Source organism: Gasterosteus aculeatus, chromosome 17 (genome assembly GCF_964276395.1).
Source record: "Gasterosteus aculeatus chromosome 17, fGasAcu3.hap1.1, whole genome shotgun sequence".
NCBI classification, from domain to species: Eukaryota; Metazoa; Chordata; class Actinopteri; order Perciformes; family Gasterosteidae; genus Gasterosteus; species Gasterosteus aculeatus.
This window is the reverse complement of record NC_135705.1, coordinates 20,550,064-20,668,023: the sequence shown is the minus strand read 5'-3', so window position 1 is coordinate 20,668,023 and position 117,960 is coordinate 20,550,064. Positions and strand designations below refer to the sequence as shown.

Sequence of the window (117,960 nt, the reverse complement as noted above, 5' to 3'; positions counted from 1 at the left end):
TGGGACGAGATGCAGGGAAGTAGAGGGACGCTTCAAAACCGGAATACTAAAGCTCGTTTCATGCAGTGAATAGAAAACATCAAAAGTCGTCCTTATAAACGGTGGGATGAGCTCACGTACAGGCTGCATTCCACAGCCCGAGCCTTCATGTCCTGTGATGGGGGGGTCGTTCTGAAACGCCTGTCCTGACGAGGATGGATCGGATTTAAATCATGCAACTACCTGAACAAAGTGATTTCTTCTTTGTTGTGAGGAGACTTTGGGTCACATGCTTCTGAAGCAGGGCCGGTAGCATGTAGACTCATCTGGGCTCTGGATGCTCCTCATAGGATACTTTCTATTAAATCAGTGTTGTGTCACAGAAGTTGCTTGTTGCCAGAGGAACTATCGCCTGTTTAGTTTATTTTAGGGCCGGGTTAATGTTTACATCCGTCATCAGCGTTATGCCGACTGAATACAGTGTTACAGCCTGGTCTCTGAAGAAAAACACGCACACAGAATCCAAGTTTTGGTGAGAGGTGTTTGTGTAAGAAAACTACTATCAAAGATGCTCGTTGCAAAACATCATTTGTAGTAAAGACGTGAACACTCGTATTGAGACACTGTTGCAATGGAACGGTGAGTTATTGGTCCCTGACAATTAAAAGGAGAAACGGGCCCACTGAGTCTGCATGTGTGCAATTCAAATGTGGATGTAAGAGGACCAGATTTTCACCGGTCTGGTTCACAACTCAACGTAATCAGACCAGAAACACGTGCTGAAATACATCTGATACCGAAAACCAATATCATTCATCTTTCCACTGAATAATTTATTGAGCCCATTCGTTTCAGGGGTCAATGGACAGAATGGACCAAGATCGCGTACCAATGAAGGTATTGTGCACCTCCCTCACAGGAGAAGAAGCAAACACGATTGAAAAGCCGGCCTTTGATTTACGACGTGTGCTGAAATTCAGGGGGACTGAAACATCACAGCCTCTTTCTTTGGCCTGATGTGCTGCAATGCAGCCGTTGTATCCAAGAAGCCCCAAAGAATAACGCAATCCAACATGTGGGGCTGATTCTCAACGAAGCGGCACGGCGTCATCTCACACACTGCAAAGACGCAGGTGGCAGCATTTCACATCCTATAAAATATGTCCTGGTAGCAGGGAGGAAGAAACAGAAATACAACTAGAATTTCAGGTTCAACTATCAAAATAAACAAATTTCAAGCCACAGATTGAGACAATCTCGAAGATATCTCTAGAACACGATACACCTGCGTTAATTCAGTAATTAAGTCACAGTCTGTTGATAAGTTCATTTTCTCAATGTTTGAAACCAAAAAAATCCAGCGCCTATTTCACACATTTAAATATGAACGAAAGTAGAGCCACCAGCTCTCATAGCTGCTCCATCCACAACAACCTCCTGGATGGCAGTTTGTACACAGTCACTTGTCAGCCTCGGTCTGTGTCGCTATTTGTTCCAAACTTTTCATCAGCTGTGCCAGAAATCCCCTTTCAAGTTGTCGGGACCCTCGAAAGAAACACAGTGTCGTCAAAACAAGAGGAAAGAAAACTGTGCAGCGTCTATGCAGCCTCACCGTTCACCAACTGTCACTCCTCACACTAAATGAATCTCCCCATCACTACATAGATAATTGCTGTTAGTTTTATCTGCTGCAATCCCTTTGATTGACTTAAATATTAAAATGATGGAGGCATGAATATTTCATGTTTCTGGGAAGCAGAGAACTCCAGGGGTTTCTCAGAGAGACGGCTGGAAAATACAGACAAGGTGAAATGACATTAATTAAGGTCATCTGGCATCTTATTGGTTGTGGAGAGGGGTGCTGGATGGCGTTTGGGGGAGCGGAGGGGTAGTGTTTGAAAAAAGAAAATGACAGTTCAAGGTCATCAGAGATGGGAAGCTGTCACACACACACACACCCACACCCACACCCACACACACACACACACACACACACACACACACACACACACACTGCTGATAATCCACCGTCACCCAGAGGTAACTAAGGCGGCACAATGAGTAATGAGACCATTTCACACGTACACGCATCCGTTTCACAGAGCACAAGTCCCACTAAAGACTCGCTGGAGGTCATGGAGCCGTCCAACAGACAGAAGAAGATTCTCTTTTACAATTAAATGTACGGCGGACACTGATCACCTTACATTTAAACTTTGGAAACCAACTTTGAGAATGAAGATGCATTTTTTGGTCAGAACCGTGACACATTTTACAGTTTGCCAACGTTTGGCCTCCACAACTATTTCAAGTTAGTTCACATTTTTGAGGAAGGCAGAAAAAAACATGGCTTGTTTTACTGAGTTTTGAGTTATGGCACGTTATAGTTATTCTCAGAATAAATGAGGCTAAATGCCACGGCGTTCTTATTACATGTTCTACGTAGCTTTCATTCAAATATAAAGTGGAATTAAACAATACAAAATTAATCTGTTTTATGATATAAATGTATTAACTTTGGCTTTGTATCAACAAGAAAATATTCATCATTTATGAATAGCATCACACATCAGGCCTGTGATACTATACAAGCAAAATGTAGAATTAAAACCACTAATTCACAGGTAAAGGGACTAAATCCAGACACAGGCTTGGTTCCATCTGTGTGGTTGGTCATTCTTAAACATCATCAAGCTGAGACGTCCACCTGGCCAACTAGAGAATGTATGAAATAATTTGCCATTTTTTTGGTGCAGACGAAACCACGATCTACAGAAACTTGCGAGGCGAGAAAGCACAAAAGATCTGGTCTCCTGATGACTGAACTGTTTTTTGTGTGTGGAGGAAGTATTTTGAGTATTTTAAAAGCAAAATTAAGTATCGTTACAAATTATGTTAGATTTTTACGGGCCTTATCAAATACAAGATGAATCAAAAGTAATTGAAATCTGTAATTCAAATACAACTTAAAGAAATAGTGAGAATCTCTGTGGTTGGCAAGCTTTAACTTTTCTGCACATCACTGACGTAAAAGAACATCTTGAACCATGAAACTGGTCTGCTGCGTGAACAAAGGGAGTAGATGGAATAATATTATTTTCATACAGTTTTGTTCTGAAAGGACACCTCATGAGATGAGAAGTTAGCAAACGGAAACGGAGTGGAAAGTGATCGGAAAGAAGAGATTCACCTGAAGGTGTGCACTGCTTCCCACTGAGATGTGCCGCTTTGACTGAGAATCTGGTGACTTTTTGGTGCTCCAGGCTCAGCAGCTTACACTGATTTCATTGTGTTTCTGTCAGGTTTTTTTTGAAGTTGGAGGTGTAACAGCATCCACTGGTGAGAAAAACACTTTATGTTTTATTGGTGCACTTTAGGTGTGTGCAGCAGAGAAAAGCTGAAAGATGTTGGTAACACCTCGATGGGAACTTGTCAAAAGGTGGAAAAAATAGAAACCAACGTTGTTGCATTCCCCTGGTGGATAAAGGATGCTACAGAAGAAAATATGAATCTATACAGTTCTTTCATAATGTAGAGGTAACTAATCACACTATATTGATTTTTGTAACTTGGACTCACGGGACATCCAGAGGTTTTACAAGAATGTTTCTGCAGACTAAATCAGGAATTAGTAAACTATTAAAGCCAAGAAGAAGTTTTAGTATACTCTCAAAACATGAGTTCCTATGGGAGTCCTTTCAGCCAAGTCCATTTTCTTCTAGAGGAACAATGTGTGAATGAGCACATTTTTACCTGAAAATATTTTTGAATAACATTTTTTTTTTCTTCCTGTCAAAAACACTCTAAATGTTAACTGTAGGAGGGGCATTTTCTCTCATTCAATGAAGTTTGATTATTAAAAAAGGTTTAATGGAATTTGAACGTTGAGTAATAATCAAAATGAATGAAAGATGTGGAACACTTTGCCTCTGCACGGAGGTGCAAAGCTCCATCAGCTCAGGCTGCAGCCAGACTTAATGCTGCTCGATCCGTCCGGGGGGGGGGGGGGGGGGGTCGCATTCGGGGGATCCCCATGCATTCCCAGCAGGCCTCCTGGTTAGATGGCCTAACCACCTCAGCTGACTCCTTTTTGACACAAAGGAGTAGCGCCTCAACTCCGAGTGCCCTGCTGATGTCCGAGCCCCTTACGCTGTCTCTGAGCCCTTGGCCGGCGCTCTTTGGTCCAGCAAAGGTCAGCTGACACCTGTGCCCATGGATGCTCTCGGACTGCCGTGTCATGCGGCGCTTCCGTCCTCGCTCATCTCTAGCCTACGGTGGAACCTTGCTGGTGTGAAATGGCCTGACTCCGTCCCGATATGGGTGACTGAGTACTCCACAGGGCCGTCAGGCTGCCAACGACAAGCTCACCGTTGCATTCTGCAAGTGTGACAATCTGTACAACGTGTCGTTGTCGGCGCTGTTGAAAGGGCGCTTTCTGAAAGGACCCGTCGGTACGATGGTTAGCTGTCATGCTGAAGAACCTTTAAAAGGTTGCAAACCTGTTGTGCAATGGAAATGAAGGTGCTTGCAACTGAAAAAGTAGGTGCAAAATGGGGAGTTTACTTTTAGACTTGCTGTTAAACCGTGTTTGCTAGATCCCCAGAAACTATTCTACATTTATTTGTTCTTAAAGTAGCACAGTGTTTTATCTGCGCAGTTGACGCAATGAAGTCGCCTTCCATACAAATTGTTTTATTATTGTTTTCATCTCCTTAATTGAGTACATGGAAAATGGTGCTCTGATGCAGCAGAGAATTATTTATGGTTGAGGCCTTATTAGATTTATCATTTCAAAAGCAACCAGTTATAGGACATCCACATTTAGCATTGCAAAACATTTTGCAAATGCACGTATTTGCTCTATTCCAGTCATCTTTCTCCCTGCGTGCCTCTTTTTGACACCTTAAACCTGCAAAGACTTAAATACCCGATTTAAAAGTAACTGATCTTTTCTTTGTTGCATGACTTAAAAATGCAGGCAGATGATCTACTGGCCATTTAAAATAGAAACAACTGGGATATCTGGGACACCACAGTCCCTGGAACTGATCACATGATCGTTGCCATTTCTTTTTTTCTACTCATTATGACCTCTGTTCAAGTTAAGACCATGTCAAAGAAACTGAAGCAAAAACAAAACAAAAAACAGCTCAATTATTCAACAGTGAGGTGACAAATGCCGACAATGGACACCAGTGCAAGTCCCAGTCAAAAATGTTCCATGAACAATACCACAAATTGTTAGCTTTAGGAATACTGAGCATCTACAGCTTGACTACAGTGTGACAATGCAACAGAAGCCTGTATGTTTATAGGCTGACGGCGTCATCGGCTTGTTTCTTCATAGGTTTTTGATGCCCTTAGGAAGGAAAGCAGTGTCATTATTTTGGTATTACTGTACATAATGCCTGAATGCAGCAACCACAAATGTAACTTAATCTTACTCTTCATGTAAGTAATGATTTACCACGCAGGGGAAAGACAGCATTCACATCAGAAGCAGTGATGGTTAACGTTCTTAAACTGCCGACAACCCTGAGAGACAAATTGTTTTAACAAAATGTGCTCGCTCTGCTATTTATTTCAGTCTAAAAGTAAACCTTCATACCAGGGTGACCATGAATACTATCCGACTATTAGATCTCAGGCGCCTCAATAGTTGTAATGACACAAAGCATCATGCCTCATTGGTAAATAACAACATTACTATGTCAAATGAAAGAATCGGCCAGCAGTTATTAGCCAGAGCGTAAGACCGTACTATTGGCAGCCGCTAGATATGTTTTTAACTATCCTCTACAATCATCTGGTGGGGATGGGAGACCATTGTTTGCAGTTAGTCTCTTTCCCACTGACCCCCTGCTGTGTTTCCTTTTAGATTATACATTGCTTTAATCTAGCAACTGGGGCAGAACGTTTTTTTTACAACCATGAAAAAAAGATGCAAAACTAGACAACAATTCTATTCTATCATCTCAGGGAGGAATAAGACATCATTGTGGAGAGAATTTAAAATGTGGAACATCTCCCTCAAAAGAACATTTGCCTCAAACTGCCGTCTCAGCCACTACAGCCCCACACCAGTGGATAATGACATCCCGATGAATGCTGGAGTGTGACTGGACAGCTGGCTAACTTGCTGCTGGGCCAGTTGAACAGCTTCTTGGCTCTTGGAAAAAAAGAAACGGATAAGAAAATGATTGAAGGGATTTAGTCTGCTGAAATGATCCATGTTGTACATCGTTTGCCAAAGCTTCACTCACCTTGGTGGCTACGCTTTTATGATAGTTAGAGATACTAACTTAGTAACCAATTTGTATCCCCGAAATCACACTCACCATAGTTGGTATTTCACTTACCTTTACTGGCAAAGACGATAAACTCAAGCTCCAGGCATAAAACACGTCCAACAATTCATAAATATTTCTGCTGTCACTGACCTGAACATGAACTTCAGCAACATTTTACGACCACTGAAGTGCTGCAGAGCCGTTCCCATCAAACACTGCCTCCCTATTAAGTGCAAAAAGTAGAAATTAAGGAGCCGAGGTTTTACACGGAGACGTTAGGGAGACAAAGAAGGAGATAAAGTGCGAATCAAATTAGACTGTCTGGAAAACATTAGACATTATACATCTCCAAGCAGCCCCTTGACAAATGAATTTACTGCAGGCAGAGACTGGAATACGAGATGGGAGATTGAATGCAAAGAGAAAGCAGTTTGTTAAAGAGCGTTTTACTTACAATTGGTAGATTTACAAGAGTTTATGTGGAGCTGACAGAAGGGGCAAACTAAAAGGTAAAGTGGCCCTTAAAAAAAAAAAATCACATGACGTCCATTTGTGTTTAACCAAAGAGAAACAGTAAAAGTAAACGTGCACAGATTTACTAGAATCAATAGCAGGCTGAAGACAGCTGTTTGCGTACTGATTGTACTGCCTGGATCTGCTTGCTTAGATTAGAACAACATCCAAGCACCCATAGATTTAATTATGAATCAAAAGATTCTTAGATCTAGTTAATCGGTCATAATTTATTGCTATGCAAAAAATATCCTTCAACTGCATTTTTGCCGATTACCTTTAAATCCATTCCTTTTGTGTTCTAATACAACTTTGCCCAGTTTCCTGAGCAAATAGAGCTTGAAAAAGCTCACGATGACGTCAGATGAAGTTATAGCCGTTTGTTACAAGCAGGACAGCAGAGCGGCACCTCAATGAATGACTAAATAATGAGTGTCCCATTAAGGAAGTTGCTCCTTTGTGTTTTAAGGTTCTTTCTTCTTATTTCTGCCTTGCGGTTGTCAGAAGTTGGCCCTTTTGGTTGCAGCGAAAATGAATAACATTAATTAAGGTCCCTTTACACTCAGTGTCGTTCCATTGAGCCAGCGTGAACAGGATCGGGGCCTTTGCCCACCTTAATGGAACAGGGACATAATTAAAGTTATAAACTAAATCTGTGTTTACCCTGCAGTGGCAGATCAGAACGTCTGCTGTGAAAAAGCCTTCTTTGAACGGCATATTTTCTTCACCCCCCCGCTGAAGAAGTTCAACACCAACGACATCGTGCTGAAGCGTGTGTGGCTTTGAAGCGTCTCCGACGTCAAAGACCTCATTTGGAGCACGCTTGTAAGTGCAATCGCAAAACCGCCTGAGACGTGAGAAGCATCTGCCGATCACGTGGAACAAGGTGCTTCTACTCGGCCCCGATCGATGTGTGCATCTTTAGAAATTAGTTTAGCTACGTGTCAAGTTCGATAAGACCACTGCAGGAAGGATATTGGGGTTCTGTATCTGGGTCAGTGTCGTCCTCTCGCAGTGGCCCCTTTCATCTCCTGCCTATCCCCTGGGTTATGCTCTTTCCACATGCTTGCATATATGAATATTCAAATAAGACATTTGGGGCTAATATGGCCATTTCTACACCCTTTTGCAGTAGAGAAACGGTGGTATACCAGTGTTGTCTTCAGTCAAGGCTGCTTTTTCTCTTGGAGTCACTAATAAGCAGATCTGGAGACATTTATATTTACTGGGGTGAGTGAGTTTTGGGGAAGCACGGCTGTGGCGAGGGAAGCTAATGCAATTCTCTGCTGCCTCGACAGCCCCTCGGTGCCAATTTAGGAGTTAACGAGGGTCTAAAAAGAATCTTGCAGACGGCTTCATTTTAACATGCAGAGATGTGGTTTCCTGTGTTTGTGGCGTTTCACATCAATATGTGATGAACAAGTATTTTTGTTTAAATGTTGGTGACTCACATTTGGTTCATGCTTTATATTATTTGTGCCGGCCTTTTTTTCTGCTAATGCGTGCTGTGAGTCTTGTCTGCAAACTTGGTCTTCCTCTGCAGGCAACTGCCTTTCTAAACTGAACCGGATTAAATAGAAGCATGAGCCACATGAAAACTTTTTGTACAGGCAGTGAGCGGGGAAAAGCACAACAGTATGAATTGGATGTTTATCTCAATGAGTGGTGAGGAAGAGCAGAGGGCTCTCAGGGAGGCTTCTAAATAGTGATCACACGTGGCCTTTTGCTGCGGATGTTGGTACGCTGATGATTGGAGACGCGATGTATTTGTGATTCCAAGAGAAGATACAACCAATGGGCCAGGAAGGAAGATGAGTTGCATTAATTGGTGTGATTCATGCCGGCGCCGCGCACAATTACCAGCTGTGTTTTTACATCGGAGCGAGAGCGAGCTCCTCGCCCGGTTCTGCACAGCTGTTTTCTTTGTTGGATTTTTTTTTTTACACCTGCGCATCTCTGAAAAGTTGAGCAGGGGCTACGAAGACGTTCCTTGTTGTTGACGTCACACAGCCGTGCCGAGCCGGGGGCCTTTGTTCGCTGGCAGCATGTCGGGCCCCACTCAGTGTGGATGCCAGGGAATAATCCGTCCCACTTGATAGCTCTCTGCCATGAATTGGAGAGGCTGTCACGGCAACTTAAGAACAGATCTGCTGTCAAATCCGAAATATTATGTATATCACTAACCATCTATTAAGGACACACACACACACACACACACCACGACCCCCCCCGGCTGAGCAAAGCGATCTATCCACAATCTCTGCTCGGCTCGGGTATGAGAATGGAAAGTCAAAGAGTAACTTCTCATACATCCCTCTGCATCTGTTGAAGGCAGCAGCCTTCAAACATGGCAGCAATTAAGTGATCTTGTTTCTAATCAGTCACCGGAAAAAAAAATAGTCCAATTAAAAGTGCAAAATGGTAGTAGAGGATAGAGAAAGAGGACTGATCGGTCATTACACCGACTCACACATCCGGCCCGAAGTCAGCCAAGACTGTATCGCAGCTGGACACGAAGGATCAGACCGACCCTTCCTTCTGCCACTGGATTATTTCGGAGGGGTAGGAATGCAGAGACCTTGGCCCGGATGGCGAAAGACGAATGGTCCGGGTCAACGATCGGGTGTTAGCAAGAGGACCCCGCACACTTAGCAGTAAATTACACTTTTGCACTCCGGTCCGCCGCGTCCACGCGGGGTAACAACAATCGCAGCGACATTAATCTCAATAACAGCAGGCTGCTGCAACGCGCTGGCAACAGCACAATTTTCAGTTAGGGAACCGCCGCCAGTGACCAAAAGGACGAGTTCTACCGCTAAACGGTTTGGGCTCGGCAGTAATTACTGAAATAAGAGTGGTCGCTCATGCAATTCATCAGATGATAACAACCAAATGTTTGACAGAGGAAAGTGTCAAAAATGCTTTGCAAAAAGTCCACCGTCGACACGAATACAGCGCCGTGTCATAAACCAAATACAACTATCTGGTGTGTGCAGACCTCTGTAGAGTCACGGTTGGGCGAGCGCCTCGCTTCCATGGTTTCACACTTCTAGGCCTTTGCAGCTCCACTGGTATTAATTAAAAACCAGAACGAGCTCCTCAAAGCAACTCTGGCAGGAGCTCAGTGCTCCTCAATTAGCTGCCAAACAACTTGTCTGCTCTGTTGGTTCCTGAGGTTTCGAAGTATTTCCCGCAGAACGAAGTCTCTCAGGAGGCGTTCGTAACAATGTGAACACGCTCGCATTGTTCGCTCTTCTCCTGAGGCAGCGTGTTTACGGTTTTACTTTATTACTCCTCGTTCATTATTAAAGCATCACCTTGTGCCACAACGAGTCAGTGCTGCACCATTTAGCGGTTCCGTGAGATCGGCTTTATTTGGGATGATGACAGACGAGGTAAGAAGCAACACAAGCATCCGATATCAAAGTGCAATCCAATAGTTAATAGCTGTGATCAAATTAAATCACCAAAAATAGTTCCTTTCCACACACTTACAAGTGTTTTCTGTAGCACGGCAAAGCAAAATGACACTCTCAACAAATCTACTTTTTACAGCAGAGAGAATGACTCGGTGTTGCTTAATGTTCTCGTGAAAAAAACACTGCTACTTGATCCAACCCACTCGGTTTTGTAGAGCCTCTTCAAAGTTTACTGAATAGAAATAGAATGGTGTCGGTTTACACTGAAAACCCTCTCCAGCAGAAAGCTCCTGGCAGCCGAATGTCTCATGTCATTCCTTCAAACTGGGGAAAAAAATGTCACGTTTCCTCACAGGTTCAACTCAGATATTTTTCGTCACATTGCATCATCCACATTTGCGTAAGAATACACGGCTTCCACAGCTTAAAAATGCACTTTTGTATCAGCACCATTTCTGTCACACAAATGTCCAAATGCAGTTGTGGACCAACGAATGAAAGGATTTATCACCAGTTTGCTTACAGCCGTAAGCGGATTGTCAACTTCACACTAAATGTGTGACAATACACAAAGTTTCACATCATATAAAAGCAACAGCCGGTGTGCGTTACCATTGAAATACCACACGCAATAACCAATCAGACCGAGTGCACCTGTGAAAACACCTGAGACGAATAAGATCTGTTAGAAATCAGCGCTTCTGCCCCAAAAAAGAACCTGCTCTGCTGTTTGGAGTCAAAAGCAACAGTGGCGGGAATGGGATATTGGAGAGAGAGTTAAAGCATTGAAAAAGCAATATACTGTATTTAATTTGCAGTAAAACACAGTAACTATATTCCACCCGTCTTTGGGTGAGATTATTGAGTTTATCAGTATTGAGAATGAACATTGCATTTGAGGCATGTTAAAGATGGAAATGCCAAAAATAGTTCTATGTTCAAATATGTCTAAATCAAGCGGGCTGTGGGGATTAAAAAAAAAAAAAGGCATATAACGAATCCCCTTTATCCCCATAATAAGCATTTAAAAGGGCGGCATCAATAAGGCAAATAATATCAAACATATCACTACGTGATGGTGACCACACACTTATTTCACATGTAGGCGGGCGAGTGAACGTAGCGTGAAAGCAGCCGAGCACAGAAGGAGGAACACGTCACCCACATGGCTGTACTCGCTTCAGATTCCTCCTAAGTCCATTGATGGTTTGTGCATAGCTGCTCAGGAAGGCAGAAGTTGTATCAGCGCCTAAATGTTGTATCTCTGCCCAGAGGCGCTGGAGGACCCAGAGGAGCTCATCGCCCTGATTTGACAAGACAAAGATGATTCGTTTGCCTCGTGGCCAAAGAAATACGAGCTTGAAAAATGAACAGCAGGTTCCATCCCACAGTTCTCCGCTGACGGGATTATGTTTGCTTCGCTGGTTCGCTGGCTGAGATGAACCAGACGTGAATGGACAAGGTAGACAGATGTATGAGCGAGTGGACCACCGGCGGTGGGATGCCTCCAGTTGCATCGTAGGTTTCCATTTAAAGCACCTGACTGTCAGCAGGTACGAAATAAACTGCGCCCGCACCTCTCCTGTTAAGCCTTTAGTGCCATTTTGTTTCTGGACATTCTAAGTTGATTAAAACAGACTTTACCTGCCCTTGCGTTTGGGTCCGCTCTCCTCCACCCACACAACAGTCGGCATGAGGGGAACGAAGCAACCTAATCCGTCTAATATAGCGTTTGGCTGATGAAGATTTAGGCCTGCTGTATTTTACAAATTCATAAATGAGGCCCCGGGGCAGCAAAACATCCACAACTGGTTCATCCGTTGATAACAAAACATTCATTTTGAAAAGTAAGCCACCACCACACACTCTGAACGTGAGCTAGCAGGTTGGGGGCCAGTCAGGCGTCTTTTTGTGCCAGCAGCGTCGCTTCAACAAACCATTCTGTAAACTTCTCGACCGCCAAATAAGAGCAGCTATCTGCCTACCGGAGACTCACATATCCTGCTTTGTCATGGAAACGACACGGTTATTGTTTGAGATTAGATCACGGTTGGTGTAAAAACAATATCTAAGATCCATAACAAGGCAACTAGCGTGAATAAACACCAATTGCCTTTGGCTGACTTTCCTCAAACCTGCGTTTAAATATTTACTTGCGTTGTAAAGCACTTTGCTGTATTCTTGTAGTTTTTTTTTCCTCTGCAAACACACAACGGATAATAAAGGGAACGTGTTGAGACAAAAGCTCAGCTCAAGATTCAAACTCGATTTGCAGCCCAAACACTGCGCACAGCTCTCTAGTAAGAAAGGGCCATTTCAAATGCCATGTGGCCAATACCTGCTTGCTTGGATGTCAACTCATCAATCGGGATGTGATCAGTGTAAAAAAAGACCAGGAGTTGATGAAGTGTTTCCTACTTTCACAAAGGTGTATTCGCATTAGAATTGACCAGTAATTGACTCTCCTTTTGTCACATTTGTGTTCTGTGTTCTTAATCTGCATTTAACACGCTCTGTTTGGAGTTTTCAGCTTTTATGTATCATGTAACTGGTTCAAGGAGAACATGATTGGTTAAGAGAAAACAAAATCAAACAATTCAAGCGACTCTCATCCATTGATATGGATATTTAAAAGCCACCAAGAGACCTATTACGTTATTAGTCTTGTGCAATTCATCTGACATGAAAAACATTCATTTTATTGAGCAGGATGCAGGGTAAACTATTTACACGTGCTATACCTTAGCTAGGTCCACATTTTAATAAAATAATTTATTGTTGAACGGATCTAAGGCTGCAGATTAGATCTCTGTATAAACATTTCTACGAGGTATGAACAAAAATCCAAACTAATCCTTTTATGAAGAAGCAAGATCCCATGGCCGGTGGCCAGGAATGTTAACTGCACTCACTTCCCTCAGGAGCCAATATATAAGCACTATAAACCCCTATCCCTCACCACATTTCATTTTAAAATGCATGAAAATAAATGGCGCTGTGGCCCCCGACTACTTCGAGATAGCGTAAAGCTCCGGTGAGTTATACGCCAAAGCTCTGCACTTGCTCTGTATTTCTTTTAAATCGTCTGATCATGCCAAGGAGAATATGACAGGAATATTGCAATCGGGCCTGAACAAATCGTGTCTTTGATCGAGCTTTTCAAGGGACGAAGATTCATGTCTGATGAAACGAGAGCACACGTGGCCGGAGTTATTAATCCCCTCCTCCAATACTTTTTGGCATTTCCTGGTAAATAACTTTATGGCGGCAGCACACCCTTTGCACCAAGCGCTTTAACGTCCGTCCTCTGGAAGCAGTGAAGACGCGAGCAGAGGGCCACTAACTGACGAACTGGCGAAGACTGGAAGATCCGACTGGGCTTAAATACTGGAGGCTAGTAGAGGCAATCAAGAAGATCAGCAGCAGGTGGCAGGAATTGCTTGAAGATCTCATCTAGCCCAGCTGACAACCAGGAGGGGGAGGGAAAAAAACTCAAGACAAACAGACCCAACAAAAAGGTGTGATGGATACAACGTATCACCAATGCACCTTTAACCTTTAACGAACTGGTTCCAAGATAAAGTTCCTCTGAAAACTAAATTCCCTCCCCGTCAACGAGAATCCTGCCACATCGATAATGGAGCTAAAGAGACGCGTGGAAACGAAAATGTACCTGAGGTCAAACTTGTTGTCTTCTCTGTATTCTCAGGAAAAATGAGACGCAGATTGTGTCACAGTGCTGGATCAAATGGTGATTGGCGGCACGCTCCTTGCTCATCAAATGCGGCACTCCGTCATGCTGTAACAGCCGTTTTCTTATGTTGATGAGGTATTTTCTTTGCACATAAAACACCCCCACATGCTGAAGACTTCAATGCTAATTAAGAGTGGCTTTCGGATGTGTCTGTCACAGCGGGTCAGCTCCATTGTGCCACTGTCAAAAGCAGAGCGGGGGCCCCGTTTGGTCTCCTCAGCACACGCTGACCGATCCTTCACGTTCACACATTCATGTCCGCTATGAAGGGAACTCTGGGACCTGACTTGAATGCATGTGTTTGGGAGTGTGATCAAGCACCCTGTGATTAAAACGTCCTTGTTGCTGTTGGACTTTTTAATGTGTTTTAAAGCGATCACAAAGTCCTGGTTGTGTCATTAGCGAGGCGGTAGCAAGCTGACAATTTAGCCTTGAAAATAATACGCAGCAAGCTGGCAATGACCAGCGCTGAATGCACAAACAGCATTTACCTTCAGGATTATGGATTCTCTTTGGTTATTAACAGGGGATTTTGGCGTTCCTTACTTTTATGGCTCCTGCCCACTACGGAAATGAGGGCACCAAGAACCTCCCTCAATGTCTCCAGATGCTTTTTGACTTTGCGTTGCTGAGGGTTGTAGTACAGATGGAGGTATCCAGAGGCATACACGTCTTGTTGATAGCCGAGCTACCAGGCTACGGTTACTCTAACAAGGCAATTTATGAAGAAGGACAAGTCGTGTCAGCCAGGCTGGCTCCATCCCGGACTTTTGTCTTGAACATCACCAGTGGTGCGTCAAGGGTCTCCGTCAAGATGTCTATCTGCAAAAGGCTGAACCACAGTGGCCCAAGAGGAGAAGAGCCATATGTTACTGCAACCGTGTAGCCAGAAATATATAATTAGATGGGTCTGTGGGATGTCATGTGAGGAGGAAAGAACTGAAGCGAGCGAGGGGAGACATTTGGGCAGTAAAAGTCCACATTTGGTGGCATCTGGCACATTGTTATTCCACTATGCCATCATTAGCACTGATCTGAATGACTGCATGTTTTGATGGCTAACATTATTTGAATAATAAAGGAGAAGTATCTGCAAGTATGACTGATAAGACCTTTTGTAATTAAGAAACATCATTAGACCTTCACCTGAGAATATTCCCTGTGCAACTAATAGAGTTCTGACTGTTTTGTCATCTGTTATGTTTCTAATACGTGTCAAACAAGGAAGATCACTCTCCATTCAACTGAGCAGCACACAAAAGGCAGCGAATACATTTGCCACCAACTCACCGTCAAGCCTCTCTGGAATTTGGACCTGCTAAACCAGACCATATGCCGAGGTGGTCTGGCTCGCACTGAGATCAGGTTCCTGAGAGTCCTCTGAGTCAAGGACAGCGAGTGGACACCTTCAGAGGAATGAACCTTACGTAAGTCTCCATCATCTTCCAGGAAAGGAGGCAAACTGGGGCTTCAGCTCAGCTGAGACCTGATTTCTTGAATTCGCTGTTTCAAAGTAAATCATTTTACATTTTACAAAATAAAGGTGGGACTTTTATTCTGAAGAATTCCGAAACATTGAAAGGTGTCTATCGGCTATAAACTATCCCGTTTGTTGAAATTGCATTTGCACGTCTGCGAGACTTTAGCAGGAACTCACTCCAGCTGGTGGTTGAATGTTGGCAGAGTGGAAAGGAGTCCTGTAGAGAGATGGCAGCTAGCAGCAGCGGTCGCTCTCACACCGACGACACCGAGTTGCTCTGCAGGTAGTGAGAAGGGAACAGTTCGTGCCTCGGGACATCATCTGACAGCACAGACGAACCCTCACACATGTAATATTGGTATAAAAAACTCCAGGCACCAATATTATTTTCGTAACATAAGCGTGTATAAAATTCAGTGTCTTCCTCAAAATAACCCGAGTCTCCTGTGCGTCATGCATTCACTGTGAGATAAAAAAAAAAGATTTTTTTTCCCCTTTTTTCCCCCTCCAGTTAATGAGATTTGAAAGTTTTCAAGGCTTTTTATTTCATGCAAAAGCAAATAGAAGTCAGAAAATGGTGTCGAGTGTTTTAAAGAAATACAATAATTGAATATTATATCTCTCATAATCCTCAAAGCGTGTTGTTTTTCTCTCCAGGAGAAAAGTTTCATCCGGCCGGCAAACGTTTCTGTCCTGTCTGTGTGCGACCTTCCCCCGCTGGGCTTCATACATCTGTTTTGGCACAAACTTTATCCAAAGGTGGTGAAGAGAATTCAGAGTGATGCAGCCGTCCCGCGTGTGCATCGCTCATATCGTTATTGGTGTCGTTTTTAAAGCGGTGGCTTGTGAGTATCAAGGTATACAACCACCACAACAAGCAGTCACTCCGCATCCCTGACTCAACAAATATTGTTCATCAGCAACCTGGTCGTGATGAGAACCTGCTGTATGTTTAAAAGAAGCAGCATAACAACATGCGACGTTCACAGCCATCGGTCTGCGCCTCCTATCGGCCGTCACCGCATCCCGACCTGAAAACACAGAACACACAAACCCATCGGAAAAAACATTGATCGCAGAGCCTGACGAACATTGGCCCCCTTCAGGGAACACGGTCACATGCAGCTTCTCTCTTATCATCGTCTCATTGTTGACATCAAGGCCTCCGACCACAAAGCCTCCTTCCTTTCTGTCAGTTTCGGACCGAAGAAATCATTAAAGTGGTAAATAAACAAAGTGATTCTAGTAAAAGTACCAATATGGGGAGAGATGTAATTGTGCGTGTATTTTCCTGCTGGGGGGGCAAGTATAGCTGTGTGTATGTTTGGCATACTGCAGCATCAGGTCGGACGCAGTGCTCTCTTCTGCCCCCCCGGTGGCTGATTCCATTCTCTGTGAATAGGAAGATAGGGAGGTGAGTCTCATATCTCCATGTTGACAGGCTCCACACCCGCCCCCCCCCCCCCCCCCCCCCCCCCCCCAGCCTTCCGCCTCCCGGGGCTCCACACCAATCATCCCTGCTAGCACACGACTCGATACTCCCTGCGCACGCGTAAACGCACACTCACACAATCACACACACACACACACATTACATCTCTCGCGTTTTTATTTGAATGCGATAAATATTTAATTTGCAAACGTGTTGGGAAAGATCACACGCGCACGCACAAAAGGACCCTCAGCTGAATATGAAACGCTGCAATAAATATTTCAGCACTCCATTTTCAACCAAAACCCCCAGTTGACTCGCTGGGAACCTGCAGCTGATCCTGGCAAGAATTAAACATGCATCCCCTTGCAATATTTATTCTTTAAATTTAAAAGGAGATTTGTTGATGCGATGCTGGTTACTGTGCCTGGATCTGGTGTTGGATCATTTAAAGATGCTCCCTTTAATGATAATATATCTTGCCAGCCTTCTCAAACATAAGTTAGTAGCCCTAAGACTAATAACACCAATAATCCTCCCACTAACATTCCAACCCCCCCCACTGGCTCCCATAAATAGCCCCACACACACAGAGCGCTCTCTCTCTCTTTCTCTCTCTCAAAAAGCACCTACATCACTTTTAAACAATCCAATGTTGATTTCCTAAAGGCTCTTTTTGTTTGAGGTTACAATGTCACATTAGTTTCTCCGCAGGGAAAGTAATGAAACTAGTTAGACATTGCAAAACAACACAAACCATGATTTCACCTCTCCATCTAACGACACAGAGCAAAAAATACGCATTAATTAAAGAACACAATTTCAGGGAGCGTCCTCTGCTACAGCACAAAAGAACACCAACCTCATTTGATTAGACTTTGTTTGTTTTTCAAAAGAAAAAGACCAGCAGCACTAATTTGAGTTCATGTTAAAGGGTCCCTTGCCAGCCTGGTGCAGGGCTCTTCCCCGTAAGAGAGAAATTCATCAATAAAGCAATTGTTTAAGCTCCCAGTAGGTTCAAGCACGGGCTGTAAAATGTATGAGCAGCAGTACAAACAGACAGTGGATGGATCGAAAAAGGGTCCCGGAGGCATCCGGAAGAGAGTCCTTAGCAATAACAACACAATCAATCACATCCAGTGCACGTCACATCCAACCTCGGGCTCCCCAGCGGTGCATTCAGAACATATTCCCACGTTCGCATGATTGCAGCTCTGTCATCAAGCGTTACTGCGAGAGCGGCTGGTTTTAATTGTACGTGTGCGGCTACACGCAGCCCTGCAATCCTTCCATGCTAATATCCACACTGTCTATCTGTCTGGGTTTGTTCAAGAGCCCTTATGTGATTACATTTTGTTCCACAGGGAAACCATTTCTTTTGGGTGGAGGTGCTCTGTAATTTTCTATCAATTTGGATGTTCAATAAAGGATTCATGAAAGTTAATCTACTTTTATACTTTTTCTCTGCGGTCCAGTGTGTCATCTGTGTAAACTGAAATGTGAATATTTTTAAATGTGTGTATTCATGTCATACGACTCAGAAAGCAGTCAGCCTTTCATCAGTCCTGGTTTCCTCATCTCAAAGTCAATAGGTTCAGAGTTAAATATATAAATAGTGATTGTACAATATAAAAGTGATTTTTAAGCTCTTCAGTATCTCAAAATAAGCGGTTCCTGAAGTGGCAATGTGACACTGGGTTTTTGGGGACATTGTTTTTGAAGGTGAATCCAGGGAAGACTGTACCTCTGCCTGTACTTCAGGCCAAAGGTGATGTGGCTTTTACCATAAACTAAACTAACTTATTTAATCATATTCGCTTGCATCCATGACCCCTCGACCTGCTTAATAAGAAACGTGTAGGGGTCTCCCTCTTCTCAGTTTTCATGCTTGGAGAGACTTGTGGAGGGCAGATTGGCCTCCGGCATGCTCTCAGCTCAGCCAAGAATCTACTCATTACTCTTCCGGCACAACGAGTAGTGTGGCCTGGGAAGGATTGGGAAGGGCCTGGACTCAAATCCAAGCTGGAGACAGGTAGCCATCTGAATCTGATCTATGCGCATGAATTCATAGAGATAGAGAAATAGCAGCTCTGCTATTTCAAATAGGCTTGTGTACTGCAGGGATGTCTTTCTTTTCGCGGCGAATGCAAAGATGGAGGGAAGAGACGATCGAGTGACTAAAAATGATTCAAATACAAAAGCACATGTTTTGTAATTTTTCTATTAAATGAAACTGAGGGACAAATCTGAGGGCTTCTCTGCAAGTCGACCTGTAAAAAGCGCTCATGCACGGATTAATAAGAGCAAAATTCAATTTTGTGCGCGAGGTGGGACACACTCGCCAGCGTAACAGTTGATTCAGAAGTCGAATTGTCAGACAGTATTGAAGGCAGTGACAAGAATTCTCGCACTTGTAATGATCAAAGCTACTGGCGCTCGCTTCATCTGAATCCTCTGAACAGTTTCTCAAACGGAGAGCAGCGCTTTGACCTCTTCAATTTGAACTGGAAGCTAACTTTCATCCAATTGGAACCTTCCATCCACCCTTGTTCCACTTTTGAAAGAAAACTTGGACGGTGGCGTTTCATGTTTCCCCCAGATGTAATAAAATATGGATATATATATTTGACATTTATTTAACCAGGATAATCCCATTGACAAAAGCGGTTCTGGCTAGGACGGCAGCGGCACATAAAAAAGACAGAAAAAGTTATAGAACACTTAAAACCAACCAGAAAACTGCAGCCATTGGGGTGTCAGCCTCTTCCTTCCTTCTTCCTTCAACCCGCGTGTGATCAGAGATGCTCAATCCGTTCAATCCTGTCAAATCCAACGCTCGGTGCCCGTCTTCGTCTGGTACCGAGGACACGGCAGGGGGTTGGTATGTGATGAAACATTATTTGACGGTCAGGGCAGCTGATGTCTGCGTAGGAGGGAGGAGGGACAAGTAAAGGACTTTCACTCATGAGATCACAGTCCATGTTCCAGGACGGCACAATTGGGATCGCACGCTCCACTCTGATTGCTCGTGCACACTCAAAAGTTTGACACGCAGTCTCGCGTTGTGAGTCTCTCAAATCTTTTGTTCCCTCTCTACTTCCATATTATTCATGTGCCTTTTTGAAAGATTAGCGTGGTACCATCGCTCTGCGTCTTTCATGATGCGCACAAGTGACTTTAATCAATGCACAATGTGCTCCTGCAGATAGGGATTGTATTATCAGGCACAGCCCCCTGCAATAGACTCTGACACGATGATTCCTGAAAAATTCAAAGACCTGGGCCCGAATCTCTTTCACTGGCCGTATTGTGTTCTTGACGGTTACACGCTGTGTTGTGTTGTCAAGGAAGATTCATCTTGGCGTGTGAATATGCCTCAGTAGGCACATTTGAATAAAAATGTCTGCATGGAATGATTCACAAGCAGGACAAAGTTATTTTTGCAGTGGGAGTTTCAAATATCACACCCACACACACACAACTCCAAATAAACATCGCGTAGCCTCCACACTTAACCAAATGTTTGTATCTCACAATGCAGATGGGGCTGCATGTTTGCTTGAAATAAATCACAGGTCGCCATGGGCCTGTTTCCATTTTTAAGTGATACATATCATAGCCTGTAAAAGTAGTGACGGTAGAAATCTGAGAATAAAGTTCCTGCAGAATGTTACAGTACAGTGGTTGTGCAAACTACAAAAGACATTTACAATTAACATTTACATAAAACATTTATATTTTTAGTAACAACTTTGTTACTGCCAAACATTATCCTTGGGAAAGTCATTGCATGAATTTACATGAATTTCTCGCTAACTGTTTTAAAAAGTGACTTGAATACTGTCGGGCTGTGTTTGAAGTGCCAACAATGACGTTTTCAAACCGCTGTCTTTTAGGGACACGGTGGTCCTCTGCAGACTGGGTGCCACGCAGGGTAACGTTAGGAAGTAGCCTAGCAGCTAGCTTAGCCTAGCAGTGCTTTAAGTGGTCCTTCTGTTTGACACGTGGAGGAATTCCTCTGCACAGTTCTCCTCTGTTTGTTTTACTTCCAATGCATAAATCTCTCCATCTTGATGTAACTGACTGCAGCTAGCGGCCGTTTCGTTTCTGCGGTCAGGTAAACAAACGTTTACTACGTTAAAGTGTTTTAACAATGTTTTGTTGTATTAATCTCAGCCACATTAATCGCATAGATTAACGCGTTTTATGTTGACAGCCCTAAAAACATGTCACATGTTTTGTAGTCTTTTATTCCTGTTTATTATATCTCGGGTCTTTAATTTAAAACATTCGGGCTTGATTTCTTTTATGTCAGTTTACAGGAAATCTAGAGGCCATTCCTTCTGCATTAGAACTCAACTTAACGTGAAAGAATCCAGTCCGTCTATCCTGCAGGCCCAGGCGCAGGTTTTTTAGGCCTGGATGGGACTCACCTCGCAGTGGCTCTGTTCTTATTTGACTGACACCTCCTGAGCTCGTCTCATGACTCAGCTGCTCATCATTGCTGTTCGACAAACCAACACCTGCAGGTGTTAGTTTTGGCGGATATCTGCAGAAAGGTGGTGGCTGAAAATGACTAACTGGCACCAACATCAAACTACATGGAAATTATGTTGAAAAGGCAATGTAACCGTGGCTTTAATACATTGACATAGATAGCGATTTTAAAGAATTTCCCCAAAAACATTTGTATGCCAGTGGCGTTTGTATGTAATTACTCCTCCAACATCTCTCACCATTTTAAGTATTTGTTCCACAAGTAGTCAGCACTTTTTCTGCTTTAAAATTGAATTTTAAAGGAGGAAAAACAAAGGCAATCTGCGGGAGAGCTTTTTGTCCCTCAATACTTTCAAAGGCATTAAGGGCTGCAACCAAAAGCTCTCATGAACGCTTGCCCATGGCGGATAACAACAGCACTTTAAACAGAGAAAAGGCTGAAAAGTAGCGACGTTAGCGCAGTTTATAAATAGACCTTTCACCAGATCAGAAGGACGATGGAAAATTACACCTGAATGCAAAGTCTAATGTTCCCTTTTCTTCCCAGTCACACAATAGAGCCGCTCGCGGAGTGATAACCCCGCTAAACAGAATGTATCAGGGAAAATCAATCCTTAATACATTTCAATCAATTCTTTACTCTGAGTAATGGTTTTGCTGAAACAAATAATGAGAGGTGGGAATTGAAACTCTCAGTTGCAATTAGTCATTTCAATTCTAAATATAATGTGGCTTAGTTGAAATACCAAGGCTTTGATTTCCCAGTGTTTGTCTGCAAAGGTCAAACCTAAGGTACTTGTCTATTTTCCTTCCTTTCTTTACTCATGTTCACAATTTCAGACAACACATACTCCTCGCGTAGACGTGTTGCTGGGGATCCATCATCTATCTGCCGTGGTATCACAGTCAATTCTTCATGCCAGCCCACAAGGGGCAACACTGTCTAGGTTGAATAGGACACGCATACAGAAATTCCCATTTGGCAGAAGAGTGGACATAACAGAGGCAGGAGGCTGACAGGTAATATAGTAGTGATGAATGCCAGGGGGACTGTCCGTGTAAGGTTGCACATGTGCATTTTGACAAAAAAATTAAAAAATCTGAGCAGAATTTTGGGCTCCTGAATATAAAAAACTAGGCATGTCATCCATTTCAAAGGCATCTTGCCTTTCTGAAGGTCACTGTGAATCAAATATTTGTGGTCCTAACCTGCCCCCCAAGCAACTCTGAAAAGACTTCCTTCTCAGGGAGAAGCTCACAAAGACACCCTCATAGTTCCTTGCAGCCTGGTGCTATTGTAGCGCCAATTAGAGCGGCTCTGGGGATTACATGGCCTTGCAGTCTCAAATTGTTGCTCAGAGAAACAATTATCTGATTGCAACCAGAGGCAAAGAGATAAAAGGGTGTTTAGGCTCCACAGAGACCTGTTGCAAGGCAAACGGAACCGTTGCAGAGACAATGCAAACCGGTCAAGTTGTTGCATTATAGAACCAGCAAATACCTGGAAAATAACCAGAAAATTTGCTCTAAAAAACACACGATAAAAAAGGTTATTCCCATATCTGGAAAATGTTTGCTGTCAGGATAAAGGTGATGTGAATGCAACAACATTTCATATCTCCAGAAGGCTTGGTGTTTGTTTTCCCTTTGACTTTAGGAAGGTTTGTCTGAGAGAAATGTTACGGATATCGGTGTAATCAGGGGGAAATGCACACGCTGTTTTGTGGTTTCTTTGTTAGCTTGCAGCTTTATCGATGGGTGTACAAATGCACTGTCGTGTGCACAATATTTGGACAAATTTGGATACGATAGTTTCTAACTCTTTTGGAGCAACAGCTGAATGCTCCAATGAGGTCCATAGGAAATTAGACGACGAAAGTAGACTAACACCGATTTTGTTCTCTTTGAGATGAGAAAATCTTTTTGCCTTTCAATGTCAGCACTGTTTGTTACATTGAAATTATTTTTCCATCAAAGAACATTTAAAGTGGCATTCCAATGAAGGTCAGCGGCTGGATACATTGGCTGTAAGGGTCTCTTCCAACTAAGAGTCCTCCTTTTTATACCAAATCATTTTGCCTTGAAGTTTTTCAAAAAGCTGCTGAGAGAAACTTTTAGTCAGGGACAAAGAGACAAAGTCCTCATCCAACACAAGAAGTGGAGTGGACCCTTTCACTATCATGACATCCGTTTTCTTGAATATATTCATCGCTGTAGCCACAGTAAGTAGTGGTGCAAAAGGTGACCAGCGAATGGATGTTTGCGTGGATAGAAGATAAGAATAAAAGGACTCACTTTATATTAGTTCATGAGGGAAAGTAAAATATGCCGAAATGGCTTCTATAAGAAGAGTTCTGGTTGTTTTTTTCCAAACATTTGTCGTTGTCAGGTGAAGGCAGAAGTAGGAAGCAATGGCAGAGCTCCTGAACAAAAAAGTCTTTATTCAAGCAGAATGAAAAAGGCCTCGGGGCAAAGCGTGAACAAGGACAAACCACAACACGCGACACACACGCTTTAAATACAACAGGAAGGTGCAGGTAATTGGACACAGAAGGAAACGATAAGGGACACACCAGGAAGTAGAGTTAAGCCCGGGACACAAGAGACACAAAACTCCAAAATAAAACCGACATGAACGCACACCGTGACAGTAGCCCTGGTAGTATTGACCTTTTATGTTTGAGCAGGCTTTGGTTCCACGAGGGGAAAATGTCTGTGCAAAGAGCAAAGTACAGTATTTTTCCATTTAACTTCATATTACTTTCCAGGGATAAACATCTACATGTGCCTGCAGATATACAATCTGGTTAAAAATGTCTCTCAGTTTTAACTCCATAATGGCATCTCAAGCTGCTAATCATGACTGGTTAAAGGGAGGGAGGTCTGTGCCTGGATATCCGCTCTTTGTTATCTGGAAATCTGCTGGCTTCACTGGAATCCAAGAAATACTTTCAGTTTTCCCCAGAGGCTGAACTGTAGTCAGACTGACAGCCGATGGTCCCAAGATTGGAAGGAGGACTACCTCGCCTGTGAAAGCTTTGATGAAGCTTTCTAAAGATTCATTCAGACCGTAGGCTTCCTCTGATTAGTCTTGGACATGAACATCATTATACAGATATAATGTGCTGCAAATTGTGGTCGTGGAGTTTTAAAGATGTGGTTGTTTACTAATTATGAAAAGGCAACAGAATGATGTATTATGGGAAAAATAGTTTTGGCACTTGACTCATAAAAGTCACTGAAAGTGACAACAGATCAATTTTGAGGATTTTTTTAACCCTCTCTTCCAGTTATCTCAACTACATAGAAGTTTAAAGACCCTGCGAGCAAATAATGTTAACCTCAAGAACAAGACACATGCTGCAAATAAAGAAAATAAAAATACAGTCCTATCTCACAATGAATGCTGATAAGAAAACACACAGAATAATGCAGGATTACGTGTGTAAATGTAAATCTGGGAAAACAGTGTGTAGGAGGGACTTTTGTCTTGAGTCATCTCTTCTTCTAGGACACAATTCGCCAGCTATCTGCTGCAGTCTTCAATTATTACATAATAATTTCAATTTAGTATCTCATTTAAAACACTTGGTTTTAAACAACTGATGAGTAAAAAATGATAATTTGCAACAATCCAAGGCCTCAAAAAAGTGTCCTGCTTGAAAACAGTTGGATAACCCGACACAAGGGAGGACAAATAGCAATTACCAAACCCACTGGTTTGTGACAGACTTTAACAAGATTTAGCGGAAAAAGAATAGATGCAGCACTATTGTGATTTGAGTCTTTGCTGATGCCAAGTAATACAAAATAGACTGACAGCTTCACCTGTCAATACGCAGTTACGTAGTGAAAAGTGTGTTTTTTTTGTGTGAATGTATTTTGCATAATCCTGAATGGACCTTTTATTAACCTACCGCTGTCAGTCTACGTCATGTTGATATGTGGAAGCAACAAAACACTACGGCCTTATCCTGTAATTAAATAATGACTCTAGTGTAATTAATTAACATCTAAATTTGAATTCATTGGACCCCCATCCCATTTTATAGTCACATTAATCATGGAAGCCAGTGTACCAATCAATCTCCTGGCAGTGTTAATTGTTGAACAGTAATGAAGCTACAGTGGTCTTATGAGAATAGCAGTGAGTTGTGATTGATTAGCTGTTAAAGGATCATTGATTTACCGGTCTCTGGGTGCTGAATAAGCACCGTCGGATCTGTCAGACGGAGCCAGGATGTCCCGAGTTCGGCTCTGAGCCCCTCACAACCACTTCACTGTTCTCGAGTCGCTAACTTCTCCTAGAAGATGCATTTTACTATCATGATCTCATCTCGCAGTGGAGCCAATGGCTGTTTTTCGCCAACGGTACATCATAACGTTATGGTTGTATTGGGTTTTCTGCTGTCAAAATCTCAATTTCGCTAACAAACGTATAATATTGTGTTGTCAATTGCACCATCTATTGTATACTGTTCCACCATATACTGTATCACAGTATGTTGAGCATTGTGGGAGATTCTGAAAAATCATCATCTAGGCAGAAATAATTAAAACATCAGTAGATTTTCTTCTTCTTTTGAGTCGGTGTCATTATGGTTGCAGTGCACTTATTGTAAGACGCTTTGGACGAAAGCGTCAGCTAAATGAAATGAAATGTAATGTGATTTAGATCCAAACACAAAAGTAGTCAAAACCAATACGGTGCAACAGAATGTCAAATGGCATTTAAGACCGTTCTTGAATATATGGGTATGACGTCAAAAGGATGATTAAAACCGAAATAAATTCCAATATATGCAAATAATGATCAAATCTGCCGTTGACCTCGGCGTCTTCTAATCTAGGGTTTGCTTTACTCTCACCGCTCATGTCAGAGTGGTACCAGGGATGAGATAGTAAAGTACCTTACCTGCTCAGTGCTAAACAGCAGGCCGAGTCAGCAACTAGCTGGATCAGACACTTGAGCATTTAGCATGAACCCACAGCCATATGTATCGGTCACCCAGGTTGCAGTAAGATGAATGTCTTGTTGACTTTGCACCTCAATCAATAGTGCCATCAAACAAATGCCAATCTAAAGGAGGAAGTGCAATTTTAAACCTAGAAGTGTCAGTATCCAACAAAGTAATCATTTAATTACTCGGAATAATCAGCAGGCGTGCAGAGTCAACTTTGAAACTAATAGCGCGTATCGCAGTCAGTTTGTGCAGCGTAGCAGCAGCAATGTAATCGTTTCAAAGGAAAGCCTCGACTGTCGCCTCCAACATGAGTTTAATTTAATTTTGGAACATTAAGTTAATAGTGTGCCAAAACAATCACGTTTCTGGGAGGATGTTGTGTTGGGAACAACTATATGTCAGGCCACTTTGCCTTTTAAGAATTAGAAGTAGACCACGGCGTGCCAAGACATGGATAAGGAAAAGCTAATTAACAAAATAAAAAAAAATGCCCAGAGGTGCCACAGTGCGGCTCAGTGGTCTGCACCGTTGCCTCCCAGTATGGAGGGTCTGCTCAAGCTGAACTCCCAGCCCGACGAACTGTGTGTGTGTTACTTGAATTCTCCTGATTTTCCTCCACGGCATGTTGTGAGAGACTCCAGCCTCGTATAACCCTGAAGAGGAATGTCATCTGGTGTACATACTGCATATTAGTGCCATACATAGTCAATAGCATAGCATCAGCATCTGATAAATAGATAAAACGGTACAATGCAATAGCTTGACTCTAAGCACGTGGATTGTCCTGCTGAGGATTCTGTACTGGCAGCATTAAATGACACATCAATAGCTGCCTTTGATGCATTTGAATAAGTAGTAACACAGAACAAGCAATCAGACATTTTACAGAATGAATGAACTCTGTTTTGCAAGAGAGTTCACAAATGGAAATGTGTTTGTTGACTGCAAATCTCTCCGGGTTTTCATTGTTTTGACAGAAGAAGAACTCTTATATTCAGCCCTATGGCGCACCATCAGGTGAACACACCACAGTATCAATCAATATCATATTTCACTTTGAGACATAAAGCGTTTTGTCGTACACTGCCATGCATCGCTTCTGGATAATACATCAACTTTCCCAGGCAGCGGAAACCGAGAGCAAAACCAACAGAATAAATACTTTACCTGTTGTGTGACAGTATGCAATGAATCAAATTCCCCCGTGTGCTCAAAGGATAATAATTCAGGACAGAATTGTCAGTGGAAGGTGCCTGGGACTGCTTCGTGAAGGTCTCTCTGATCCAGCATTGCAGTCTGTGCCCAAGTGAGCGGATGGGGAACTAGCCAAATCTCTGAGGGCAACAACTTGGGCTTGCCTGGAACATTAACCTCTCTGCATGTGCAAACCCTAATTAATGAGGATAGTGGACCTTCCATCTAGTGTCCCATTAATCAACAGCGAGCCAGCATGTGCGACATAAGGACCTTGGAACTGACCATTTGCTTGCTCTTCCCTGTCTTGGTTACTGTTGCTATGCTCCCGTTGTCAAACAGCAAATATGACATTTGCCAAGACAATTTGGGGGCGGACTCATCTTTGTAATTTTTTAAACAATGGGTCCTTGGTGTCAGTCGTTGGCAAACAAAAGCAGGCTCCTCATTTCTAGATGTGCATTTTCACATCGGTTGCATGCAAATTTTATTTGTATTGAATAAATCTATCTGTCATCATCGTCCAAGGTGAATGCTCCCACTGACCATGATATGTAAGACAAGGATAACCGTGGTGTGGTTTACAGACAGAATGAGATTAATAGGACTTTCTTAGACTGAGTATAAACATGTAACTGGGGTTAATTCAACGTTTTTACTTGGCATATTATTAAATACCATTTAGCTGAAGCTTTCACCCAAAGCGACTTACAATGAGCAGGTGCAGGTTAGGTGTCCTGCTCAGGGACACAGAGGACGCGTATCAGCTGGGGATCGACCGGTTACCAGAGGACCCTCTTTACTCACTGCGCCACAGGGGCCCCGACTAGTTCCACACTCTCACGCTTCAAGTAGCTTTTCAGCGCGTCCGATTTCACATCTGGATAATGTGTTGTGATTGAACTTTAACTTGATCTGTTTCTGGATAATACTGGAACTGGACACCGTCAGTGTACTGGATAGATTTTTTGGTTTCATTCTTGTCTTGTAAATGTTTTTTCTGCTATCTTCTATTTTGTGACAGATCACAATCCCCAGTCGTGGGTGGTCTTTAATTGAGGTGAGATCCGTGTGCTGTAATCTGTGTGTTATGACGACCTGCTGCTTAAATCCACATCATGCCCAGTATGAAGCTGCGTGATGAATCACCCAGACTCACCATCAATGCAGAGCAAAATATTTAACTGCTTGTGCAAAGGAATTTATATCCGTAAGAAATATATCTTGGCTCAAATCAAATTACTCACACATGCAATTACAGTACGAGTTTGAGGCCACAGAGAACATTGTTTGACGAGGAATAAAAAATGTTCCTCCGCACAAAAACACCTTCTCAATCACACTGCAGCCTTTCAAGTCAGGTTTGCAGACGCTGCAGTGAGTGTGGGACCAAACGCATTCACACCCGGGTACCCAGATGGTTTGCAGCAAATTTAATATTCCATTGGGGTCAGGGGTGGGTTAAAAAAAAGACCGCTTTAATCACATTTTAATTGTGTTCTCAGATGAATAATGTACTCAGTGTTACATATCAAGCATATTTCTCCATTATTAATATGTTATGTTTCTCAATGATCACGGACAGACTCTCAGGTGCTTATTAGATTGATATAAAATTATTGAGACACCCTCAGTGGCAAGATGAGAATAAGTATCAACCCTCTCATGTATTTTTAACAAATTCCCTTTTGGTGATCTTATCAGCGCCTTCTGTTTCCTCGCTTTCAAGCCCTCTCTGTACGAAGCCAAAAATGCAGAACAACGCGGACCGACTGATGAACTTGTGCAGTCTGCACTCGGTATCGCTGCTCGCGGCGTTCTCGCCAACCACTCGCCACAAACGCTCGTAGAGAGAATGACCAATTAATCGTACCCATGAGTGTGTTGTTAGTAAAAGAGCTGTAGCCAGCATGCCGTTCGCTGGTGTAAAAGTTAATGGGGGTCCCCTCTCAATAGACCACACTCACTTCTAATAAAGACGTCCAGTGGATCTCCTTAATACGCTCTCTGCAAAGGGGAATATGAGTGAAGACGTGTGTTAGTTCAGGGATAAGGCGGGTAATATCTTGATGAAAATAACATCATGGATCCCAATGAAAAGAGCAAGTCAACATTGTGTAGATACGCCTCTAAATAGTCTCAAGTTTAAAAGGCTCCGTCCTGAATCCGATGGCCACTGTCGCTTTCAACTACTGTTGTGCATTTGTTGGGAAATATTTTCTGTTGACTAATACATACGTCATGCTCCAGTGAGTACTTACAGAAGCGGGATAGTTTGTAGGAACTTACTCAACAATCAGGGGCTCTTGTATGGTAACAAAGGGACATGTGTACGTGCTAATGTTGTCAAACCTCCTGCCAGCAGCCGCTTGGCTTAGCACAAGGTCTAGAAACAGGGAGGGGAGGAGCCAATAACAACATCCGCCCACATTTATCAATTAATAAAGACCATGTTTCGTGTTTAATCCGTACAAAGACCAGAGCATTGAAGCATCAAGTTGTGATTTCACAACTGGTTACATGCCAGACTACTTCTTGTCCGGGAGCAGGAGCTTCTGGCACCAAGCAACAAAGACGATTTCTGTACACGCTCACACAAGGGACACGGGATACCTGCAGTCTGCACCCACGGGTCAGCCGACAGACGCTTCAGTGGGAGGAAAGAAAAACACGCATCTTTCAAAGATTCTTTCTCACAGGCTCACTTTCGTTTAGGATTTTCATTCATTTTCGCTTGTTTCATCAAGGCTTTAATTCTGCACGCGGTGAACATGTAGCCTTTGTGTTAATTGCTTCAACAACGACAAACGCCCCTTTCTTGGTTTCAAACAAGTGTGAGGTATCCGATATCATCCAGCTGTTTGACATCACCCTGGACACCGAGACCACCACCTAATTAATATGAAATCTGCCAACCACTCTGAATGAGGGCCAGGTGTTCCTCATTAAATGTGAGCCTGCTAAAGCCAAAACACACACACACACACACACACACACACACAGATACACAGCATGTCAGATACAGTGTGAAGTGCGTGCTGCCCTTGACGAGTACTGAAAGAGGACTCGGTGGAATTCATAACGTCAGGCCTGTCACTGCACTCGCACTATTAAAATGTGAAGCGCAGGATTCATTTATGGACATTAATTATTGCTGTTCGCTAACTGCACATTTTAAGGGGGGGGTTGTCTGAGCGCGGCGAGATATTTGAGGAAACGCTGTCAAATAAATCACGCTGAATGCACTGACACGTTACAGTAAAGTAATTACACCGCGGTAGTTGCCAAGAACGTTGAGGGAGAAAAAAAAAAAAGAAGTGCTACGGCGCTCACTGCCGCTGAGAGTCAGCGGTCTCCTCCCGCTGCTTCATTTGTGGCAGGCGTGGGTCTGCCATGCCGAGTGCACCGCAACATATTGTGCAGTGTCTGTCCGTCCATCTGGAAGAGCACGTTAGGATTTCACTGGTGGGACCGGCGGAGACAGAAGCCAGATGATTCGGGCTGATTCAAAGCCCAGCTGGTTGATTCCTCTGGAGCGGCTGACTGAGCCGCGGGAACGCAGCCCCCGCCTCTCGTACAGCCCTCCATCTGCCGACCGGAAGGAAACCACTTCACAGGAGCTGGCCGAGGCCCAGTGCGAGCCGCGGCGCCCAGGCCCGACCCGTCCCACCGGGGCCCCCCGGGGGGGCCACATCTGAAGTTTTCAGGACGACCCCAACGGGGCACGGAGCCAGCCGCGCTGCTGAAAATAGCTCGCCAATTCATCACGGCCTCTTGCCAGCGCCGATTGTGCTGCATCGACACTCCTCTAGAATTTAGGGGTCTGTTTCGGCGTGACCCAGAGAGACCGCTGACAACTTCAGTAAAGCCACTAAGTGTGCACCTCCATTAGGACACTAAAGAACCTTTGCATCAGTAGATACTGGTCGTCTGAACTTCATCGGTTTGGAGCCACAAGAGTGGAAGCTCCGGGTGACAACCAAACTTCGTTTCAAGGTCAGGACCTCTGGACTGTCCCTCCACAACCGCAACATCCAGGCTTTTCATGCATCAGTCTGTGGGCTGCAGCTGTTGCTCATCCTGCTCCACTTAGCCTGAGAGGCAGGATGCCAGGCCTCTCCAGCATCATCAGGAGCTTTGTACGCTGATTAAAGCCCGGCCCAGACTTCACATTCCCCCGCTTCCATTGCTCACGGTAATAAAGCAGCTCACACAGAGGGTACCAAGCAAAAATCAAATGGTGTGTCCTGATGATGCACCTGACTCCAGCACAAAGGGCTTGACTGTCATTACTGCATTTCATTGTTACATTTTTATCTTCGTATCCGTGGCGGGCGGCTGTTTTTAAAAAGACATTTGACAAAAGGCTACAAAACCTTAATTTATCAAGTGTCAAAATATTCATCGTCAATTATTGGACACAATAAAAGTAATAATTCCCTGGAGTATGATTATATTAAATGCGCCAGTCTGAAAATCTTCTGTATACATCACACTGTGTGATGCTTTTGCCGTCCCGCCCGCCAGAAGCCGGGTTCCTGCGCTGATACTTGTGGACGAGCTGTACTTTACACTGCGGTAACCTGTGTGTGCAAAGAAGATGAACCGGAAGTTGGATGTAGAACAGTTCCTCTGTTCCGTGATGCTTTCCTGCTTTGGTGTTGTGTTGTGTTGTGTTCCCCAAAGCCACAGCAGTACAGAAAGAAAGTCGCCAACACAAGTCTCATGTTTACACTTTACTTATTGTGTTCAATTTACTATAATATTACAAAAAATAGCTTTAAAAGAACAGTTCGTCCCTAAATCAGAATCTCGTATTTGTTTTCTTACTTAGTGGAATTCACATCAATCTGAAAATCACATCAAAGCAAATTAGTCTGAAAGTTTTTGTATTTGGGCAGATGTGTAGCAGTGAAAGCGCACACAATGTGTCAATCACGGGTTAAAAAGAAATGCAAGCAAAGCCACAGCGAGGTAGCGCGAGTCGCTCTGCAGCCCGACAAAGGCAACAGCATTCACACGCATTGAACAAAGAGTTGTGTGTCAGAGGGAAAATCAACATTCACATTTCTTAAGCCTGCAAAAAGATTGGGTGGGCAAATATTGGAAGATGTTACACCGTGTCTGCAATGGAAAAGATATCAAATTTAAAACAAAGGTTGCAAAGTAACAAAAGGAAAGAAGAAGCAGGAGAAATAGTTTCAGGAGATGAACGGAGCTGGAAGTGATCAGCTGGGTCCCTCCACTGAACGTGTGGACGTAGAAGAGTGAACATTAAGATGATTGATCCGTAACCAATGCTACAGTGATACTCTTATGTTATTGAATACTATTCATAATTATTGTTACATAATGGTGATGATTGTGTTAATAGTAATGCTCACGATGATAATACCTTTAAAAAAGACAAAATAGGTCATGATACTGTTGTGAAATTGTACTTTAAGAAACAAGAACGTAGAGAAATTCCACGAGAGAAATAATGCTGACCAACAATCTTCAGTTAGTTAGACGGATCAATACACAATCCTGCATTTAAAAAGACATACTTTATATTCTGTCGTACTTTTGTTACAGCTTTCAACATAGTTTTGAGTGCACATCATTTTTTTATCTTTCACGGGAAATAAAGTGATAATAATACCGAAGAAAGAGAATTAAATAAGGGAAGATTTCTTCAGTGAAAGTGATACATTAAACTCCAGATGCCATTTGGATCTTAAAAATACCTGAATAGATTGAAAAGATGTTAATGTATGATGAACAATTCTATATATATTAGTATCACTATGATCAGCTTTTTTAAGCTGTTGGGGCAAATATGGTGAATTGTTGACCTGTAGAAATTGAAGGCATTTTCTGGAGCAGGAGAACAGATCTAACTCTCTTTAACAGTAATGTTTTATTGACTTGTCAGAAACTTGTGTGTTTTAAACATACTATTTTTAAAAGACAGTGCTCATTATTTAACAAAGCTTTATGTTTTGGTTCCAATCATTTAATGTTCCTGTATTCCTGTTTCTTAACTGTTTGCCATTGTATATTATGGCAGAGTGGTATCTAATTATTTCTCACACTGACATTGAGCTGACATTTTCTCAGTAACGTACTACAATACCGGCAGTGCAGTCCAATAGGTGCTCATGAAAGGTACACAGTAATGATATTTAGTTTGCACATTAAAAACAGGCCTCTGTTGTAACGGGCCGATCCGTTTGCATTGATCCAAACCCGCGGCACACGGAGCCTCTCTACAACAAGACCGACCCAAGCATTGTTTGGTCTTCCGCTCAACGGTCATGTGTGTAAATGATAGATTCCAGACTGCGAGAAAGGTCATCTTGCCTTTATTAAGATGTCATCTAGACTTTATCAGGATGGAGTGCACTAAAGGCAGGCACATTGAAAAGATTGAGCTATATGGCAGTGGTGCCATCAGTGGGCGAGCCGGGTGAAAAATTGCACAATGGCCGCTTCTTTTGAAGGATGGCGGCGGTGATCAAGGCTGCGGTGGGGACGCCTCCCATTCGGCGATCGCGGTAAAAGGTGAACAGATAACGAAGGCTTGATTGTATCCACTGCGTGATACAAAAGAGCGTGTCGCCCATTAATTTTCCCACAACCGAAACCATCGCATCAAAGCGTCTCCCCAGTCGCACTCAGTCAACCTTCGCCGTCCCGAGCTGTGATTTCGCTCCTGAAAAGGATGACAGCTGTTATTATTCTCTGTACAGCTGCGATGGTACAAAGGAAACAGGTGTCGAAGAATTTCTCATCTCTGTAACACGAAGCCAAGATTCCAAACAAAAGCGATGTAGGGAGAAACGTCTGCTTTGAAATGCACACACCCCAACGCCTCGACATCCTATGGACGCTGGATGGTAATGAGGAGCTAAAGTAATGTAAATCAGAGCCGAGCGCCGAGCTTTTGGCTTCACCGTGGCCGCCGCTCGCTTGTTAGCGAACGCTGGCTCAAGCCCTCCAGCTGAACACGAATCTGTGAGACCTTCGCCCATAACGCCTTTAAAGACACGTTGAAAACCCACAAAGCACAATGTGCCTTTTGCCTTTTTTGCTCCAATATTTTCTTTTGAGTGGGTAGAGCGTGAGGAAGGAAAACGCGCTGCGATCACGCTCCCTTTTGATCGTTTGACATTCCCCCAAGCAGATATTGTCACAGAAGACTTAACCTCCACAACATAAAATACATCTTGTTATGTCAAGAAATATTCCCCCGCCCCTGTCATGACTAGATGCAGTACTTTCATGTTATAATGACATATTTTTCTCATTATCGAGACAAACCGTAGTATTTCCTCATACTAAAGTTTTCTCGCTTTAGCTTTGCTGTGACGACAAAAAGTTTTATGTGTGTTTTCACATTTTGCATTTAGAAGGCTTTGCAATTTCTTTAATAAAAGCTTTCATTTCAAGGTAAACGGTAAAGATTTACACCAGTATAATAATCAATAGGTGAACTCTTTAGTAGATTCTTTGTCAGCATGCCAGAAGTTGCTTGTCAGAACTTCAGTTTTTCAAACTTGTGCACTCGTTTCATTTCTCAGCATCACTAAAGATTTTATGGCATTATATTTTTTGAGAAAATGTGTTCTTACTTTTTAAAGTATGCGACGTTAGCCAGCACATTGCTTTTACTCAAAGGCACACGACTTCTGAACTTTCTGTGAGGAGTCTGCACGTTCTCCCCGGGTCCTCCGGCTCCGGCTGTGTCAGCCCTGCGATTGGCTGGTGACCCTTCCAGGGTGGACCGGGTCGCTGGGATTGACTCCACCCTCCTTGCGACCCTGTGTGAAGAATAAGCGGCTTTGAAGATGACTGACTGACTGACACAAAACGTCCGAATTACTCCAAATCACAAACTAAGGGCATGGCGCTGGTACGGTGTGGACGCATTGGCAGACAATGACGGGCGTAACCTTTACACGATTACACTGTCCGTTATCCATTAAAGCCTCTTAACCCTCGTACGCCACAAATGGCCGTGTTCTGAACGCCATTTAGGGACGAGGCATAAATGGGAATACTGCGTTGCAGTTTTTAAGCTGAGACAGGGAGGCAGCGAGCTTTTCGCTCCAGCTCTTTAAGGGATGTGATCCGACCGCATGGCTCTGAATTGATCTGCTTTAAAAGGATTTTTATAGCGAGCTCAAATTTGACGGAGTCAGGCCGCGGCACACTCGGTATCGTATTCTCGAATGACATTGGCGTACTCCTCCACGTTCATACATATTCCGCTGCCGTTCCTTTTCATTATTTCAACGGCGTATTGACTGGCTGGATATTTAGAGCTGTGCACATGCCAAGAGGGGACTCAGTCATGCATTTCAGAGAGATATCAGGTTTGTTCTCAATCTTTCTCCCTTCTAGTGGTCGATCCGTCTGCCTGGAGACGTCCCCTTGCTCTTCAGTGTTCATTGGATTCCAGATGGAGTTGAATTCCCTTGAGTTTATTGAAATGATCTTTTGAACCTACAAGTCTTTTATTATTAATTATTCACGCCGTGTTATGAAGCCAGAGATTGTACCACGAGGTGAGTGTGTGGGATGCTTTTTTTGCATCACACTGGAGTCTTGGGAGAAATATTTACAACCATGCCGGAGGGACTCCAGCCAGCTACAGTAAATCAAATGTGCTGGCCAGTAATTATAGCCTCTGCTCTCTCTCACCGGGATCGGGGGATTTCACTGGTGATCTTCCTCTCATCGGGCTCCGGAGCGCTGGCCCCTGTGTGTGTGTTTTGAGAGACAAGTGCGCAGAGAAGCCAACGTCACTTTAATTGGTGTGTTTTTGCGCCGCCCTCAGCCAGCTGCAGATTAGTTTCAGGGTACAAATGAAGGACAAAGGGCTCGACAGACTGATATGTGCGCGCAACATGACCGGTTTGTGCGCCTGGCTCGAGTGCTAATGCCAGAGGGAACTACTGTCTGGTGATACTTCTAATGAACCTTGAGGTGCGAGTTGTTGTTTCTTGCATTTCGGTGCGGCCTCTGCTGTACGGTGTGCACACTGGTTTACATTACGGAGCTTCTTCCGGGCCGGGGTTAGTAATAATAGATGGTAATTATCCTGGTAATGCTGTTTGCATCAATAGTAAATCCTGAGACTTACGCCAAGGGCGCCGTGGGTGCTGCTCCGGAGCTCATACATCAGTCCCTTTGTTCACTGCGCTGCAGTGCGATGAGGTAGGAGCACCTTTGACAGCCATAGCCGGAAAACCTGGCTCAAGCATCCATCTGTATAGCATCAAGTCTCCAGGAGCCCCCCCCAGCCCCCCGTTTCCCTCCTGTCTTTGTCTATTCTCTTTGTGTTTCCTGGACCGGCGAAACACAGCAGGGGGGGACGAGGTGAAACCAACACATCCGCTGGAAATGTGCACGAGGATTCAAGTCCAAGTGTCTTGCGGTGAATCACATACCACCCATCAGAATTTGCAGCACGGACGCCGGCGCCAACAGTCGAGTGGCACTCTTGGCCCCCCCCCTCCCGTCTCTGAAGGTGATTTCAAAATACTCTGATCTGTGATTATGTGATCATCAGAAACGTGTCCCCTCACTGGAACCGCGAGCGGGGAGGGGTTCAAGTGTTGATTGCCTTCAAGGAAATGTGAGACGTGTGCGAGGACGGAATATGTGACTGACATGGTGATGGTGGACGGGACGAAGCCTGTGGAGAGACATCCACGTCGTGCCAGTGTCGTCTTTTCATCTCCCACTGGATGGCATCGCTCTGATGGATCCAGCCTTTCTTGGCGTATTCTTGTGAAGGATTTGCTTTGTTCATACAGTGTTCAGCGTGTGCGTGTGTAGGATTAAAGGGATAGGTTGGATTCTCCAGAAGCGCCGTTGTATGAGGTGCTTGTGCATAACGAGTGAGTAGATGTCGGTTGGCATGCGTCCAGTTTAAGAGGCAGACCGTATCGGCGTGGAGGTGAAGCAGCTGTGCTGCTGTGGATGGGAGCATCTCGGGCATCTAGAAAAGGCTCGCCTTAAAAAATGAAATCAATATCCAATTAAATGTTCACTTTAATAAGAATATTTTCACGGCTTTACGTTCCCATCAAACAGCCCCTTCAACGGGCTTACTGAGGACATTACACCCATCTTACCTGATTCACATCAATTTCTCTTCTATGTATTTATACGCTACGTCCGATATATATCGTTGGGGGGGGATGAACACCGCATTAATAAAACCAGAAGGACCTTTCTATGAGCCTTGTGCAGGTTACCAAATGGTACGAGGTGCATGTTTCAAAAGTCACACCTTTCACTGGCCTCCTGCTGCTCTCTGCAGACACACTGGAACGGCCGCGCCGCCTCTGCGTGTCGCCCTGCTCTGGTAATTGCACCTTGCATTGCAATCACTTTGGTTCCAGATCCCATCGGCTGAGTGATGCGGCTTGTTTTTTCAGGCGACTTCTCGGGGCCGCGCAGAGCTGTAAATAGTGTAATTCGTCTCCCGCGGGGAGCGATGAAGCATTGTTGTATTCACTCTTGCGTTCTTGAGGCATCACAATGAACTCCCGGCTCTTATTTTTTTCTTTTTACAGTGTTATTCGCTGGTGATGCTTCTTCTCTCAGGTGACCACCATTTGTTGTGCTGCACTTAAACACTGTACATGGATACGAGGCAGGTGATGCTGCCTCCAACCCATTTTATTAATAATAATAAGTACCCAAGTGACGCGTTCACTGCCCGTCTGCTCCTCGGGATACGCCGGCTCCCATCGCAGCCGTTCAGGGAGGGTACAAATGTTATTGCGCCGTCAGTTTTGACTCAGATTATAAGATGCAGGAAGTCTAGCAGTTGAGTCTCGACCAAGTATTGGAAATAGGAGAACAACATTTTCCAGAGACAGAAAAAAATGCTAAAATATCATATTTGAAGATATTCACATTCAAAAGGTAGAAAGAAAAAAAAAAAGAGAACAGTTCAAAACCATCATCCGAAAGCAACAAAGCCACCGTGGAGCAAGTTCTCGAGCGCTGGCTGCAGGAGCTGCAGGCTGCGGGGAGATAATTAATGTCAAAACAGCGCAGTGGTAGAAAGAGACTTTAGACTTTAGGCCTGACGCGCCTCCGACGCACCAGCGGGCTTCACTGCGCTTCCAGCAGCCTGCGCGGCAACACGCCGCCTCTGACTGGTCCTCCTAATGAGGTCGGGGACTGTCAACAGCCTTCCCAGGAGCTGCTCGGGCCGGCCGGGGTGTCCCCCCACCCCCCAGCCCACACTTTACACACGCTGCACCCATTAATCAAATAAAGTCTTGCTTCTGCTTTTTTAAACGTTTGCAGGCCGGGAGAAGGGGTCTCGGTGGTTGTAATCATTTGGGTCTCTGCAGGGTTTGTCAGAGAGGCTAAAGTTGGGTGGCGAATGTATTCCGATGCTGTAATTGAATGTTTGCAGCAGCAGTGTTTGTGCACATGAAGATTACGGATATATGTTTTGTTATTGCACTCAAATCCTCACTGAACCACATTTGTTACAGACCACATCCTTCCCAGTGGATTGTCTGCTTAACACTCACTTACTGCCTGAGCATTTGTATTTAATTCCAATCTGGTTTCAAGATGGAGAGCGACACACTAGATCTTACAGCAGGCTGAATTACAGTAACTGTCATGTGATCATCCACCACGTAACAGCACAATGTCTCCTGATCTCAGCCCAGACTAGTATTTACTATTTTAAAGAGTGATGTACGAGTATTTTAGCTGCCAGTCATTACCGATTGTGCAGATTTTGCAAATCACCTTCAAGCCAAACAAGCAGTTTTGAATTAGTAACCCAAATGAACAGATGCTCTTTTGTCACCCAGCCAGACTACAGCTACTTCATGTCCCGGTTTCAGTTCAATTCTTAACAGAATTACAGCAAGCAGGATTCAACCCTGCTCAGGAAAAGTTTCTTTTACACCCGGTGTCGCTCCAGGGAAGAGTCCACTGGGAACGTAGCATAATATTTATTTTACTGTTCCCTGCAGCAGAAACTGTGCTCTATTTGCAATAAGCACATTGCACCAAAACATCAGGAGAGGAGAAACAGATGACCATGCTGATAATAGATTGCTATGTGCAATGTAACAAACAGCAGCGCTCTAAATAATAATGATACAGGTTGCACAATAGACGGGGTCTTGCAGTGTTTAAGTGCACACATTTGTTACTTATTGGTCAGAGGCCTATATGGAAGAAACACTGACTGTTGTTTAACTTGATGTGATTCATTGTGACATGATTGAAAATGAAATGCCAAGTGAACAGCTGTGTTGCATTTCAGTAGTCTCGCAGAACGCAGCACCTATCTGTCCGTAAGGAAGCCATCACATTTCACCAGGAGGGCCCGGTCCTCTACAGCTGACAATTGCTTTTCTTTGTATGAAATCTAAGAATGTGCACTTCTGAAGGCGATGGTCACGTCTAGATGGAGGGACACAGTCTGGATGGTTCTTGTGGTGGACCAGAGCCATAAGCGTCTCTGCATCACTCCTTCGCAGTCCAAATATGGTTGCTCGTGTTCACGCGTTGAACTTGCCGATGGCCTCAATCCAAGATGGTGGCCACCCAAGCGCTGTAACCCAGTCCGCAAACCAATGGCTGACCATGCGACGACTAGTCCACTTTGTACATCCTGATAGGCAGGCTTTGAGTTGACTTAGCTGACACAATAAACAGCATTTCACATTAAACTGTTTATCTGATTCAGGCCTCGAGATAATGGATTTTAGTTGAATTGTTACCACGTTGCCATTCAAACTCTGACGTAGATGTTAATAAACGTGTTCCCTTTATGGCACATAGGTAAAGAAAAAAAAGACTTTTTCATCTTTTTTTGACGTCAACCATATTTTATTAATTCTGGTAATTAGTCTAAACAATATAACAGTTGTTATACTCACTTGTACGCCAAATTACAGCAGAAGTACAGCGTCTAGACGTGTGGTTGATGGCTCACATGCACAGTGTGAGGGTGAGGACTGTTCTAAAGCACTTTGACACTTAGGGGTGTAAAGAGCAACACCGTCTTGAGGGCTGATGGTGGGAGGCCGTGAGATTCTTCATTGTTAAGAGACACAACTGCAAACCGAGCAAAAGAGCAATAGGCCCACGTCACAAACAAAGTGGTCTCTATCAGTTATCTGGTATCTCCAACAATGGTCACGGCATTTATGTAGTGACCATTCAACTCATAGACGCACCCTTCTGAGCTGCGGTTTGGTGCCTTTTATTGCTGATCAGAGCCGCCGACGTCTTTGCTGACCTGCACGCCACAATCGGCGGCAGTGAAATCGCTCGATTTTGTTTCGGAGGCGTAAAACTCGTTGCTTCTCTGTGCCTGAAGCAACGGGGGCGTCGGCGGTGGCAGATGGCGCTGGCTGCGAGAGGAGGCTGGCGCCGACGCGGGGCAGGGGGCCCTTTGCCGCTGTGATGCTGTGAAGTCGCTGTGGGTGAGAGGGGACTTAAAGGGATCTTCTCCGTGGGAAGTGGCAGCGGAGCGTTGCAGAGGAGTGGATTTACATGTGCGTACCAGCGGCTCGGCTTCACTCAGTGCTCCTACGCCACCTCGGGGAAAAACATTAAGTGTAACTGAAGAAATCTCTCTCTCTCTCTCTGTGTGCCAGACGTTTATATGTAACAGGATGAATTACTAAGTAATCACTGACCAGCCATATTTTGCATACGACTGCGCTGGGAGAAATAGACTGCTTTATGTTATTGCCGTCATAAAGCAGGACGATAGTGCTGCTGCAGTTCATTAATAACAACCGCGGCCCATAACTCCTCACAAAATACGAGGTGTTTTATACGTACAAGAGCACATTGGAACAACTGTATTTTTACTGGGGCAATTAAGGACGAGGAACCCTCGCTCAAGGGCGTGAATTGCAGTGGCTCTTTGGATTCAGCTCCCCGGTGTTAAATCGCCTGGCTACTGACCCTGTGCAGAACACACTGCTGACACAGTAGAAAAGAGCAGCTTTAATTATTTATTCAAGAGTAAATGGCAAAAGGCGAAATAGTGGGAAACCCCTTTGGCAAGAAAAGCTCAAAGTCAACGGGAGCTTAGAAAGAATATGGCATTTTTATGATGACGGCACCCACCCACCTTCTGTCTGTGCGAGTTCTGATGCTCAGAAATGTCACCAGATTGTCACTGTGGGATAAAAAAGATATTTTTCAACAGTGTAACGTTTCAACTGTGTGTGAACAAATACAACCAGAGGAGGGCGCTGCAACTTTAAAGGAGAATAAATTGGGGCTGGACTGAAAGATGTAATTCTTTATTGTACCAACAGAGAGAAGCAGAGCCCGACTTGTTCGCCCTGCATGTTTCAAATCTAGCGGTTGTTGATGAAGTGGCTCTAAGTCCGTGAATCAATTTGTAGCCGTCACAGAGGAGACGTCTGAGGTTATCTTTCCCCAACACGTCACCCCTAAATCCCCGTCCCCGCCCAAGGATCCAGACTGCCCAACATTAATCCCTCAGCACATCACTGATCCCGCCACTGATGCAAGGTCACACTGTGACACAAGTTATTAGCGCGGGGCGAATACAAATCTTCTTATCAAAGCCTGCGACTTGTCACGGCGTCCGATGAGACGTTCAACACGCCACTGAGATGTTACAGCAGGAAGGGAAAGGTTATTTTCTGTCCTGTTTTTAACTTAAAGCCGTTTAATCACCTTGGAAGCCTCACAGCTAACGTGACATGAATAGATTCTCTTCATTTTTATAAATCAATTAAAATAGTTTCATCAGTATAATTGGATTATACTGGTTTTTGAATGACATTTTTTCCCAGTGAAAATTCACGTTTATTCCTTTGATTTTATTTTGCATGATATTCATGTTGTCATCCTCACTTGTCAAATTGAGCGACCCTCCTCCTCTAACATGGACCACCCCCCCCCTTCATTGGCTTTAACCACGCTGGGAAGTGAAGGAGTAGTAGGTACTTTCGTTATACACAAACAGTGTTTATAGAGAGAAAACGTACCATTAAACGTCAAGTTCATCTTTTAGCACAGATATGAAGACTACCTGTTTGTGGGGGGGTGCTTAGAGTGTGAGGCCCCCCCCACTTCACCCCGGAGCAACTGCCCATCCACGCCGCTCACATGCGCGCTGGCTGTTACGCTGCCTGGTGGCCTCACACCTCTGCTTTGGACACATGTAGCTTCTCTAATCCCGTTATTAAATTAACTACACACGCCCTGAATTAATGATCCAAAAATGGCTTTTGTTGGAAAAACAACTCGAACCGCGCAGGAATACAAACGTTGCCTCTTACGTTTTGTCATAAATATTCATTATGTGTACTGAAGGGGGAAATAAGTAGACACGAACAGGCGGGAAGGGGAGCGGTATTCTACCCGGAGTAGAAGAGGGGGGGGGGGGGCACTTCATCAGATCTTCATCTCAACACAAAGGGGCGAGACAGAAACTCAATTACTGGGAAATGGAAGTCTCCTGTCGTGTGACAGTGACAGTGTATGCGTGTGCGTGTATGCGTGTGCGTGTATGGGGGGGGGGGGGCACGGCTCAGAGATGATACCATCAAAGCCCTCTTTTATATGTGCTCGAGGAGGACGAGATGCCTCATCCCCAGTGCTGCCCGAGGCCACGCTGATGTCATCCGCCCGCCAGGGCCGATGACGGGAAGCAGCTGCCTGCGACTCTGGCGTCACGGCGTCCCACAATGGGAACCGGTCACGGCGCCGATGACGGACGTTAACGTTTTCCCGCTCGCTCGTCATCCGATAAGCGGCGCGATGCGTCCTGTGCTGGAGATGGTGAGCTCTGGTGACTCCATGTTGCTCTTCGTCGGCGCTGTTTGGAAGTCTGTCTGGGGATCTGAGAGGGTGGGGGTCGGTGGAGGGGCTCGTGCTCCACCCTTGATCCTCGGAGACAGAGAAGCAAGCAACTTCTTGGGAGTGTTTTTTGGAGCCTGATGCAAATCTCGGCGGGTTAATGGTGCGTGTGTGTGTGTGTGTGTGTGTGTGTGTGTGTGTCTTTTGAGGACTTTGTTGCACCGACCAGCTTTATCAGCGAGGCCTTTTGTGACCGTTCAACAAAGCCAGCGGCAATAAACATGTGGTCCATCCAGATTGTGCCTCATTTGAGGTCCACAATGGAGACCACAGATGCACGAGATGTTAACTGGCGGCCCCTCGCCAGACCGAGACCACGGGGCAAGACGTCCGTGAATGCGTGTAGGAAGAAATAACCAAACTCTTACCTCTCGCCGCTGCCAGAGACCAGTTAATGAGATTCAGGCGGATCGCTAATTGACTTTAGTAAATTCCACGTAGCCTCCATCTCCATGGCAACTAAACCAGCCGCCTCTTCTCAAAGCCTACACGCAGGAGGCCAGGGAGGGGAAAGTTTTTTTTTGGTTGTTACACTCTTTCCTTCCCCTAATAATCCATCGATGATGTAATAATGTCGTTACAGGAACAAGGAGGGTTTTAATCGATGCAACACGTGATCACGGAGATTCTATCTCCCAGGAGCAGGGGTATTAATGACTCGGAGGGATTGGGGGAGCAACGGAGCTGAGGCCATTATTAGAGAGCGGGGGGAGGGGGGGCTTGTCGGAGTGTCTGGCTCCCCGCTGACAACAACATGGCCCTGTCTGTTCTCTGTCAAAGTGACACGAACTAGTCCTGAATCACAGCTGCTGGGCCTCCTGACGGTGCCTCTGTGGATCCCACTGACCCCCCCCCCCTCCCCATAGATCAGATCATGTCCACATCAGACGGGTAACATGATCCAGGATGTGCCGTCCTGTAGCAAGCAGGCTGTGCGGGAACATGGAGGGAAATGTGGAAAACACAGCGCAGACGTTTTGCTCATTTAAACAAAGTCAGGGTTTGTTTGGGGATTCGCTCCACTGGGCTTCCACGGGTTTACATCAGAGCAAACCCCTACTTTACAAAGAGCAGATTTCACGCAACTTTTTTTAACTCTGGCACGCAGGCCTTTAAAAAGATTCCAGCCAGCGCTGTAAAGTTGCATATTTATGGATATATGTTTAGGTTGGGAGCTGACTGGCAACCTTAAAAAGATGACTGAAAAAACATCTGAATTAAAGATATCTTGTTTTTTTTAGTTCTTATATGAGTTAAAAGCCAATCAGGATGCACTCAGAATCATGACTTGACAAGAAGAACATTTCCCCTTGAAGTGAATGGAAATTTGACATGAACTATTCAGAAACCAAAATCCGAATGAAAGTGTCAGAACGAACACTGTTTATTCTAAAGCTGAAGGAGCCTTGTGCTCCACAGCTGACTGTTAAATAGGTGGATCATAACACCACATTAACATACAGAATAAATATGCATCTTGATGCTGGCTTATTTTAAATAGCTAACGGAAAATGTCATATAACACCGACCGGGTTTTGGATTAGTCTGTGAGCTAAAGTCGGGGTCAAGGTCAAAAGAAAACTGATGTAATATCTTCTCATTGCCAAGTTTATATGTTTCAGCCACTATAGGAAAATGTCAGCTGATTAAACAGAATGCAATATCGTATGCAAATGTATGCACACACCACAAAGGCCGCTCCGTGTGATTGCAGGTTCTTTTTTTCTCAAGGGGGTGTGAATTTTCACTCCGCTTAAAGCTCCACATATGAAAGGAAAAGTGTGAAAACACTGGAGCAAACGGGAAGGATTATTCTCTATTGTTTTTAATTTGTTCCTTTGTACAATTAGCATCCGGACTTTAGTCCTGATTAGATGGATCTAGACTTATTGATCTATTGGGAGACTCCTTTGTAGCCACTTTGCTGGTTATTACCAAACCCCCCCCCTCCCACAGGACTCCCGCGGACATTTAATTGAAACGGACAAAATAACACCCCAGTTATCCCGAGGGCCCAATTCTATTACCTCCTTATGCAGCTCCCCTGGGAGCCGAGTGCAGCCGCAAACCAAACACGGCGTCACACCTTCAAACGCTCACACAGCCGGCGGCCGGACCAGACGTCTCCCCTCTGCAGCACGGCTGCCGTGTGACATCTTCCTCGCCACGAACGCCGCTGATGTTGTTTTGTCCTCAGCGTCAGTTCAAGCGAGATACAAAAACGTGCGCGTGAACGTGAGCTTGTGTTTCCCGTGGATGTGACACGACCACGCCGGGTCGACCTACCCGCCCGAGCACAGGCGGAAAGGCCATCATTTGCATGATCACACACTCATTGAGTTGCATCCAACCACAGGGAGATTTCATTATCTACGAGGGAATTCCTTAGCGAGAGGAGCGCGGTAACTCTGGCCCCTCTCGGCACTTCTCTCCTCCTGTCGCACAGCGTGAAGACAAACTACTACGCTGGTGGAATTCAGGCCCGGGAGCTCAGCTCTCGGCTCGGTGCTTGAATTGTGTCAGAAAAAGGTGCAGTCAGCGATTGTGATCCGATGCATTGGGTGTTTATATTTCCCAGGTGAACGTGTGATCCGAAAAGAAAAACGGAATCATTCGCAGCCTCGGATCTGTGAAGGGGGAAACGGGCAAAACGCAGCCAACCACTGAACCAACCCATCAGTGCTCGTGCGCCGGAGAGGGGGAAGGCCGGGGACGTATCAAGAGGAACAAGAGAGAGACGGGAGGTCTTACGGTGTGTGTATGTGTCACATATTATCCAGGATCGCTGACTCGGCCTCTTACTCGCGGCGGTGAGATGATTTTCCTCGGACTCTCAACAATAAACAGATAACAAGTATTACAACATATCTGCATCCCGTCTAATCAATTGTGTCACCTTGAGCTCACGCATGGTCCCATTTAACGAGAGCTCTCCATCTGTATCGAGTGTTCCAGCAGTTCTATTGCACCAGGAAGAGAGGGAAGCTCACTCCCCATTTCCTCCTTTGTTAAATGATTGACGGCCGCTTGGCACCGGTCTCCTTTTCTCAGCTCAAATTTCATCGCTGCAATATTTGGATTGCTATGGAAACAGCTTTCATACGGTGAGCGCCCCCCCCCCCATCCCGCCTTCATCCAGACACAGCGGCATCTCCCCGCCTTTATTGGGTGAGAGGATGCTCCTTGTCGCTCTCATAAAGAGTGAGCGTTTCCACGAAGGCAGATGATGAAGCTCTCGTCGCCCCTGGGGAGGGGCGGAGCGCCTACGCACAGAGCAATCTGCCACAGAGAAAAAAATAAAACGCCCTCTCCCAACTCGCTGCTGATATTAATTACCAATGGAAAGGCGCGGCTGCGCCTCCAGCGCCTCCTGTGTGGCGCTGAGGGGGGTGCACGGGGTCGGATGCAGATGTTGCTCGCGCGTTCTTACGGTGGAAAGGGGGCGAGGCTCCGGCTCTTGCTGCAGGTGAATTGGTTACAGCCGACGAAGCCTTCAAGCAATAAATCACAGCTGCCCCCTCGGCCGCGGATCACGTGCTCAGCCAAAGGTTCTTCCAAGTCGTCTCTCACTATGAAACACAGCACCGTGTAACGTTTCCTGTAAAGAGAATCGTTATATGTGCAAAAACACATGATAATAAATTATATTAGCTTATGCCAAACCGAAGCAATCTGTATTCAGAGACATCTGCTATGCAGGGACTCAGTGGTTTAATTGGATTTTAGGACGCAGGATCTTGTAATAATGACAATAATGTTTCGGACGACAAATGCAGAATTTCAATATTTTAGGAAATAAACAGACTCTTTCTTTCTGAATGGAATGAGAGGTTTGAAACCACAGTGAGTTGTTTCCTCTGCCCCGATGACAGCCGTGAAGCCTTTTAGTGACAGAGAGTTACTCTGTATCACGCTGCATCATTCTATCTTCCTAAATCAACGGTGTGTCAATCAAACTGCTGCTAAGAATAGCTTTTGGAAATGAACTTCTCTGCCTGTGTAACTTTTCAGAAAGGCCTTAAGAAGTCCTCTTTGGAGCTGGCAGCGGCCTCTGTGAGGCACAGCAACCACCGCTCCAGATGGAAAGACTGTGACCTTCAAAGTTCACCTAAGGGCAGCAGCTCTGTTATCCGACGCAGCTCCTCACCCCGTTATTCTATTAATATTTCAAAAAGGATGTTCTCCAGAAGTGCTCCGCTGGAAGACTTCTATTTACTCAGGAATGTGGGAATTTATCAAATGAAAGGAAATCAAGTTTAATAGTTCTTCAGTATCGCAGCATCGTGGTAAGAACCCACCACACCAATAAAAAAAAAAAAAGTGGCCATATCCCATATTTTAATAATGAAGCCACTAACTGGGAGGCTGGAGGGAGGAGCAGATTCATCAGTAGAGAGCCACATGGTTCATCCCCCCCCCCCTTTGTTATAAAAACAACTTGTGAACTGTTTCTGTTGAGCGTGAAATGATGCTGCTGATGCCGTTCAACAGATTTGATCATTCCAACTTTTTCCCTCAAAATGAAAAAGCAACAGCAAAGATAAAAGCACGCGCGTCCAAAGTGCATGTTAAATCCTCTGCCTCTGATTGTGCTGTAGATAAAAATAACGCTGGGCAGCTTTCTGCTACACAATCCATCTTCATTGTCGGCGAAAGCCAATGAGCTGACTGGAACAGAGCGGCAAACAGCACACAGCCTGCATATTTACTTCCACTTCATTTATTCTCATTATGCAGCACCGCGGACGTCAACGAGGGGGATTTCTGCCCCACAGTGATGGTCCATGACACGGGGAGAGATGGGAGTGAAAACAAGACGGAAACGGGCCGCTGGGGGGGAGGGGGGGCTTCATTCATGCGCTGCCCGTGAACTTTGACACCTTTGACAACGTAGGGACTGTTTGGTTTGACAGCACCGGCTCATTCTCCCCCAGCTCACATTTCTGGGTCACGTAATGAGGCCCGGCCGTGTCTCGCTGGGGGAAGTGCCAGGATTTCATATCTTCGTGGTTCTTTCCTCCAGTAATTGTGGTCAACGTGGCAAACAACGAAGTCTGAACATCTGAGGGAGGAAAATGAAATGTGTCAGAGGATTACAAAATAAAGCGTTACAACAGGTAGGAATTTAGTAAATGGGGGGGAAAGAACCACAACCTGTGAAACCTCATACAGACGGGTTCTATCTAAAAGGACATTTTACGTTTTTAATTTTACGGTACTTTAATTCAATGGTTTAAGTTCAGGATTTTTACTTTTGGTATTTGGAAGATGCTCATTGATGAGAAATAAGAAATTTGTTTTACTCTTGTTTTAAATGACTTAAATTCACTTTGATCAAATCTTTTCAGAATTCGTAAAGTATAATGATAAAAGAATATTACACTGCACACACTAAAAAAAACACTTAAAGTCAAAAGCAAAAATAAATCTCATGCTATGTTATTGAAGTTACAGGATGCTTATCCGCATCCCGTTGATTGGTGGATCTGCGGTTAATGCGTTTTCATTCCTAAACCCCCTGTTTTCTTCATTTGCACGGCTCTCTCTACGCTGATGTGGTAGCTGACCAGCTTGTTGTGCGACGCTGAATAATCGTTGTCCAACGCTGGACAGAAGTCGTTATGAAGGCGGCGATGAACAATGAAAACAATATATAGAGAAGTCATTACTGAATTGAATGTAAAGAATGTTCCACATGTGGACTGGCTGGAAATCCTTAAACTGTGCATTTACGGGATGATTAACACCCTCATTATCATTTAGCTGACGCTTTTATCCTACTACTTACAATAAGGGCATTTCAACCATAAGGATACAAACAAATGGGTTTGCAGCGTTTCTAAGCTAGTTTTACACCATCTATAAAAAAGGAATCTATTATATTTGACGTATTTCTGAGAACTGGACCTTTGGATGCCGCATCACATTTACTGCAGTTCCCACTTAAATAAGAAGAAGAGAAAAAAAAGGAAGCAGATGTTGCAGCAAATCTAATTTGATTTGTTAAGAGCATTCAAAGTGGAGCACCTCACAAAGATCTCGTGTTACGTTTGCTGCCCAGACAAACCCATTGTGTAATCCATTCAGTGGGATTGTGATACCGCAAATCCGGTTATTTGGATTTGAGTCAATCTGTTCATTTCCCCTCTTGGTGTAGCGGAGAGGGGCCTAGTCTTCCCGTCTCGTTGGACAAAGACCAACCTGCTGTGGGCCGAACAGGAAGAGGACCTGGCTCAGGACTGTTTGACTGTGCCGTGGTGACCTTTGACACCTGTTTGACTTCTCCCTGTTCAGGTGTGAACCACTTTTCCGGCCGGTACGTGAGGCAAAGATTCAGGGTCAAAACAGCATTTACAGTAGAAAACAATTGAACAGTTTACTAAAAAAAAATTGTAAAAGAACATCCAGAGGATTAACAAGTGTGTGAAATTAGAGCGGCGTCGGGCCACATTGAGGCCGCAGCCCAGATGATGCCAACATTATATCAAGTGAAGAGGCCTCGTGTGCAACTATAAAAAAACAGCTTTTACGAAAAACAAATTATTTTAGTTGTTGTCCCGATCGGTATCAGTCACTAGGTAGCGCAGTTGCCTGACAACAAAGAGGTAGATATTAAAAAGCACAGACTGAGTCAGAAATGCCAGTGAGACGCGTCTGAGCACGACTGGCAAAAAATTGAGAGGCGCTCAGTTCCCACCTCGCCATTTCCAGGCTGGAAATCCTCTCCATCTCTGTCCGTGGGTCAAAGGTTATTGGACAAATTGATTTTCAGCCGACCTTTACGGCCCTCTCTCCGATGCAAAGAGCTCTTAATGATCCCGTGCTGTCAAGAGGTGCAGAAATCACACATCCCCACAGAGACTATTCGTCCACGATTCCCCGGCTGACGTTATGATGAAAGGAGTGGACAGTGTTGACATACAGCTGTTGGACACAACAACGGGAACACCTGTTGCAATGGAGAAATGAACACATGGATATAGATGGTTTTTCACTTTCTTTGTCTCCAGCTGGTTTACATTGGACCAAGGCTCAGGTAATGTGCGATGTGAATCCATTTGTGTATTTCTCTCCGTGTTTGTGGTTATGTCATGTTCATATAATACGCTAAATGGATTCTCCTTCCGACCACTCAGAGCACTTTAACACGACATGTAATCATTGATACTCATGTACACAATGATGACGGCACAACGAGCATAATGTGCCCGCTATGTCTACCTCACATTTCATTACATGTTTGGTAAATATTTCATAGGGGGTAGAGAATAAATAAAATTTAAAGAATCGATGGCTGTATTGTATAGATTTAATTCATAAATACAAAGATCAAGGCTTCGTCGTGTGGCTTGAGTGTGTTCTGCAGATTTGAAGGTCAAATGAAAGTCAATTGAACGTAATCTGCCAATTTACTTGCCGACTGTGGTAAAATCTCCTATAAGTCAACAACCCGCTGCTGCTATAACCATTGCAATGACATTTTGACAAATCCAACCAGATTAAAACATCAATATTACTTATATTGAGATATATTGTTAAAAAAATAACATCATCATCAGCCAGAAATGCAAATAAATAATTTCCACTACTCTTTTCTTAGTGAAGGAATTGGAGGGCTGCGGATTGATTACATAACATTTACATTCATCATTTAGCTGACGCTTTTATCCAAAGCGACTTACAATACGTCCATTCAACCAAGAGGGGAAAAGTACAAGAATCAAGAAAGTTCAATTTCCATCATAAGTGCTCGTAAAGTGGTAACTATATGTAGTCGATATTCTGCTGAACCATTTCCCTGTGACAGAGAGCGGTGATGAATACGTTGGATGGAAGTTGGGGAGTGATGGTTACTTCACAACCAGTTATTCACCATTAAATATTGAAAGAGAAATGTACTTTAGCTGCGTTATACAGCGAGGAGTCTGTCATTTGTATCACAGGTAATCTTCAACGGGGGGTGACGGAATATAAAACAAATCCACAACGTCGTATGATTTGATTGTATGATTTATAAAACAACTACTTAGCAGCGTGCGGTGGATGACACGTGATCACCTCCGGTCCTCTCATCCTGCGGAGCGTCACGGACTTTAACGCTCATCCCCCCCACTATAGTGCCCACTATAACAACCCTCGGTGGGAACAACGTCGCTGTCACTGTTTTTTAGTCGGGGGGGGGGGGCACTTTAACCCGGTCACGACGTGGGGAAGTTGCTCGCGCCTTTTACGCGTTGCCATGGCGTTTGGTTAAAACCTATTGAGTGCGATGCGGTCCCCGCTTTTCTTTTTCCCGTCATTGTGATGGAGGAGGAGGAAACGGCTATAACCCCCCCCCCCCCCTTTCAGAGACTCACAGGGGGAGGTGGGGGGTGGAGCGAGAGCAGCAATGAAGGGAGGAGGGAGGCGCGCCGCTTCACACCAACGGCGACGCGCGCGCTGACTCCCTCCATCTTCCAGACCGCAGAACTTTGCGAACGGCCGCGCGAGTTGCAGCCAAAAGGTGAGTTTTATTTTTCCACATAAGTGCAGGAGGGAGAAACGGAGTGCACGCATTTCTGCGCCGAGTCGTTAGTTCGTGGCACTTGTGACTTTAATTGTGAGCTCCAGGTCTTGCCCGCGAAGCTGGCGAGTGCGTGTCGGGATTCGAGCACGCACCTGTCCGCTGAAGGTGTACCTAAGGTGTTACTGGTTGGTAGAAAACTGGAATAAATGCATACATGCAAAGAGGGGGGGGGGGGGGGGGGGGGGGCAGTCACGACTGCTGTGGTCTCAACGATTCTCACCGGTGATGAGCCGAGCGCTACCTGCCGACATTACACACCTTGCAGGGGCACAATTACCTCTTTTCCCACACGGGAAAAGAGATCCAGCTCTCACACCTTTTTGTTAGAAAATGCAAACAACTTGATGCATGCACTTGAGTTTGAAAGCATGAATTAACACCCCTCCGATGGGAGAGTATCCCCTCATTTTGGTGGTAATGACTGAGATCACCCTCTGCCATGCCTCTTATTGACCACACTGCCCATTATGATCTCAGCCTGCTCATCCCCGGCTCTCCTGCTAAACACTGAGCCGCGGCACTGAATCATAACCATGTCATCCAGTGTGGTGAATTACATTATCTTGTCCTCTTGCGTGTGACAGTGAAATACTTCTGTTAGCGGAAAGGCATCAGTGGAGAAACCCTGCTGATGTTTGAGCAACAGGGAGCTTTTGTGTGCAGATTTTGTATTTTAAAAACTCCACGTGCAATTTTTGGCAGATGTGTTAATGTACTAAACAAAGATGAGTGGCACTAGGAAAGTTGTTTTTTACTTATTTTAGATTTTAAAAAAACTCATAACAAACGATGCATCATCTCAGAAAATAACACTGAATCCATCTTCTTTACCTTTTCCACACTGGCATTACTGTTGCACAACCGTAAAGCATGCTGGACTTACATTTAGAATGAGTGATGAGGCGTCAATGTGTGCAATTACTCTGATATTCGAATGAGAAGGTTTGCCGTTGGCTGCCTGCAGAGCTTTGGTAATTGATGGGGATGCGAGTTGTGCATCGGGGTTGTAGGCTTGAATGTGCATTTGTACATCAGCCGTATATCGCCTGGTTAACACGGTGATTCCCTCCAAATGAATATTTACAATGTATGCAAATTTGTGCTGCAATCTCCAATGTTTCCTCAGCGTTGTTGAGTGGTGTCTCGTTATAGATCACGCCTTTGAGGAAATCCCAGGCGGGTTTCATAGTTTACCCACATTCTAATAGTTGTATTTCTTTTGGAGGCTTTTTTCTGCTCCTGCTCACAACAAACGCGGCCTGGCCTGTATTGTCTGTAGCACAGCTTGTGGTACATTTTCTAGACTCCCCTGATAGAACCAGCAGCGCATCTGCTGATGCTTATCGTCATACACAAAAGACCTTCTGAAGGTCACACTGCCATTAGTGAATGTAATCATCTCAAGCTGCTCTTCACCTGAGAGGAGATCTTGTTAAAGTCGTCGGGCCGACACATACACCTCGTCTGCTTTTTAACAGACGGAATTAGCGCCACGTCAGGTAAGTCGTCCGACTTTAATTTCTAGGCCAAAGACAAGAGGCGCTAATGGCACTTGTCATCCCACGTGATCCCCGGTCTCTCAGCATTCAGGGCAGTGGTGCTTTGTCTCCAGAAGTAGGTCGAATGCTTCTCACCAAACACTTTGAGCGAGAGCCAGTAATTGGACAAGCAAAGTGCCGACCATCTCCTGGCCGGTCAGTGTCCGCCGGCCCCCTTTCCACCACTTAATATGCAGCGCCGGCCGGCCGCATTTCATGGGCCGTTCTCAGCCTTTTAAAATCATTTAGACAACAAAATACGGGAAACAGAACATCCTTTGTAGCTGCAGGACGACTCGTTCGCTTACTCTGCCGCCAACAAATGTGCAGAAACACCCGGAATATCCAGTGAAGTCAATTCCATGAATATAACCCAATATGGAAAGATCGCCCCATGGGGCTTCACAACCTGAACAGCATGTGGCAGCGTCGATGAACTCGGACAAGCTCCTGAAGAATTCAACTTTTTAGAAGAATCTCAGGAGGAGGAGCAGGACGGACGGACATGCACAGATGTTGTTTGTGCAGAATAGATAAACATAGATAAAGTATCAGGAGACTAGAAATTGTAAGCATCTGGATCTGAGCGGGATGTCGGTGAACGTCAGTCAAACCTGAGCCCACTCGTTGTCCTCTCCCCCCGTGGCGAGCTGGGCGGGCTACACAAAACCACTAGAGGTGAAGCTCAAGCACAGCATTCAAACAGGTAAGAGAAAGAAAACAAGATCCAGATCCTAACATCTGGAATAAGGTACAGACAGCCAGGTGAGAGGTTCCACGACAGCCGATGGTCCGCAGTGTAAGGAACAAGGAGGAGGAGAGATTATGCGGGAGGAAGAGGGGAAGAAAAAGCGACACAGCAATGTGCTTGTGGGATACAAACAAACAGGAAGTGGCCTGAGGCCATGAGGCACCAGGCTTGATGATCATTATTAAGGCTTTCAGAATGGTGGTCAGTGAGTTAATGGTCAGACGCTCAAAGAAATCAAAGAATCAGCTGCTGACTCATCAGAGTCTCTTAAGAGGGGGGGGGGGGGGCGGCTTAGGACCAGCCATCGCCTCTACCAGCCACCCGTGTGTGAGCTGTCACATTGTGAGTCATCATGTGGTCTCGCAGACGCCTACAGGACCAAGAACTACCACTGAAGTGGTTTATTTAAATGTCCGTCCATGGAAAGATTTCATTATAGTTTCATAACAAGGCGCAGTGAAGTTGAGATGAAATGAAAGGAGTTCAAAGGGTGGAGAGTCTCAATCAGGTGCCAAGCTCAGATTAGGAAAATGGAGCCATTGTAGGAGTTCCTTTTAAACCGGCATTATTCCTCTGGGGTCTAGGGGGTCTAGGGGGTCTAGGGGCTCTGGTTTGAAAAGGGAGTCTATTAGAAAATGACTCTACTTCACTCTTGATTTATTCCCTCAATAAATATTGTAAATATGAGTTTATGATCTCAACCACTTGTTTCAAGTCTTCAATGTTCATTCAGTAAATCATGGTCCATAATTAATGAGGTTAAATAGACCAATGCTTTAGGGCGTGGCCAATTGACTGCTTCCCTCACCTGTTAACCCTTTCACAAGGTAGTTCATTGTAGCATTTTCTGTTCCGCTGCTTCTACGAGATAGGACACAATCAAACAAAAGCATCTTCAAACATACATGACTACTACACACTAGAGTACAGAAGCTCTGGAACTCGCAGAGGGATGAAAACACCTGAGATTATCAAGCATATCAAACTGGCAGTGTATCCAGAGAGAAGCGTATTGAAGATGTGGAAGATCTTTTGAACCCGATCACACAGGTTCTGCTTTCTCTCCGCTACCTGACGCGCTTACAGTGCGAGTGTTCCCTCTGTTCGGGGCCGAGGGGGAAAAGGAACGACACAGAGAGTTTTCTCTGTACACCTGGGCTTTACCAGTGCAGATGGAAGGATGTACGGATCGAGCTTCAGCGTGGCCGAGGCTCCGCCCTCCCCGACCCCGGCGATTGGTCACGGGGGAAAGAGAAGCCAGGGCAACCTGAATGTCAGTCTTTGATTCAGATAGATCCAGTCGGCCAATCCGAGCAATTAAACCGCTCCCAAATGTTGGACCGGGTCTCGTCTGTTCGCCAACCGCAGTGGATGCATCTGTTTTATGAGCATCACCGTCATTTCACACTAACATTCTGTCAAATGGAATCTGCAGTATATCTCATGGCCCCATCCAGAGGGCGTTCCTACAGTACATGGTACAGTGGTACTGTAGGAACTGGGGTACCTTAAGCTGGCATCATGACATCATTGCCCTGATACAAGGCGCTGTTGGGTTAGTGGAGCAGGTTCACGCGGCCATAATTGAGGGTTAGTCTAGGCTCCGGCACCGCGAGCAATCCCGGTGACGACCGTCTTACCCGAGCCATCCCCCTTTTTATGTTTGTCACCGGTGGCGGCCGGGGAAGGCACTCTCTCGCCGGTGTGTTCGGGGAACACGTTTGGCTCCATGAAATATTCATATCTTCGCATGCTCTCCGGCAGACTTTCTTTCGGAGGGGACTTTCATGATACCTTCGACCTGTTCAGAGGAGTGATGGGAGCGTCGGAAATGATTCCCTACACGCACAGCCTCTGATGGGGGAGGAGAGGCAAAGAGAAGAGGCGCTTATCATCGGAATCAAGGTTTATTTCCTATTTAACAGCCCGCTGCATCATTAGGGATGCTGTGCGAAGGCGATCAATGGCTGCTCGGGATTTATGGACAATTAATCAGTGGACTTAACACTGATGGACCAACCTGCAGTGAGGTCAGCGTTATCTCATATGCTCAGTGCCTCTGTTCCGAGCAGGAGGGGGTCAGAGGTCACCAGCAAAGTGCCACTGTCCTCTCTCTGTGGCACCGAGGCCTTTTTCAACCCAGACATCCGTTTGGATTTGCCTCCAGCTTCTGGCTTTTCATGTCCTTTGCCCTGAATGTCTTATGTTTACATGTCACCATACAGAAAAAACATGCTTTGCGTTGGCCACATTATTACACATTTACTGTATCATTACCTTTTCTATCCAGACTCATTGTGAATGCGGTAGTATTCCTTCCTCTATTGGATTATATTCATATATTTTTTTCTTGTTGCGTTACAGTTGTGATTCATTTTATGTTTAATTCATCAATTTAGATTATTCTCACATGACAGCCATAACTATTAAAAAGAACCGACACACAATGGTGTTTTATGGGGGAAATTCTAATCCCGCTGTGCATTGCTGTCAGCTTCAAAAACCCATTTTCCAAACGTCTTGTCCCCATTCTCGCACACTCCCGCTCAGATTTATAAAGCCTCCGTGGAATCAGCTCACGGGTCGTCTGGATAAAACAAGAATATACAAAAACACCTCGGTGAAAAGGGCAACACAACCATAAGACTCTCCAAGGAACAACAAACATGACATCTTTGCCTCAAAGAGGAAGAAGTTATTGCCCTTAACTCACTGGGAAACAGGGAGATGATTTCCATTTCAATTGCGCAGCTCAATTTGGGGTAACTCATGCATACAGAGGTACGGCGAACAAAGGCCGTTGGAATAAAAGTGACAAATGTAGAGAATGGAACAGAGGAGCGCGGTATCATTGGCTTTGTGTCCCATGAAGGGTACTGTGGGTGGCTGCTTGGATAAGGTACACGGGGGACCCCTGGGACAGGAAAGAGAAGGGCACGGAGGATGAAGGAGGACATATGTGACAGGCAGGGGACACGGAGGACGCACCGGGACACAAGTGGAACAGCGCTTGGTGCTGTGATGCCCGACTGTTTGGCAGCTCATTTGATGGGATTCTCCATCACGGTTTCCCCCACAGCCTCAAATAGCTTGTTTTGTCCAAAAGCCGCCCGACACCAAAAACAATATAAAACAGAGCAGCCATTGACTTTCAAAATGTTGCCTCTGTTTAGAACAGCAATGAAGGACTCGGTAGGAAACAAGCTACAGCCACACTAACTGAGATTATAACAATTATAACAATGTTAATATGCTGATGCAGATATACGCGTTTCCACCGCTTGTGCTAAACACTCCAAAACATTGCTCTGCAACTTCATGTGGAAGTTGTTCTGAAAATAGATTTATATTAATTAATAAGAAGCGCGAAATCGCATCAACTCGTAGAGAACTTAGAGTTATGGTTTCAATATGAACCTCTAAAGTCCCACCCATTCCCCGCTCAGAAGCCCCCTGCGGGTACTATACAGATAATGGTATAGTCGATCATTCACAAAGTACAGCTGAGACTGACGGGAGTGCCATTAGTAATGAATTATGTATTTGGTCATAAACTAAAGTATTGGACAAATTAAACTGTTCACCGGACGGTCCCAGTAGACGACTAAGGATCCTCCAATTTAATATAAAGCATCCTCACGAGGGGGGGGGGGGAGGGGGGGGGGTTGTCTGCATCATATTTCAGGGCAAGTCATCCAACGTTATCATGTCACGAGTTATCATCCCACAAATATCAAACTCAAAATGGTTGTACAGGGAAAGTTGTCAATTCTTTCCCTGTTACGACCCAAATAACTGCTGTGACAAAGGTCCATAAGAGTCAGGTAGCTCACTTTTCACACAGCACCATAAATTCGCTCTGCGTATCCAGAAAAGCGAATGTCGGGAACGTGATACGGCACCTCGCCAATGTGTACTTGATCATTTTTACGGGACGATGTGTCGATCCGTCTCGAAGCAGGTGTGCACTATTTGTCACATGTTCTGCAGTGAGGGGGCGGCGCCAGAGTCCAGAGGCGCCCCGTGAGACCTCGTTACGCCGCGTTGGGCTCCGATAGGCCCTTTAAGTGGACCGCCGGGAGCCCCGCGCTGCCGCAGCTCCACCTGTGTGGATTCGGGGCAAACATTGCGTGCCTGACCGTTTACCGGCCCAGCGAGGCCCCGGAATCAAGCACAACGCCGTCCTCCAAATAGAAGATCAGAGAGCAGATCAGGCTTGATTGGAATGGTGAAACGAAAAGGACGTGCTAATGAGTGGACAATTAGCTAAGGCACGCGGGCAAGGACGACCACGCCGTGTCCATCGCAAGCTGTCGCGTTGATTCACAGCCGCCAAATTGTTATTTAGGTTTGATTGTAGCTGGTGCAGACAAACAATTGGCCTCCTCTTTCCTCCTGATGGGAATGCAAGATTTTATAGAGCTTTATTCATATAATATAAAAGCCTAAGTCGTCCTTCAGCCATGTTCTGGTTTCGGCCAGTACACCATAATACAATGTAATGCAATACAAGGACATAGCTGCACCGAATGTGATTTGTTTGCTCTTAACTATAATTTCCAGCAAATATTTAATGTTGTGATAGTTTGAATGTCTTTTGAGTCTTCCTTTAGGGCCCTCTACAAACAAGCATGGCTTCTTCTTAATTTACCCCCCCCCCAGATCCTGCAAATGTTCAGTGAAAGAATCTTGCCAAGCTGGTACAAATCCAACTGAATCTATCAGCTTGGGGGGATCCCCACTCTGCATCTCGTTCTTGTGTGACCCGCAGACAACCAGCTATGAACCACACACCTTCTTGACCTCATTATTTTTAAAGCTCCAGATTTTTCAGTCGGCGGGGGGCGGAAACCGAGACGTCTTGCAGAGCACGTTTTTATGACCTCGTATCGCTTCCCAAACGATCTCACCTTGTCACATTTCTCTGCTCGGTTCTTATGAAGGTTGGGGGAGGGTTTGAGACCAGTCACCGGCTCCCATTCTGGTTACAGCTGTTATGATGCCGATGCTTCCAGAAAATAGCTGAGTTTATTATGTTGTTATTACTTGTGCGTGTTAGTCAGAATTTAGTCAAGTGGCGGTAAATACTGTTTTAATTGCGTCAGCTAATCAGCGTAACGCAGGCGTTCCTGAACACGACGACTAGAGAAACGCTAATTCGGAGTCTGGTGCTCCTTAGGAAATGCCAAACCGCTATAATTGGAGTTATTTTCTTATTTACAAAATTGATAGCAAACAATGTAATTTAATGTCGTTAAACTCCTTTTTTAACAATGCGAGTTGTAGATTAATTACATGCATTGTTTGGTTCAACCTCATTTCTCCTTTTTTAGAATAGTAAAAATTGTTTACTGTTCCAAAGTCTTTCCTTGAAGACATTTTACGGTTCTTCTTGAAAAAGCATCCGTCCCCTGTTTCATTTCAGAAAACACAGCTGCAGGGTCTTTCTATCCGCCGTGATCCCCAGAGTCACACACAGTTGCATTTCCCTGTGCGTTTCTACAAAGAAAAAGAAATAATGAATGACTTTAAATAAACTAGTCCAGTAAACTTATAAAAATGCACAAAGGAGAAGAAATGAGGATACCATTGTTCCGTCACAGAGGCACTAAGTGATGAACGGCACAATGCTAATTTACAATGCTGGAGAATCTGTTCGGTTAAACAAACACTATTTCTGTTTCAGATTCATCCTATTGATATTAAGAGGAGCAAATCCTTCATAGATTAAAATAAATGCGCGCCTTGCTGCTCAGTAATACATTCATCAATGTGAAATCCTTTTATCTGCGGTTGTATTACGCTTCATAGCATCATTTTACTGATTTGTTGCTTAAGATCCTCTGATCCTCTGAGTCTTGTACAACAGCAGACGTGCAATAGCATCTGTGTTGAATCTGGTTTTGCTTCACTACATCCTGCAATAGTTCACACCCTGGCGAGAATCCACATCCGGTCCGAGCCAGAACGATTGAGCGCCATCGAAACGCTCAAGTGTGCACATGAAATGACGGCCGACACAACTTCAGTGTGAGAGCGTTGCCAATTGGAAATGGCTTAAAGACTTGGAGCGCCGGCTTTAAGAAACAAAAACAGATCAATAGAGGTGATCCGAGGGAAATCCTCCTTTGGCTTCAGCCTGGAAATGCTCCCATCAGCTTTCCTGTGACACGCAACACGTGTCACAGGAAAGCTGGTTTGTTTTCCTTCTTTGCGCGTGAGGATGGCATCTCACCGCTACGTGGCTTTCCGCTGACCCTTCCATCCAATGAGATCTTCCCTCCAACGAGGCGAAGGCGTTGTTCTGCTGCGGGACTCGACTTCAGCGCGCCAACTCCTTGAGACACAGCTCTGCAGGGAGCGCGTTGTCCTAAACGGTGACATTTGCATTTAAATTGACTTCAGGGCCGGCGTGATTTATTTCCTGACAGAGTTTTGTTGGAGACTTCAACTCTAATTCTCCTGCATCTGCCGAGCGTGTGATAACAGCAGCAGGTTTATTATTCAGGGAAATTGTAGTAGAACTTCGGAGACCATTTCCTCTGAAAAAGTGCGGATTAACTTTTAAGTCAGTCATGCGTGGAGGCTCCTCTGGCGAATTAGGTTGAGATAAAGTGCGTTCTGCACTTTCTTACCAATGTGAAGAAAATGTTCCTAAAAACTTTGAACAATGATAAGAACACCAGGACTGAATTGTGTCCTGAAACGGGCCTTGATATCCCACCTTGGCTCCCGTTTCACCAACAAAGTGAAGCACACGTATGTTTCACATGTTTTCACCTGAGAAGTACACGTATTCCTCTGGAGCCCTTTCAAGCCACGTCAGTGTCTCTTCTGTCAGTCATCCACCCGGCAAACGAGAGCCTACCAGCTCGGCGGGGGTCGTGACGACGCCGGCTGAGGGGCGGGCCTTGGTGCTCATGGGATGACAGTTTGACGCAAGGAAAGCTTGTATAATTGACACCATTAGCCCTGAGGTCTGTCAGATATCTGACAGCTGATGAATTCACGCTTGTCACCCCCTCCGCCGCAGATAAATTCACACCTCCTGTTTTCAACCCGTTTTACACCTCAGTAATCTCTTTGCTAACAACCGCTCGGCCCAGCTGAGGCACAGTTTGTGCCCCCGTGTCACGGATGGGTGATCATTCCTGAGGGTGAAGTAGCGGCCAACACAGAGGGTCGGACCCCCCCCCAGGGTGCGTGTTCTCGTCTACTCGTCGGGACAGCTTAGGCCCCCACGGCTCTGCAGCGCATTCAAACTCACCTGCTGCCGAAACATTCGGATCATGTCCTTGAGCGTGTGCCACCCCCCCCCACCCCCCCGCCCCCCGCAGCCCGAATCCAAAAGTTACAGATGGCTTCGCTTCCTCCTGCTTTTTCCTGTAAGAGTTACAACGTTGCAGGCAGGTTGTTTCATGTTGAATTGTCATTAGTTTCACACAGAGACCTTGTTAATACTCGAGGCCTGCCTTATCCTCCCCCCCCCCCCATCCACCCCCGGCAGCGTGATGGGATTTTAGCCGAGGTCCAAAGTGTGCCAGAAGCACTGCTATTAACCCAGTGCATTGTGCCTCTGTATGAAGGCCAGTCCTCTGGCAGACTCTTCCCCTCCTCATAAAGGAACAGGCCGCATTTCTTCCCGTGAGCGCGGAAACACTCTGCTGGCTCCCAAAGAAGCTTCGCGCTCGCTTTCTGCCACGCGCTCGCTCATTTTTCAACTCGCTTGAGACCAGTGTGGATGCGTTTTGTGGTCCGACAGCTCAGTCGTGAAATCAGCGACAATCTTTGAGAGTTGGGAGCTACTCAAATAGAGTGAAAAACATTGAGTGATTTGCTGTTTGTGTGTGTTGTGAAGACGGAAAGACAGCAGTCTGTGGATTTGATCCGCCGCTTCGGGGAGTTGGAGAGTACTTCAGGGACGCTGTTTGCACTTTTACTTTCAGCTCTCACGCCGTGTTGGAGAACTAAAATCTGTACAAATCAGATGTCAAAGAATATCCTTGAAAATGCTAATGGTATATTCATTTGCAGTTGATACATATTGATAATAGCCTAAGGGGCCACTAAATTGATCAAAAGGCTTGAGACAGAATCTCTCTCATACAGATGCTGTTTGAATCAATTGAAGCTTATTTGGGGTCCTTTAATAAAAAGTAATTCTGTTTTTGCATTTCTGGAAAATGCTACCCTCCAGGTGATACATCTCTTTGTTAATAGTTTTAAATTAATAATAATGGAAGAAAATTCAGCTGTTTTCTTTACCAAGAATCATTGCAAATATGCAATGTTTTAAACATTTCAAAGGTTAGAGAGAAAAAAAAAAGAATTCAAAAATGTTGCATCGTAAAAACAATCTTTTTTCTTATCGCACCGTAGCCCTGTGAATTGGAATTTAATGGAATCGTGAGGTGCACAGAGATTCCCACACCTTGGTGAGGGAGAAGGCACAAGCATTGGGAGCTTTCTGTTCCATGAATATACAAATGACAATCTGCATTAAAATAAATGGATTCACCCATTAAAGACTATCACTGTATTCACTGCCTTGTGGTGCACGTTAGTTACAGATAGGAACACCCGACCGACGGGCTCCAGGGCAACTGGCCCACCTGCCCCCCCCCCCCTGTCTGCAGTTACCCTCCTGATGGAAGGGAAGCTGTAATCTGAATTATCTAGATTTCGCCCACAGATGGTAGAACAGATGTGATTGAAAGAATTAGTGAAAAACCTATGGAGTAATCTACCAGTTCCTGGTCGCTCTTCATCACGTACATTCCCTGAATATGCTGCGTGACGGATAGTCATCTACAGCCTAGAGAGCGGCGTTCACCTTCGCATTGCTAGTGGAGTCACGTCTGCCCAACTCCTTTTTTACCGTCAATTCTGAAATGGGCGCCAATGCAGACCATAAGCCCACTCCGGGAGGGGGACCCCTTTATTCTGCTCACCATGAAAATGAGCAGAAACCAGAGGGGGATTTATTTTGTGTTATGCAGAAAAATAGTATCCAAATGGCCTTTTCTCCCCCACACATACAGTGGCTTATTCATAAGTCTACGCTTCCTACAGGAGGTGGGACCATTAGACTGATGGTATACATTAGCTTCTCCGTCACTGTCAGTGAGCAGTACCGGAGCTCGCGGTCCGCAGGCTGCATTCTGCTGCTTTGGCTGTCGAGATGCTTCTCCGTGCCGCTGAGTATTTGTGGAACGAGGCGTAAAACATGAATGAGAGAAACAAACAGGTTGGATTAAAGCTGTATGTGCTTCCTCGCGTCACAGGAGTATTGTTCCGAGATCCTGTCTTGAACCAGTAAAGGCAGGACGGCCTACAGGAGAGCCCCCCTTTCCTCATGTGACCAGAGCCGGGGACTTCCCAGAATGCAGAGCGCAGCAAGTCCTCAGCCATCATCATTAGAGTCGCGCCGCTGTGGACACTAACGGCTGTCCCCGTTTCTGCTGCCTCTGCGCATTCAGAAGACTCTGAGAAAACGGGGGTTTTGGGGGCGGGGTGAACATCGAACACGTGAATTCATTAAAGAGGGAGGAATCTTCACGGTTTCCTTCCTGAGGTAGGAAGCAGGACGCGGAAAAAAGCTTTTGTGGCGACGCCGTGGCATCCGCTTTTTTTCAAATGATGAAAGGAGACTAATTGGAGAGTTTGTCCTCATTTATCTTCATTTAAAAGCCTTGGAAAAGATGGCGTTTGTTTACTCGTTTCGTATTGAGTGGGGGAGCGGGGGGGTAGGGGCAAACTGGTTGCAGTGTTAATTAGGGGATGGGGCTGGGGAAATTGATCTGCTGTAGATGTGCAGGCCCCGGCCTAATTGTGTTTTAAGTTGTATCAAATGCCCATAAGAGCACCTTTTAGAACCGGGAAATATCCCAGCATCAAAAGACGGGGGGGGGGGAGTACATTTCTGCATGCGTAGTGAAAAAAAAAGATTTATTGTCTCTATTTTGCAAAGAAAGTGTTAAATGCAATATTTGGAAAATCAATAGAGGGTCATGACAAGGGACATTCATCAAGTTTGTTTATTTGTTCTGTCACGCCGAGGCGATTTTAAGTGGCCATCTTTTTCCAATTACATGCAAAGTCCAACCCCCTTTCCTGTTGGTACTGTAGTGTTCAGGATGAGCTCTTTACCGAGGGGCCTGCAGTCATTGTGGGTAGCCTTTCCCCTTGGTTTTGGACACGATCATTACCTCCTCCAAATGTACACTTTATAAATCAATAGGTTTTCACAGTGATTTAACTGGGCATGCCCCTGAGAGCGTGCTGTAGATTCCACGTGTACCGTACGGAGGGTAGAATTAGATCTGGGTGGTTCCGTGCTGAACAGGCCGGTCACTGGATGTACTGGTTTCGCAATGGCCTCTGTGAGACATTTAATAGTTTTTTTTCGGTTTTGTATGCTGTGTATTTGGCAAACAGGGCGTCATCGGTGAGGATTAGCTCACTCTGTCCTACCTGATGCCGATCAATACTCATAGTGCGGGAGATCGATTCCCCTAGATGGAGCAAAGGATGCTGCCTTTTTTTTTCCAGGGGCCAGTACAGATAAAAAAAACACACCCTACGGCAAATAAATCAGCTAATATTTCTTTGGTTTTAATTATCAAAGCGAGGTGATACATAGGAGAGGTATGTCCCATCCACGGAATGAACTCACTCTTCTCTGTTCTCGCCTGTCACACCCGCAGGTGTCGTGATACCAATCTGTCTTCGTTAAGATGATATCAGCCCGCTGTCGTGTCGCCCAGGCTTTCATTTCTTGTTTTATTCTCACACCTTTGATTGCTGACCAATATGCTGATCACATTAGTCTTAAGGAAACAGCAGAATCAAATTTTTGGCTTCTGTCACGTTTCCAGGGCAGTTAAATTGTGGTTTAATCCCTCTAAACGGTTGCCAAGATACGGATTAGATGTGTTTTCTGGACATGCTCAGAATTTTTATTAAAGGTATTGAAATAAACATAGCAGGTTGTTGCAGAGGAACACAGTCTTTACTTCCTCTGCGACAACTAAAAACGTAAGTAACAAGACTTTACCATAAATAAATGATAATAAGTCAATGGTGATTGAGTATGGTAGCAAATTAAAATTGCACAAAAAAAACCCAACAACAACACATTTCCACATTCATTAATTATTGCTGTTATATTATCGCACATTAATAGTTTTTATTAATTATTGTAATTTACAAAGTCCGTTCCTCAGGCTCTGAATACTAATACATTGTTCACCTCGCATGCGTCCTACATGTACTGCTTCTTATAAACCTTAATAAGCATTATGAACATCAAGGTAAGAGACTGTTTATGCTGCTCCCTGTTAAAAGAAAATGTTTCTGCTGGTAGTTGTTCAAATAAATAACAGATTTATGTTAACTTGCATCATTTCATCCGAGCGAACAGAAAATGCATCTCCATGTGTTGACGCGGGTGAACCATTGCTGGTTCGTGATACTGTTTCTAGTTCACTTACAATGTGATCAATTGTGTTCTTCAATAACCTCATTTTGGATCAGCAGCTGAGCACTCAGGCAATGCAGACAACAACTGCTGACGGAGAATCGGAGCCGCCTGTTGTGTGCGCGTGTTGCTAAGATGCAACATGCCGACCGTTGTTCATCATTAGGCTAAACCGAGGAGTATGCATTATGGATGATGTAGTCATTCTAAATGTAACACATAAACTGTGAGAGGCTTTGAGATGAAAGCCGGAATGGATGCCAGCGAGCGAGGAGCCTTACTCGGTCTGACCACAGATGCTGCTGCGACCGCAGCGTGAGAGATCGAATCAGAGATCAATGGAAGCCTTCGTTAGGTTGTGGAAAAAAAGCTGGGAAAAGATAAATGCTCATTTGGGCAAGTGTTTGATTTTGGAGGAGAGATCATAAATGAAGCCCAGTCTGCTCCATATTAACCTGTTTGAGTTAAACCCTCATTCAGTCACACCGTAACTTTCTAGTGAGGCAAACAATATCCGGCATGTAGTGTTTGGATCTGTTGCCCATTTCAAGGCAGCAAAAAAGAGTTTTAAAACTAAAGAAAAAGGGTGATTTTTATCATTTATTTGTGTACAGCCAAACAAAATAAAATGTTTCCTCGAAAAATCAGCTGTTGAATGTCCTCTCCATTCTGCCCCAACTTTAATATGTCCAAAACAGAGCAATTCCTAAACCTCCTTTAATAGAGTCTTTCAGGGAGGCACAGGAAGAGGAACAAGTGGCTCTATTCATTAGCGTCCAAAATGCTAATGCCTTCGGTTCTTAACACGTTTATAAGAGTTCCCAGTTCACGACATGGCATGGTCCACTCTAATGGGGGCTTTGGCCGGGGGGGGGGATGCATAAAAAAGCCAGACACATAACAGAACATGACAAATATGACAACAAGAGCGCTGGTTTCCTGGGTAATGGGGCTTCTGAATCGCCCTTTTTTTCTTCTGGAAGATTCACGAAAGCATGTTATGTCACCGTGAACATTTTCTTCTTTTTCTTCCCCTCACAATGTTCTGGGTCAGAGTTGCTCTGACCGTTGTAAAGAGGAAGAAGGATAAATGTGTGACTGTAGCCCTGTTACGAACACAGATTCTGACATTTAGAAGTGTTGTGCATTGTGTGCTTCTGCCCACACATCTGTGTGGTCATAGTTTGTCTGGGGAACCTGGGTGGGGAAAAGAAGTCATTGGAGCGGTTTGCCATTCCAGCGGGTAATATTGAATTCCGGTAACTATGTGCTCCCATATGTAAATGATGGCAACACAAGGCTCCGTATTGGAGAAACGTTCTGCGGGCAAATAAATGAAGGCTAGGCAGGGCTTAGTGATGGCTCTGGAAAGTAATTACTCCTTATCTGTATGGGTGCTGGGAGGAGGGCCGGCCTCCAGCCTCTGGGCCCCCTTTTGGATTGATATTGTGTCGACTACTCAACAGATATTTCTTATGTGACGTTCCGGAGAAGCTGTGGAACAGGTTCGCTTTCGTATCGACTGGTTTGAGCGATCGGACAACAGAGGTCGTCCAACTTTTTCACCCAATTCTCAATGTCATTTCGGATTACAAATGGACTATTGAGCGTTGAAGGGAAAACCTTTGCCATTGCCATTATTGAGCTTTTCGTAGGGGGAGACGACAGTCCTATTAATAGAAAGTACTTCATAAACAGCGTAAATGGGCCGTGCGATGTTTGGACAACAGAGGGACAAGCCTCCATCAATGCTACTTTCTTAGTGAATTACTTTGGGATTGATTTTTCCACGTGTTCAAACATTCAAGCAGTTTAAACCCCCTAATTAAACAGCATTCAACATTTGCGCTCAGGTGCGTCCCCCATCTTTTACCTTCATTCAGTCACGGCCGGCTGCCTACTTCTGTCACAGTAATCCCAGGCCTGATGTTGCTTTTCATAAAAATAATGCAGTCGCAGCAAGTAAGTCAATCTGCGAACCCAACTGCTATCGTTGTTTGACGATGATTGTTACGATTAGTATGACAGACCATATTTCAGGGGTCGGTGTAGCCAGGCTTTCCTCATCAGGGCGTCGGCCATTGTTCACATCCTTTCAGCAACTGGAACTGATGTATGAATGCAGATACAACGTTATTACCATCATTAAATTTCCGTTTATCACGTTTGCAACGGACAGCGATCCCGACACTGGGCACCTTTTCTATACCAGTGTGCGCTGGTATAGAAAAGGTGCCCAGTGTCGGGATCTACCCATAGAAGAGATATCAGAATCCCCAAAATGTGGAATTAGTTTGGAACATTCCTCGTGTTTATACAATTGTGTATTCAATATTTGGTTGTATTAGAAATGTCCGCAGGAGGTCATTCGTGAGTGCTGTGAGTCATCAGTGCACGTTTCCCACCATGTCTAAAGGCTGTGGTTCAAAGCAATCCTGTACAACAGTTTGGGCAAATATTGACGCATTCTGAACCAATAGGCATTTTTCCGGGGGGGTTTAGTCCCTCGATGCTGCTTTGTGGACGACCCACGTTTGTTGCCATTGTCCCACCGTTTTTTTTCTTACATAACACAGGGAGTACACCACATCTTCACCGTGACATCACTGACATTGCTTTTTAATGTGTTGACATGGGCATCAAAAGACAGAATTAGATTGGAGGTTGCCGGCACTTTTAGCCACTCATGTGTTGTTTGCCTTTGAATGGCCCCACAATGCTGTGTGTTCAATTGTCAGTTAACCTGATTATTCAGCCCCCGCGTGGAGCCACCGGGAGGTCAGCTTTGTGCCCGGCTCGCCTCATCCATCAACCTACTCATGGGATGCGGTCCAGACCACAAAGCAAATCTATATCGCACCACTTATTGGAAGTAGCATGCACAACTGCAATGCACCTTTTCTGTTCCAAGGCCGTAGACACAGAGAGCAGTGATCTCCATCTCCATTTCCTTGCCTCACCCGGTCCCGTTGACGGTTCGATTTTACAGTTAAAGCAAATTAGATTTCATCCCACTCAGTGCCGATGCCAAACCGCAGCACTTGAACGTGTACTCAGAACCTGAGGACGGCAGCCTGATTTTGCTCTAACCACTTGATACCTCTTCAGACTTGAACTGAGCTCATTTGCAATCTAGAGCTTTTTAGCGCCTTTGACCTCCTGCGGCTCAACCCTGTGTGCACTCTGCAACAGAGGGAGATGGAAATGCGTGTTTTGCTCGGCTCCAGCGGAGCTTTGCCGCGTGTTTTGTACTCTCCCAACCGGCCTGAACAAAACAAATGTTAAATAATGATCAAATGGGAACACGAGGGGTGCAGCCAAGGCCGCTCATGACTCTGGACACAGGGTGTACTGAGTGCTCTACAAATGGATGCTCCAGAGCTCAGCATACTATGCTGTTTTTTTATTTTTTTTTTACAGATGCCACTTTCTAAAATGTTCTCGGCCTATTGGATATAAAACAGGCGGTGACTTTTAGCACAACAAATAGCAGACCTCCTCCCACACACAGGAAACACAATGTTGTGTTCTGTCTTCAGGCAGAGCTTTTGATGGTGGCCCGACAAAGGCACCAACTCTGAAAAAGAACCCTTTCACTGCCTCTTCGCCAATGCCCCATGTGTCCTTTCATGTTGTGAAGAGATAACTTTCTGGGTGTGCCTCTTCTTTCAGCGTAAAGCAGCCATTTGTTTCACTTGTTGGAGCGCCCTTTCATGTGGGGACGGCTCTCTCGGAAACACGCAGAGCTTTAGGCCCTTGATCTGGCTCCACATCTGTCACGATGGTTTGATATCTCGAGATAACCACATTATCTATGTGGTTGCCGTTCCTACTTCATGATTTGTTACTCAGCTCAGTGCAGAAACAGTGAAATAATGGAAACTAGCGCTTTCTTTGTTCAGCCAATAGTACAGCCAGAGAGAACTGTATCCGTTTGGGCGCCTTGTGCTGCCTCATTCTTGTCCATAAATGTCTAAGGTACCTTTAATTCATCAAGCTGAGGTGAATCATTTATTTCTTTGATAAGCCACTACTACCCCATGTAGCCCCTGTCTATACCGTGGGATTTATTTCTGCAACATATGCAGCATAAAAAATACAAAACACAGATGAGTACAATCCATCATGCAGTGCCAAGGGGGATATTTGCATGGCAGTGCACGTCTTGATGTTGTAAGAATTGTGCCTGTAGGCTCCCACACCCGACGTGCTAATTGATATCAAGAGAGGCTCTGAGAGAAATCAGCCTCCACGTTTCCCACAATTAAAGGACTGGGTAGTACTGCACGGCTTGTTCTCCTGACTGGACACCTTTTCAAGAAAAACTGGAGAATCAAGGATTGCCCATTGTTGCTAAGGCAAAGTAACATTGTAGTAGACGATGACACCAGCCCACACACACACACACACACACTCATGTATCTGCCAGTGTTATTTCTGTGTGCTCGGTGAATGGCCGTGAGGATGAGAAGTTGTGCAGCCAACCTATTGATGAGCATGTCTGTGCAAAGCCACACACACACACAGAGGAAGCCTCGCCCTGAACACACACACACACACACACACACATCTTTAATTTGTCTCATATTGGTCCGCCTCCTCATCTCTCGCTGTGCGTCCATGCACGACGGATCCCACCGACATTTTCCACCGCAGGATTAACTTTGTAGCGCAACGGGCTGCTCTGCCTCAGTGCACCTAAAGGGGTTGACCCCGAGGTGTGTGTGTGTGTGTGTGTGTGTGTGTGTGAAGAGAGGCCAGCGGGACGCTCCATAAAAGGCCATTAGACCCTTACTGCTTATCAGTAGTGGGCGTGCGACTAAATCATTTGGCCCCCTGTCGTAGGACTATTGGCGTAAGAAAGCTGGTTTTCCGGTAATAATTAATCCTACTTGTTGGCATAATAATATTGAAGGGAACACGTTGCTCAGGGCCCTGGAGTGTTTCCTGATGAGCCGTCGCCCCTGACAGGTGGGCCGCCGCGGATGCAGCTCATCCTCTGGTTCAGCTTTGGATTGCATTGCAGTGGAGCCGAATTCATCAGATGAATTGTGTGCGCGCTGTGCGCTTGCGTGTCGAGGGCGCGTCTACGAGCAGACCCGAGCACGGTTACCATGCCTACACTTTTTCTTTCCTTCTTCTGCGTTCATCTTAACGAGTTAATTTTCCAGCTTGTGTTTGCCGCCGTGCTCTCTGTCGGCTGTGTACACACTCCCAACAGCCACAGAGAGGAGGACTTCTCCATTGCCAAGAGTCACTTGGGTGAAATAGCTTATTGATTCTTTTGGGCGGGGGGGGCATGATTAAATTGAGGTCTAAGTGGACACTTCATCTGAACTGATCCACATAAGAGAATAGAAAGGCACAAGAGCAAATCTGCTTTCGTGCGGATTCTGGTCCACTAGTATTTCCTCTTTGATGTGCTTCAATTGATTTTTTTTTTTATTAAATTGGGCTACACCATTTGTATTAAACATATAGTCTTGGAAGCATTGTTGCGGATAGAATAATCATTTTCACATCTTGCACTCCGATGGGCACAAAGACCTGCTGTCTGCCCTGTGAGAGGCGCGCTGCTCGTAGAAGCGGCACTCACTCGTCTTTTCGGTGGAGGCGTCGCTCAGCCGCCGTGCAGCCGGAGATGGAACAGACGTTGTTGTGCACATTGTGTTCAGTAGGTGTGCTAATCAGGAGTAGTGATCCCCTGATCGCTGCCATGATTACTCAGAGCACCATCTGTGGTAAACCGAAGGCCGGCAGTCTGGCTGAGAGCCGGAAAGCAGTCTGGTGAAGAGACTTCCCCCGGTCCTCAACAGGGCTGCAGTCACACACCCGGACCATTACAGGAGTGAACATTTCAGATAACCCTCTCACGCCTGTTGGCTGATCAGCTTCTCTGACGTGCGCCCCCGCTGAATAAATCTGCTGTCATTGCGGATCTGGAAATAATTCAGGAGACCGTTAAAGTGCCACGGATGATGAGGAATTAGTGCATGCATGTGGGCAATTTGGTCTCTGGAATTCGTGCCTGTTTTCCATTTTGCAGTCACAGGTTCTAAACGATACCAGTTCAGGACCCGAGGACCGGCTCTGGTTCGTGCAGAGTTCAAACTGGTCGCTTATGGAACGTAGGTGCAGGCACAACGACTCATCAGCTCAGGACAACTTTTCAATAGTCGGTGAGAAAGATAGGGGCACCTGTTACCGTGGCAACTTATCAAAAAGCATACACTGCTCTGGTTTCTCATATTCATATTCATTCGGACTTCAAAGTACCCACTCCAAAGGCGGGCTGGCCTGTGTCTGACTGCCAGGCTGGAGGCTTATTGACCGTTTTTTGACAGACTGAGCAGCAGAAAACCGGCCGTGTGCCCGAAGTTCAATTAAAAGCGTCACACTGTGCGTGGTAAGCACACTCGCCAAATGGTGGCGGAAAGTGTAAAGCCGGTCTACCTCAGCGATTGTTGTACTCCGGGGGGAGGGTACGGCTCCAGAGTCAATCATTTAAAACATTTCCCTCCGACAAGGAAAACGCGACGAGTGACGTGAGCTCCCTCTTTCTGTGTCCCATGAACCGCTCCCACCGACGTCTGTTCTTTCTGCTCTCAAAGCGCCAGTTGTGTGTGCTTGGGGGTGGAAGGGAAGGGGCGGGGGGGGGGACAGGGCTGTCGAACGCTCCGTGCTTTCCTCTCTCTCGGCCCGGTCTCACCCGAGGGGGTCGGGTGGGGCGAGGGCAGCAGGTCAAGAGAGCATTATTTTAAATCCAGTGACACAATACGGTTGCATCTTGTCCGGGTCCGATAACCTTTAGTGATTGCTGCGTGAGGGAGATAAGAAATGTATCAGAAATGAAAGGTGTTGGATGAATAAATGTCCCTGTAAAAACGCAGCGAGGGGGCTTATCTCATTTTCACATTGAATTTCTCCCCAAATCAAGTAGAACCAGAATTTACGAGTTTATTGAGTCGTGCGAGCAGCGTCAACTTTCTCTTTCTTCAACATGGAAGTGGGGGATGAATGTTTGCCTTCTTGTCTCTGTAAGTCGCGTCCAAAAACCCGTGAATCAACTGTGCTGGAAGTGCGACTGAGCCAGCGGATCGCAGAGAAAGAGGAAGAGACTTTCCCCCCTGGGGGGCGGTGCCCAGGACAATGTCAGGTCTGTCTGGCCCGAGTGCATGAACACTAAGCTTTTCGGAACTGGCAGCCCGCCCCGGTACCTACCCAGCCCCCCCTCCCTCCCCCCTCTTCCCCCTGGCGTCCAGAGCTGTCCGGCCCCGGAGCCCTAAGCGTTTGTGCAAAGTTCATAAGGCTTCCCTCTTTGTTTTGTGTGGCCATAATGGCAACTCCATCCTGTTGCAGCTCAAAGGACGTGTGAGTGTTCTCAGTTACCGACTTTGGCAGACTGGTCTGTGAAAAGACCCGTCCCCCCCCCCCCCCCAACCAACACCACCATCAACATCTCCGAATCTCAGCCGCCGACGTCGCCATCATCGGGTTCTTCATCTGGCTTTCAAGCCCGATTTGCCAAATTGAAAGTTAGGTGACACGAAAAGTACATGAATTTACTCAAATAGGAACATTTTGTGAAAAAATGAATGGAGACAATTTAAATGCAACCTGCGATTCAACAGTAGATTGTTAAAAGACATTTCACATTTAAATTGCCCATAACAAGCTGCTAAATGACATGTCATTCAGTCCATTCCTGTAAAAAAAAAGGTTCACAATCTCACCTCCACCGTTTCCCCAACTGTCAGCATTTGTGAAGCCCGAGTGATAATAACCTTGTTATTTGCGGCTGTGAGTTTTGCGGACGCAGTTGGTTCTCCTCCAGCGGTTACAACCAGCATCAGCATAATTCAAGCATGACCCCCACCCCCGCCCCCGCCCCCCTTTCATTTTCTGCTTCTCTCCCCGTTGAAACCCCAAGTCCCGGCCTGGGGTCCACACCATACATCATCCAGACTAGGGGCGCTTCCTCCCCCCAACGGGTCGTGGGAGAGAGACTGAATGAGGTTCTTATCGGCGGTGTCGGCGCTCCCTGTGCACTGAGCTCTGCTGACGCGTCGACCGGCCTCCACTCAAAACCCCCTGTATGGTGTGGGAGTCTGGTCTCTGTTCACAGGCGTGGAACAATCAGGAGTCCCCTCCAAATAAAGCCACATACGAGCAACTCGTTGTTTATTAGATCCCCCCAAAAAATCCCCTTTTGGCGGTGGGGAGGAGCGTCGCTCCAACTAAAGTGGTTCAAATGCTGAGCGACAATCTCTCGCCGGCATTAGCAATTAAAGAGATTGCAGGGCAATCCTCTTCCGTCAGCCATCGACAAACAGATTTCCCCACAGCAGGCGACCCCCCCCCCCCCCCCACACACATACACACTGTACACTCTGCATATTCATTCCAGCCCATCGCTGGAAACCAAAACAAGTCTTCAGGTGGCGCGAAGCTCCTTCCTGCATGACGGTGGAGGGAAGTGGGGAGCGAAATGGAACTTGCATTCCTCCACTCTCCTTTGTACGCCCACTGTGAATAGCCTTCGGATGGGGCTTTGTGGGAGTGATTGTCAGTGGCTTAATGAGCCTCTAAGCCACGCTAGGAGCTTTGGCAACACATGTAGCGCCTTAGTTCCCCTTTTCCGTCCCCGGCTGGCGCGACGCGACGCAGAACGGGCCGGCAGCTCTCCGTTACCTCAAACGGGATTTAGTCCCAACTCGGGTTTTTCCGCCCTTTTCTTGTGGATGGTTTTACCTGGAGGAAGAACGGTCGCTGCTCTCCCGGGGACGACGGCGGAGAATGAGGGGGAATCTTGTAAGTATCTTGTGGGAATGTAGGGACGTCTGTAAAAGCTGCTGCAGCACATTCGGTTCCAGTGTATTTTGCTCGCTCTGTGTGAAGGAGACACGTCGTAGATTAAACGAGCAGATTAGTGTACAAAAGATGACAATTCACAATGAAAACATTGTTTTCTTGTTTTTTCGTAAATTCAATTTACTTGAATGTGAAAAATGAGCTTCGTAGCCGTTGTATTTATCAATAATTCAGTTACAGCCCACACTGACCCGGGTTGCTTTTGGGAGAGTTTTGAACAATCAAGCCGGAACCAAATGAGCTCTTTGACAAAGTCTTCAAAATATCGGGAAAAGAAAGTTTATAGCTGTGAAAATGTTTAACCCCAGACGTTGAAGTGCTTCATAGGAGAGACGTGTTTTTAGCAGCCGTAAACTTTAAAAATTATGCTATTTATTGTGAATATGCCAAGCCCTTTAAAATAATATATAACTAGTTGAGTTGGAATGATTAATCGGATCATCCTGTTCATTCAACAAGTAAACAAGTGAGATTAGATGGGCAAAAAAAAAGCGTAATCCCACCACTTTGAAAAAGCCTTTTGTTTGTTTCATCAGATGAATTTAATCACATTGTTTGCAACTTAAAGAGGCCTCGGACTTCACTGGATTTGTTACGTACAGCAGACTGAACATCCAATTTACAAGCAGTATTTCAGTGTAACATCTGAATCACTCGCTATACAAATACAGATACAGGAAGTGAACGTGCAAGTACATTGATGTAAATTTGCTTTGGCAGGAAGCCCAAACAGCCCCCAGCTGCATCGCTATAGACCTTCAAACGCCTCCATTTACAGTTGGTAATTCAACTGCGTGGTCTAATTGGAGAATGCAACATGTGCTGCCGTGGAACTGCTGTTTATATTAACATATATGTGCTAAACACATGCAGGTAAAAACCTGTCACCTGTCACAAAACAATGCACCACAAGCTGCATCCTCCAACATCACACACACAGAACAGATTCAATGCAGCACTGTCGGCTCAGACTGCATTAGGATATAGAAGCTATAGCTAATATGAGCTTTATTCACTGACTGTGTCACAATTAGTTTATTGTTGTTGCATCTGCAGAGCGTCCATTGACAATAGTGAGATTTGAAAGTCTTGAGTTCACTCAAATATCTGTCCAAACATGCTCAGCCCGACCCGACCGACCCGACCGACCCGGCCGACGCGACGGCGAGGCTCAGGAACTGGGCCACACACCCGACAGCCGTGTCAAACAGCTCATCCAGAGTAACGCTGTCCAGATGTTTGGCTCCAGCACGGAGAAGGAAATGCAAATGAGCAGAGAAACCCCACTGAAATTCTGATTTCAACTGTATGTGAGACACCTGAAGGGATTCAAAAAAAACAAATGGAGGAAGGTATTTCTGTAAAAATGTGGTTTATTGGTTGCTTGGCAGAAAATAAACTATATATATATATATATATATATATACACACACACACACACACACAGGCCATCGATCATGTTTTGCCGTGGCCCAGTTTCGTCTGGGGAAATTGCCAACATCAGTCAGAGTGCATGCGGAGTGCAGCACGCTGTGTTAGCTCACACAAAATATTATTCCAGTCTCTGCAGTCCGGCTGGTGAATTCATCTCTCTGCCGGCTACTCGGCGAGGATCACACACTAATGTGATTATTGTCCTGGGCGAGGGTTCGCCCTCGCGGGACTTCAAAGGGAGCGGATCGCAGGCAAAATGAGAAAAGGGCTGTAAGCTGCGACGTGCACAGGTGCAGTGCACGCACGCAAACCCCTTTCCTCTAAAGTTATTAACAGGTTCAAAGAGCCGCACCTCATATGCATTTGTGGTCTACATGCAGTAGCTCAGACATTCCATAAGTATTTTCAATCAGCATACCAAAGACTACAACTGAAAATAACACCATAATGCTAATGTCCTTTTAGGGGGCAGGAAGGGAGGGAGAGATTTCTATTTGTTTACCTCCCCCTCCTTTGTGTCAATTATGGAGACATTACATGTGGGAATTGAGTGACTGAATTATCTCGTTGACATCGCATCACACATCTTAATCAATTAGCTGAGGCCGTTACATGCATATATTCACACACACATACGGAGATAAAACACGGGGACAGAGACCCAAAGAAAACTAAAGAAAGAGGGCTTATTATTGTTTATAATGACATTTTTTATTATTATCTCCTTGTGAGCCTTCCAGTTAGCCTCATGCCAGCGTCAATTGGGATTACGTCATTCAACTCTTTACAACATTTGAAGAACCTCAATGGCCACATGAGTTGCGATGCTACAGCGTACCTGCTGCCGGTGGTTTTGTAAGTAGAGAAAAACATTTCCAAAAATAACCATTCTGATTAATAAATGTCACAAATGCACCACCCTTATCGTGGAAAATTGCATCTTAAAACGGGACATCACTGTGGGTCTAACTCAGTAGGGTTTTCATTGCTGTATGGCTTGATTACAGCTCTCTGTGCACAACTTCATATTTTACAGACAAACAGGGCTTTCAGACACACGAGGAAGCGGCTAATTAGGCGCCGGGGAGCCTCATGGCTCTATGTTCATGAAAAAAATGCAGAGAAGACGGGAACCTCTAAAGGTTGGAAACCTCTTCCGTTGTTTGTGATTCCCAGTGAACCGCATGATCTGTTCACTTGTTCATGATCCCCCCTCTGCTGTACTGTATGTGGTAACTCAAGGCCGTGCGAGGTCGCTGCAGGTCAGACGCTGTGTAACCCCCCCCGGGGAGGAGAGTTCATCTAAGGTCCTTCTTATTAGTTCTTACAGAACACGGGGGGCGGGGAGGGTCACGGACCCCACTGTTCATCAGTGCAGCTGCTCTATATCATTCCTCAACTGAGCCTCATTCCTCCACACCTGGGAGCTTCACCCTCTGACCCCCCCGGCCCCTCCGACCGGCTCCAGTCCCCAGTCGCCTCGTCCCTGAATTATTAATACCGGGATAATTGAACTTGCTTTCTGAAGTGCAGTAAAAAGAACGAGCAAAATTGCAATTAGGCGAGCATATCATCTAATATCGTTCCCACTTCCTAATCTCATTTAGCAACATGTTTCTGTTGCTTTTCCTTTTTTCTCCTCACGCTACTGATATCAAGTAGAACGTGGATTGTGTGAATCGTATCTATTTCTAATATATATTGTAGGCGGGGAAAAGTAAATCTCGTTTGAACACAGAGGGAACGAACATGGCAGCGAGAGCTGCAGACGGTGTCAGACTCGCAGGCTAAATGAGCGATTGATTGGACAGAAACGAGAGCACAGCGAGGAGCGAAGAAGCCGCGCTCATTACGCACAGCGGAAGCAACGCCAGTCAATCGGCGCTTAGTGTTAATCGACCTTTTGTCTTAATTGTCGTCGAGTGATCAAATGGGATTCAGCGTGGAGGAATTATCCGGACTGAGGGGAGCGCGGGTTTGCCGTGGCCCCCCCCAACCACCTCCCACCGCCTCAGGGCTTTAAAACGTAGAGAATATTTTTTAATCCTGCCTGACAAGACGAGGATCTCCTTAATCCTATTACAGGCGAGCACATTAAACTACAGTAGGCCCACACGCTTCTGCCTGTTGTGAGGAATAAGCAGATGGTGCCAGCGACAGCCCACTGTAGTGGACTCGCTGCGCTTGGACCCCACCCGTCACTAGACAACGTTACAAAGAACTGTGTGACTAGTTAAAGGAAACTCATAGATGACACCGTTCCTATGAGATGAGTTTTTTTAGGAAATGGAGTCGCGCCAACGAATGTTGAACGTGAGGGACTAGGACTGACACAAGACTGACCCAGGATACAGCTTTGGGGATACGGTTAAGATGAAATGAAAGATGGATCTTTCAGCTCGTATATCTCCATTGACAGCTGAAATGATGCTTTCAACTCGCAAGAAGCTCTTGACAGAATCTGGGAAAGTTTGAAAAGCATTAATGGTTCTTTTGTTTCAACATTGACACTATTTTCACACAGACCACAGTTTAATAAACTAAAGGGGGCAGCTCACCGTCAATGTACAGTAGGTTTAATAGAAGTGCTGGTTTTTAACTCAGCAACTTTAGCTCAGTTTTTCTGAAAAGTGTCTGAAAACACTGTAGAAACTCGCCTGCAGAGAAATAGAAACCTTATTTTACCTTTAGCTTGCTCTGGTTCGTGTGTTGAATCAATTCACCCGAAGGGGAGATTCTCTTTCTGAAATCTTGTAGGAGGGGACTTGGCCCGGTGGTGGAAACGGGACAGAGAGAAAGGAGTGTTGGAGTTGTTGGAGTACAGAAAGAGTAGCTTTCCAAGGTCCCGGCTGTCAGATTGCAGAATGAGACTTCTGCTTGAAGGAGACTTGGTTCGACACGAACATAAAAACTATACAACTGTTCTGCTCCTCTGTAGGGTTGATATATTGCTGTCAGACTCTTATTACAATCTGAGCCTCTGAGTGGCAAAAACAAGCACTGACTGTCCCCATGTGATTACATTTTCTGTCACACACACACAGGAAAAATGAGGTCACAATGCCTTCGTACCAAACGGGTCCATATTTGAAAGTGATTTGTTGATGTTGTTGTAGTCAGTGAAGAGTTGCTCTGCATCGGTCATCCAGAGAAGCACATTTCACTTCGCTCAGATGACTTTGGTTCTGAGCTTCTGTTCCCTCTGAGCCTCGGCTAAGTCAGGTTAGGGTTCATATTGGTCTTCCCACAGCGAGCAGCTTTTAACCTCCTGCCAGCTCCATCAATGTCAGGCTGCCGTGATCGCCGCTGAAAGGGGCGGGGATTAGGGACAGCCTGCCGTCTGTAAATCAGGCGAACTTGAAGGGGGCCCCTTCCGTGTGCACCGCACCCCATGAATGTAGACATCACCACTTGCAGCAGTTGAACCCCGAGAGCGAACCTCCCTCAACCAGATGGCCTAGCTGGTTCTCAATAAATATTTAACGAGGGGAGAACAAATTAAATCAGAAGGCAACTGGCCGAGCACAGTTTGAACAATGTAATCCCTTGAAGGTGGTATTGGGTTATTAAGGGATTCTGGACACGGTGAGAAAACAATGTCTTGTGGGGGTTGAGAGCCCCCCTTCTTCTCTTAACCAGGCCAATCTTGCCAACAAAGCACAAGCCAATTAGCAGGCAGCCCTCACCTTTTAATTTAAACCTGTTGTTTAGTAACATTAATCACCATGTCTGGGAAAAACTGAAACAAAGGAAAGCCTGAGGCCTTTTTTGGGAATGACTTATGACTGTGAGACACCAATCTTCAGTTGGAAATAAAGTCAATAGGCCTGAATCGTGATGGAGTGGGTTCATATAATGTATTACAAAAGTCTCCAGCCTTGTCAGTGGGTGTGGCAGAGGTCACAATGGTTCAGAAAGCCAGTACGGAGTTAATACCATTAACATGAGGCATGGTTGGAAAGTTCAGAGTGCACGTTCATCTGAAAACAGATCTGCACGCAATGAATGAAATCGACTCCTTTGCCCTACGGTCAGTTATTTAATTACATCCCTTGAAAAGGGAGTTTGACCTCAGTGTTTCCCATTGAATTTATTGAGGTGAAAATTAGAAATCCCTTTTTAACTCTGAGGTCACAACTCCACTCATAGCGTGCTCCACTCCAACAATTTATGCAAAAAAGATTTACCCCCTAAAAAGAACTCTTTGTTTTTGATAACATTAAATCCTCGCTTCTTCCTGTAAAATAAAACGTGTGCTTAAGAAGAACTGACTGATTTTAACCATTTAAAATGGCCGTGCAGAGCAAGGAGTGGTGGCGCTTGGGAAATCTGTTAAGATGGACCTGGTTAGGAGATAATCCGGTCAAAAATGGCCCACAGACCGGTGGTTGGGGAAAAGCAATGTTTTTATATTTCCCTAACATGAATTACACTGCTGCCGCATTTAGCGTTTGTTAGCGGCGTTGTTGGTTCCACGCGCATGTTTTCTTGATTTGCGTGTTCGAAATGTTGTATCGGCTTTGGAAAATGGATCCGAGATTTACTTTTTCTCTGGGGAGAAGGGTCATAATCCCCTCAACCAAAAGCGCCCAAATATTGTGTGTCAGCGGGTTACATTTGACAGAAGAGAAGCTAAAGACCCTCTGACCTGCGTTTCAATGGGCCTTCATGAAGTAAAGAAGCCACAGTTGGATTCAAGCATTATCGCTAACAATGCTCCCTTCCTTAGACGTCCATGTCTCGGTTGGTCCTCCTTACTGACACACGCGCCTCGAATCCTTAATCTGCGCCAAAGCAACACCAGCCTCGGCGCGATGCCCCATGCGCGTTAAACGAAACCACTTGTTTAACATGAACGCCGGCAACCCCCCTTTAGACCAGCAGCCTCACGATTTATCCACTCAGCTCATGTTTTTGCCATTGCTCTTCTTTGTGTTATCAGACACGGCGCGTGTCTCGCCGTTCAGCTAATTACTCCGGCGTGACCCGGGCCGAGCCGCATTCCCGAGCCGGCGCGAGTGAAGACTAATGAACTGGCGGCCCGGGGCACAGAGCCCCGAGAATCCCGTCCGTCGCGGCGCCTCTGCGTTCCGTTGGGAGGATAATGATCCACCCGACGCGGCTCGGCGGGGCCCGTCAGGCTGTTTGCGCTCGCACAGCGTCGCTGGCCGTTGACTACGTGATCCACTAATAGCTCGCATCCCTCAGGCAGCAACATTCGCTGCAAAGGCGGGAAAATGTGTCGCTGCATTGTTAATCCCGCCGAGTCGTCGTTATCGGTTACAGGCAGCCACGATTTTATCAGATGAAGAATTTCCTTCCAACTTTCATGGTGATTTTTGGATTTGAATCTTGGGGCTGAGAGCAGCCGGGCTCCCCCGGTCACGGGGGGCCGGTTGTGTTTGGGCTTCTGCTCTTCCCGTCCGTCGGCGTGGGTGGATTCATGCGGCCTCCTCCTCCCGTCTGCGTTCTTGTCTCACAGGTACCGCATCTTCGGCGCGCCAGGGAAATGCACTGAGGACCAAGCAAACGGAACACTCGCTTCCTGAGGACGTCCGCGATTCGAGGAGAAACCATGAGGTTGCGGCAGAGGAGCCCGGCAGTGGTCGCCGCGCTGGGCTTGATGACCTGCGTCTGTGCCTTTTATGCGACGACAGCCGTCGACATCCCGCTGGAGGGTGAGTGCCGGCTGCGGCTTCCATATAGACCACTTTCTATCAATAAATAGGTTTCATTGTTTCTGCAATGACACCAAAAAGAACAGTTTTCACTTAATTCACTTATATTATGTTTAATTGGAGGCAAACACTATCTGGGAATTAAAGAGAGACTTTAATGTTCTGTGCCGCATTCAAAATGTGAGTCAACTCTACTTGAATAACTTGAAAACACAGTTTATTTAATATAACATGTCTTTGGTTACATTCTATGCGTGTGTTTATTATTTCCCATGGATGTTTCCGCTGAACAAGAAAAATCAAAGAAGGGTTTCTAGAAAGGTTTTGCTAAACACCCAGGTATGAAAAGCCAAGTGCATTGATTCAAATGGCTGATTTAAAAAATAAGAAGTAAGATTGTGTAGAAATCTATGAGATCATGACCTCGGTTTCATTTATTCCCTCAGAAAACCTTGTAAACATCAGTTCATGGTCTCAATAGCTTCAAGTCTTCTTCAATACAGCATGATGTTCAGTCGTAACCGATGGTAACCGATGGTCTCTTTAGCATCACATGAAGCAGGGTACGCTTTAGGGCGGGGCCATGTCGTGATTGACAGGTTGCGAACATCGTGTTGTCTGCTGAACTTGGTTGACATCCACTACCAGCAATTCTGTTATTCAAAGATTTCAACGCTCATGCAATGCATGCTGGGATGCTTTATGTGATGCCCTTAACGAACATACAGCAGCACTTTTGTACCATTATCTACTTGATAGTCTCATCTTAGTTCTGAAACAGCTCTAAAAATGTAACGATGTCAATGATAATAATAAGATCAGCTGTTTTCCTCTCGGTTGCTGTTTAACACTAATAATTCAGCATGAAACGGACAAATTGTGACAAAACAAACCCTCATCACACTCCTGTTAAAAGCCACTTCAAGTGAGCCGTTGGTGAAGCGAGACGCCAGCAGAGCATGTAAAGGACAGGGGTCTCACAAAAGAAGAATTACTAACGCTCGTCTCAAGACGACTTTATCTTTAAGTGCTTTTAATGGGGGGGAAAAAGGTGTTGAATATTTCAGAGGCAGATGAATCGCACTACGGAGGACTGTTACAATCGACGAGCACTCTGAATAGAATATATTTACAGCCGCTCTCTGCTTTGAGTCAGATTTTTTTTGTCCCTTTTGTGTTGGAGCCTCAGTTTCCTTGGAAACACACATCCAACCTCTCCCTCTGAATTATTCAGAAATATCTGTTAAGGGCCTGATAGTGATAAAGAATTGTTCAAACAGCAAAGGTAACAGTATTTTGTTCTAATTCAGGCCTGTGTTTCTGCATTACTCATGTGTGTTCAAAAGGGGTTTATGCAGAGAATTCCTGTGACATGAGGAGATTATTTGTAAATCGCTGACTGTGTTTTGTTTTGTTTACCCCCCCCCCCCCTGCTGACATGGACTGGTAGTTTTAGCTCATATAAACAGTAAGTTGGCGCTGGCGTACCGTCGCTGGTATTAGTGACATCCGGCGCTGCCGTCTGTTAATCATCCGCCGCCGAGCACAGCGGATGCTTCGCTTCCAGCCATGTGTGTTGGATCGGAATCTCATGTGTTATCTGTCACGACTCCATCTAGCGTGTAGGACTCATGGCATGTCCTCGTTCTAACTTCACAGCTATTCACACTCCTCGCCTGTGTTGTGTTTGTTCCGTGCCAAAGTAGAAGAAATCTAGCAAAACATCTTCGTCTAAAAGAATAACTGTGTCTGTACAGAGATAAGTGATCGCAAACATCTCAGTGGTTCCCAACCTCAGGGTTGGTCCCCGGGTGGAGGTTTTAGCCAGCACCCATGGGAAAATCACCATATCAAACAAGTGTTGAACGTCCACATCTTTGACTCCTTGCCGTGTCCCGCTGCCCCTCTCATCCGCCGGCGGCTTTGGGCGGATCAGCCAGCTAAGCCGCATTGTTTCCACTGGGCCTGAACGCTCCGCTGGGAAGCCGCAGTGATATCGGGATCACAGCTTCAGCGCTCGCGCGCCGACTGTTTTGGGCTTTTTATTCGGCTCCCCAACTGGCATCGCACACGTAGCGGGCGGGACAGAAGTTGGCAGCACGCGCCTGTAACTTTGGGTTGTGGTTTGCTGGCTGCTTTATTTTGGATTCATTTACTTGATGCGTAAAAGACACTTTGAGAGAACAGCGATATATCAGACTTATATTGTACTGGACTCCATCATGCTTACCGTGTTGGTTATTCCCCCTTCTCCCCCAAAAGGCCCATTCTGAGACAGTGGGGGCCCCTGAACCTTGGGGTTAAGACCACCCAGAGGGGACCCGAGAAGAATCGAAGTGATCATAATATAATTAAAATCGCTTTGAGAGACTTACTCCCTAAAACACCGCAGACACACCCACCCAAAAGTAGAAGTTACTTACTTGGAAGATGTTCTCATTAGAAGACGGGTGTCACAAGCCCAAAAGGTTGGGAACCACTGGCCGTAGTCTGATGCTCTGCATGTGGGCCCGGGTCGTGTCCCTCACATTGCCTCCCTTGTTTTTGTGTCCCCAAGTTGAGCAGCTGCCCACCATCACGGCGCAGTCGCCCAGCCCCCTCATCGCCTTCCCGTTTGACGAGAGCTTCCCCGTGACGTGTGAAGCCAAAGGGAACCCCAAGCCAGAGTGAGTACCCGGCCTCGTGGACGGAGAGGCAGACACACAGCAGCCGCAAACCACAACAGCGGCAGCCGCTTACCATCAACGTGCTGCATTTGGTTTGGGTTGGAAAAGGAGTTGCCCTTAGCTGAGGGACTTGACCTTTCAATACCGCCTTTCTTTATGTAGATTCACATGGATGAAGAATGGCCAGGAATTCGACCCCTTGCTGGACCCCCGCCTGATGAAAGAGGAGAATTCTGGGACCTTTGTGATACCCAATAATGGGAACCTTACAGAGTACCAGGGAACCTATCGCTGTTACGCCTCAAACAGAATGGGGACCGCCATATCGAAGGAGATTGAGTTCATTGTGCCCAGTGAGTAACATGCATCTGTGTGTGTGTGTGTGTGTGTGGTGCTCTGTTACAGGGCTTTCAGATTGATTCAGGGCCAGCAGACGTGTGTAATGACTGCACCTCTCCATTGTGAACCTCTCATTGTGTTGGACCATGCAGAAAGTCACTGAGGCCCCCCGAGCTCTCCTCCCACCTACATTGGATTAAAAAAAAAGCATGTTTGAGTATGATTCAGCATCTCCATCATTTGCTTCTCCCCCCTGAACACAGCGGATGAATTCTCAAAGAGAATCCACTCCGCGAGCTCCGCCGAGACGCCACACACGATAGTGGCAGTGACGTGTTTCTGCAGGTCAACAAGTGAAAGAATGTGTCAAAGGGAAAGACGGCTCGTCCCAGTGGATCCCTGAATGATGCCACTGCCATCTCCTGGAGGAGAAGAGAACTGCGTCCAATATTTAATTTATTCCCGTCTGGCTTTTTCTCTTTTTTCTTCAAGATGTTCCGAAGTTTCCAAAAGAAACACTTGAACCCGTCGTGGTGGAGGAAGGCCAGGCTTTTGTTTTGCAGTGTGACCCACCGAAAGGAATCCCTCCCCTCCAGATCTACTGGATGACTATCAGTGAGTCATACTATAACGGGGATGTTGTGTACAAGTTAGTTCAAAATACAAATTTGTTTTTGTAACCATACACCTTATCATTACAACCGACGGAATGTTTTCTACGGGATACGTTCTCCTCACCCCTTGACATCTATCTTCACTTTGCACACACGTAAGGCTGCATGCAAGAAACAATAACACAACATAAGAACCACTCACAATTAACATCACATCATTTGCCACACAAACACACTAACCCTAAATATACCAGAGATAATGAGCAATTAAATGTGATTACAACTTAATGAAGATGTCCTTGAAGGACAATGACCTGTTGATATCTCTTGATTAAGCCCGTTAACCTCTGATCTGATGCTCGGTCAGTCACCTTGTTCTAACTACTTTATATGCACACAAGTCCTCACCAGTTACTTCTATCCGTGCCACCCGCTCCACAAGATACATGCTGGGGCTGAGACCATTCAAATACACATTTCTGCTCGTTTTATTTGTCGAATCTTGGTTTACCATGTGAAATACAGCATATTTAATTAGCTATTAATATAACAATTTGGTGTGTGACATAAAAAGTAGTAAATCTAGTTGTGGTAGTACAGGGAGGAGTAGAAGTATACAGTTGTACAGAATACATAAATAATGTACCGTGGAGCACGAGGGCGCCTGCGTCAGGTGTGTAAGCCCCGCCCCTTTTCTGTGCTCAGACCTGCAGCACATCGAGCAGGACGAGCGGGTCTCCATGGGCCTGAACGGAGACCTCTACTTCTCCCACGCCGTGGAGAAGGACAGCAGGAGGGACTACTGCTGCTTCGCCGCCTTCTCCAAGATACGCACCATCGTTCAGAAGAACGCCATGTCCGTCGTCGTGAAGACGAGTAGGTGTCCCTTCATCCCCCCCCCCCACCACCACCACGGGTCACATCAGCACCCGCGAACACGTCACGCCGTCGCATCTCCTTGATTTTTTATGTTGTGGTTTTTCTTTGATGTGTCTCATTGATCCACGTTGTCCTCGTGTTCATCGTCTTTTTATGTCTCATCCACCTCCATTTCAGAAAAAAGTGGCATGAATCCAGAAACTGGTGAGTTTTTAAAAGTAAAACACAGGTGTCCATCATCTATAACCAGATGTGTGCGCATATAAATGTGTAAGATAAAGAGTCTTTAGCGTCTAATTCTCTGCTGTGTCCCTCAGCCAATGCAATCCTCGACAGAAGACCCTCTCTTCTGACGCCCCCTGGTGTCAGATCAGAGACACATCTGGTCAAAGGAGACGACTTGGAATGGGAGTGTATTGCTGAGGGATTGTGAGTAACTAAACCTCTCACGTCTAACGTTTAGTCGGCATCCCGCTCACCGCTCGCCCCCTTTTCTCTCAGTCCAACTCCAAGCGTGGAGTGGGTGAAGTTGGGTCATCAACTCCCGGATAAAGTCAGACTGGAGAATCACAGGAAGCGGCTGATTGTGCCCAAAGTCGACCGGGAAGACGGCGGGAAGTACATGTGCAAGGCGAAGAACGCGCTGGGAGAAGCCACCCATTACTTCACACTGACGGTGGAAGGTAGTCAGATATGTTCAAATCAAATTCAGTCCCATCATCTGAAAAATATGCTGCTTGTAGACCTCAATGTATTAGTTTTAAGATCCTTTACTTCAGTAAATGTATCAATATGTGTGAAGATACTGCATGTCGTGCACTAAATGAAGTAAAAGTACAGAATAATTAGCAGTACAATATTTGAGGAAGTTAAAATACTCCTAAAAGTGACCTTTGCGACTGATATATAATTACATTTGAACTCTGATGCATTATGTTTTGGAAGAAGAGCTCATTGGACGTATTTTTATTTTAGAGGAAAGATCGGGCGCCGCCGAAAAGTCATCGGTCTGAGGAGTCGTTTGATGATCAATAGGCCAGAAAGCTCTGATCTAACCACTTTTATTCAGATTTTGGACTTTCCTCTATTTCCTATTTGCTGAAATCGTTTTCTGAAATATTACGAAATGACCACTTCTCAACCAGTTATTTAGATGAAGCCATGTGAGATGTTCACACGGCTTCTTGGGTCTTTGGCGGATATTTGAATACATATTTGAAAATGCTAAATAGCTAAGTACCTGAAAATGGTACATCGGTACTTGGGGAAATGTTCTGCCGACCTCAAACACGTGGAGGTAAATGCGCCCTCGTGAACCGAATCTTTACCAAACGTTCAAGGATTGTGGCGAGACAGCGAGCAGCTGAAGAGCCTCTCGCGTCCCTCGGCATCAGTAAACCGGTGTCCTTCCCCTGATTGCGTTCGCTCTCTGTGAACGCCGAGTGTCTCGCTCGCTCATCTCGTGTCCCCAGAGCCGCCGGAGTGGGTGTTCGAGCCCGAGGGCCAGCTCAGCATGATCGGCTCCGACGTGCTCATCAAGTGCGCCGCCAGCGGGGCCCCTCAGCCCAGGATAACGTGGAGGGTGAACGGCGAGCTTCTGACGGGTCAGTCCCTCTGCGGTCTAAGACCCTCCTCTCTTTTTCGAACCTTTGCACTGACGCCTTGTCCTCAGGATTTGGTCATTTCTTTTAATACGACTTAGTTGGGATGAAATGTAAATGGTTTTGAGGTTTGTTGAGGAAATTCGAGCCAGAGAAAGTCCGGTCTTTAATGCACATGTCTCACAGGGGCCCCCTCGGCCAACCGGAAGGTGTTTGATGACACCATAGTCCTGCACAACGCCAAAGCCGCCGACAGCGCCGTCTATCAGTGCGAGGCCTCCAACAAGCACGGCACCCTCCTGGCCAACGCCAACGTCATGATCATGAGTAAGTGCTCTCGCCGCCGCCGCCATGAAACAGGAGCCGAAGGTCCGAGTGTCAGCGAGTCATCGGCGTACGGCGGCCCAGCAGCCCAGCCAGGGGACTCTGACATTTGGGGCCCGAGCGGCTCTCCCTGCGGAGCAACAGGCCTCAGCTCCCTGGCATTTGTATGCTAACCAGCCCCCCCTCCCCCTCCGCCCACCCCAATTCCGTACTGATTTCAGGGCCATAAGACAACCATGTGCTGCTTTACAAGTGCAGATTAAAAAAAAAAGACGGAACGCTGCGGAGTTAATAAAGCTGAACAGTGTCTGAATGCCGAGTCCCAGCGGCCGCCTTCGTAAACAGTTCGGAGGGACGGACCATTGTAACGCGACGCTTTGGCCACGACTGATAAGGCGCATGAGCCGCGCTCACTTAATATTCCATTGTTTGCGTCTGATTCCGCTCGGCTTTTTGTTCTTGGTGCTGTTGTTACATTCCCACATCGCTTAGTCTTTAGTATTTTTTCGACGCACAAGAGGCGACAATCAATCAACAGCGGCGGCGTCGCCTCACTCAACCCGCCACGATCGGCCTCCTCGCCTTCCTGTTTTCAGACTGCTCTCTGAAAGTAGCCGTGACTGGGTTCTTCCGCGGCACTCGTCCTCTGATGATCACTCTGCCTCTCACAGATCTGCCCCCCATGATTCTGACCAAGGAGGGGGAGGACTACTCCGCCGTGGAGGGGAAGGGAGTGATGATGCACTGCTCCGTCTTCAGCTCGCCTCCTTCTACGGTCACCTGGTACGTGTGCACCGTGTGCCTCCCGCACGCCAGCAGAGGGCAGTAGATCTCAACCGCTGGACGCGCACACACACACACACACACACACACACACAGTGTTTTTCCCTCCTGGCGACCTCCTGTTTCCAGGTTACTTTACACCCGTGCTGTGCTGAGCAACTTCCCCGGCGTGCGCGGTCTCATCCTGTCAGACTGCCGCTGGGTTCACTGAGAGTTCGGAATCCAAGGCGCTTCGATTGAACTTTCTTTGTTCCGCAGGAGCAAAGACGACTCCCCTGAATCGGTGGAGGGGCCGAGGTTCGCCGTTCACGACAACGGCTCGCTGGAGATCTACGGCGCCGAGAAAGACGACGCGGGACAGTACACGTGTTTAGCCAAAAACACGGAGGGCTCGTCCGCCGTCAATGCCGGGCTCTACGTGAAAGGTAAACTGCTGTTGTCGCCTGTCGGTGTATCCTGTAAAAGTGCGCTTGGTCGTGGCTTGCAGCCCTTGAAATGTGACCGATTTGCGTGCGCCCACGTTAGATCCCACCAGAGTGGTGGCGGCCCAGGAGGACGTGCAGATCCTAATAGGTGCCACGGCCCAGCTCTCGTGCTTCGCAGAGTACGACAAGTCCTTCAGCCACGACTTTGAGCTCCTGTGGGAGAAAGACGATGTGGCGATAGGCCTCAACCACACGGAGAATTCAAGGTGCTGCTCGCCCCCCCGTTTCTTTTCTATCTATTTCTACAGTGTTACCGATCGATATCTTGTGCTCCATCCTTTCTGTCCACAGGTACTTTGTGGAGGAAGGTGTCCTCCAGATCGTCAACGTGAGCCACGGGGACCAGGGCGTGTTCACGTGCGTGGCGAGAACCCCGGTGGACCGAGACTCGGCCTCGACGCTGCTCATGGTGCTTGGTGAGCCAACAGTTAACCAGCGATACCTCGGCCTCGGGGGCCAGAAGGATCAGGGACCCCTGGTGCTACATTTATGTATGAGGCGTCCATAAAGGGATCAATATGTCAGGGAGCCGGAGCGCCGCGGACACACGGGCTTTATTGGCTCTCTGCTGTGCGACAATCGCCCCCCTTCTGTATTATGCAGAAGTATGCAGCGATGCGGCTCTGCGGGTTGATTTGATTGGACGTTGGTTCCCGTTGGCCTTTTTTGGGTTGTTGCTGCTGCAGAGATCGATGTGTCTGTGATTTGGGAGGAAAAAAAAGCCGTAGTTTGATGCTTTTTCAGACGTCCCAGATGCACCCGAGTACTTGGTGCTGTCTGAACACAAGAGCAAGAGTGTGAAACTGAAATGGATCCCTGGAGACGATCACAACAGCTCCGTCTCAGGTAAATAAATAAACTGATGAAGCATCTGTGTTCAGGTGTCAGCACGGCACATTCTGAATCACTGCTTTTTGCACATTTTACGTCTTTCTTTGATACCATCTTGTACAATACAAGTCTATTATTGATCTATGTAAGCATGAGCGATGATTAGCCTCCCTTAGGGATACACAAGCCCAGAGCAGGGCTCCAGTATTGCCCCCCTAACCCCACTCTACACAGCTGCTAGCCAGATAAGCGAGGGTCCGCTGTGATCCTCCTCCTGCCTGTCAACAGAGTTCATCATCGAGTACGAGGAGAGCCAGTGGGAGCCGGGGACCTGGAAGGAGCTGCTCCGCGTGCCCGGCAACCACAACCAGGCCGTGGCCAAGCTGCACGGCCACGTGGACTACCGCTTCCGCGTGTCCGCCCTCAACGCCGTGGGGAGGGGTCGTCCCAGCGGGCCCACGGAGAGATACAAACCCCCGCCGGCAGGTGCGAGGCTCGCGCCCTTTTCTCGTCGCTGCCGCTCCGGCGACCCTGAAAAGACTCACCGCCACATAATTGATTCTGCTCTTGCGGAAAAAAAGGAAAACAAAACACCACGTTCTCTTGTGTGCACACTTCATGCGACAAAATCTATATTCCATCTTTTCTGCAGCCCCGGACAAGAACCCAGAAAATATCAAAATTGAAGGTCATTTGCCACATGAAATGGATATCAACTGGGAGGTAAGAAGTACAGTTTGCTCCTGTGTTATCTTCTTAACGCACGTCCTGCAGTGGTTTGTACAGGGAGGTATTCACACTCTCCATCAATGCTTCACAATTACCAATAGGAATTAAATGCATTAGGAACTGCCCACCTTTGATATTTCATTCTGTGGTTCAGATCTTTAGAAAAGCCATTTCTTATGATTACTCTGAATGGCTTCCTGGTGAAAGCTGTCCCCTTTTCTTTGATGAAGAGAAAGGATAAGAGGTAATACATTCGGCCTTTATTGTAAAAAGAAGCCTCTCCTTCACTTATTATCTGGTCGCCCTGTTGTTGCAACAGAGTCTCCTGAGCTCTCCCTCCGTTAATGACTTGCTTTTGGGGATAATGGTATCTCATTCCATTTCTCTGCCGGACTCCTGTGAGCAGATAAAGCTTTTCATCGGCGGCGCAAATAGCAAGCCTTGTATGAAAGAAAGGCCGCGGCTGCAGCGAGACCAGATCAGCTGTTCCGTTTCATAGATAGAACGGTGCCCCGAGCAGAGTCCACTCGGTCGCCATTGTGTTCCCTCTGAGGCACAATGACGGCCATGTCTCTATGGGTCCACTCCCCGCTTTCATTTCTGCTTTCCCGTCCTGCAGCCGCTGCTCCCCATCGAGCACAATGGTCCCGGTCTGGAGTACAAGGTGAGCTACAGGAGACAGGACGTGGAGGAGGACTGGAAGGAGCACATGGTGAAGAGACACTCGTTTGTGGTGAAGAACACTCCCACCTTTGTGCCGTACGAGATCAAGATCCAAGCCAGGAACCACCAGGGCTGGGGCCCTGAGCCCCGGATAGTGACCGGATACTCGGGGGAGGACTGTGAGTAGGGGTTTTTGTTTGTTGGGGGGGGGGGGACCTGTGAGACGAGGGAGTGCAAATACATTTTGGTGATTTGTTTCAGGTCGCATGTAAATTGTTTGTATTTTGGGAACACGTAAAGTTTTTTTTTATTTGTTGTATTATAACAAAAAGTATCTTTTAAAATGAACCTTCCAAATTAATCTGTAAATAATAACCTGTCACTTGCCTTGAATTTTTAATTTTTAAATACATTTGACAAAAGGTTTGAACCCAATATTCTATATTTAGATGCGCTATTAATCTCTTTTGCTGTTGCTATTAAACATTCAGGAGATGTCCTGGTGGAGGAAACCTTCCACCTGCCCATTACTCCCGTTTGTAGCTCCATGATCTACTGGAGAAAACATTTCTCTGCTGAACTCGAGGCGGCATGTGCAGAAGCTTACGTTGTCTCCTGTTCTTTAGCTTTCTTCTGGACTTGTCCACAGGATGTAACCTCAGGTCACAACTCGCTCTTCCTTGTTGTGTCCCGTATCAATAGCTGTGTGACGTTAGCTTGTCTGACTGTAGGTACCCACATTCCCTTCTATGTGCCCAGTAAATGTAGGTGGCTGCGTATCATCATAGTTGGCCATATGCGCTTGTCCAGATTCAAATGTCCCCTTTGTCTTTGCAGTTCCCTCTGCTGCACCAGACAACGTGGTCGTGGAGGTGCTGAACAGCTCAGTGGTCAAGGTTAGCTGGACGCGTGTACACAAGGACAAGCTGCACGGACATCTGGGAGGCTACAGGGTAATCTCTCAAAAACAGACCTTTGCTCTGAACGTCTCCTCGTCTCTCCTCACGTCCTCCTGCACACGTCCCCACGGACCAAAGGAGACGCACGTGCATAGTCCGCTGTCTTCCCGCTGAGGAGGTCTCTGTGCGTCCTCTCTTTAGGTGAACTGGTGGCGTCTGCGCAGCCTGGCGGACTCCAAGAAAGGCCACGGAGAGAAGCACTCGCTGGCGTTCCCCGGGGACCGCGCGCACGCCACCGTGCCGGCGCTGAGGCCCTTCTCCGAGTACAGCCTCATGGTCATGACCTTCAACGGGCGGGGCAACGGCCCCGGCAGCCACCCGCTCAACTTCAAAACCCCAGAGGGAGGTAGGATTGTCCAATAACAGCGTGGTGTATTGATTGAAAGCCACTGAGGGGGGCGGGTCTAATAATAGCCAGAGAGTTTTGGCTGCTCACCGTGTGCCTTTTCTTCTCTGCTCCCCGCAGTCCCGGGGAAAAATCCCGTTTTCCAGGTCACGGGTGTCCAGAAGCACAGCATCTTTCTGCGCTGGGCCCCGCCATCGGAGCCTAATGGAATTCTCACCGGGTACCTCCTCGAGTATCAGCTCAGTACGTATCCCCTCGTCTCACCATTACCGAACTCGGATGGAGTGCATTGCTTTTCCTCTGGTGTTTAACATCTTTCACATCCCCGTGTTTCCTCTTCCTGTGATTGGATCGGGCTGCCCAGAAAGAATAGTACATTATTGTTATTATTATATCAATATTTCCAGAAACAGCAGCACACGGCGAGTGACCGGTATTAGGCAACGCTTCCTTTAGGGCACCTTTAAAAAGCCCCCGAGGAGACAATCATGTAACAGGCAGTATCAGCAGTCCTACTTAAAATACGGGTTCATCGCGGCGGGTATTTCTCCTGCGCTGAGCCCGCTCTGCGTTACATGTATGAAGGTTTTCTTGTTTGTCGTTCATCATGTCCGAAATATGTCCAACGTGACCAGACAACCATGCACACACCTACGGGCACTTTGGAGTCACCAATCCCAACCAGACATAATTCCCAAAGCATGTCTTTGGATTGTGGGAGGAAGCCGGAGTACCCGGAGAGAACCCGTGAGACCGTGAGGCATGGGGAGTCCCTGTGAGTCCCTGTGCTGCCCTAATGGCTCTGGGAGTGTGTTTGTGTGTGTGTGTGTGTGTGTGTGTGTGTGTGCACAGGAGACTTGTCGGCCGGTGCTGACCAGAGCCACCATGTCTCAGTGTGTTAAGGCTCCGGCTTCAGTGACCCCATCCTGTCTATGGGCAGGGGGGGGGGGGATACAGTCACTGAACGCCTGTTAAACGCCGATTTTGATTTGCTCAAGGTGGCAATGTTTCAGATTTCAGCCCTTGTTGATTTCTACTGGTCAGAGTTCAGCCCTCGGAACCTTTGTCACAGCATTTCACAGTAATCAGTTGGGTTTCGGCCTTTGGTGATCATGACTTGTCAGAGATTTGGTTTAATTGAAATATTTGAGTGCTTTAAGGGCTGATTAGGGTTATCGAAATATTTTATTGTTTTTTTTTCATGGTTGTTGTAGATGATGTCACACTGTACTTTCCAGAGTACATTTTATTATTCATATTCATTCATTATACTGTGCAATTATCTTATGCAATAAATCAATCACACATCTATACCATTATGCTGTTTGTTTGGTTACATCTTTGCAATATGTAAAACCATATTCAAAATGCCCTTTGGAGGGAATTATATAGTAAATGTCTTTCTAACCAAACAGAATCTGATAAGGCAACAACTCTGGAAAGAAAAGACTCCCAACAGGACTCGGTGTCCTGGGTGCTCATCCAGACTCGTTCATCTGCCAAAACCTTCAAGAGACTTGACGTTTTTTTCCCTCTACTAGCAATGATAATAGTTTATATACTGACCTCATACATAAAGTTAATGTCAGTATTATTTCCCTAATCACTAAACACCTTCTGGCTGAACGCATCTCACAGTGAGTGAGTGGGTGGTTTCGGTCACAGGGGCCTTAAAGAGCTGCTCATCCACTGTGGAGCCCGAAGCGGAGCAGGACAGACAAAACCAGCAGCCATAGACTCTCCACTGACAAACACACGTGTGTCACAGAGGTGAAGACCAGTGGTCCAACTCCATCCAGCTCGCTTCTGCTCGGAGCGGTTGGCTGCGTTGATGCAGTCTGCGTGGGTTCCCTCCTCCCACAGTCCAACGGCCGGATACGACATTTAAAATTGCCCGTAGGTGTGTGAATGTGATAGTGATTGATTGTCATGTCTGTATATCAGCCCTACAATTAAGTGGCGACCGGTCCAAGGGGCGTAACCCGCCTGTCACCTGACGCTAGCTGGGTTCACTCCAGCCCCCCGCTGTGACCCTCTAAGAATAAGCTGTGTGGAAGACGACTGGCTTTTAAAAGCATCATATGCATGAAAAACGCTTTGCCGTGTGGATTTCAGTCTGACTCTCTGACAAATATCCGTCCACAAGGGTCCAAGCGACGCGTCCTCTCTGCAGCACCTCTGCTAGCAGAGGAGCTAATGTCCATTAGAACAACCAGATAAAAGCCCTGGTGTCTGATGACAGCGGGGGGGGGGGGTTCTGAGCAAAATGAGAGGCAGACCGATACATTCTTGTCATTGTTTCTGTTGCACCTTTTTCACAGCAAAGGTCACCTGAACACCTGCTGCGTTTGTTTTTGCTCTAAAGAACATAAATGCCACCTCCCTGCCTACTGCGCCGCCTCGGGGGCTGAAAAATGAGAACGCGTCGTAAAGCAGACAAGGACAACGCTGATAAATCCTAGTTGTGAATGTGCAGGCCACAATCTGTTTAGTGGATCACATTTTAACTGTGAGGTATCGAGTCAAGCAAGTTTTCTAAGTAGGGGGGAGATCTGCGTTTGTGTCGTTTGCTTTCTGAAAGACTGACGCAGCCTTTAACACCTGGAAACGAAATCTCCCACATCCCACATCCAAGACTAAACATATACATATATATCAATAGTGCCCAACCCTTCTACAGCAAAGCACTTTGTGCGTGAGACATCGTCCTTCTGACAGACCACCGTTTCTTCTTCTCCTTTTTCACTGTATCCAGTGTGTGCTGCCAACACGCACATCTGTACATGACATTTTGAACGTTTATGGATGTGACTTCCATTCCTCCATCTAGTCAACGACACCGAGGAAGCGGGGCCCCCGCAGACGGTGGACGTCAGCAACCCCGACGCCACCACGTGGATCCTGCGCGACCTGGAGCCCCTGAGCAGATACAGGCTCCACCTGCGCTCCTGCACCGCGGTGGGCTGCGGGCCCGTCACCAGCGAGGAGGGCACCACCACCCTGGAGACAAGTGAGTGACGGGGCGGCCCCCCAAAGCACTTGACTGGGGGGCAGGTGAGCGGGGGGGGGCAGCGATAACACGTTCAGGCGGAGAGGAGGAGGCGCCGGAGCCTCCTCACTGTAGAACAAAAGAGAGGATGTCATCGTCGGCCTGTTCGTATCTCCACGGAAGTAATTTGTGTGGATAAACAATTTCATACGGTCGGGAGCGGAGGTTTTCATTTGTCACTGTCAGAAGAGAGCTAGTGCTTATTGATTGGACAGAGAGCGCGAGCTATGAAACAATCAGCAAAGAACCACAATTGCTTTGAGCAGGGGGGGGGACGGGGGGCTGAAGTTGCTGATACTGAATTGTGTAATCACAAGAAAGAGTTGCCGGGTAAGTAATCTTAATGAGCCGGCGAATAGCGTGTAATCTTTTGCTTTTTAATTACATATCATTTGTTGAGCTCAAAAGTCAAGCTTGTGTGAGATTGTGGGTGGGGGGAAGGGGGGAGGAAGGGGGGAGGGGGCTGTGATGACCGATCGCGCGGGGGAGGGAAACAGGGAGCAGCGGGAACAGATACTGTCAGCAGGAAATAATTGGCCCCGCCGCCTCTGTTTAATACGAGCGCCAGGCTTCGAGCGCCGAATTCAGGTTGTGTGGCGCCAAAGAAAAGAAGCACGGTTCCACTTGATGAAACGCGCTGTGGGGGTTCACGTTTTTGAGCGATTACTTAGTGTTCGCCGAACGGGATCCTCACAATCCGGGGAAAGGAGCTTAATTACGGGTTGTTTATTTGCATGGACAGAAGCCAGCTACAAAAGATACGAAAAAGATGATTACAGGGAAGACGACTCATTTCTTATGTATTGAATTTTGCCGTCGCTGCGTGCGTTTGTCCACCGCTTTCCGCTCACGCCTCTAAAAGCGGCTTTGCTGAGAGCGCCACCTTCGATCCCGCAGTGTGAATTGTACGTGTCAACGTCTGCTTAGCGCTGCCTGTCCCTTCTCGCCCCCCCCCCCCCACACTTCCGCTGCAGCTCCCACGTCGGCTTCTGCTGTCGGCCTCAGTACGTAGCGCGTCGCTGTCGTAGACATGCGGCATGTCGTACCTGGCGCATACAGCGCTGTATGCTGCGATGACATGTTGCGCTGTGGTTTAACGGTGTTAGTGCTTGCATGCTCTTAGAAGTAGAAACGTGCACGGGCTTCAGGCCTGAATAAATCATCAGGCTTCGACTCTCAGAAAAAGGTTGTTATTTTTTCCTCGCATGCGGAATTAAAAAGCTCCAAACAGCCGGCTCCTCTGCAGATAATTGACCTTGTCTTGTGTTTGCCCTTGCAATCAGCACGGAGCACTCAGATGCCTCCTTTCATTAGGAAATTGTCAACTTCTTCCATAAAGTTTGGGCCTTCTCTCTCTAATAGCAATGGTAATGAGTCACCTAATTATACATTCATATTAATCTGGCCTCATTAGCGACTGTAAACGAATATTGACTTAAACGCCGACAACAGCCGACGGGTCGAGCTCAAGCTGAGGAAACAAATGACGCCTTAAGAGCCAAAACGTTCCTCTGCCTGTCAGTAACGTGCGCAAAGAAACTGTATTCACTTTAAAAATGATGTTAGTCCGCGTTGGTTCACAGTAGGTGAGACTAGTTACTAATGTTAGCGCGCATGCTATTTTCAGCTCAACTAACAGTGGAGCGTAGCGCCCCGAGCGCTGTGCCGATTGGATAACCACAAGGTCTGTCTTCCTTTTCAGGCAAGTCCGCCTCCCCCTCACCTCCAAGCACTCCGAGGTCCCCGGTGACCAAACCCACTCGCTCCAGCATAGGTAGACAAGGTGACACCACGGCGTCCGTCCAACGACCGCCGCAGTCATCAGAGAGAATCAGCCAGCCAAATATGCGTCTGTTTTGGTCGAAGATCTCACAGTTGGGAGGTCACCTGGTAGCCGGATGTCAGGAAGGCTTGTTAGCTATTTCAGATTCGCTTTAAAAAAAATAAACATTAGTTTGGTCTTGTAAAGACAATTGGAAGCTGTAAGAGGTAAGAAGGAAAAGAAAATGTTGGTTATCCATCTTCTAGATCTTATCCAAAAGAGAAGGTGATGCGGTGCCACAATTATCCTTTGAAGTTCCTTATTAGGATTTTTATATTTGCGTGTTTTCTGTTTTTTGCCCTATTTGGGAAAACTGGTGAAAAGTTGTTTGTTGTTGTAATAGTCATTTCAACCACTAGAGGCTGAACTGCGTCACTGCTTCATGTTTTAAATGAAACTTCATTTCTCCGTACACAGCAGGTACATTTGCAATATCCCAAACTTAATGTATTATATCAAAAGCCTTCAATACTTATGATCGATTCCTTCTGGTGACTCGGAGAAGACTCAGACCCACAGATTGTCTTTGTAGAGAAGCTTCACAGAAACCCACCAACTGAATCTACGTCAGTGGCGTTTGTCCAGTGTTACGAATCAGTAATTCATTGCTGTTTTCTTGAGATGTCTTCAGTGCGTTTTGACCTTTTAGTGAGACAATTGGATAGAAACTTCCAAGGATTACACAGTCAAAGCCTTTTTCACCTATTTGTAAACGGGCCCAACTCGTTCCCGTTGGCTCTTGTTCCTCGCGGGGCTTCCAGCGGCGTGCTGATGAAAAAAGCTGCCTTTAATTTCCCGTCGGTGCCACGGGGAAACGGAAGACCCCAGATGTGCCGTACATTGGCGCTGTAGATTGCAGTCACCTGAAGGGGACAAATATGTCTAATTGTCAGTGATTGATTTGTTGGTGCCTCGGCGCCCCCCCCCCCTTCCTCCCGCACACCTCAGAATATTGACCAAACGGTCACCTGACATTTGCACAGGATTTCCAAATGGGTAAACAGCAACATCATCCGGAGCAGCCAGAGAACAGAGGGGTGGGGGGGGGGGGGGGGGGGGGGACTGCTGCTCCCGTCTTACAATATTCTCTGGCCTCTACTTACATAAAAAAACTCAAATAAATAAATAAAAGCTGCCCGACTTTGAAGGGGCGTCTCCGAGGGCACCAGCTCCCCGCTGGGGGAGCAGCTGCTCTCTGCAGCATTCACCAGCCAGCTGAGGGACGCGCTGACAGGCCGATAGTGGCTGATAGTTGTTTTTTGGGGGGGGGGGGGGGCCTTTGTCAATTCAAGTCATTGGGCAGTGCCAGTGATTGGAATTACCATAGTTTGCAGACTAATCCATCAGCGTTAGTCGGAGAGCGTCATCCGCGGTGACTGGGGGGGGCGGCGCAGGTGTCCCTGCGTGGAGAATTATCACCTGAGCAAATGAGGCACCTGAGCTGGAGACACGGCGGAAGATTTGCATGTTGGCCGTGGGGAAATGAAGTGGATTGTGCTTTTGTTGACTGGCGCAGGCAGCTGCTGTCAAAGCCCGACGCCCCCCCCCCCCCTTCCCGCCTCTCCCCCCCCCATACTAACGACCCACATCATTCACGTCATTATTAGATCGTTTCTCTATCAAAAGGCTACGTTACATGATGCGTCTGAGGAAGACAAAGCTTAAAGCAGGCAGAGAACACAAAATATCATTATTAAAGCCTGCTTATAATTTCATCTTCAAAGAAGAGTGAATAAGGGGGGGGGGGGGTTACCATTGATGACACGGCTCATGTCCCACTGCTGCTAATGGGAGTTACATTACACATGGTTGGCTTCAAAAGTGACATCAGAATCATGTTGATATTATTTTGACAAGATTTGGAGCTGAAACGTTTATTTGAACAGGAGAAATGTTGACTGCTGATTGTCATGTTGAATTGTTCCTTATTTCCCAACTATTTAACAAATGTGGCTTTCTGAATTGACCAAAATGAGACTTAAGTACATGCATAACTTCGGGGCCTATTTCAGTGATGGAAAAAGATAAAACTAATAAGGGGGTTTTGGTGTAATTTGAGAGCGGATCTCGTATTCTTTCTTCTCCTTAGAAGAGATGAAATATACTAGCGACCCTTTCATGTGCGTCCTTACTTTACTTCTATTGTCGTAGGTATGTGGGAGCACGACCATCTGCAGATGTGCCTAATAAATGTCAAATCTCTCATCTATCAGCTGTTATACAAGTATAGAGTTTATAAGTTGAACTATGAAGCTTTTGGCTGCCAAATCTCCCAAATCCTGCAGTTTGCTGTCGAGTGATTCCATGTCCCTCTCCTTACGCTGGTCGACTCATCACGACACCTTCACCCCCCCCCCCCCCCCATAAGCTGTGTCCTTCACTAACGCCTCCTTTTCCATCTCTCTCCTCTGTCACTGCATCTCCAGCCTCGTCCCTGTTGAGCTTTAGCTCAGCTGTTAGCGACAGCTCTGCAAATATCAGCTGGACGTCCGCAGGAGAACACACCCAGTTTTATATCGCGCACATGAACAACCGTAAGCTCACATTGCTCTTCACCGGGTCTCCGGTAGCTTCCTGGTAGTTTGTGACCAGTGGGTTTTAGCGGCAGCTTGTGGTGCCTGTAATCGTCCCCCATGTCTCCTCCACCCATTGCGAAGAACTAACCCGTCCTGACCGTTCGCCCTGTGAACAGGTGAGGGGGTGTGGAAGATATCAGAGGCCTTAAACACCTCTAAGACCTTCCACGTCATCGACGGGCTCGACCCCGGCACCGAGTACACTGTGCGCCTTATTCCCAACAGCTGGCTTGATAATTCTAGCATATTTGAAGAGGTTATCACGACCGCGTTGACAGGTGAGCAGGGGGATTGAAAAGGGAAAGGGATAAAGAGACGCGAGCTAACCTGAATGACCTCCCGTGGCTTAGCCGGGCGCGTCCTTGAGCGCTGACTCGGCCCTCGCCGTTGTCACTTGGGTTTAATTCAGCCGCGCGGACCCAGACGAGCGGAATTACATTTGTACAGCGTCCCTTTACTTGATTAATTAGACAAGCGGGATTAGCTGTTTAATATTAATATTGGGCCGTTTCCAATCAGCGGCCCCGCCGCGCTGAGACGCAAACATTCAATCAAGTGTCCCGTTGAAAAGGCCACGGCGCGTCAAAGTCACCGCCGTCTGTCCTCCTCCTCAGGTCTGGCCAGCGTCCACGGAGGAATATCCACCCGCGGCTGGTTCATCGGCCTGATGTGCGCCGTCGCCCTGCTCACTCTCATTGTGCTGATCGCCTGCTTCGTCAACAGAAATAAAGGAGGGAAGTATTCCGGTAGGTGCTCGCCACACACACACACACACACACACACACACACACACACATCACCTTGCTTTAATAGCAAAAGCTGCTGGGAGCATCATTATAGTTCTATTCATCTGTTTGACGCTACGAGCACAATGATCAATCACACTGGCAGCCATTACAGGAAGCATTTGGGGGGGTTTGCTTCCAGCCACAAAATTAGTTTTTTTTTTTATGGAAAGTCACGCCTAAAATAAGTTTGAGTACGGATAGGAAAATAAGCTTCTCTGCTCTCTGTCTAGGATTTGAATGAATTTGGCATCATCGGGACACGCAGCTCTTTTGTCGTTGTTGTTGTTGTTGTCCTTGCAGCAATCTAAACAAATCCCACAGCGAGACTAAATGCAAATGCTGCACACGGGGGGCGCGAGCAGGGAGTGATGACATAAGCTGAGGTTTCTCAATGTTATTCGTCACTCACAGCTAATGGCCTTCAGGTTGTCAGCCCTGTGCTTTGTTTGTTCCCCCCCGTTACATCACATGCAAACTGTACATTTACACCAGAAGGAATCAGTTGAATCACATTAAGAAGTATAGAGATTAGGTGGGAGGAATATTTTGCAATGGACTGAAATGCCTTTTTTCCAAGTGCTCTTTCATTTAGCCAATAAGTGCAGGGAATCGGGGGCCCGAGACTCAAAACCTCACCGGCCGCCGCCTCTCGGGGGGGAAAAACGCTGATTTCTTCCTTTTAATTTGCGCAGTGAAAGAAAAAGAAGACCTCCACCCAGACGTGGAGTCCCAGGGCATGAATGACGACACCTTTTGTGAATACAGGTAAGCGGCGCGCTATTTCACCACCTCACTGCAATTCACTTGCAACAGCGCGCTCCTCTGCCGCCCTCCTCTCACCGCCCGTCTCTCTCTCTCTCTCTGCCGCCGAATAAAAAGGCAACCCAGCATGCGGGAGGCGCAGGCGGAGCCGCGCGCTGCTTCTTCCCCTCCAGGCATTTGACGTCCCGCGTAAATAAAAAAAGAATGTGCTAAACAGCGGTAGAACCCCCGAGCTGTTTACACATGGCTGTGGTCCGAGTGGTAGCATCCCTTTAGAGGGGCTCTCGTGGTGTTGTTTGTGATAGGCGCCGCGGCGGCGGCCATGTTTATCTGTCTGGGCGGGGCATTGAAAGCAATCAGGGTAATTGAAGGCTGCGACGGGCCCGGGTCTCTGTGTCCGCCAATCAGCGGGATCTGCACCCCACAACCAACGATGGGGGTGAAGTCAAAAGCGGCTCAGCAGCTCAACTGTTGGCCAGTTTGGAATGTGAGCCTTTTGAATTGTATCAATCAAGTCTGTAGCTTGCTGGGGAAAGGTGGCTCGATACTTCCTGCCCGAAGGTCTTTACACAGCGGGGGCAGGCTTTTCATTTTGTATTCGTCTTGAATACTTAAAACCTTGTATTATTTTACAATTCTTGGTTTTATTTTTTTTTGCTTAAGCCCCGAGAACCAAAAGGCATCAACATATCACGTTATGCAAAACGAGTCTTGCCTCGATGCTTTATTTATGGAGCAACATGAAGGCTACGCAGTCTGAAACTAGACTGTCGGGGTCGTAAGGAGGAATAAGTTTGACCAGGTTCCTCGGTGTTCTCACAGCACTAATAGAAGTCCGGTCCCTCTGATTGGGAACCTTCTGACCGAGCAGCACGTGGACAAAGTGAACATCAATTAATTTACTGTGAGAGTGAAACACAAGAGCAGAGGATATTAACGAGCACATGGAATTTCCTCAGGGGTGCTCATGATACATTAATAAGTTGGATTGAGCGCCAACACGCGCCTAAATTTCCACTTGGCAAATACTTGTGATCGAACCCGCGCGTTCGCCGCGCTCAAGTAAAGTTCATGTCAAAGGCTGTAGTGTTAATTGACCGTATCTGAACCTAATCGCACAAAGGCGCGTGAAGCAGGCTGGCCGCTAACATGCGTCACAAGCAAAGATCGTTCCACTGCGGCCCCCCCTCAATGTCTCATTGCCGTTCATCACCTCGCCAAGGCACTAGTGTGCGCGCCGTGTCGCAACATGCACGTCTGTGCGATTGTGTCCCGTCGGTCAGCCAGAGATACCAACGTCAGTCGTAGAGGCAGTTGACGCATGTGTCCCCCCCCCCCCAATAAACCAGAGCGAAGCATTGGGTGCAATAAGGCCATTCTAAACACACTGCGCCTTCTCTCGCAGTGACAACGACGAGAAGCCACTGAAGGGCAGCCAGCGCTCGCTGAGCAGGGAGATCAAGGCCGGGGACAGCGGGGACAGCCTGGTGGACTACGGCGACGAGGACGTCCAGTTCAACGAGGACGGGTCCTTCATCGGGGAGTACGCCGGGCGGAAGGAGAAGAGGGCGTCCGCCGAGATCAAGGCCGGCGTTCAGGCGCCGGCGTGAGGAGCGCCGGCCGGCGTTCATCCATCATCTGTCGTCTCCCGGGCAACGTTTCTTCAAACCCGCCGGGGGGGAGGGGGGCGGGGCCACCAACGGTGAAAAGTGGAAAACAGACATGATCCATACGGAACACAGGGGCTTGGTGTCAAATGTAATGAGTCACTGCCGACCGCACACTGCCACCTTCATTTTATACAGCTGTTTTGTCGAGTTGCAACAGGATGACCGTTACTAAATACTGTGTGTGTATATATAGTGTATATTGTATGTGTGGAGTGTCTTTTTATAATTAGTACGCAAAAAATGTAGAGGGCTTGGATTTTCTTTTCTTTAAAAATATCTCCATTACATCAGCTGCTCGTACAAGTGTTAGAAACACGTCACTCTCCGCTGCACATCGTTATATGCAGGAATATCAAGTCGAGTTTTTCAATTGCAGCTGACTATTACTGACCTTTTATATTTGAAATTGATTCATTAAATATGATGGAAGATGTATATACAAGGAAGCGTATTAACTTATTCTATCCATTGGTTTTGTACCTGACTGAATAATAAGGGAATTTGCATATCACAAACAGCGAGTCATCAATCTCCGTGTGACATTAGGCGAAAAATGAAATGTAGCTTTTATGTGTCTAGTTTGTTTAGCATCAAGTGGACAGATTATATGACGACAGGCCTCGGCCCGTGTTTGTGATCAACAGCCCCATACAGAGGTTGCCATACCCGATACGGATGATATATTAAATTCAGAAATTGTTGCGTAATCCAAAACACTTTTATATCCGAATTTGTATTGAAAGAATCATTACGGTTGACTCCAGTTTGTAGGCAGACTGGTCCTTATTGCAGCTGTTAACCGATAGCTGGTATATTCAAATGAAGTTGCTCTGGAAACATTTTTTTGTCCAAGAAGTGGCCTCTTACTGTAGTAGTTTTGGGAAATTTGCACATACGTTTTTTTACGTTAAAGTTGCGGCTTGCAGCTGGTTAGCTAATGAAAAAGCATGATAATATTAAACTATTCCCTGAAAGCAGTTCTGTACACTATTTTAAAAAGGGTCAAAGTGGAAGCGTCCACTAGTTTAGGTCAGGCTCAACAAAATACTAGATCCTTCACCTTTCATGGGATTAATACACTGATTTCCATCTGTGAATTGGAGGAGTACCTCTTCATGAAGAAAGCTCAGAACATCTGTAACTACATAGATTCCTGTAATGTGGTCCTTTGCTGAGTGGAACTAGACTGTAGTCACCTTTACATCAATCCTAACAAGCCTCACTTTGTTACTTCCAGTATTCTGCCATTGGAAAAACACGCTCAGCAGTAACATCCGCACCACCAACCCGTTGCAATGTTTTGTAAAAATTCAGCCATTGCATGTAAAGAATGTCAATTGGTGTTTTGTTTTTTCGATGTCATTAAAATTGCTTTACGGTTTTTTACAACCCTGGTAACGGTGTGACGGACTGCTTTTGTAAACCGGCTGAAATGTCCTCGTTCCCCATGAATGAAAACACAAGATGCTTGATGGCTTCAGAGTGGACTCGGGCTCTGTAATCCCGTCTGATGGTGGAGGGTGGGGGGTGTGGAGAGTCACTGGGGGGGTTCCCTGCACCACCAAGGTCACTGAGTGACAGCTTTCACATGCGACCTTGAGTGCTGATAATGGACCCTCTGGTTGGTATTTTGAAGGTCTTTGACTACAATGGCATCAGCTCTGCCACATGCCGTTAGCATCGCCGGGGGAGACACTCACAGAACTTAATTCTGCAACAACACAGCCACTTGGAGATGCACAGTGGAGCCTCTAGACTGTTCACAATTTGGTTTAGTATTAGCAGGAGTTAATAATCCGTGTATGGACAGCACACAGTACCACCCACTGAGCAATAATCTTCTTTAGCACTCATAACTTACCGCACGTAACTGTTTAGTTGCACACGTACAAGGATTTACTTCTTGAGAATTTCTCAGCACACACATAGTAAACTATGGATTAGGCATTAAAGTTGTGAACAAAAAGGTGTCACGGATGCACTTTTTTTAAACAAGGATTCTTCAACACATATTCTTGGGTTTTGCTCTTTCATAAGACTGACAAATCACCAAATGGCATGAAGACCGGAAGCAAGACTAGGTTTCCCTCCGCCCAGAGTCTTTATGCTAAACCCGGAACAGGCGTTGAGACATTAATATAATCAGATCCGTCTCAGAACAAAAGTGTATTTCACAAAATCTTAAATTATTCATGGAGATGTACACACAACTAAAAGCCCTAATTATTTATTTACTCCGGTTATTTTTGACTACAGGCCCCACATCAGTGGCAGTGAGGATGTGACTGGGAGTGTTGTCTAGCTTTGAGCATCGAAACTAACATTTACTCAACAACTGAGAGAGAAAAGCCAGCGCAGCCCGTCCGACAGCTCTGGTTTGCTGTAACATGCATCCACTCATCATCTCGCTCATCCTTTTCAGGGCCCAGTAGGGAAGCAGGGAAAACCCGGGACGGGTCACCAGACCCTCGCAGAGACATATTCACACAGTTTATAGTTATTAGCTTAAGTTGCATGTCATTGGAGGGTGGGAGGAAGCTGGAGAACTGACCCCGGCGCCCACGTGCACAAAGCTTCTGGCTCAGGAATAGAGCCCCATCTTGTAATGAGGCAAATGTGCTGGCCACCAGCAACAATATGCTTTAATTATTAATCCATAGTGAAGAGGACTTTCCACAACTGGAAATGCACAAAATATTGAAGAGTAGAACCCAACGGTTACAAATCAAGCTTTGACTCGTTTTTTCCTCAGTGTTGCCAACGTCATTCCAGTCCTCGTGCACAGTGCTGTGTGCAGCCCGGCTTGGTCTTGCCTGCAGGCCAGGCCACGGGCTTGACACCCATCAACACTCAGTTCTACTTAATGAGGGAGGTGAGGAGACTGTGTGGGTGGACTGGAAGGATTGCATGTATCATGTCTTGAGGAAATGCTCATTTAGTCGTTTCTGCATAAGATGATGGGAATGTGGTGCTCATAGCAAAATATCATATTTGTAATAGAGTCCTGCAAGGCTGCGAGTATCACTTGAGCAACATCCACCATTCCTCAAGGTAACAACTGTCAGACCTGTGCAGAGTTGTCAGAGGAGACAATCAATTATGACGCCAAAACAGCAGGACCTGGGAAATAAACAAGTGCATACTGTACGTGTAAAACTAATTATGTGAAATAGATATTATGAAACAGCCGCAAATTGTGATAAATACACATTACATTTGTATGTATAATAATAATTAACTGGTCAGAGACAAATATGTTCTTTTTATTCTGACTTTATTCTGATTCTATCGGCTAAATTGATATGGCATTTAACATTTTCTTAGTTCACGCTACTGTGGAAGCCCTTTGCTTCCCCAAACAGGCAATGCTATGAAGGGCGGTCCAGTCTATAATGATGCCAGTGAGTAGAAATGGCTGACAGACATGTCGCCACGTCTCCCATCGACACCCCGAAGAAATTCCCCAAACCGTAAATACTGAATCTTGGTCACAAGCAGGCTGCCCCCAGAACATTGGTGTCACTGTTGCAGGTTGTAAAAGCACCTCTGGGTGCAACTACTTTCTTTCCTTCATAATCAGTGGAGTTTAAATACATACATACATACATACATACATACATAGGAAGATGGAATAACAATAACTAAAAACCCATCGCTTTATGTTCGGAATGACTGTGGATTGAACAGAAAGGCTCCAGGGTCAAACCATGAAGGCCGTTAGGCTGGCGTGGAGCACATCGCCGTGGTTACTTCTTATGTGCCCGCAAATCAGCAAGAATTACTCAAATCTTAATCTGCCCCCAGGTGCGCTGTGGCTATACTGTATATGAAAGATTATTAATCTAACATGAAGGGCACCAACACACGCGCTGTGTGCGTCGGGGGTCACATGATTCATTTACCAATGATGTATCCGGGAAAAGAACCCCGGAGCAGCACTTGGGATAGAGGTGGAAGGATTAGCCTCGCACGTGAAAGCCATGAAGTGACCTACAGTATCATATTTAACCTGCCTTTTATGCTTCGTACCTTACACATTGCTTCATGACCCCGAGTCCATTACAATGGCAATGTCAAAGGCTTAAGGAAACGCTATTGTGTGTCTACACCTCTAATGGAATTCACAGCGGGTAATAGTGGCGAGCGTCTCTCTACGGGCGTCGCCATTTGCTCGGTGATGAATAGAGGAGAAGGAGGGTCAATGACTTAATGCACAAGGTGGACTTTAAAGAGCTCCAATGACGTGCAAGAGCCTCTTTTTCTTTCCCAGGCACAGCGCTCCTTCAGCGGTTTGCCCAAATCTGAGTTATAAATAATACGCGCCGCAAATGAACGTCAGAATTGCCTCGAAGGTCTCACACTGGAAAGGAATCGCTGCATTAAGTTAAGAGGAAAAATTGACTCCCCTCCCATATAAATGTGATCCCATGATGCCACAAAAAAACGCTGCGAGGCCAACGTCACAAAAGCAAAAGGAAACAGAGGATCCAATTATGATTTCACAGCGCAGGGGTGACACAACGTCTGCATGCCGTTGCCTCACACCAGATGACTTCATATTCCTCGATAAAGCCGCATGCGTGTTTCTTCAATAGACACCCGCGTAAAGCCAGCCAGCGGCCTATGGCGGTCTATCTCGGGAGGCATGGGTGCAGATTAACCAGTGGATGTCTGATTCATGGTAATGAAAAATCCTACCCGGCAGTGGCTCTGCGCTCCAGAGCACAGATTCACCGAACGTTCGGTGTCCTGAGACTCTTTAAAGTGCTCGGGCGCCTGGGACATCTGAGGGACCGATCGGGACGTATCACTCGGCAAATGAATTGGTCCCCCGGGTCTCCGGAGCTGTCAGCGACTCACTTTGTATGAGAGCTTCATCCCTCAACACTTTTTTTGCCCTGTGAGCAGCAAGTTTTGAAATGTAGGAAAGAACTGTGGAAAAACTTTTCTTTGGGCCCGCGGAATCTGTGTGAAGAACTAAATCACGAGGTGAGTTGAGGCGTGTTCTCTCTTCTAGAGACACGTGTATGTTTAGTTCCAGATAACATTTGACATGTTAGTCAGTTCAGTCTCTAAAATATGACGTGACATCGGATCAGTTCACTGATCACATGATTTATGATCCTACTATTTAACAAATAAACTGACCAGGTTGTCTCGTTAGTTCATTTTGTGGGTTTTTAGAAAGAAAGTATTAGAAACCTGTATTCAAACTCAACATTTTTTTTAAACAGATGAAATAAGTTTCAAAGTGTAAAGACCAACAGTCTCCACAAGACAAACATGGACGGTTGTGAAAACACTGGACTTTCACCCAGGAGACGGCGGTTTATGTTGCATGTGAAACCAACAACAGTAGTTTTTTCCACCCAGTTCGCAGCCTTTCCCTAAACCTGCCACGTGGTTTGCTAGGAAGGCTGAAGTTTATGTTAAAACCTATTCCACCCTACGTTCCCCATATTGGACGAAACCAAAACTATCCGATTCTCAAAATTGGATTTGAGTGCAATAAATATATATTTCTTCACCTGAAACCATATGAACAGATTTGTAAACATCATAGCACTCAGTTTCCCCTTTTATCCTACAGAAAACAAATTGTCCAGATAAATTAGTTCCAGAGTTATTACACTTTTTATCATGGGTATGCCATTTTCGCAGCAGAGGCCAAAAACCGCCTCGGGGGGGAACTGAATTCACGCTGCACGTGTTGCTGGATCCTGGAACGCATAGAAAATGAAGGAATTACTTGGTTTGGCCGAGTTAACCCGCCTGAAACCTCGAGATTACTGCAACTGGAAAATACACATTAAGAACTTTCATTGAAAAACACCCTAACCCTAACTGAACCTAAAAAAATATTATGAAAATAATTTAAAATTTAAAAAGGATTTACTAGAAACTAAGCATTTCTTTAGAAAGTGCGCCACAATAAAGCTTGTTCCACAGGAGAAAGTATGTTCAGAACGGATTAGAACACAAAAGCATCACATGTATAAATGAATCACTGTGTATCACTAAAGAGATCAAACCATAGAAATACAACCGGCTGTGTCGTGTTAAATCTTTAGGCTGGTATGAAGAACTCCAGAATTCGTTAGTTATAATAAAGTGGTGTAAATAAATAAGCTGTGACAGAAATAAATCTCAGCTCAGGGTTCCTGAGCCTTCACAGGTCACTACTGTCCACGAACCACAAAGAATAACAGGTCATATACACATAACATGCTGGTGTCTTATTATGAGTATGAACAGGGATGGGGCTGGTTAAGATGCTGCAAAGGCGTCTTCCACAGTACCGCCACTCAAACGTCACCGCTCCGTCCCCTTGCTGAACTCAACACAAAAACATACCAACGCAAACACCAGTCGTGTCCTCCGTTCTGATTAACTGGGGGGCCCTGGTGCCTGATATTCCCTACATTCCTTCTGAACTTTTATGCTATACGTGATTTATTTGTTACTGATCACACACACACACACACACACACACACACACACACATACAGGCACTAACATGCAGATGAGTGGCTGCTGGAACCTCCAAGCATTTACATGCTGTCATTGGATGATACTTAGCGCTGACTTTCTTGTGACCCTTGGAGAGAGGACGTTGTGAGGGTAATGATGATTACACAGCAACGCCAACCGTCTGGGTCCCGCTCTCGATGACGCACAATCCAAACTCAGGACACCTAGTGCTTTTTTACTGGGGAGGTGTGGGAATAGGCGAGAAACACCCCTTGTGGAGGGAACGCCAGCGGGGGAGCGCAGTATCTAACACGGACAGATGCTGGATGTGGGCTGCCTCCGCTTTGGGAACGTAGGCTACGGCGGAACACATGGCGGGACAAAGGTGGCGGGGGACCCCGGGGGAGGACGGCAGATGGGCCTACAGCAGACATCTCAGAGAGCCCCTCCCTCGACACGGCGCAGCACTGTCAGGTCAGGGTGTGAGGCATCGCTCCCTTCAGATCCAGGTGGCCCCGTGTGTGACCTCACTTCTCCATTCACCAGGAGCCACGTGCTCACGTCTCGTTCTGCATTGAGGAGCGAGAAGGAGACACCTGATCGCCAACAGAGGAGTCTGGATTAGTCAATTTTATTTCTTTAGAATTCAATGCACCTGTGAGACGGGCGAGAAGCAGTTTGCTGATACAATTGGCATCTTGATATTGTTAGCAAACACCTAATCAGGCAACGTGCAGACACAAAGAAGCAAATGTGTTACTTTGAGTGATGAAATGCAACGACAATGGTTCAGCTTTTGGTCTCTACCAACTCCTAAGGGAAATAAGACGTTCCCTAGCAGCTAAATTCTCCACCACAGAATGTTTACCAGCTAAAGGTTAACTATCAGGCGTTTGGTTCGGCGTCCAACATTTTTTTCGGCCAGAAATCAGGTGGAAAAGGTGGTTTTATTAGATCTTAACAGTCAGACAGGTATAGTGGAGTCCAGCATCTGGGTCATGACTGCGATACGAATCTCTGAATTTAGTCATTCCATTGTTAATAAAAACTATCAAATTTAGTTTTCAAAATTTTAAATACAAAGTGAAACTTTCATATGAGTACAAATTCTATTTCTCATCCTCTGTTTCTTTGATTCCGGATGGTGGCAAATGTGTACGCAGAAATTGCCTGCTGCTCACTCCCACCAGGGACTAATGTCCCTCACCTGGAATTCAACGACCATCTCACCTGCAGCTCATGAGTCCCTCGCTGTTTAGATCCACTTACTTGCACACGTTCAAGGACAGATTGTCTCATGTGTCAGTGCAAAGCTCTCCGGTGCTTAGTTTCTGTATCTGACCTGCCTGTTCCGACCCGGCCTTCCTGTTTTGTCTTTTGATTTCTTGCCTGACTCTTGTGTGATTTGTCTGCCTGTGTGACTGGTCTCCTGGTTTTGACCCGGCTCGTACTCTTTTTCTGTGTCTTGCATTTGGCTTCCTGTACATGTAAACTGTGACAATCAATCAATTCCACCCGAGCTCGTCATGCAGAGTATGTTGCTGTGCATGTTCCACGTTACTGGGCTACATATGGGAGAATGACCCAAGTACGATCTGGGCAAAGTCAGAGGGGTTGTAGTGATGAGCCTACAGAGGATTATCTACAGCTCCTCTCAGCTTTATGGAACTTCAGTTAATTGTTTAGCTAGCTGTCCTACGGTGTTACTGTTCACACCTTCATGGTGTCATCTTAAGTCAGCATAACCATCTGTACAAAATCCATCTAAACTACCATCCCTGAAACAAAGGTGGCGACGGTAATATGTCAACCATATGTTTCCAACGGTCTGCTTCCCCCGAGTGGCCAATAAAACGAGTAACTGTAGATTAAATGATCGGCAGGGTCTCTATGCTTAATATTAAAATCCCTGGAAATGCTATAGATTCACATGAAATCATAAAAACGCAGTCACGGTCCTTAAATCCCATTTAATAGCAGCATTAGTGGATGATTAAAGTCAAAAGTTCAAACAATGATTAAATCCAATAAAGTTCTTCTGTGGTAAATACTCCGACTCTCTAATGTAATGTGAACTCTTTCACAGGAGAAAAAAAGGATCCAGGAAATGCCCCTAGCTTCTATTAAATAACGCTGCAATTTAAGAGCTGCTTGTATTATTTATTGAAGTGCTGTTGAGGAAACTGAACAAATTTCCTTTAACGCATCCTGGTTCATTGTTGTTGGTTAGACAATTGTTACCCTGGATACATCGTCCTCTGCAAAGGGCAAACTTCTTAATGTAAATGTATTAATATATTATGTATTGTAATACATTTAATCTGACTGAGCATAAGCTGTTTAATTTACAGACCATCTGGGTAAGTGGAAGTGTCACAGTTTGGGTTTTGTACAGTTTGGATTTTATTTTTGTGTTCACTTAACCAGGCTTCCTTCTTTGCTTGTCTTTGTTCCTCGTGTGTATTTCATCGGTTCAGACCTCAGTATTTATGGCCCAGCTACTCGCACTCCTTATCCAGATCATTGCACTTTAGTTCAACACTTTCTTTTTACCCATGAATCCTGTTTTGTTTTAATCTGTAATGTCTAACTTGTTTTATCTCACTTAACTTCAGTATGTTAATTATTCATACGGCTTGTCTTTGGTAAACCATATGAAAGGGATCCTTTCTAGTGAGGCATTCGCCTGATCACATTAATGGAGATAGCAGCTACTAGATAAGATGGTGGTGGGAAAAAATGGATGTCCAATTGCTCATTGCTAACTCTAAATATACGGACATAAAATGTAGAAAAAAACTGGCATGTAGGAAAAATGAAATCAATTCAGCATATGTGGTCGGCTACTACAGTTTCCCTGTCAGCATTCCTACAACACAGCAAATGAATCAAAGATAGGGTAGAAAATGGTCCTTTTTATAATACAAATGTATTTCATGCCACACGCATGGATGTGGTACAAAAAACGTATGAACAATAACTGATAAAAAAAAAAACATTTCTGGTATTGCTTGGTACAAGGCGTTTCTCCTCATAGGCATTTCCCCCATGGAGCTCCTTGGTTCAGGGTAAGACTAATGGCCCTCCCCTCTGGCTCCTCGCTGCCGCAGTGCCCTCGAGAAAAGCTCCTCTACTTTAATCCAACAAGGTGAGCTTGTGTTGTCTGCTTTGAGTTTCTTTGTGCCGCCAACCACGAGCTCTAAGAGGGGTGGAGGGGGTCGAGAAGAAGCCTTTCAAAAGGTTTGGCCCACATTTTTCATACTGGTTACTAGTGGGATGAGCTCCAAACAGAGTCCCTAAGAGGGCACTTTGAAATACCCTCCGACTCCGAAGGTCTAGCCTTGATTTACCGCAGTCCTTCAGCAAGGGGGGGAACAGAGAAATGCAGAGCAAGGAAATAAACAAGTCCTTACTTTTAATGATTCAATAATGGGCATAATACATCTGCAGCGAACCAAGGGAGGATTCCACCAACAGCTTTTGGTTGTTAAAACTCAACGTCGGTCAAAGGAAATGAAGAGGATAAAATGTCCTCAGGCGGTGGCACCTTTCCACCTGACGTTAGCATGCTGCTGTGGCTTCGTAGGTTCATCTCTAGCATGCACAATGCAATTCAATTTCTCTCTCCCTCAACAATTATTTGTCATGCACAAGATCTCTTCCGTTGATTTCTTCCATTTTGCCAGAGCCACCCATAGCATCTTCGTAGGTGCATAACGGAATATCTTATCTTGGGTCAGGGGTGCCCAATAAGTCAATTGCTAATGAACGTTTGATTGCCAAGACAGTGCCGGTAGATCAAAAATATAAATAATCACGTTGAGTCACCACGCATGCGTGGTTGACCACGGGAGCTAACGGAAAACTTGCTAATTAGCTATCCTTGCTTACTAACGACCATTTAATTTCATTCACAAGCGACCCTGGCGGACTGTGAATCAGGGAAAGTCAGGTAATGACCCAGAATGTGTGAAATGCTTGTGACAGTTCCCTCACTTCTGACAGATGAGAGGCTTTTTAATATCAATTTGTCTTGCGCTTAATTGGGTCGCAGCATTGTTGTTCTGGTTACCGGTATTACTTGTTCCCCCTCCCTCCCCCCCGAGGTTCGGCTGACGGAAAGGGGTGGGCGTAGATCACCATGATTGAAAACATGCTAGCGTGGTTACCCCTGCCTTAGGCCGTCCAGTGCCAGTAGCTTGTCTCAAAGGGTTGATCCAGGGATAAGGACAATCGTTTAATGAGGTAGATTAACAAATGTCACTTTAGTGTTCAAGACGGTTTTTGCAAACGCTGAAATGACCTCTCATTCCCAATTCCAAATTAGATCTTCCACATCCATTGGCAAGGGCAGAGCCTTTTACCCCTTTTACCCCTGCCTTAGGCCGTCCAGTGCCAGTAGCTTGTCTCAAAGGGTTGATCCAGGGATAAGGACAATCGTTTAATGAGGTAGATTAACAAATGTCACTTTAGTGTTCAAGACGTTTTTTGCAAACGCTGAAATGCCCTCTCATTCCCAATGCCAAATTGGATCTTCCACATCCATTGGCAAGGGCAGAGCCTTTTACCCATGGTGGCTTGATTTTTAATTTTGCCCCCATATCAGCAAAGACGCACCCTACTCTGCCTCTAATTGGCAGAGAATGTAGCCAGAACTACATTGCTGATGAACCAGATGGTTGGATGCCAATTACGGTTAATATTTACAGCTTGAGTGTCTTTTATAAGGATAGCAAGCAGCCTTCTTGTATCAATTGCAAAAATAATGTTATGTTACAGGTTGCCTGCATTTAAATCTTGATGTGGCATCATAATAACCGAAAATATTAACACGATACTGATGCCGTACTGCAAGAAATGGCACTCCATATCTCCAAAAGTTACGGACTCCTGGGTTGATGCTTATTTTATTTGTACGAAAACACTTCTTTACATCTACACGCGTATAATAAGTGATATTTCTGTCACACTTGAAGGCTGTGCCAGGACTCAAGAGCAGAGACACTTGAGACTAGATATAGAAAAAAAAGAAGGTTCTTTATTGGTCACCAAAAGTAATAAAAAACAAAGAACCCAAGACGGCAGTGATCAAAAACCAACAAACGGTAAAGTCTTGAGTCAAAGGTACACATTACATTACAGGTCAACTGACAAGTGCCGCAGGGAAACAGAGTATATATGAGTTGGGTGATGAGACAATTGGAGGGTGCAGGTGAGTAGGCGCAGTGCAATCAGAGTAAACACACACACACACACACACACAGAAAGTGAGACGAACAAGACGTTACAATAATAATTATTCTGGTCTACATGTGCCATCATTCACCAAATGTACTGACTGCAAGGGTTGGTTTGGGATTTGAAGCATTCCTGTATGACCCTCCACTACAGGCAGATCACAGAATATGCAGTACAGTGATGCTCATAGTCCACAGTAAGTCCAACAAAACACTTGATGCATGATGCAGTACCATCAGAACAATTACTTTCAGGAATGGAGACCTCGTTGACATTGATCCTCTTCACATGAGGAGAGGAAAGGAGCTAACAGGTCGACGCTTATCTGATGTCGGAGCAGATTATCTGATTTCCTCGTCTTACTGCCCGGAATCCTGCTGCTGCCGCTTTGCCTTTGCAGAGCTCACATATCTCAACGTGATCTCTCATTATAAATCAATTTGAGGCTTTGTATTTCTGTTTGTGTCTTTAGGATGTTTAAGTAAAAGTAGAAGTACAGCCTCCACTTCACTGGCTACAGAGGAGTTATAACTTTGCCCCTTAAGAGCAGTAATGCTTTACCGTCTTGGACCAACCATTTTGGGATTATTACATGTTTCCCCTATTTGTAACAAATAACATTACACACTTGTGGAAATCAAATAAAACAATTTTCTCCAAGAAAGATGAAGTTCCATCTCATTAATGAGGTAATGATGTATGCTATGGGTCGGGAAGGGGGAGGCGATAATGATGATAGTCATTTAATATATTTACTGGCTTGCCCTAGATTACATCTGCAATTTAATGGTTGATTTATAATCTCTTGATTCTGGCTTTTACATCGGAGATTCACAAATGTGCGTCCCCAATCCTTTTATCATCTCATGTTTGCTGAGCCAGCAAAGTTTATTGCCAAGTAGGAAATAAAAAAAGAATATTTTGTTATGATTCAATACGCATAAAAATGCTTTTGTCGGTTTTCAAATGGTAGCCCTTTTGTGTTTTGACGGCTTTTTGACCAGTGTTCATCATTACTGAGCCATCGCTTGTACAGTGCGGTCTTTACAGGGCAGTCAATGGTTAAAGAAAAACACACAGAAAAAACAATAATAAACACCAGCCTGTATTATTCCCTTTTTATAGTGTACACACAAATTTGCTTTAACGGGGCTTTAGTGTTCTCGGCTGTACAATAACACTGGAGCAACCACGGAAAGGGCTGCATTGCCTTAAGAGTTTGAGATGGAGGTGCCAGATGTGCTGCTGGGATGGTTTCCTTTCTGGTGATGGGACGTCCTTTGTTACATCCTATGTCTTCATACTGTCTGTCTCTGTGTTGTAGAAGAAGGCTCGGGGAGGGTTGTCCTCTCCAGCCGCTGAGACAAGCTGCGGCGCGTCAGGCGATCAGCGACGCCTGTATCACCGCCTCCTTGGCCGGTCACCTGCCTCTTGTTTCCCGCGCCGCGCTTGCTGTTGGTGCCGTGGCTTCCGTAGGAGTTCTCTGCCATTTATTTTAACGTACTTGTTTTCTCCTGTTTTGGGGATAGATGGGGAGCTTGGTATTGTTTGCGCGTGTCTTGCCCGTTAAAAAGACAACTAGCCAGAAGAAAACTTCCAAGAACACAAAACGGCAAATAATAGTGTGGAATTATTGAATCCCGGAAGGTTTATGGATTTACAGAATAAGAACCAATGATCAGAAACCTGTGCAGTGGAAGCGCCAAATGGAGCATATTGTTGTATTTCTGGTGTAAAGGATTTACTTAAAGAGTCAAATCTTACGAGTGTCTTAACAATGAAGAAATCGCACCTTACATTCACGAAGTGTATCAGAAACGGGTTTCAATTTTTTCTTTTTTTATATGAAAGATTATCACGACGAGGTGTTGTCATACAGGTGAGCAAGAGGAAAGCTGTTCTTCAATATTCATTCCAGCTTGGTTACAAAACATTAGAATACACACCAATTAGGAATGGTAAGCCAGAAAATGAGTCCTAAGTGGTTAAGGAGAAGAGTTACGGGCTCAGAATACTGCTGGTGTTCAGTCCCAATCCAATCAACCTCAGGGAATTAAGACATTCGGCTAATATCATTTGGGAAATAGAAAATGACAACAAGTATCAACAAGACAGATACCTGTTGGAGTTTTACACACAAACATATCCTTTGCATAATTATTTACACATTTAAACACCTAAATCACTTAAAAACCACAGCCAGGAACAATATTCAGAAAATTATTTAACCAGCCTTAATCTTTCATGACAATCTGACATCAAAGTATTACCATAAACTTGGTAAAATAATATTTGTAAAGGTCAATTTACAAGAATATTCACTGAGATTTAATGCATTTGGCTTTAGTTTGTCAAGTGATTTTAAAACCTCCTCTGTAGTTCCGTCTGACACCAGTTGATGATCATCAGGAGTAACCGACCTGCCGCCTCTGCTCTTGTGGCAAGTTGCCAATTTCACACCTTACTCACCTGTCGACTCATGAGCAGTGTTGTCTTTTGAAATTGACAAAAGAAAAAAGAAATGGACAAACAGATGGCCAGCGTGGACTTTATTTAACCAGATGGTATTTAAATTAACCAAAGAGCTTTGCCTTAAGCAACGGCTAATACCATGTTTGCAATGAGATGAATT

At 45.8% G+C, this 117,960-nt stretch overlaps 1 protein-coding gene across 14 annotated transcripts; it reads left to right on the top strand.

Moving 5' to 3' along the window:
• Nucleotides 1–51,636: 51,636 nt before the first annotated feature.
• On the top strand, nucleotides 51,637–105,017 carry chl1b (cell adhesion molecule L1-like b). Of its 14 annotated transcripts, none has more exons than XM_078092514.1 (29): nucleotides 51,637–51,919; nucleotides 81,538–81,733; nucleotides 83,184–83,201; nucleotides 84,291–84,399; nucleotides 84,562–84,752; nucleotides 85,231–85,353; nucleotides 86,058–86,228; nucleotides 86,409–86,435; nucleotides 86,549–86,660; nucleotides 86,733–86,914; nucleotides 87,704–87,835; nucleotides 88,019–88,159; nucleotides 88,828–88,939; nucleotides 89,198–89,364; nucleotides 89,465–89,630; nucleotides 89,716–89,840; nucleotides 90,169–90,270; nucleotides 90,544–90,741; nucleotides 90,908–90,978; nucleotides 91,604–91,826; nucleotides 92,485–92,600; nucleotides 92,748–92,952; nucleotides 93,073–93,195; nucleotides 95,783–95,962; nucleotides 100,250–100,357; nucleotides 100,516–100,677; nucleotides 101,014–101,145; nucleotides 101,880–101,952; nucleotides 103,355–105,017. In XM_078092514.1, exons 2-29 carry the CDS (start codon nucleotides 81,631–81,633, stop codon nucleotides 103,557–103,559), a joined length of 3,777 nt encoding a protein of 1,258 aa, XP_077948640.1. In that variant the 5' UTR covers nucleotides 51,637–51,919; nucleotides 81,538–81,630; the 3' UTR covers nucleotides 103,560–105,017. The 14 variants fall into 14 exon arrangements, with proteins under 14 accessions (XP_077948640.1, XP_077948648.1, XP_077948642.1 ...); XM_078092522.1 differs by lacking the exon at nucleotides 103,355–105,017 and adding an exon at nucleotides 102,067–102,145; XM_078092515.1 differs by lacking the exon at nucleotides 51,637–51,919 and adding an exon at nucleotides 74,338–74,561.
• Nucleotides 105,018–117,960: the final 12,943 nt, after the last annotated feature.

Excerpts from the sequence above, each read along its gene's own strand:
- chl1b (XM_078092514.1), top strand. The coding sequence starts at position 81,631 with ATGAGGTTGCGGCAGAGGAGCCCGGCAGTGGTCGCCGCGCTGGGCTTG. Across the intron at positions 90,742-90,907 it reads ATACAAACCCCCGCCGGCAG|CCCCGGACAAGAACCCAGAA; the intron begins GTGCGAGGCTCG and ends TCTTTTCTGCAG. Across the intron at positions 101,953-103,354 it reads GACACCTTTTGTGAATACAG|TGACAACGACGAGAAGCCAC; the intron begins GTAAGCGGCGCG and ends CTTCTCTCGCAG.